Below are 144,179 nucleotides of genomic sequence, written 5' to 3'. Positions count from 1 at the left end.
ACAAGAGGCTGCTTAATTTTACTACTGTCATCAAATGTACAAAAACTACTACCCCAAAAATTCAGAGAGCTTGGAACAAGCTGACTAGTTTATTCTAAAGATTTACAGTTGCCTTAAACAGCAAGAAGATGACAAACTCACATAAGTACCCTGGGTTCAGTAGTCAAAGTTGCTATCTAAACACTGTAAAAATTTCGTATTTGCTAGAGGTGTAATGGTCCACTTTCCTTCCTCATTTGATCTTCTTGTAAATTGTAAGTCTATGGACAAAATTCCCTCATGTACCAACTTTAGTTCTAGGCTCTGCATTTTAAGAGGATGTGGAGGACCAGGAGAGAATCTAGAAGTGAGCAATGAAGATGATAAAGTGCTTGGAATGCATGACATAAGAAAAGGTTGAGAGAGGTAGGAATGTTTATTTTGGAGAAAAGGAGATGGAGGAGGGGATGTGATTCCATCTTTCAAGTATCTGAAATGCTGTAATAAAGAAAAGGAAGAGTGACTGTTCTCCAGTGCCACAGAAGCCAGGGTATAAAGCAATCAGTTTAAAATACACCAAAACAGATTTAAATTAAATCCATTTATCTACTGTGGAGCAGACTAATTAGGCCACAGTAAACTAATAAATGCTGCTGTAAGATAATTTGTGTCAACACAAGTACTACCCTATGGTGGTATTATTTAGTGTACCATAACACACATGTAGATGCTGAGGGGTGGGGCACAAGGGTTGTGGCAGGTTCGAGCCACACAGGTGGCTCAGATGCCACCTGGTGGCTGTGTGGCTCCTGCCCAGCTTTGCCTCTAATGTTGCCCTCCCTTAATTACTCTCCTGCCATACCTTGTTGTTATTAAGATTAAGTAAGGGAAGCTGCCTGTGGGCATTGGAGTGAGCCTGAGACCAATCATCTCATCAACGGACCCCAATGGACTCAACCAGTCCTTACACTAAATAGGCCCTTTTGGCCTGGCTGTGCCCTAACAGCACCTATAGCCTTAAGAGCAAGTTGCATGGCTCCATTCCTTCCCTACACCATGCCCGAAGCCTCACAGGTGTTAGCACTTCGGGACTCTCAGACCCTCTGGGTCTCTCTACCCTCTTTCTATGGGTCCTTGGACCTTTAGCCCCTCATGCAGTCCCTCTTGGGGCTACAGACCCTCTAAGCCCCTGATCCAGACTGTTCTGGCTGGTGGATCCTCTGTTTCACCTCTCAGCCCCAGCCTAGTCTGGGGGCTCTGTCCCCTGTACCTTCTGTATCCTGCTCAGCTACTTCTCTGGGCTGGTGGGCCCTATTTCCTTGCTCAGCACCTTCTCTGGGATGGGGACCCTCATTATCCTGCTGAGCCCCTTCCCTGGGTTATGGAATTCTCTGTCGGCCTTGAGCCTGTCTCCAGCAGGGCCCAAGGCATGTAACTCAAACAATAGTATCAACATAAAATGAAGGCCCCTTGCCTACATAAAGCCTTTCTTGTTTGCCCTGGGTAATATTCTCTTGTTCCCAGGCCTACACAATCATTTTGCTTCCCCTACCTTCTTGGGCTTCTCAGGAATCCTTCTGCCCTATTGCAGAGAACTCCTCTCTTCGAGCTCTCAAGGCTAGACTACCCAACTGGCTCAGGCACTGGGATTATCTAGCTCCAGCCTAGCCATCCTCCAGTCAGGTGAACCTCCAATCAGCCCCCACACCACCTGGAAGCTGCCTCTCAGGCAGCTTCTCCCCTTTAAGTGGCAGATGGATCGCAGTGCCCTGCTACAAGGGTGCTTCAGTGCAAGGACTGCCTGCCAGCTAGCGTTGCACTGGAGCATGCCCCAGCCAGCCCCTCCTCAGCACACCGAACTGGGTCAGAGCAGCCCTGGGCTAGCAGGCTTACCAGGGCTGCTCCGACCCAGTTTAACTTTCTACAGTCCTGGATACATGCGTAAACACGGTGCCCATGGACAATAAACTCTGATGCAAACTGCACCAGAGTTTATTGTGTTGCACTAACAGCACATGTAAATACACCCAGAGAGAACATCCTTACTCTTGGAACTCTTGGACGTGCTACTGAGAAATCTCTTTTGCTGGAGGTTTTCACAAATACTGGATAGGCATTTGCCTGGGATGTTTTAAACCTCCTCTACACATTACAGAAATTGTAGAATTAATTGATTAATTGTGCCATTACCTAAGACTAGCTATATGTGCAAAACAGTTATCACACCCTAAAAAACTCCAACCAGCTATAAAGTTAGACCACAAACATGTGCACTAACTTTATAGCTGGTTGCTGTCAAGCTTTAATTTGCACATGTAGCAGGGTATCCCCTGTGGCTGGGAGCCCATCAGCTGACAGGGCTTCCGGCTGCAGGGATATACCATTCCCAGCATGAAATCCCTGGGCCCAGAGGATCAAAGTAGCTGAAATCAATTGAGAGGGCTCTCGGTCATGGGAGCTTGCTTCTTGCTGGTGCAGGGGGAGCCTGGGATTCAGTTTCCCTTGCACTGGCAGTTAGGTGCAATGAGATCTAAGGCATGATCCCACAATCATGCCTCCTGCCATGCATATGTAGTAGGAGGCATGATTATGTGGATCGTGCATTAGATCCCATCGTGCTTTTACCTGCACATATAGAGGGGGGGCATAGATATAATAAATCCTGCTTTTGTGCAGGGGGTCAGCTTAATGACCTTGCAGTCCCTTCCAACCCTATGAACCTATTAAATGAATGTTAGTCCATGAGCAGTGCTGTAGGTCCATGAGCATGACTTTTTGCTTGTATTTTCACTACTATCACAAAGTTATAATATGATTTAACATTCCCACAGTTGACCTCACTGCTCACATTGGAGCTATAATACTGAGTATGATCATCACTGTCATTTAGACTCCAGAGAAGGCCTACATCAGGTTACAACTTTAATTTTGCTTATATCTTTTCCAATAGCAACCTGTCCTGTAGAATAGGACCCCCTTTATCTGATCATCAATAGATCCTATGCTGACAATGAGTTTAGCTATGGTCACATTCAACAGGGCCCTGCAAAGGATGAAATATGCTCACTGCAGAGAACGCTAACTCAGAAAGAGTTGTCAAGACAGCTGCCAGTAGTTAATAACTCTGATCCACATTATCACCTATATCATAAATGGGTTTCATGGAACATGCAGAGCACAGCTAAAGAATAGGGCTTTGTAGTATAGTCCATGATCAAGATTACATTTATAAGCAGATAGAATTTGGTGTAAGGGACTAACCATCACAAATAATAAAAAGGACTTGTAGCAGGGGAGCCTCCACCTTACCTGAACACTGATAGACCTTGGATGCTCACAGAGGTGTGCAATGCACATAAGGGAGGATTTACTTGGGAGGATTGTATTTCAGGTGCTTTTCCCAGGATCAGAAACTTCTTTGTTGTAAAGCTCGTCATCCATGTAGTATGCCCTTTCCTGTCTCTGCGTGTTTAGGCTTATATTCCTTCATGAAACCTACTACAGGAAATCCAAGCATAGCCACCTAGTAGACGTGTTACCTCCAAGTCTACCTAAGCAGCTGAGGAAGCGTTTGTCAGGAAGATCTAAAGCAGTAGTCCCATGGTCAAGAAGGCTGGACTCTACTGCTGAGGTACGTGTTAGATACAGGTTCTGCACTTGGGGAAAACCCAAAGTAGCACTAGTGACCAATCACAGCACAGACCCCGGGAGTTCATCAGGGGGATCCCCTCACTGATTATTGTACATTCAGGAAATGAGACCTCATCCTGAAAGGAAAACCACACACAACCACGTATCAGTGGGTTTCTTTGTGGCTGCAGGAATCTGCCTGCTTGGTTCTCTTTAGAGGAGTCAAGTTAAGAAAGTAAAAGTTGTCATTGATCTCAAAGCATGATGTTTATCCATTTCTGTAATGGATCCATGTATTACTTGTGGAAAGAGTTTATCTAGGATAGCAGCCAGGTGTCTCAGACGGCCGATTTGAGGTGATCTACAAATCGATCGGCCGTTGGGCGGGCTGATGAATGGAGAGGCAGACAAAACGTATTGGTTGCAAAAAAGGCTTTACTTATGTCACTAGTAGCCGCAACGCAGGTGGTCCGATCGCTTAAATAATTACACGAGTTGCTCCAGCTGGCAAAAACCCAGGCCAGCGAATCCGTAAACAAACCAGGCATGCAGGAAAAGGGGTACATCGAGGGATAGCGTTCGGCGACGGGGAGAAAAATCGATAGTTGATCAGGCTATCGATTCACTCTGCCACGAGTCAGGAATTCTCTTAAGTCACTCTGCAGCGAGCTCAAAGTTCTCCGACTTGGGCGGAAGTCGCACAGAATTTTATACGGCTAACAAGCCAGTCACTAGCCGCCACATAGGAATAATTTAGAATGGCCAATGATAGGACACAAATTTGCATATGAATGGTGGGAACTCTCTTGCACCGGAGTTTTCTATTGCAACAAAAAACTTTTGCTGTGCACAGAGACTCTCATGTGGCGGGAAAATTTCATCGTGCCGAGGCACTTAAAATCATTGGGTTATGACACCAGGGAATAACATAAATATACTATAGCAGCTTAAAAGCAAAGCAATTATCTATGTTTAAGTAACTCTTTCTTTTTTGCCCTTGTAGCAGCCATCCATGAAATGGAGTAAACTATGGGCTTGTAAAGAACAAGATACAATAATGACTTAACACAGAAAAAAACAGGTGCAAATCAAATTCAGTGTAATGAGAAATAATTTATTGAGTTTGGATCCCTGTAATCCAAATGAACATCAAAAGTCAGATGCTGGCTGGCTCTCTGGGGCTCAAGTGATAGAAGACAGAGTGGGGAACTTTTGTCCAATCTCACTGTACCAGGCATCTGGGGACAGGAGACCCTCCCTGCAGTAGGACTGGGGATGGGGGTGACCTGCCCCTACAAGAAAAGCCCTGAAACCAGGACAAACTTTCCAATTTCAGGCCATGGGGAGATGGATGAGCCATGCCAACAGGAAACGCCCATGAGGTTTGTGAGCTGCCCTTATTTCCAGCTGGAGCTAGCACAGGTGGAGGACATCATTCCAGGACACCGCATGGTTGGAATAAAAGCCGGCACCGGGAAAGACACGGGAAGCAATGCAGGCAGCAGATGGTGAGGGTGCGTCCCACGCCGGACACAAAAAGCTCTGGTGTAAAATGAGGGACAAGGTGTCAGGAGTGCAGGAGAGGTCCTCCGCAGGTCCACAAGCAACATTGGGGGACTACTGGAGCCACTGACATTGGGTTTGTGAGTGGGAATGGGCTGCGACTCTCCCCCTTTAGCCTATTGTCAAAGTTCCTTTTTTTTTTTGGTTTGTATGTTTGTTCCTTTTGCCTCTTTGCCAGGGATGGCACGGAGAGGCCCTGAGATGAGTGCCAGAGCACAGGCAATGCTTCAAGAACAGGAGCAGCCTAGGAACCATGCCAAACAGTTGGATAGACATTAAAGACATGTCAAAAGACCAGGGCAGCTTAAGTGTCCCAAGCGTACAGTGATGGAGAGAAGTCATCTATAGCCCAGTTAACGAGAAGAGTGGGGATTGATGGCACCAGAGGGCAAGCTGCACCAAGACCAAGTGGCCCATCCTGGAGGTTGGCGTATGGAAGGGGATACCCACCAAGGGTTGTGGCCAATCTGAGGGAGTCCTCAACAGGGGAACCCACCACTGAGGGTACAATCAAAGTCATGGCAGGAGATTTTCTGGGCTTTCCCCGGGGTGACCGAGGACCCCTCCAGGGGCCACCAGAACTCACACAGTGTCCAACAGCAGGCACATGTGCCAAAGTGGCACATGAGCATATTCTTGAGACCAGGCGGGCACACTTACATACTTCACTTTGGCCTTGTCTACCTGCAGTACAGATAGGGCAGGATGGTACTTTTAGAAACTAACTACTTCAGAAAGGCATAAGTTAGGTATGCAATACCTACTCAGTATCTGATAAATTTGGCTGTTGCCTGTGAAAGCTTATGCATCCCTAAAGCAGTTCATCTCCAAGGCATTGCACATCCTGCCTTCTGCCTGATTTCAGACTATCATGGCTGATTAGCTCTCAGATAAAGACAAGGTATAGAAGAATCATAGTACTGACTTTGACACTAAAGACCACTGGCTGAAACCCACCCAAGTACTGAAGCTAGAAAACAGCACCTCCACAAGCAATGTACCCGCTACCTTCTGTAGGATAATGCTGGTTCATAATGCTCATCACATCTTGGTAAAATGAAACCCAAAAGATAATGAAGGTTTATCTGGAGTTTTCACCGCAGTGTTTAAGAAGAGATGTCCTATTTCTTAGGTATCTACTTCTCTTGAGAATAGGTATACTGTTCTCTTGAGAACAGGTATGCTGTTTTTTTCTGTGTGATTCTACAATGCCTAGCACAGGGGGAGTTCTACAGGAGAAAGAAAAATAAACCACACGTGACAGATATTAGTTATGGAACTTGCTGTGATGAGAAGATGCCGCTGTTGTACACATCAGCTGAGTTTTATGCAGGCATGACCTGCTGGCTGTCAGCCCACATAAATAGTTTTATTTTATAAAAGGTTTTCAATTTTTAATTCTTGAATAGTAAGTATCATTTAAGGGTTTTTAAAAACTACTCAGCAGAGCTAAGGCAGAGATATTTATATATTGATATTTTTAGATATTGCACCTTCATTGACTCAAAGTTAAAGCATTTAGGTTTTTAAAATTCTCATGTATGCATGAAATTTAATTTTCACTGTAATTTCATAAAAAACTATTCAAGGTTTCCCTTGTTGCATATTCATTAAAAGGAAGTAAAAAAAAAAGCTAACTTCTTTAAGTATGCGAGATATGATGGTTGGAATCTTTTCCATCTTATAAAGTTGAACACAACAATTGCAACCTTGCTTCTGCTGGCTGGCTGTGATACTCTGAGATTGATCCAGAGGCTGAACTTCATAACTGCTGTTAATATTTGTACTGTTAAACAAATATTCTAATGCACTTGAAGTTGCAAAGTCTCATCTATTCATTCAAATGTATTGTGTACAGAGTAATTTTGTAAACATTGCTGTATCCCAGATGGGAAGCAAAGGAGAAGGGTTTAATTTATTTTCTGGAAAATATTTATTTGGAAATTGAATGTGCTCTGGAACACCCAGTGTTAAGTTGCGTGCTAGAGTAAAATGCCAAAACTAAAGCTTCTATGCATGTACTGTGGTGCTTGTAATCTCTGTAGTACCACAGTGAAGTGTGGGGGGGAAATCTATTAGGTCATATTACCCATCTTTTACACAATGCATTACACCAGATCTGGGGCAACAATGAAATAATGGGAAGAGACATAATCAAAGGATAAAACTGGGCTCCAAATACATGCAAAACCAAAGCAAAATTAATTTAAACACTGATATTTTAAATCTAGGGTGCATGGTGGCTGCTTAAACAGTAAGGGAAAAAAACCCTTTTCTGAGATCTGTTTGACAAATCTAGCTTCTCAGCAGCACTCAGCAAACAACATTATGCCCGTGAATGACAGAAGCAAAGCTCTCAGAAGCCCTCTACTGGCAGCATAGCTGCAGTGGGTGGAAGAGATTTGCCAGCAATCGACCAGCTAGGGGTGTGTGATCTTTCCACACACCAAGGCATCTGCGGCGTAGGCCACACCAAATACATCTGCTGACACTCTTCAGGATTGTTTAGGTATCTAGGGTTTCCAAGAAACAGAAACTTTCTCAGCATAATCTCATGCCCCTGTCCTGATCCCACCAAAGTAAAGATATATGGACCCAAGAAACCCCTGGGCATTGTTTCTGCTACATGCAATGATATATGGATGGCAATGGCTCACGTGCAGGTAGTGTTGCAGACATGAACTACCAAAAGTACCTGAGAAGAATTTTGCTCCAAAACTGCAGCTAAATACATCATAGTTTCATAGTTGGTAGGGTCGGAAGGGACCTGAGCAGATCATCAAGTCCGACCCCCTGCCATGGCAAGAAAGAGTACTGGAGTCAAATGACCCTGGCAAGGTGTTCATCCAGCCTCCTCTTAAAAACCTCCAAGGTAGGAGCCAGCACCACTTCTCTTGGAAGTTGGTTCCAGATCCTAGTCGCCCTAACTGTGAAGTAGCACCTCCTGATATCTAGCCTGAATCTACCCTCTGCCAGCTCATGACCATTATTTCTTGTCACTCCTAGGAGTGCTCAGGGGGAACAGGGACTCTCCCAATGCCTACTGGTCCCCCCTGACTAGTTTGTAAACTTAATCATGTTCTTTGCAAAACTAAATCTGGTAAGTGGAAGATGTTTTACTCAGACTGAATTTTGAACTTGTTCAAGTTGTCCCCATCTCACAGTAAAGCTTATAGAACACAAAGCATATTAAAAGTTTGTTGGACATACCCTGTACTAACCTAGTTCTTTCTAGAGAAACTCTGTCTATACCAATGTCTATGCCTATGTCATATCTGTAAGGAATGAAAAAGCCTTATACTTATCCTATCTCTCCATACACTTTTTAAGCACTATCCATGCCGCTTTAAAACTTCTATTTTTGCCAAAACAAAAATTCCACTGCAGAATCATGGAAAAATCAGGGTTAGAAGGGACCTCAGGAAGTCAACTAGTCTGACTCTCTGCTCAAAGTAGGGCCATCTTCAACTAGACCATTCCAGCCAGGCATGGGCAACTGGTGCCTCCAGAGTCTGGGGGTGGGGGCACCAGTGGCTGATCACTGACCAGGGGTAGGGTCCCCACAGCGGCCAATCACAGTGCTGGTGAAAAAACTCCTCTCAGTGCCACCAGTGCTTCTCAGTGCTGGCTGGCACTAATCTCAGGGGGGACATCAGCCAGCACTTCACTCGGCATCCCCACTCCCCAGCCAGCAAAGGCCAATCTCAGGGTGGAGCACATGCCCCTCCATGCTCCCCCTTTGCATCACCTATGCATCCAGGACTTTGTTGAGGCAGGGCTTAAAACCTCCAAGGATGGAGATTCTACCACCTTTCTAGGTAGCTTGTTCTAATGCTTCACAACCCTCCTAGTGAGGAAGTTTCTCCTCATGTAACCCTTCTGCTGCGCACCAGTTGGCAGCAAGAAGGGCCGACTTCACATTTTGGGGTACCCCATAAATTATGCCATTGACTTGAGCCCACACCCAGAAGTCTGGGAACACTAAATTTGCTGGGGTATCCCATATAAACAAGACCCTCTCCTTGCAAGCAGTGTAAACACAAAAACAAATTTATTATAAAGAATAAAAATTAAAAAAACCAAAAGAAAACACTAAATATAATTTAAAAACATATTAACTACAAAGCAAAGTCTATAGCTTGGGGAGGCTTCACCCATGCCCAGACAATCTGGAGCTAGTGACTCCCCAAAGGGTAACTCAAGGGGCCTGCACCCCTATACCTGCCCATCAACAATGGGCTAGAGAGGGGCTCACAGCAGAGTCCTATGAGCTGCTCTTTAGGTTCACTGCACTGTGAGGAGCTGCTCAAGAGTGTGGGTCCTTCTGTGTTGCAAGGAGATACATTGTTCCTGGAGAAGAGGTAGAGCGCTGACCTCCACTTCCATGTGGTGGCTTTGAGGGGTTAACTGTGGCTTTCATCAGCATACTGCACCCCAAAATTTCTAGTCCCAATCCCAGCTCTGCTAGGCAGAAAACTACAAAATAACTCAAAGGAAAGGTCAGGCCTATCTTGGCTTGGACCTGAACTACAACTAGCACCCAACCATACCACTTGGTTGGGACATAAACTACGAAAGGCATAAGAAGCCCAGGCCTGTCTCACTGGGCCTGAACTGAGCAGCAAAAGCCAGCCAGGCCTATAGTGCACTGAGGTCTGGATCAACAACAAGAAGTGCCATGTCTCACCCTGGCTCAAGCCATGCCAGGCTTCGCTCTGGTGCAAATCTGCCAGCCAAACATATGGCTGGGGTTCAGCCACACAGCTAGGTGGAAGTGCAGTAGCTGTGAAATAGCTAAGAGGGCCCAGGCCTATGGCTGCAGCCTGGGCATCCAGTCTCAGATATACAACTATGCTGAGACACTACAGTTACAAAGCAGAGGGGTCCAGGCCCATGTGGCCAGTAGCTGCCAGGACTTCATTCCTGGTTACTCTGCTGCAGGGAGTAATACCCGCATGGTATTGCCCCAATCAAGGCCTGTGTGGCCAAAACTGCCAGAAAGACTACCAGGACAGGTACAGGACTCCATTTCCATGATTAGTTTGCTCCAGGGATTAATAATCCCATGGTATTATCCTACTAAAAAAAAAAAAAAAAAGAGGGGTGGGGGGGGGGGGGGAGAAAGAGGGAGGAAATAGGGGTCTCAAACTCCAAGACAGACTTTCTCTTTCTATACCTGAGGCATTCCCTTCACATAGCTTTTGCTCACATCTCCAATGAAAGCAGGGGGAGAGGGGGAAAAGAAGACACTACCCCCCACCAATAGGAAGCAGTTTTTCTGGCTCCCAATTCAGCTGTGCAGCTCTTAGCAGTCCCAGGAGAAAAAGAAAACCTTAGTTGAGTTGTTCTTATATACCTGGTGGGACATCACCAAAGCCTTGTCCAATAAGGGAGTGCCATGCTCCAGCCTCTGTTTTACTCAATATACCTGGAGAATCTTCTGCTTTCTCTGACCCACGGGCCTAGAGCATTTTGCATCTTTTGCTCAGATACAGGCCCCAGCTTTTCATATACAGAGCACATGGCCAGAACAGGGGCTATCTTGCCCACATAAAAAAACAAAAACAAACCAAAGCACATGAACACACACACATACAAACCACAATACACAACAACCAAAAGCATACATTTTACCATACACAAGCCAAGTATGTGTGGGTTTTACACTAATATCCAGCCTAAACTTCTCTTGCTGCAACTTGTGACCATTGCTCATTGTTCTGCCTGAGAACAGTCCAGCTCCCTCCTCTTTGGAACCCCCCTTCAGGTATTTAAAGGCTGCTATCAAATCACCGCTCAGTCTTCTCTTCTCCAAACTAATTAAACCCAGTTCACTCAGCCTTTCCTCATAATTCGTGTGTCCCAGCCCCCTAAATATTTTTGATGCTCTCTGCTTGACTCTCTCCAATTGTCCACATCCTTTCTATAGTGGGGAGCCCAAAAGTGGACACCATACTCCAGATTATTGTATTTATCATAATTTCCACATTATTATTATTCACATTCTCCACATTATTATAATTATGCACTTTGTGCATAATTGTTATGCACTGGTGAGGCCACATCTGGAGTACTGTGTCCAGATGTAGATAATTATATGTGAAGAATAATTATTTCCTTCATGCTGCTGGCAACACTCCTACTAGTGCAGCCCAATATGCTATTAGCCTTCTTGGCAAGAAGTGCACACTACTGACTCATATCCAGCGTATTGTCCACTGTAACCCCCAGGTCCTTTTCTGTAGAACTGATGCTTACTTAGTCAGTCCCCAGCCTGTCCTGGTACATTGGATTCTTCTGTCCTAAGTGTAGGACCTAGCACTTCTCCTTGTTAAACCTCATAAGATTTCTTTTAGCACAATCCTCCAATTTGTATAGGTGAACTCTGAACCCGAGTCATACCATCCAGTGCATCTACTATACCTCGCAGCTTGCTGTCATCCACAGACTTGCTAAGGGCACAATCAATCCCATCTTCCAAATTGTTAATGAAGATATTGAACAAAACTGGCCCCAGGACCAACTCCTGGGGTACTCTACTTGATACTGGCTGCCAACTAGACATTGAACCATTGATTACTACCCATTGAGCCCAACAATCCAAGGAGCTTTCTATCCACTTTACAGTCCATTCATCCAACCCATACTTCCTCAGCTTGCTTGTAAGAATGCTGTGAGAGACGATATCAAAAGACTTGTTAATGTCAGGATATATTATGTCCACTGCTTTCCCCATATCCACAGAGCTAGTTATCTCATCACTGAAGGCGACCAGGTTGGTCAGGCATGACTTGCCCTCGGTGAATCCATGCTGACTGTTCCTAATTACCTTCTCTTCCAGGTGCTTCAAGATGGATTCCTTGAGGACCTGCTCCATGATTTTTTCCAGGGACTGAGGTAAGGCTGACTGGTCTGTAGTTTCCTGGATCCTCCTTCTTCCCCTTTTTAAAGATGGACACTATGTCTGCCTTTTTCCAATCATCCAGGACCTCCCCTAAGCACCATGAGTTATCAAAGATAAAAGCCAGTGACTCTTCAATCACAGCAGCCAACTTCCTCAGCACCCTCGGATGCATTGTATGTCCAGCTTTTCTAAATAGTCCACACAACCTGTTCTTTTACCTTCTCCCCAAACTGTGCTGGCCAGTGCAGTAGTCTGGGAGCTGACCTTACCTCTGAAGACTGAGGTAAAAAATGCATTGAGTACTTCAGCCTTTTCCACATCCTCTGTCACTACATTGCCACTCCCATTCAGTAAGAGACTGTAGCAGGGCCGGCATGGCTGCAATGCTTCCAGACTTACTGGAAGTGAAACTGTGAGCCCTGCTGCAGTCAGCACTGGTGTGAGCACTGGAAATCAAGGAAAGACCGCCCCCAGCATGGGCACGCTTTGTGTGCATGTGCCAATGCCAGTTAGCTGGCTCAGCTCCAGCAGGAAATTTTAAGCCACAATGCATCGTTCCTACCCCAGAACTGGAAGCAGTTTCCTGGCAGGAGCCAGAACAATGTGGGGAGAATTCGTGTCCTGGAAGGGGCAATTGGTGGCGACCTGAGACAGAAAGGCTGGCACTGAGACATCACTCAGAAGAGTCATACAACTCACCCGAGCGAGGCTGGTGGGATCTGAGTGGCAGCAAATCAGGCTGGAGTTCCACTGGACATGAAAGACAAAAAGAGACAAAAGACTGGTGAAGAAAAACTGAGTAAAGAGCAGGAGTTGAGGCAGCTGCATCTCCAATCCTCCTTATTGTGGGATTACTGTGAATGAGACTGTGTCAGGAAGTAAGACAGGATATAAAAAGTAAAATACCTCTGACCATACCACAGAAGAATAGTAAAGGCCAGAGGAGGCACATTTCATGTTAAACCATCGGGTTGGTGCTAGGTGGGGTATAGAGGAGGCAGAGCCCCATATGTACACACCAAGTGCTGGGACAACCACACACCACTGAGCTGGACATTAACATCCCCTGATAATACTTAGTGTTCTCAGAGTTGTAGCAGGTGAGAAGTTTTGGTGGTTCTGGTAGTTCAGCTTGAGGAAAAACTGTCGATCTGTAAGACAGAAGACAGCATAGCCCATGTCATAAAATCTAGGTATGCTAAAGATACACACAGAAAATTACAAGGACCACACTTTCCCTGACCTTCCTCTTGTTGCTAAGAAACTTGTAGAAACCCTTCTTGTTACCCACCAGTCAAATAACTTTTTGTGATTATCTATGCATTCTTTAAAATCAGCCTTTCAAATTTTATTTGCTTATTCTATTTAGAAAGTGGTGGTGATGATGATTATTCATACTAAAAAGATAGGATTATCTTTCTTAAAGATGGGCACAGTATTTTCCCTTTTCTAGTCATCAGGGACCTCACCCAATCTCTACAAGTTCTCTGGTAGTAATTCTAGAGTAGGGCTGTGTCACACATTGGGGTACCAGGGATGGCTGTGACACCCCCTGGTGGCCACACAACCATGCCCCAGTCCCCCCACTAAGGTATCTTCCCTTCTTACTCACTACGCATTGATGGAAATATAATAATAATAAGAATAATAGTAATAATAATAATAATAATAATAATAATGAAGCTGCCCACAGGACTTAATGTGGCTTCAATCCAACTGGACCCCCCAATGGGGTTCCTCAGCATCCCACTTGTCTCTACTGCTCCCAGGCCCCTTGCTGGGCATCTCTGGTCAACTGTGCCCTGCAGGGTACCTACAGCCTTGATGACGAATTGCATGACTCCACTCCTCTCCTACACTAGGCCCTATGCCTCATGGGTGTTATTGTATTGTTGTTTTCCTCTTGAGGCTTTGGCCTTCTCCTCTTTAGTCTAGCTAGGCCTTCTAGCCCAGGCCCAGTGTATTACACTTGGCTTTGAAGCACTAGCTCTGGTTAGCCCTTTCAGACACTGGGCCCCTGGCCCCTATCTGCCAGGCCCTGTGTGGCTGCACCGCTCTTGGGCACCAGGCCCCTGTCTGGCCCTGTAGCCTGAAACTCTGCCCCTCTCCAGGCTCAACAGTCATGGTAACCACATGCCCCTCAGACACTAATGGGACTTCTGTATACAACCCCTAGTCCCAACCCAAACCACCACTACAAATACAACATTGACATAAGCCTCTGGGCTATAACAGAAACACAAAGGGGAAACAGCCCTCTTCCCCTTTAAAAGGGAAAACTTTCCTCATCTCCCAGCTAGTATATCTTCCAGCCCTGGGTTCCTTGTGAATTCCCTGATCTTCACTGTTCCTGCAGGCAGCATAGCAGGAAGCCTGGCATCCCCAGGTAGCTCTCCTGGACAGGAGCTCCTTCCCTTACAGCTGCCAGGGAGAAACTATCCTGCTATACCAAGCCTCAGGTTTATATTCTCCCAGGGCCCTTCCCCCTTGCTGTCAGCAGACTGCCTGGGCTGCCTGCAGGTACTTATTAATTGGCTTAATTGCCCTGTAGCCATGGAGACTTGCAGCTCCTGCACCCCACCTGGCCTGCAGTGCTCCCTTGCTGGGCTCATTCTGCTTTAAAGGGACAGCCTGTGTTACAGGCTGTTAAACTTGCCAGCCCCCTGGGCTGGATCTGGACAGTAGGGATCCTCATGGGTCACATCCAGATCCACTCCCAGTGGCAGAGTGAGCAGTAGCAGTGGTGATACGTGGAATAATGCAGCCTTTTTTCTTTCCTGCCCCCTCTCTTCCAACCAAAATGCATCTTCTATCTTTCACATCCTAGATTTAGCCTTGTCCTGCCCCCAGATTTTCAGGTTTTCCAGGAGTCCTGCAGGCTGGCTGAAATTACACTGCTGTCCATATCTTTGGCATCCCTGCTCTCAAGGTAAAGTTGAAGTAAGCTTCCAGTTGTGAGCTTAACTCTGAAAACACTCTTTCCCAACTTCCACAGAAAGAAGCTGATCCTGGTAAGACTTCACATATTCTGTAACTCGTTCTTGTGTAGAGTTTTTTGGGGGGAAATTTGTAGAGAAAAAAAATCAGAAAATGCATTTTAACACTATGATGTTTACAAAATTTCCCTGTTGTCCAACTGACAATTTTCTTAACTTTTCTCAACCTGCCATATAGCCAACTGTTGAACCATGGTTCTCTTAATTAACCAAAACTGTGGGTTGTTAATCATCACTGCAAAATCACAGTCATAAAGGTAGACTTTGGAAGCACTTTCTTTAAGTATTGACCTGAGGCCTGGTCCCACTTAACACAATTATATTAATTAGGAAACACACAAGAGACTTAGATGAATTCAGACAACAAGACTATATTGTAAAAGGCAGGGTTAAAACAACAAGACGTAGCAAGTTATAGGGATATAAAGGTCTTCATAAAGTCCTTGTGTACAACCTAAGTTATTAAAGTTTAAAGTGCACAAGGACTTTATGAAGACCCTGTATATACATCGCTCCCTTTTCCCTTTTGGAGCTTCCAGCTTTTCTACCTCCTCAGGAACTCAGAGCCCCAAATTCAAGGTGGGTAATACTTTACCCTTCCAGGTGATCTTGCTAATGGTGGTCTCCTATGCTGGACTCAGGACTTAGCTCAAGAAGTCTCTCCTCAATCACGCGCTGATCCATACAGCTAGATGGACCTACTCACTGGCTTACAATCACCTTAAATACTACTTACATAACCACTATGGTGCCTCCTCACACACTCGCAACTCTCTCCCATGCAACAGCTGTCACACATTAAGCTTTGTGTGCAACCCTCTGTTAAACATTTCACTCATGCCACCTCTGTCAATCTTTCTCTCAGTCTGTCAGTCCCACAGAGGTGCCATCAATCACTTGTCACTCAGCCCTCTATCCACTCAGATGATTAATTGCCTCAGGTAAGTTTTTAATTACCTTCTCAGATTTGGCACAAACACTTGTTATACAGCTAAACCTATCTGTGCATGCCAGCATTGCCAGGTCTTAAATATGAACTTATCATTTTGGAAGCTCAAAATTATTGTATTTGCTGAAAAACTATTGTACACTGAAAATATGCAAATGTGTGTGCAAATAAGTCTTTTTCTGATTTACTTTATATTGCTCTCTATAAGTCTCCAGTGAGTGAATGAGAACTGGGTCATCAAAGCTGAAGCATTTCTTTATTTTGAGGCAAGTAGTCATAAGAAAGTGCTGACAGCAATCCCAAAAGTAGGGTTAAGACTCGCTGAGACTGACTTGGGTTTTGCATATGTTGCATCAATTAGCTGCCTCAAAATAATCATATATTTTGAACACTTTTACTATTACTAATTGTAAATTGTGTAAGGGTTGAATTTATCCTACAGATATGATAATTATTGTACACCTGGCAACACTGGCATATGCTCCCAACAGAGAAACTATGTCACTATGTCCACTGGTTCAAGAGGTTAACTGGATTTGAACCTGCTAGCTCTCCACTTGACTGAGCATGTACACCACTATTAACTTACACAGACTTCCTTATAGTTACACAATAACACTACCACAGATAGAGGCAAGGCCAGGGCATGCTTAAATTTGAGGTCTATGCAACATCTGGTCTCAAAATCCCAAATGTGATGTGAGTTTGCAGGGGTTATTTTGTGTATTATTTTATTTTTTTGAGGTGCCCTCGGCTGAATTAGTAGAGGGAGTGACGTAGAAAGGTTTTATTTACAGAACTATGTTTAAGATGTTATAATGGGCTGCTCTTTAAAGGTCAAGTTAGGACAAATATTCTATTAAAAGGGGGAAATAAACACAAGTATCATCCAGAGAGTTGTTAAAGGGGTATTGAGGCTGTTCCCAGTTTATGTAGCCAGCCATGTGTTTATAAACTAAGCAATGCAAGGCTATGGGATTTCTTAGAGATTCCACATGGAGCTAAGTTTAATGTTATATGTATAAGTGGAAAGAAGCAATATGGGAGGGCCTTGAAAACAAGGTCCCACGTTTGGTTATAGAGCTAAATAGACAAAGGGAACTGTCTGCTTTCTGCTTCAGAGAAGCTGTACTTTGCAAATGGTAACATAGGCAGGGTCAACAATTCCTCATCCAAACAGAAGTCCCAAATTAAAGCTTTCTGCTGCTTGGCCCAAGGCACAACACTGTAACAAACTGCTGTTGACTTCAGTCAGGGGTGTGAGGGCATGGAGGGCAAAGCATGGTTCTGCAAGTGAATGGATACTCCAATGCTGTTCTTCATCTCCAAACATCCCTTGTCCACACCATGCCCAAAGACCTCTGGAAACTAGATATCATGTTATGCAATGGGTAAAATGTTAGCCTCAATGTGCATCTCAGAGAAGGTTTATTCTCCTGGCATTGTACTTCAGCAGTCCTGATGTCTTGATCTATCAAATTTTTAATCACGCAAAAGCAAATATAAATGCTGAATTGTTCAAATATGTACGATGCTAAAACATCACTTTACTTCCTGTTTAGATGCCAAGTTGATAGGTGCTATCAGAATGTATTATATGATACAATTAATAATAATAATAATAATAATAATATGATTCATATCTATATTTCAGTCTGAACAATGATACCAGGGAGATACAGTGTCTAATATTGCCATGGCTTGAAATTTTGACTGACCAATCAAATTTTTGGTCTTATGAATGCTTTTTTATATGCAGCATAGCTAGTGTGCCATAGTATTCTTTGATGCTCATCATTTTTAAGCTGACATTTCATAAAGCCAGTATATTAAGAATTCTCAGACAGTTCTACATGTGTAACATTATGCTTCTTAAAGTGTGGAGGGTAGAGAGAGATTTTTCCCTAGACAGCTGACAGGATTAGAAAGATACCTGTAAAGTATAGTAACTTTGTTAGTATTGTAGATTCCCTAGTCTTATTGAAATTATTTTTTTTTCATGTAAGAGATCCATTATCTATCTGTCCACAAGCAACGGAACTTATTGGAAGATAGTACAGAAGAAAGGGATTAGGAACAAGTCACCACAAAAAAAATCTATCATTTGCCTTTTTGAAAACTGCCATTATTGGCTTTCTGCTACACTCCTCCAAAAAAAGTTGACTTTGCTGAGGAATTTTACAAAAGGCAAGCAGACTCATTTGAAATAGGACTTATGAAATGTCTCTCCCTTACATATATCATACAGGAATATAGACCCCACTGGGAGCTGTAGGGCATGATGGGAATCTGGGACCTGTGGAGTGGAAAGGTAAGGTTGATAGACTGCACTTTAGAGGCCAACTGGAATTGTAAGTAGCTATGAGCAAATGGGGTATATGCTTACGAGACACAGGGGTGCATAACAATAGAAACCTACTGGAAAAATGTGAACAGGGATGAAGATAGCAGAACAGAAGGTAGGAGAGCTGGGCAGTAGGCAAGGTGTGTAACAGACTATGGTTGGGGAAATGAGAAGACACAAGGGGTATATTGGACAGGCAGGGAATGAGGATACCTTATGGTAGGAAGGGGAGGAGAGGTTATTCTATTGGAGGTGAAAGGATATGTTCTGGCTGCTTTGTTGTCTCTGCCCCAGTTACTGGTGTCCTGTATGAACAGCCTGTATGATATCCACCACCCCTGCTTTCTGCCTACCAGTTTGTGTATGTGTCACTATGGTGTGCTGCCCTGAGACTGCAGCTGTCACCAAGGAAATAGCCTCGGTGATCTGACGTAAGTGGTCAGTTGTGATTTCAAGACCATAGCAGAGCTAGTGTCATTTCTGACTTCTGGTCCTCACTTCATAAGTTGCCTTGCTCCCTAAGATGCCAGCCACTGCTACAGCAGCAACGTTTGAAACCCCCAAATTGTTTGCACAATATCAATATTCTGGTCCATGAGAACTGAAAAACCTTTCTGGCATCTGGATTTTCTTAGTTCTCAGGGGCAGGTGTGAGACTCCAGGGCAATCCTCAGGTATAGGTACAGTGGTGAGATGTGGAGCGTTAAGGAGCTATAACAGGTATGCTTCCAGGGGTCTGAGAAGCATGCTTTCTACCTCCAGAGGCTCAGAGGAATGTATTACACAGAAACTCTGCTGGCTCCTGGGCGATGATGAATGTCTGCTACTAGCAAATGCATCTCAGCGTCACAGCATTCACAAGCCACCTGCTACCTAGAGGTATGTAGAAAAAACATTTAAAGTTGTGTCTATGTCCACATCACCGAATCTTTCTGAATCTCTCTGAATCAATTCGAAGAGTTCTGATTCAATTTGGAGAGAATAAAGGGTCCTCTGATTTGATTCAGATTCGGAGATTTGGCCACTGAATTGGGCTGAATTGCCACCGGATTGAATCAGGGACCAATTTGATCAGACTGCATTCCTGCATCTGCCCACCTCCCACTGCCGGGCTGTGCTCCATGGGGCTGCAAGCCACTCAGAGTTCAGCTTGGCGGTGGGAGGTGGGCAGAGCCAGGGCTGTGCTCTGATCGGCTCTGCCAGCCCCATGGAGCACAGCCTGGCAGCAGGAGGCGGGCAGAGCCAGGGCTGTGCACTGATTGGCTCCGCCAGCCCCATGGAGTGCAGCCTGGTGATGGGATGTGGGAAGAGCCAGGGCTGTCCTCTGCCTCCTCCCACCGGGCTGAACTCCATGGGGCTGTGGAATCACTAAGAGCACAGCCCTGGCTCTCCCTTGCCTCCTGCCACTGGGCTGCTTCGAAACTTGAAACATTTTGAAATTTTCAAAATGTTTTGAGTGCCCTCATATCGTTTCAAAGCTGTTTTGAAGCTTTTTGTTTCATTTCGATGTCACTGTTTCAAGCTTGGAACATGTCGAAACAGCTTCAAAACAAAACAGTCGGTGAAATTTCGCACAGCCCTAGTGTAGAAGCCTATTTCTCCAGCATCTTTCCCACCATAAAAAAAAAGTATGGTGGCACAAATGAGACATCAGGCAACGTCTGTTTCCACTAAAAGTTGAAAATTAACCACAGAACTTCAAGTGAAAAAATAGAGTTAGCCACTAGGTGGCAAAATGGTGTTTCCCTAGTTGCAGGCTAGAGTTCATTATCTTTGTTTTTACAATGTTGTTTGCTGAATGAATAATGCTTAGATAAAATATACATCATAATGATTTCTCCAATCTCCATGTTCAGGAAAACCTTCATTAATTTGTTGCTGAATCTACATCCTTTCCAATAAGATAATTTTTATAGCATAGTCTTCCTTCCTTTTTAAAAATAAAAAAGAGTAGTAAATATATGCTAGTTTGTAAACACACCTTTTTCCCCCTATCCCTTTTCTAAGTCTGATGATGGCTGCTACAAAGCAGTCCTCACCCAAAATGCTTTCAACGTCACACCCAGGGAGAAAATCCTTCACATATTTTGCATAACTCAGTGGCTACATCTACACAAGGTGCTTTACTGCGAACTAGCATAGTTTGCTGGACAGTAAGCATGTGAGTCTACACGTGCACATGCTTACTGTGCAGTACCTCACTAATTCCAAGTCAATTTGCTACCTACAAATGCAAGTAGCAAATTTACTCATGATTAGTAATAGTTCAGTAGTGCTCATGTAGATGCTGGACTAGGAGCAAATCTGCTCCCAGTCAGCCAGCCACCAGGGGGCAGGAGATTGCTCCCTGCCCCCAGGAGCTGCCTGCTGCTGGGGGAGGCTCCACGACTGGAGCATGGGCAGGGACTATATTCCCCTGCCCCAGCAGCAGGATGCTCCAAGCCCCCCACTCTGAGATCACAATTGGGGATTGTGGAGCTGGAGCTGGGAGCTCTCTGTTGGCAGGGGCTGGGGAGCCTGTTCACTGCCCAGCTCCTCACCCACAAACCAGACCAGGGAACAAACTCCCCAGCCTGTTTCTCACCCAGCTCCACACTAACGGAGCTGAGTTGGGAACAGGGTCCCTAACTGCTGCACCATGATTGCATGATCATGGCACAGGGCTTGGAAAGAGCTGCAGGAGTGGCATAGGTCCCAGCTCCCTACCCCAATCTGCTGGTGGGGCAGCTAGCAGTAAGATAGCTGCTGGCTGCCCCACCAGTGGATGGGGCAGGGGGCTCAGACTTGCCCCTCCCCTGAAGCTCCTTCCAAGTCCCCTGCCCCAATCAGGGAGCCAGGGCCAGAAGCTCCCTCCCCCAGCAGCAGGCAGCTTCCCAAGGGCAGGGTGCAGTGTCCCAGCCCAGGCCAGGAGACATCTGTCTCCTGGTCTGGTGCTCTGGTGCCTAAAGCTCCCCCTGGTGATGGCAGGGGCCCATTGCAGGACCCCATGAAGTGGAAGCAATATGTTGCCATTAGCAGCAAATCTGCTTCTGCTTCCTTGCATGTGTAGATGCCTGCCCAGGAACATTTACTTGTGAGTAGTGTACTCACAAGCAAACTGATCCTGGATCAAATACATGTGTAGCCGTACCCACGGTGGAATAAATTGTGAAGGAGTAACTCTGAAGCCAGTGGCAAGATAACAGTACAAAGCAGGTGTAAATGAGAGAAGATTCAAATCAAATTAGTGGCTACATCCCTGGAAAAATGAACTATCTGTTTCTTGTTCCATCTAGTACATTGCTAAGCTTTCCTCTGGAAACCCAGATAGGATCTCATCCTGTGAGGGGCTGAATTTCTTTAACTCACACTTACATCAGTCAAAGTTGAAGAGGGTTGGCACCTTACAGGATTAAGCCTGTAATGTGTATGAAGTACTGAACCCCAATATATATCAGCAAGTGAAAAAATAACTGCAGTTGTTTTGTGTGTAGCAATCTGAATGTGAGCTCTTGAATTCAAAGGGAATATTTTGGAGCTACCCTGAATATTATTAGGGCACTTGGATTTCTCACAGTAAATTAGGCAGACAAGGTTCTTTGCGTGAATCTGATATCTTTTATTAGACCAAATTCAATAGTTAGACATATTTTTCTTAGCAAGCTTTCAGGTTTAGAAACCCTTCATCAGGCTGAGGAAGCATCTGTAGTTGGTATGTGCTCTTCTTGGATGGAATGAAAAGTAAAGAAGCCAGGGGCTGGGCTGTTATGCATACAAGATAGGCAGACAGTGAAGGCGTAAACTGAGGAGTCAGTGCATGAGAGACAGGCTGGGGGGCGTTGGGGGCAGGGGGGGAGAAGGTGGATGAATGTAGCAGGTAAATGGTGGAGAGGTACCTGGGGAGTCATATGTCAGGCAGGTTATAACATGTCATAAATCCAATGTCTATATTTAGTCCATGATTTTTTGTATCCAGGAGGTTAATGAAGTGAAGTTCATTGGGCTCATCTGTGAAAAGTGTTTTGTAAGTTCCCTTTGAGGGTTAGAACTGAGTGATTGGAGAGAGAGTGGTTTTCTCATGAGAAATATGCCCCCACTGGTAATTGGGTATTCTTGCCTTTAATAGATTTCCAGTGTGCATTCATCCTGGTGTGCAGTTGTTGTTTGGTCTCTCCTACGTATTTTCCATCAGGACACCTGGTAAATCGGATGAGATATATTACATTGCTGGAGGTGCAGCTGTAAGATCCAGGAATGCTGATGGTTCTGTTGTGGGGTGTAGTAATTGTGGCGATGGTGGAGATGTGTTGGCAGGTTTTGCATTTCTTGTCATGCCATCGCCTGGATCCATTCAGTGTGTTTTGGGCTGCAGGAAGTTTGCTTCTGGTGATGAGATTAGCAAGGTTTAGTGCTTGTTTGAAGGATCGGATGGGTGGTTCTGGAAAGATCTCTTTAAGAATAGGGTCTCCTTCTAGTATGGGTTGCAATTGTTAAAATAAAACATATCAGATTCAACCAAAGAACCTTGTTTGCCTATGTTCTTAGACCAACATGGCTACAACCTACACCCCTGTCTCAGTAAATTAGACTTTTTTTCTCCTAGCTTTATAATTGCTGTGCCATTGGAAAATCTCTTTCTCTGCACACTGTTGGCCAGCAAAGACAAACTCCTATAGGTACTTCTATCCATTTTGCACTTATGTATTATGTCCTTCTGTTTATATATCACTCCTGAATCACTCTCCTATCTATTCCAAACACCAAACTTGTGTGAAGAGGAAATAAAAGAACAGTGCTACAGAGCAGTTATATTTCTGTGCCGATGGATAACGTAAACAACACCCCCTGATGGGGATCTTGCACCAGAAGAATCATAAACCACACTCAAGTCAAACATCACCTTTCTCCTGCCGAAATCCTCTGCTGGACTATACATATAATCTATGTAATGTCTGAGAAAAAATGAAGTTCAAGTCTGTAACATTTTGTGGTATGACTATGCATGTCAGAGAAATAAAAGGCATATGACAGGTGGTACTAACCAGCCAGAGCCCAAAAAGCTTTTGACTTTACTCCCAGGCAACAGATCCCTCATATTTTGTATAATTTATTTCCATTCTGTCAAATAAGTTTGATGTTCTCAGTTCAATAAAACAACGAATCTGTTTAATTGTTAAAACGGTAGCAGTTAACACAGCATATTACATACTCTCTGCTTGTGTAACATTGCACTGCAGTTCTTTGTAAGGGCTCAGTGCTGGCCCCAGTTCTGGCAACTGATTCACCACACACATTTCTGGGGTTTTGTAAAACCAAATGAGGTCATTTATGAAAGGGAGACTGTAAAAGCTGGAAATCAGGGCAATAAATCAAAGGGAAAAGATGCTCCAGCAGTAACTTGTAAATAGAAAATAAGACAAAGCACACTGTGAAAACTGACTTCTGTGCCCTGGTACATTCAAATTAGCTAGTGAGTGACTCTAATTTAACCAGCTCATGTCAAGATGTCAAGCATACACCTTTAGCTGACATCTGTGCCCTGAGGATATAGCATGATGACTCAAGTAATAACCTTTGTTTTATCAATATTCAGTCATATAATTATAGTGATTGTTGGGCAAATGAACTTCTTATTTTGCAATTCAGAATAGTTTTGTTTGGGATTTGACTCTGGCTGCATACACTGTTATACACTCTGCGTCCAGAGGATAGGATCTGATGTTCTGTCTCTTTTTTAATGTGTGGCAAGTCCTTGGTTATATCGATCACTTTCGAAAGGGTTAATGAGCCCATAGAACACATTCCAAATTCAACTTCTGCTTGTCGATTTAACTCCAGTGCTTAAATATACAGTTATATAAAAGTGTGAAGTGAAACAGATGTTTGTTCCTAGTAGGAATACAAGAAAGAGGACAGTATAGAGACTTGTGACATTCAGCTTCTCCTTCTATAGCTGCATGCAGTTTTCTGAGGTAACACATGCTGCAGCTGGGTTAAAAGGTTCAGATCCTGATTTGGGTTATTTTAATGTAAAGCTGGAGTCATCACATTAAAGTCAAATGGAATTGTATACCAATATGACTGAATTCTTGTTGCCCAGGTAAACACTTTTCATTATGTTTATCACAGTTTAAAGTACACTTTCTGCTGTGTAAAACAAAATACAAAGCAGTGTGATCACTGATGACACCTGAGTAACTCAAGGCAACTCATGTGACAAGATGAGATATATGAAAAATGAATTCAATTTATGGAATATTTAAATTACAGGAAATGCAACAAAGAAAGCCAGTGACAGATGCGGAGCTAAATTAGTCAATGTTATTGTTCATAATTAGGCCAAAACCACACATTTGTAATCCAGTAGAATCCTTTTAATGAGGAAAAGCAAATGGATACTTTATTGTCCCTTGAGTGGCTGCATCAATTAAGGGGCCATTAAAAATCTGGAAAAAGAAACATTAATTGACATCAAATATGAACCTGCATAAAAACGATATTCACCTTACTCTTTTTTCATCTCTGTTTGCAAATGCTTTGTTAAAGTCTAAGACCAAAACTCTGATTTCACTCTTAGTGTTTATCTGAACACCAAGTTGCTCCTCTGCCCAAATGTATATGAATTAAGACTAAGAGGCTTTTACTTTCTCTAGTCTTTATTGCCAAAAAATTCACACCAGCACTATTTGAGCAGGAGGGTAAGTTCTGGCCCAGCTAACCCTGGAGCAGTGGAGTTAGAAATAGGGCTGAGAGAATAGTTTTGAAAGTATAAGGCCAATGTGGAACAGTTGTTTGTGTAACAGTGGTGGGATGTGTCCCCTCTGGCATTACACCCCCCTCTGTGGATTAATTTCAGTGGAAACTGAAGTGACTTTCAGAACTATTCATAGAACCATGGATGAGGGAAGATATGATGCTCATATGGGCAGTTACCATTACTGGGCACTGTTTCCATTAATTTAAGGGTAGCTGCATTGTTACAAATTTTGGTATAGATAAGGCTTTGAGGCAAGCATCTCTTTGTACAAATTCTAACATATTAAGCCCCAATCTTCAGAGATTTTTTTCTAAAATGCATCCTAGCAAACAATAAACACACACACACACACACACGTACATTTATACACATATACAAAAATATTATGCCTGTGCAAAGCGGGTAGTATTCACTTCCGATTTGGAGTCGGCCGATTCAGGGGACAGTGATTCAATCTGGTGATTCAAATCACTGCTCCAAATCGATTCAGCTGAATCTGATTTAAAGATTCAGCTGCTACTGAATCAGCCAATCTCAGAATCACACAGGCTCCATCCCCTGCCCACTTTTCCAGCCCCGCCTGCCCCAGCTCCTGGCTCTTTGAAAAAAAGAGCCCCCACTCACCGGGTGCTGCCAGGCAGGGGGGCAATCCCCCCTGCTGCCTGCTGCCTGCTGCATGGGGGGTTCTGCCACAAGCCCCCTGACCCCTGCCTGCTGTCCCAGTCCCCACCCCATGGCTGCCCCAGCTCCCAGCCCTTAAAAAAAAACAAAAACAAAACCCACTCACCAGCTCCTGTCCAGCGGGGAAGGATGCCCACTGCCCCACACTGTCCCACACTATGTGGGGGGTTCTGCATAAGCCCCCAGAAGCCCTGAGGCCACTGCAGGAGCCGATGAGTCGGGGGGGGTTGTTTTGTTTTCTTAAAAGGCCAGAGCTGGGATGGGTGGGGCAGCCATGGTGGGGCTGAGGAGTGGGTGGGGATCAGGGGACTCATGACACAGTTCCCCATGAGGCGTGGAGCAGTGGGGGGAAGCAGGGATCGGCCCCCAACCAGCAGCACCCCGTGAGTCCAGGCTTCTTTTTAAAGGGCCAGGAGCTGGGGCAGGTGGGGCAGTCATGTAGGGGACTGGGGGAGTGAGTGGGGGTCAGGGGGCACTCAGGGGGCTGGGGGAGCAGGAAGGGGATGGGGCCTGGCAGGGGTCCCCCATGGTCCCTTCCCCCCCTCCTCCAGCCCCCTACTTACCAGCTTGGAGTCTGGGTCCAGCTCCCTGCTGCAGTGAGCAGGGACTGCCCGAATCGCCAAAGCTCTCTGAATCTTTTCTGAATCAATTCAGAGAGCTTCATATCAACGTGGAGCTTTGAATTGGTCCCTTGATTAGCTTCAGATTCAGAGATTCAGCCACTGAATCGTGCCAAATCACCTCCGAATTGAATCAGCACCCAAAGCTTTGCACAGTCCTAATATATACCATCTATGTAACATTTGTATGTGATATCAAATAAAGTGTTGGCCCATGTGTTTTAAGCAATAGGAAACATAGTTGCATGCTGTTAAAAATGTATATATAAGAATGTATGATATTATACCATTTAATAGGTGATGAAACCACCAGCTGGGCATTATAACTCCAGAGATTATGTTTATTTATTATTTAATACCTTAAATATGCATTTTAGACAGACAAAATATATATCTGGAGGAGCCAATCCACCAATATTGCAAACAAATGCCATTTGCAAATGACTGTTAATCTTCTAATTGTAACACCTGTCAGTTCATCTATTGTGAGCAAAATGTGGACAGCAATTGTTCTGATCATAGTATATTATAGACTGAAAACATATAATTTACTGTCAAAACTATATACCTTCTGGTTTATGGGTCCTGTCCAGCTCTAATAGGGAACACACTAGACTGCAACATATTTCAATGCAATCATTCCCTCATCTCTGCAGTGGTGCTCAGTTTCTTAGCAAAGGACTTTATGTAGTTCTGCTATGTCAAAGGTAGGCTGATATTTGGAGCAGAGGACTAAGAAGGGGCACACTATACTTGGTAGGGCAAAGCAACAGAGGTGGTATGGGGTATGTCATGTTGCAGCACAGCTGTGTCCAGGATTTGCATGGAAGAGAATGTTATTTTATACTCTTGTTTAAAGTAACTTTTGCAGAATAGGTCTGGTGCTTTCATCTGCCACTCTGTCTAGATGTACCTGTCCAGGCCTAGAGTCATGAGCTGAAAGTTGCCAGGCTACCTGCTGTGTCACTCTTTTCCTTTACACCAAGATCGTACAACTGGTGACCCAAAGGCCATATCCAGGTCTTTGGCCAGGAGGGAGAGCATGATGAGGGGACCATTAAAAATCTGGAAAATAAAGCTTTAATTGACATCAAATACTGACCTGCATAAACAATGATATTCACCTTAGTTTTGCTCGTTTCATTCCCATTTGGCAAATGCTTTGTTAAGCATTTGCAAGCAGGGAGTGATGACACAGTTGGTTGTAAGAAAGATAATTTATATTGAACAAGCAGCAAAAGGGAGTTCATAAATTTAAAAGTGCCAACAAAAGGAAAAAAAGTGGGGGGCATTAGAGCAGCAGTGTGTATGTGGTGCGGAAGGAAGTTGAAGAGCAATGCAATGTGGGATGCCTGCAGGACTGACTATACCTATGTCACAGAACACTTGGTGTCCACACATAACACTGAACTGGTTCAAAGTTAACTGCTTCAAAATAGCACTTAATTTTCCAGATACATATAAATCATTCCAGGTGAATTTAAGCTGGTTTAATAGGCCTGCATACCTGTCTACTTTGGGTTTAAACCATGTTTAAAACATACTAACTGTTGGATACCCATGCCCTAGGAGAGTCAGACAGACTGCAACTATGGACATCTTGAATTTATTTGATTCATAATTTCTTTTGTGGAGTTGGTATGCTCTGTTTTTCATGTATACATGGACATGTATATAAAGCATGGAAGTCTGATCTGTAGTCACCCTGCAGCTGTAACATTACCTAATTTCCAGTCCAATCCTTAAAAGGACTAAAGGATCTTAAAAGGGTCATAGTCCTGAGTAGTATAATACTGTCCATGAGAGAACCTATGGCTCTGATGAGGCAGAATGAGTTTTTACACCCACTGTAATGGAATGTCCTAAATCCTTTTGGCAGACAAGGTTCCTTGGGTGAATTTGATATCTTTTATTAGACCAACCCACATAGTTGGAGAATAGTTATTAAGCAAGCTTTCGGGTTCAAAAACCCTTCATCAGGCTAAGGAAGTTTCAGCAGCCGGTGTGTGCTCTTCCTGGATGGAATGAAAAGTAAAGCCAGAGGCTGGGCTGGGGAGTCAGATGTCAGGCAGATTATAACGTGTCAAAAATCCAATGTCTATGTTTAGTCCCTGATCTCTAGTATCCAGGAGGTTGATGAAAGGAGCTCATAGGCTCGTCTCTGGGAAGTGTTGTGTAAGTTACCCCTGAGGATCAGGACTGAGAGATTGGAGAGAGAGTGGCCCTCCCATGAGAAATGTGCCCCCACCGGTAATTGGGTATTTCTGTCGTTGATGGATTTCCGGTGTGCATTCGTTCTGGTGCGCAGTTGTTGTTTGGTCTCGCCTACGTATTTTTCATCAGGGCATTTGGTGCACTGGATGAGATATATTACATTTCTGGAGGTGCAGCTGTAAGATCCTGGGATGCTGATGGCTCTGTTGTGGGGTGTAGTAATTGTGGGGGTGGTGGAGATGTGTTGGCAGGTTTTGCATTTCTTGTCATGGCACGGTCTGGATCCTTTTGGTGTGTTCTGGGCTTAAGGACGTTTGCTTCCGGTGATGAGGTTAGTGAGGTTCAGTGCTTGTTTGAAGGCTAGGATGGGCTAGGATGAAAGCCTTTTGGATGAAAAGATTTTGGGTGAAAGCCCTCAGATACCACCGCATTTGTACTGAAAAGAACACCTGGGATCGCCACCTCACCAATCTTAAAAAGGCTTTCACCCAACAAGGACACTCCTCCAGAGAGTTAGATTGCACGTTTGAAAGAGCCACCCGGATACCACGTGAAGAACTGCTGCAGTACAGAAACCCCGCCCCCCACAAATCACATACCACTGGTTATGATGTATCACCCCTCCCTTGAACCTGTACGGAAAATCCTCAACAAATTGCAACCCATACTAGAAAGAGACCCTATTCTTAAAAAGATCTTCCCAGAGCCACCCATCCTAGCCTTCAAACAAGCACCGAACCTCGCCAACCTCATCACCAGAACACACCAAAAGGATCCAGACCGTGCCATGACAAGAAATGCAAAATGTGCCAGCACATCTCCACCACCCCCACTAGTACTACACCCCACAATAGAGCCATCAGCATCCCAGGATCTTACAGCTGCACCTCCAGAAATGTAATATACCTCATCCAATGCACCAAATGCCCTGATGAAAGATATGTAGGAGAAACCAAACAACAACTGTGCACCAGAATGAACGCACACCGGAAATCTATCAAAGACAGAAATACCCAATTACCAGTGGGGGCACATATCTCACGGGAGGGCCACTCTCTCTCCAATCTCTCAGTCCTGATCCTCAAGGGAAACTTATACAACACTTCCCAGAGATGAGCCTGTGAGCTTCATTTCATCAGCCTCCTGGATACTAGAGATCATGGACTAATATAGACATTGGATTTTTGACACATTATAATCTGCCTGGCAACTGACTCCCCAGCCCAGCCCAGCCCAGCCCCTGGCTTCTTTACTTTTCGTTCCATCCAGGAAGAGCACACACCAACTGCTGAAACTTCCTTAGCCTGACAAAGGGTTTTTGAACCCAAAAGCTTGCTTAATAACTATTCTCCAACTATTTGGGTTGGTCTAATAAAAGATGTCAAATTCACCCAAGGAACCTTGTCTGCCTATGTCCTTAGACCAACATGGCTACAACCTACACCCCTAAATCCTTTTGTGCACCCCACCAGCTACTCTGGCTGGTGAAAAGTGGAGTGGGGTCACACTCTTTACCACCAGTCTTCACCTTCTACACAGGGGGTGTGTCTACACGAGAAGCTTTACTGTGAAGTAGCGTAGTTCACTGCATAGTAAGCATGTGCATTTACATGTGCAAAAGATTACTGCTCAGTGAACCTCAATAATCACAAGTAAATTTACTACCTGCAAATGCATGTACTGAATTTACTTGCAAGTAGTTACTGTGCAGTAATGCTTGTTTAGATGTCTGACCAGGAGCAAATCTGTTCCCAATCAGCTGGCCACCAGGGGGCAGAAGATTGCTCCCTGCCCCCAGGTGCTGCCTGCTGCCGGGGCAGGCTCCACAACTGGAGCCCTGGTGAGGACTCCCAGCAGCAAAGAGCTCCAAGCCCCCCTCTCACCAGCCTGTTCCCCACCCAGCTTTGTGCTTGTGGAGGGAGGAATGTCCCAGCCCTGGCCAGGAGACAGCTGTCTCCTGGCCCAGTGCTGCCTGCCAGCCCCTTGGCTAGCACCTGGGGGAGCCGACAGTTCCCCCTGGCAGTGGCAGGGGCTCATTTCAGGGTCACAGGAAGCGGAAGCAATTTGCTACTAGGAGCAGCAAATCTGCTTCCATGTCCCTACATGTGTAGACACCTGCCTGGGAGCACTTACTCACGACTAGTTTACTTGCAAGTAAACTGATCCCAGATGAAATATATGTGTAGATGCACCAAGGAAGACATATAAGACAAGCAGCCCTGCTTTCCTCACTGGGCACATCTACACTCCCCCCCCGCCCCCCCATGGTACAGTTGTTTCTGCTTGCTTTAGTAAGTACTAAATGATGGCACAGTAACAGCTGTTACTGCACCATCCCAGCAGTGCACAGTTATTTTTAGCAGCGATGTCACTGTAGCGATGCGCTATAGCTATGGTGCATTACTATGGTGATGTAGCATCTCGTGTAGATGCACCCACTGTAAATGAAACTATACCCTGAACATGGCCAAACAGGGAGAATAAGGGGTGTCATCTCTCTCTCTTGCTCTACTACATGGCTAAGTAAAGGTGATGACAATCTAGCCAATTGCATCTTGGAATCTGCAGGTGCCTGAGCAGCAGCAGTAAGGCAGTGTGCAGCTGCTCGCAGTCCCAATAAGGCAGGACTGCCTGATTGGGGAAAAAGGCCCAGCTGTTGCATATAAGAGCTGGGCCCTGAATAACAGGGTAGCAGTCTGGTTCCAGGAGCCAGAAAGGCACCACCAGGTGAGCTGCTGTTCAGTACAACTCGGAGGTAAGGGAGGAGTTATTGGGGTGGCAGGAGGCTCCTGGTACTGGGCATGACCAGAAATTGTACCCTGCCGGGGATGGGTGGCCTGGTGGGACTGTTTGTGGTGGGACGGTGCCCCAGAAGTGCCAGGCCAGTTACCATCCAGGTCAAAGGTGAGTATAGGGTGTCTTCTAACCCCAGCCTTCACTTCCCTGGTGGGTAGTGAGATCTGGACAGGGGGATCCCAGGCTCACTGCGAGCCCTGAGGGATGGCCCAGGTCAGGTGGAGGAACCTGTGGCAGTGCCCAGGCTTGCAGTGCAGCCTGAGGTCACATTATGGAACTGGAAATAAGGATCCAGGGGGCTGGGGCCCTGAGCCTTGGGGAGCTAACAGGGCAGATCCCAGGTGAAGGGATTAGGGTAATGAATTAGTGTGTGCAATGAGACTGGGCTTGGGGCCCTAGTCCTCATGTGAGGGCTTGGAGCCTGATGTGAAGGACATGGGACCTGGAAAAAGGCTTGGAGCTTGAGGATGGGGCTCAGAGTCCAGAGAGAGGCTAGGAGCCTGAGGATGGGGCTTGGAGCCCAAGGATGGGGGTTGGAGCCTGAGGACAGAGCTTAGAGCCTGAGGATGGGGCTTTGAGCCCAGTGAAGGGCTTGGAACCCAATGTGTATATTGAATTGTGATAAGGCCAGGTGTTAGGCCACAGAACATCTTTGAGGCATGGCACACGATAAGGGAAGTTTGGAGTTGTGTCGTGTATCTAGGCCTTTGGCATAAGGGCAGGTAATGGGCAGCCTCCCACCTCAGTAACATCCAGTAAACATTAACATCAAAGCGTGGCAGGAGAGGTAGGCAGGTAGTTAGCTTGGAGACAAGTGGGCGGGCCTATGTGTGAGACTAGCACTGGGATGCTCACTTATTATGCATCTACATATTTCTTTAAAAAGAATCTCCACATTTATAAATGTTTAGTCCACAAAATAAACATGACATTTTTAGACTGTAAAGCTAAAATATGCATGGAGAATGTTCTCTAAAAGTCTTATGTTTGATCTAGTGTCAGCCACTGTTAGACACAACACAATACATTTGTTGTTTCCATTGCCCAGTTTATTATATTCTGCAGGAGAATGCACAAAAGAAAAAAAAAAAGAAAAGAAAAGCTGCATCTGTGTTTCATCTTAGACTGTGATTCTTATATAACTGAGAGCTGGTTTATTATCTGACTTGGTCAAAAAGAAATTTGTGTCAGTATCAAATGCAGTAAAATATACTTCAGCTTTCATATTATCCATACATTTCTCTTAAACTTGTTTACAGGGGCACAATTTATCTCAGAGTTCCAACAAAATTCTTACAGTCAGAACCTCAGCTAATGTAAATCAGAATTACTCCACTTACTTCAATGGAACTGTGCTGATTTTGCACCATATAATGAGTCACTGCCACTGAGCATTATCATTCATTATTCAATAGTATTTCAATTTACTAGAAAATTACCATTCCCTGTTAATAGAACCAGAAAAAAACTGAAGTAAAGTTTAACATTACTGCAATAAACATGGAGTAGTCAGTGGTAACATAAGGATAATTTCAACTAATAAGTGATGCATATCTACATTTGGGGTTGCAAGACACCAGCTTTTAACAATTCATTATAACATTATACAGTCATTTACTAGACTTTATTGCAATGGTGCATAAATCTACTTTATCAGTTCTGTTTTGCGTCCATCTAACACGTAATAGTTTTAGCATCTCTGACATCTCTTAATCTTCCAGTTGCTTGGGGTACATTTACACACCAGTGACAAGGTAGTTCAACAAACATGAGGCTAGATTTAAACTAGCAACCTCAGGAATCAGTAGGAGCTTAGCTGTGTGACACAATTTACTGTGGTCTGCAAAACTTGTCTGAGAAGTACCAAGATCCACGGACTAGGTACAGATATCCAAAAAGCCCAAAATAGAATTGACCTAAGTTATGTGGTTTTCCTTAAGCAAAGTAGTTTAGATCCGTAGCAAACAGAACACACATTTGCCCTTTGGTGGGGTGGCAGAGTAAAAATCTTAGACTGGATTCTGCCATTTTAAAACCAGTCTGTGTGTACCAGAACTTCTGTTCTGTTGTGAGCATTGACCAGTTTGGTGTGTCAAAATTCTGTTGTGTTATGGGTATAGATTGTTTTCTGATCACTTATACCAGTAAAAGTGTAATGTCTGTACCTGGCCATGATGTCATGGCTAGACAACTCCTAGTTCTCAGACTAGTTAGTTTAAAGCTAGCTCAAGCATTGTTTATATCACATTGCCATGAATGATATGACACCCCAGAATAACAGAGATTGATGATGGATGGTGTCATTAGTAACAGACAAAGCAGAATTGATCTTCCAGATCAGACATGGGAGCCAACAGAAAACATCCATGCCCCTGACCTGAAAAACTTTCCATAAGTGTCTCCTGGGGAAATCAGGTCCAGTGCCCACAGAGACCTGCTATTAATGTGGCAGCCTTGAACCTGGGGCCTCAGCTTGCCATGCTGTGGCTAGTCACCCAGACTGGTCAAGGCTTGCCTGAAGTCTCCAGTAGGGCTTAACTATCCATGCACTCCTGTCACTGGAGTGACTGGTTAGCATTAGCTAACTCTGCTTCCCCTTCAAAAAACCCTGAACTGTACCAGAAAGTGTCTGGGCAACAGGGCTCATCCTGACCCAAGACTCCTTCACTGTTTCTGCTTGTGCATTGGCTCTGCTCAAATTCCTAGCTTGCTCCTGGGCTTTTTTCTCTGTTTGATCTCCCAACTTTTTGATTTCACTCACTCCTAGACCTCATTGTTGTATTGATCTACTGGCTTCCTGATCTGGGTTGACCTCAGATTCTGCTCACCCCCTTGACTCTCATTGTCATTTTGATCCGTGAGGCTAGGGACAGAAATTACACATAAACTGATATGAGTGATTGGAAACAAGTTCAAATCTGTAATACAACAGCAGTTCAGTACACATAAATGGCTTTCAAAATGGCTGAAACCAGTTTAAGATAAACCCAGATAGATGTAGTATCAGATTTAACTAATTCAGGTTAAATTGGTTTATTGAACTTCTCCAAAATCCCCTCCAGATTCAAGCCGTCTGCTCCAGCAGACCAGGGAGGTGTGCTCTAGTATCCCCCGGCTTCTGGTCTGGGCCACTGAAGGCATGTGGCTGCATTTCTGGAATCAAAAGTGAATGTCTGTTCACTTGCTTATCAGTTCAATCTATGCAGTTTAGGCTAGCTTGTGAAGATTAAATTGATTCAGGCTTAGGCTTTTTGACTGTCTGTACTTAGCCCAAGTGACCCCAGACCTGGCTGTCAACATCCCAGTGTGACAGAGGTATTGATTCACTGATGCTTCTCACACCCAGATCACATGCATCCAGACCATGCTCAGATCATGCTGTTTTCCTCCTCATAACATTTTTTAAGAACAGAACCGTTTTTGTCTGTACAGTTACATATCTTGTACTACTGTATATTTTCGGAGGGGGAGGTTGGTTTCATCTAATACCCACATTGACCCTACTATCTATACAAAATGCACCACTAAAACAAGCTCAAACCAAGTTACCTTTTCTTTGAGCCTCTCCATTGAATCCTCCTCCTCTCCCACATTAAAGTGCAAATTTCAAAGTCCCATAGACCTCTGTCCTTCTCTTTTCATGTTTTCTTGACTCTTTTGACCCACAAAGTTCTTAATGCTTTCACCCATGCTTCTCCTTTTACAGGGATCACCCTTCCTGAATGAATCCAAGTCTTTACCTCTTCTAATGCATCCTCACAACTCACTACTATGAGACTTATAAGATCAGCTATAGGATGGCTAGCTGGTGGGATTATTTCAAATTATTTAGAACCAAGACATGAAATAGCTACCTTCTGTAACTATCTAATTTTACTGCCATTGCCTTTATCTTCCACTTGTGACTTCCCTCCTGTTGCTTGTTTATTTACTTGATTTCATTTGAAATTAGATTGTAAACTTTTGGGAACCACATCTATATTTCTATTTTTAGCACAATGGGGTGTTAGATGATCCAGCAGTAAAAATAAATTAGCAGCAGTAATTATATATCCTTTGTAATGAAAGGAACTCAGTGTTTTGCAAACATTAAGTGGATGCTCTATAGTCTCAGGAATGGAGGGGATTCAGTCCAGTTGCTGTTGTTGTTTTCCTAAAACAGAAGAAAATTAAAAATGGAAGCATGCTGTTGAAAATGTTTAAAAAAATGTTGGAAAGAAATATTTCAAATGACAGCATGAAAAGGAATCATGGGGACATTTCTGGATGTCCTGACATTTAACCATTCTTCATAACTATCCTATCTGCCACCAACATTTCTGGAAATTTCTGGTGGCAGACAGCAGCCACCTGTTGAGCTTCCAGCTGCTTTTGGTGGCTCAGTGCACCTCTACTCAACAGCTGTGCTACCAAAGCAGTAAGTGCACCCTGGAAAAATGCCAACAATGGAAAGGATGGTCGACCACAGCAGCTGGCAGAAGGACTGTGAAATGGCAAAAGGCTTGCTTTACTCTATAGTAGCAGCATCAGGTGACATCCAGCCTTGACCATTTTTGTATGTTTTTCTGTACCCATGATAGTCATTACACTGTGACTGCTAGACTAAATGTAAATCTGGTTAATTCCCCCTAATATGCATTATCAAAGGCCTTTCTCCTGTATATGTAATTGCTTTTAAAGACAGATCAATATTTGGTTAAAATGCTTCAATCACATCTGTTGGTGTTGGCTAATTTCATGCTGCGTATCACCTAGTGTAAAAATATTACAAGTCAAATTCTTCTTCTCTCAAGAGCATAGGAAGAAATGAATTGGTTATACAGGGAAGCCAATGTAAAAAGGGAAGGGAGCTGCAGACCTGAGGAAGGAGGCTTGGTGCCCAAAAGCCTGTTTAACATCTCTTCTAACTATACAGTTGGCTCAATAAAAGTTATAACCAAAAACAAAGCAATTGCCACAGAAAATTCCAGGTAGGTAAATCATAGGGGATTCCAGAGTCAGCTGGAACGCAGAGAGGTATAATTTGTCTGAAGCCATGGAATCAGGAACAGAGTTAGAACTAGTACCCAGAAGAGGCTCTACTTTCCCTTTTAAACAACAGACCTCTGAAAAGAAATGTCTTCCCTCATTGACTTAATGGCTTTAGCAGGTGTTATTGACTTCATCTAGGTTGCCCCTCTACAAGTGACATAAAATCAGAAATTTTTGTCAAACCATGTTATCTATCATCTTGGCCCACCCCTTTTAAAATTATATTTGTTTACTTTTTATTTTACCTACCTGTGGAAGCACCTAAGTGGGACGTGATGACTGCCATACCGTCCGTCTCAACCGGGACCTCCTTCCCTCAACTCGTCTGCCATGACTTGGTGTTACCAGATGAAAAGGAGGGGTTCAGTGCTGATCCTCTTCCTAGGGACCCCAGAGACGGAGGTACTCATGGTCTTGACGTGATGTTCCATGGGGCTCTGCTTCCCCTACACCCCATCCACTCGCCATACAATGGGGTGCAGCCTGCGTTGTTCAGCCATGCCCAGTAGACCCCTATTCCCCGGGGGACCAGCATCACCATAGATTCCCGTGGGCTCGCCTGGCTGTTATGGCAGCTGGAATCCCAGCCTCGGATGCTGCCGGGCTGGGCTTCTGTTTTTTTGGTGTCTTCCCCCTCCTCACCTCTGGGAGGAACGCCTCTAATAATTTTTAGAAAATAGATAGCTCGGGGGGGGGGGAGGGGTGTTGAAACTGATTCCTTCCTCCCAGCCTAATGCAGGGAAACAACTTTCCCTGCTCTGGATGCCAGCACCGCGCTGGCTGCAATGATCCTGCTGGTCACTGGAGCCTCACCACGTCAGGCATGCTCCCTGCCAGCATGCTCCTTCTCCACCCCACTGCTGGGTTCCAGTGGGACTTTTCAATCTTCCCATGGTGGTGTCTCCAGCTGCCACAATTGGCCCGATGTTTCCCCACCCCTGGAACAGCTGTTTGAAGAGCCAGAAAAATGCTGGCTTGTACGGCCACGGCTCCTGCTCCTGCTCTGGTTGCGCTCCCGGAGGTAAGTTTCCCTGGGTTGGGGGGGGTCTGTTCGTGAGGCGTGGGGTTTCCCTCACCCCCTTCTGGAGCCTGTGGGGGCATTTCACCGCCACACTACCATACTGCTTATTAGCTACCTATTGTTTCCAGGGGTGGATCTAGGTGGGATGCACACTTGCGCTTGTGTCCCCTGATTTGACTTCTGTTCCACCCAAAGTTTAAAATGCTACAGTGGCAACAACATTTCTAGTCAAGTAGTGCTGAAGGAGTCAGTTGACTTCATGACTTATTATAATTTACCTGATGCTTTCTAAACTGTATATTTCACAGGTGTTAATGACCCTTTCTTCTTTTTAATGGTCTTGATGTTTCATCAGTCAAGCTATATTTTGTTCTGCACCTGTGCTGTCTGGTAGCTGCTCCTGGTAATGAAGCTCCTATTTCATAGCTCTGCAGCTTGTTTTTAACTCAGTCCAATGAAGTTATATTTATTTTTGGTTCAATCTTAAACTGAATACTATAGCTCTAGGCCCCTAGCATATTAGTAAAGCTACTTTCTTTTTAACTGAAGGAAACTGACATGTCCTTTACACTGCGTGTGTTGCAAGAAAAAAGCCGTTAACAACAGGCACCTCTCTATGTAGCATTCATCGACCTACAAAAGGCCTTTACTATGGTCAGCAAGAATGGCATCTACAAAACTGGCTATCCACAAAAGGTGCTCTCCCTATTCAAGGACTTCCATGAGGGAATGAAGGAAACCATCCAGTATGAAAATGAAACATCATCTGAGTTTAGCATTGATCCTGGCATGAAGCAAGGCTGTGTTTTAGCACTTATTAGCTTTGGCATCTTCTTCTCTATCCTTCTTAAATACACTTCTGGAAATGATCAATCTGGTGTACTTGTCACGGGGCACTGGGATGCGCCTACTCCTTTAGGAGGACAAGCAGCCTGAGATGGAAGAGTGATGAGGCTTGAGCTTTATAAGCCCAGAATTGGCATGGGTGAGGTAGTTTCTCCCCCAGCAGCTACCAAATGAAGAGTTCCTGGCTGCAGGGCTCCTGCCGGAACCTGAATTGAGCTAAACAACTCTGCAGGTCTTGGAACAGGGGCAAGTTTCCTAAGCAGAGAAAGACTGATTTGCAGGCAAGTGGCTGTTGTTTTATTTTAGCTCCTAGAGGGTTTGAGGGGCCTACCATATGCCTAGAAGGGCTGAGCTGGGAGCAGAGGGTCTGAAAGTCAAGGGGACATTGTGTATAGGCTTGAGTATAGCCCAGGCTGGAAGGTATACCTGCTGAAAGAAAGGAAGGCTTGCTTTCTTAAAGGGGCAGAGGGCTGTTTCTACTATATGTGTGTGTTTTTGTTATAGCTCAGGGATTTATGGCTTATGTCAATGTTTAATCCGCTGGTTTAAGTTGGGACTGTAAAGGGCAGTTACAGAGGTCCCATGAGTGCCCAAAAGGGCACACTATCACCTTGAGCCCTGTCAGGGGTATGTTTAAGGTCTGAGCTTTGGCTGAGCCCAGAGAGGCATAGTGCAAGGCTGCAGAGTCACACAGGGGCCAGGGGCCTGATGCCTGAGTGAGGTGCAGCCACACAGAGGCCAAGAGCACAGTTCCCAAGAGGGGTGCAGTTATGAGAGATTGTTGAGACCAGAGTGGGTAAGGGCTACATTAAGGCTACAGGGGCACACAGGGGCCAGTTGCCTGGTGCTAGAGGGGTGCAGCCGCACAGGGGCCAGGGGTCCAGCACCAGAGGAGGGCAGTCACACAGGGGCCAGAGGCCCAACAGATGGAGTCTAGGGGGCCATTGACTGAAGAAACAAATAAGAGCTAGTGCCTCAGAGCCATGTCTGATGTAATGGGCCTAGGCTAAAAGGCATAAGCATAGCAAAATGAAAGAGGCAGAGGCTGGGGAGGCTGAGGCCCCAACAGAGGTAACAACATCAGGGTAACATTCATGAGGCATGGGTTGTGGTGTAGGGAAGGATTTGGAGCTATGAATTAGCCCATAAGGCTTGAAGTGCCCTGTGTGGCACAGTTTTGGAGTGAGACTCAGCAAGGGGCCTGAGGATCAGTAAGGACTAAGGGGGGGGGGGGGGGGTTCAGCAGGACCAGGGCCATACAAAGCCCATAGGCAGCCTCCCTATTTATTATTTTACCATAAAGGTGTGGCAGACAAGACAAGAAGGTGCCCTTGAGGCAGAGCTGGCATAGCCATGTAGCCACCAGGGGCATCACGGTCACTCCTGGGACCCCGACTCATGACAGTACTAGTTGAATCAAGGATGGACAGCAGGTTATTCAATGTCAGATGATTTCAGAACTAAAGACACGTAACCCAGCTCACTATTCAGGATCTGCTTTTTGTAGATGATGCTACATTTGTCTCTAACTCACCTGATAAATTGCAGATCATGATGAACAAGTTCTCTGATGCATGCATGAAGTTTGGCAATCAGTATCAAGAAAAAAGTTGTCATGTTGCAGGGCACCAACATCCCACCCAAAATCTATGTTAATAATGAAGCTCTGGACAGCTTAGACCACTTCTGCTATCTTGGCTCAACTCTTACCAGCTCACTTAGCTTTGATAGATAACTTGATGTGAGAATCGGGAAAGCCTCTGTTACCTTTGGCAAACTTACATTTCTGAAACAACAAGCTGCTAACCCTGAACCCAAAAGTGTCTGTCTATCAGGCTTATATCCTCAGTATCCTGCTTTATGGCTGCGTCATGTATTCCAAGGAGGAGTGGAGATTGAACAGCTTCCACCTTCACTTTCTCAGAAAAATCTTTGGAGTCACTTAGGACCAATAGATCACCAACAACATGATCCTTTAGGACAGAGGACTGGCCTACAGTCTATGCAGACTATGCTGGATGCTCGCAGACTCCATTGGCTGGGGCACGTGAAGCACATGCCTCAAGATCATCTGTCAAAGGCTGTGCTCTATGGCCAATTCACAAACCACCCAGAATGCAGAGGAAGGCCATAGCTCCAGTACAGCAACAATGTCAAGCAAGGTCTCAAGAAATTCAGCGTTCCCACTGACAACTGGGAGAACCCTGCCCACAACCACTCAGTCTGGACAAGCCAGGCCAAAGCTGGTGGAATCACCATGGAGGGCCTCAGAGAGCCCAGGCTGAGGCTAGCAGGTGAGCCAGGAAACTGTGTGCTTCTACCTCCATCTGATGAGCAGGGATCCTGCTTTTCTCTAATAAAAATATCACAAATTCTCTGACAAAACCCCCCAAATCCATTATTAAAATTAAAAGCCCCCTGCAGCATCCCCCAACCCTGCTGGTGCCCCTCACTGCCCCAAATGCCCCCCCAACCCTGCTGTGCCTCTCACTGCCCCCAAAGACCCCCCTCAACCCTGTGTGACCCTCACTGTCCCCTGAGTCCCCCCAATACTGCTCGTGCCTCTTACTACCCCCAAAGTCCCCCCAATACTGCTGGTTCCCCTCACTACCCCCATAACAGCTCCCCTGCCTTACTCATGCCTCTTGCCTCTCACCCAGAGTCCCTGCCCCCCATCCCTCCCAGAGGGGGCCCCTAGCTGCCAGGCCTCTGGGACCAGAGACTCAAGTCTGCAGCTCCCTGCTCCCAACAGAAGGCAGCTGCAGCAGAAGCAGCATGGAGCAGCTCCTCCACCACTGCTGCCTGCTTGGGTGGGGGTGGGGCCAGCTCCTGGCTCCTCTCAGCCCTGCTGGTGCCCCCCTAGCCATGACCTGCAACCCCCCAGCCCTGCCACAGGGGCCCCATCCCCCTGCAAGCCTCACTTACCTCAGACTCCAGGAGAAGAGTGAGGCTGAGCTGAGCAGAGTGGAGCAGTGGCTGAATGAGAGCCTCAGGCCCTGCCCTTCTCCTCCCCCTCCTTTTCCCCCCTCCCCCTCCAGGCAAGGATGGAGTTTCCTGTCCTGTTTGCAAATAGCTCTTGCAGGCTGGAGCTCAACCAGCCTGCAGAGCTGTTTGCAAAAGCAAGGAATCCATGGGTTTCTCTGCTAAAAGTCGAAATCCGTGTTTTCTCTGATGAAAACAGGAAATCCATGGTTTTCTCCATTTTTCCATGGGAAATGGAAAACCCAGTTCCCTGCTGATAAGTAGACATGTAGCCACTGAGGAAAGGCCTGCCACTCAAGAATTCAGTTCTTCTCCCACACCACTGCCAAGCACCATTGACTGACTGATTTTGTCATGTCTCCTTTCATCTGTCAAGCTGTCGGATGGCCATAGATGATGCACCTCACTATATGCACCCTCTTCAAAATTCTAGATCTGCCCATGATTATCTTCATACTGACCCATTTCTTTTCTCCACAGCTGAAGCAGTAGGAGTTGTGTGCAATCATGATTTTGGAATGCAAAGGGTCATTTTGGACTTTTTTTTTTTAAGAGTATGAACAGCAGATGTCATGACCTTTCTAGCACTTTGGGATTACATCACTACATAATGTTTTCCATTATGCTTGCATTTCATTGGGGATTCACAAGTTGTCATTTTTAAATTATTTTCATGTCTTTTTTGCACACTAAATCAACAGCATAGCCTGCTTCTATTAAAGCTGCTTTCCTCTTGTAATATAACATCTAGTGTACAAGCATTAAGATCCTTTAATAAATTACCCTGCCTACAATGCAGAGGGAATTTTCAAAAGTAAACTCTCCCGCATAACAAAAGGTGAACGGGATTCTTCCTCCCACAAGTCTTTACAATATCCTTTCTGACAACTTGGCTCTTTTACAGAAAATATGTTATTGTTAATATGAAAAATATCACTTGGAAATGTTCTTTCCATAATTCAGAACAGTTAGAACCCATCTTCTTTGAACTATATACAACTTATCGTAGAATTAGGGGGAGAAAAGAATATTTTGATACATATGCAATACAGATTTAATTTACAGGTTATTTTGTTTCCTGAGTGTATGCTAAGAAAGGCTTTGTCCAATTATTGCAACATCTTATATTTAAATGTCTACTGCCTCTCACCCTGAGGGCTTTCAAAGCACTTTATAGGCTGAATAAGGTATATATTTATCTGTGATTGTAATGCAGCTAGGTCTGAGGTGTAATAGGGCACTTTTTCTGTGCCAGCATTCTCCATACAATCTTTTTTATTTATCAATCTCTATAGAGTGCATTAAGGTTGCATGGTCCTTTACAGATACCATGAGATATAAAGTGCATGTCCTGAGTAGTTTACAATCTAATGTGTATTGCTATAATCTATATTATTAGATGAAGAGTCATAAGAGTGAGAGCAGACATTAGTTGAATAGTAGAAATAACAGGATAAACCAAAAAGGCTTGATTTACACAGATGGAAGGTAAGGTGATTGTTTTGAGCATATAAAAGAAAGCATTTCTAAGCAAGAAAGAAGCGATGTAGAACTTGTTTTAATGACTAGAACAATACAAAGGATTTTAAACAAAAACTAATCACCCAAACTGGAAATTAACTAGGACACTGAGACCTATTTTTGCAAAAAAAAATGATGCAATGTTTAATTAAACAGGGATTCCTCTTTAAAAACTAGCTAAGCCACTTATGAAAGAAGAGCTGTTTTTGGTTTAGTTGTTTTTTGTTTAGTTTAGTTTTGTTTTTTGCAGAGGGGTGGGGGAAGGTGGTTTGTAAAGTTCAGCTTTTTTCTACGCTTTGAGTTAAAAACCCAACATCTACTCACTTTGGTCACTAAGGCCATGATGCAAAGCCCTCTGGGGTAACAGGAAGACTCATGTTAACTTCAGTGGCCTTTTCATTATTTCCCTCTTTTAAAATATAAAGTCCTTTGAAAGACATCTAGCTTTCCTCTGTGTTTTACAAGGTTGGCCTGCTCAGCTGGCTGTATTTTATGTAAGTTTTGGAATATGAAACTTGTGGCTTGAAGCTTTGTCTGTTAATAATAATAAATAGATTAAATACAAAAATAAATAAATGCTGATTAGTCTGCCAAAGACTTTATATTATAAGTTCCCAGGGGCTTTTCCTAATGCATTTTTAGAATGACCCGAGTCAACATTATTTTCACAGGAGCACCCTGTACCTTTCTTTGTATCAAGATACTATCATTAGGGACCTACTCAAATCACAGTTTTGCAGATTTTACAGAAATCACAAAATTGGGAGATTTTTGCAAAATCCATGGTGGGGCGGGGTGGGGTGGGGCAGGGTGGGGGAACCTTATTAAAAATAAAATGCTGCAGCACTCCTCATGGCTGCTGCAGCCCAGCCAGGGAAGGAGGGGTGGGGGACTGGGAGAAGGGGGCTGCCAGCATGAAGGGGAGTTGGCAAGATGGCTAGAGCATCCTCGCAACTGACTGGCTGAGAGGGCTGCCCGTCATGTAGCCCTGCCCTTCTCCACCAATCAGCAAGGGGTGGCACCACATAAAAGACATCCATCTCAGCCAATCAGTGGCAAGGGGCCTCTTAACCAATCAGTAGCGGGGTGTGGGGTCATCAGGGCCCCTTGACCAATTAGTGGCATGGGGGACCCTACTGCAATAAGCCTGAAAAAATGGTGGCCAACCCCGTGATCTGCCCATGAAATCAGCCACTTGCCTCCTCAATTTAGGTAGACCCCCTAGCTATCATTTCATAACCTTCTATTGAAATGCAAATCTAGTCTGCTGGTACACCCTAGAGACAAGTTCTAGGACTCTGCATAAAAATGTAATGCCATTTTGTTTGCTCTTCTTAGCACCCAGACCAGTTTTGGGATGAGAATGAACTAAGAGAAGCACAGGGAGAAATCTTAGGAATACAGCCATCCTCTGCAGGAAGGCAGACTAAAGTTTATCTTTGTTCTTATTTATATTATCTATAAAGGCAACTCCAGTAAGTTTAGACCATATCTAGGAGACATAGAATTGCTTATGCACAAATCCAGGATTTACTAAAGGGGGAGGAGAATGTAGCACATCCAAATCTGATATTTTTTGAGGCAGATTAGAATTTTAAAAGTTTTTGCTGGGCATAGTCACAGGATCAATACGATCATTAACTCCGCATCTGGTTTTAGTGAATGAAGAAAACCTGTGTAAATCTATGAGACAGAACTTAAGAATCTACTATACAGGGACTGCCATGGACAGATTTGTTTAAACCTCTTTGTCTAAGAACTTTGCAGCTTTCAAAACCATCAAATGAGTTCAGACACAAAAAATTCACAAACCTATTATGATGAATCAGGATTCTAGTCAGCAGTCTATTACTATTTGCTTGTTATATCACCCACTACAATATATTTTAGAAATGTGCTGTACAATTTTGGTAGACACTAATGTGTACATGTGTATGAGTGCATTCCCTGAAACCCTGGTTAAATCACACAAGATAAAGTGAGACCCAACATGAGCAATTATAGGGACAGATCCAGGTGGGATGCAGCAGTGTTTCCCTCTACTGCTGTCCCCAACTAACCCAAGCACGGGGGAAACCCCAGAGCTGTTCCTGCTTGGGGTTCCAGTCTTGGCAGGGGAGAATGGCAGCAGTGGGTAGGTTTCTTCTTCCTGTACCTGCCCCCTGCTGCCCTCCCATGTGCTGCTGCAGCTGGCCTGAGGCTAATCACTGGAAGGGGAAACCACAGGCTGCTGATGTTCCTGGCTGATGTAGGTGCAGGGGGCTCCCAGAGCTGCCACTCTCCAACCACAGATTGGAGGGAGCAGCAATGTAGGGAGCCAGTCCAGGCTGTTCTCAGAGAAGGAACACTACAAAATGGGTTATTAGTTTGACACTGTATTTCACTTCCTGTGCGCCATGAACTGGCACTCCTGTTGTCATCTTGGAAGTGAACAAGATGATGTACAGGAATAATTAATTATCCTAGAAGATTTCCCTCCAGGTCAAAATATAATGACAGAGCAATTCAAGAAAGTTTGTGCTATTGCTCTCCATATTGTATCCCTTCTGTGGATAGGAAACATTAGTTGCCATAGTAGTGAACCTTTCACTGTACAAAAACTAAATTAATGTTGAATCTATTTCTTTAAAGTATTGTAAATTGTTCCAGATATGAGCCTGTGTATTTTACATATATTGACAGCACATTTTGTCTCTAGCTATTAATTACAGAAACCATGTACACTGAGCAGCAGCTCAGACATCTTTGTAAAACCAGTTTTGTCCAAGGAATACATAATCTCAAGTTTTCCCGATACCATAGTATTTTTCAGCGTTCAATTTAATATCTATTTTTATAAGCCTATACTGGATTCTAAATATCAGTGTAATTAACACAAGTAAATTGATCAACATAGTCTGAATATGAACAGAGTTCTTATCTGCCATTATTCTTTTTATTTCAGCTTCTGATAAATGTGACTTGAGTTATTGCACAAATGCTGAATATTTCTTTGTTGACTGATCACGATCCATCTTTATTATATAACTGTCAAAAGCCTGGCTTGGCCTTGGATCACATTGAAAGCAACTATTGTACAGCAGGTCATTTGCCATTTGTATGTAATTGTACAGAGAATGTCCTTGCTGCTCATTTAAATGACTGTATAATACAAATTTCTCCCAGTTGTTCAATCAGGCTTTTGTTTTGCTCTGAACAGACACTGTTAAGAAGCAGAAATGTATGAATAGTAAAATGCCCACTATTTGCTTCAGCCTACTAGAAGCCCCCAAATTCTTGTGAATAAGCAAAATATATACATATAGAAAGAGTCATGCAAGTGAAAGTTAAAATAAAAAAAGTCAGCATTATTTTTTTGTTTTCACATAGTCCATGCTGACCTGGTTCAGTGAAAGCCATGCCACATTAATCCCTGGATGAGAGAACCCTACCACACCATGGAAGGTTTGTAATGCCAGCTTAATTTTTAAGGCCAGATTCTACTTATTCTTCATGCATCTAAATGGCCACAACTGCAGTTTTAGGCATTTCTACAGAGTTTGGGATTCTGTCTCTCCAAAATGGGAAACAGAATCAATTTGTGCACATACTTCTTACTAGAGGAGGAGGAAAAGGACAAGGGCCTTACCACCATTTGGCCCAATAGCCTAGTGATTAGTTGGCCATTGCCCAGACTTCTCTCCAGCCCTCTTTTTAAAATTGGCCTGCTGGGCAGCAAAGAGAGGGAGCTATATGTGACCAAGGAGCAGAACATATGTCAGTGACATAAATTTTTGGAGCTTGAACACCTGCTCCCAGCAAGACAGAAATTGTCATGGTACTTTTGTTCAATGAAAATTAAATGTATGGCAGGTTTACATAGGTGTTTGAACACTAACTAGGATCTTGCTCTTATTCCTATGGCTCCAAATCACTTTAGGACCAAGATATTCGGCCTCACATTATGACCTGTGTTTAGGTTTGTGGTATTAGTTGGGAATGCTTGGAAGAATTATTCAGAAGGGCCATGAAGGGACATGAAGAAGACAAAATTGTGTTAATTCCTTTTATTCAGCTGGAACACTGAAGGTCTGGTCACCTGCTCATTTTGCAATTCTTGTTTATTTGGACATTTCCAAAGAATTCTGTTCTAGACATTGCCCTTGCTGGGCATTGGATGGGATACCCTAAGTGTTAGACTTCTTTTGGAATGCAGATTAAACAGTTGTTGAAGTTTTTATCTTAACTGGCAGTCCTGATTTGCACCAGTCATTGCTATTCAAATTCTCAGTAGATAAGATGATCAAAATGCAATTGCCAATGTCAGTTTTGTACTCCTTGGTATTTTATCAACACACTTTTACTGTGTACTCATATATCCACATTTGTTTTTGGCTGAGTTTATTATATTTTCTTTAGCAGTGTAAATTAGACTTTAAATTTTATTTATAAAGCAGAGAGAGGTAGCTAGCAGTGTCAGTCTAAAGTTAGGCAGAAGGCAGGGCAAGGTGGCACTTAGGCTAGGGACAGACATTACACATAAACCAGTTTAAGTGATCAGAGGCTAGTTTAAACTTGTAACAGAACAGACATTCAGTGCACATAAACCAGTTTGAAAATGGCTGAAACCAGTTTTAGATAAACCTAGTTGAATGTAGTATCAGACTTAAATGATTTGGGTCAAATCGGTTTATGCAATGTCTGGCTCAGACCCCTTCCTGGTTTAACTTAAACCAAAGTCCCCCAGTTTCTCAGATGCTTTAAAGCCCTGGGTGTGGCTCTCTGCTGGAGCTCCAGCAGAGACTGCAGACACAGCAGTGTCTGCCTGGATTCCCCTTGCTCCATGCCCCCCTTACCACTCACTGCTCATGCAGGGATTCCTCCCCTCCTCCCCACAGTATGGACTGTAGCCAGCATGTGGTATGCTAGCTAATGCTGAGAGGTGTCTGTGTAAGGCAGAGAAAACAAAGGCAGAAAGGACAGTGTCCACTTAGGGGGTTTTTGAGCTAATCAACAGGTAGCTGGTAATGTCCCTCTGTTCCTTCCTTGGAAAAAGTTGTTTAAGAAGAGCTTGAACTAACGAGAGAGTCTGTTATTTTGTTTGATAGGGTGCTGTGGCAGGGCACTGTTGGTGCCTGCCACTTTGAGAGTGGAGCCAGGCAGCCAGCAGGTGCTTGATTGCAGTGGCCATTTTAGATCTCTGTCCGTCTATATAAACAGAGTAGTTCGCTGTTGGCAGGCAGGCGGAAACATTGCCTGGCTGCAGGCAGTAACATTGCCTGGCGGCAGGGCTGCATGCAACATCCTGGAGGTAAGGGCAGGAGTTGTAGGGGATAGTTTGGAGGCTCCTGATCCTGGGCATGACCTAAAACTGTACCCTGCCAGTAGTGGGTGGCCTGGTGGGGCTCTCAGTGGTGTGGGAATCCCCAAGAAATACCAAGCCAGTTACCACCCTGGTGAAAGGCAGGTAGGAGTGCCTTAACCCCAGCCCTCACCTTTAGGTGGGTCATTTATCATTGGAGGTAGTTGGTGCCAGGCATGGCTGTTGACACCTGAGCCCTGAGGGGGACAAGACCCCAAGGAGTGAGAGTGGGGGCCAGGCACGGCTGTGGCCATATGAGCCCTGTGGGGTGCAAAACCCTGAGGAGAGGTAGTTGGGGCCAGGCACGGCTATGGCCACCTGAGCCCACTGAGAAGGGAAGCCCCATGGCCCCAGTGAGGGGGCGGTGTGGAGCCCCAGTGATGGGGCAGAGATGAGGAGCCGCAGCGAGGGGGAAAACCAGAGGGCTGGGAGCCCAGTTTGTGTGAGTCTATAGAGTTGCCCTGGGAGGGGCCAGGGCAAGCTTAGACCCGGTTGGGTAATTGGCTGGCCACTACCCCGGTGAGGGTCATGAGAGAGGCCCAAAAGACGGTACGTCTGCCATCCAAGGTATGAGCTAGCTAAAGCCTATGGCCTAAGGGGCCTGCTCCAAGAGGGAGCAAGGTAGTACAAGTTGCTGAGGCATGAAAGAGACCCTGTGAGAGAGGGTGGAGTGTGAGAGGCCCTAGTGAGAGGAGGGCAGTATGAATGTGTGTGCGTTTCAGGCCTGACAACGAAGGCTAAACTTGGTCCATCTGTAAGCTGAGAGCATTGTCATCTAGATGCCATCTGCGAGGCCTGGGCTGCAGTGTAGGGGAGGAATGGAGCTGCAGATAGCGCCCTCTGGCATCGGGGCAAGAATAGGCAGCCTCCCGCCTTAATTAACAACAGAATTAATTAACAACAAGGTACGGCAGGTGAGACAGGTGGGTGGCATGCCCAAAGGCAGATGGGGAAACTAGCACTGTGGCTGGTCAGAGACCCCCACTTTGCCACAGGTGCTAAATGCTATCAGCTCCTTGTGTAACTCTATGCTGTGCAACTCAATGCTCTTATCAACAGTAGTGGGGGGACCCCACACTAATCAGAGCATCCTGATGGTGCCTGGCCACCCCACCCCTTCAGCTCAGCACTATGGAAGGGAAAGGAGGCTTCTCTAGCACTCCCCGGCTTCCAGCCTGAGCCACTACAGGCATGTGCCCACATTTTTTCAGTCCAAAGGGGATGTCTTTACAGTTACAAACTGGTTCAGCCTAGCCAAATTAGACTAACCTGCAAAGACTGAATCAATTTAGGCTCAGGGTTTTGAATGTCTGTCCCTAGCCTTAGAAACTAACTCATTCAGAGTGTCATAAGCTTTCAGAGTGCTTTAAGTCAACAGCCTACTTCATCAGATATTTCAATGTCTGACAAAGTAGATTGTTGCCTATGAAAGCTTATGCCTTTCTGAACAAGTTACTCTAGGGTTCCACCCCATCTACCTTCTACCAAATTTGGCCCATGGGCCATGTTGTCAGTCCTGATCCTCAAAGGAAACTTACAAAACACTTCCCAGAGACGATCCTATGAACTCCACTTCATCAACCTCCTGGATACTAAAAATCATGGACAAAATATAGATATTGGATTTATGATGCATTATAACCAGCCTGACAGTTGACTTGCCAGGTACTTCTCCATTATTCATCCCCCTTCTCTCCCCGCCACCCTGCCTGTCTCTCACCCATTGACTCCTCAATCTACATTTTCACTGACTGTCTGTCTTATATGCATACCAGCCCAGCTTCTGGCTTCTTTACTTTTCATTCCATCCAGGAAGAGCACACATTGACTGCTGAAACTTCCTTAGCCTGACGAAGGGTTTTTGAACCCGAAAGCTTGCTTAAAAACTATTCTCTAACTATTTAGTTGGTCTAGTAAAAGATATCAGATTCACCCAAAGAACCTTGTCTGCCATTGTGTGATAAAAGCATTCTTCTGTGTAACTCAGCTGAATAGTCAATTTATTTAGGATTATTTGAACATTCACAGATTCATCCCTCCAGGCCAGAGAAGACATGAAGGGGCTTTCAAAGGTGGTTTTAAGTTTATAACAGCCTACTTCCATAGCACAATAACCAAAAAGACCTAGTAACTTTGAGGCTGTACGCTGCTTTATGGGTTCTGCAGGTGCTAGGGCCTGAGCTAACCTCACAAGTCTGTGCTGGTAGTTTTTATGGTTTATTGGACTAAGTGTTCCAGGCTATCACCACTTTGGACAAGAGTTCAAGCATACCATTTAATCTCTCACATAGAAACAATCACATATTTTATAAAAAAAAAACCCTCAGTCTGTGACAAGAGCTTTAAAGCTTCTCTGTTCAGGGTCTAACAGCAGTCAGCACTTCCTGTGTAAGTTCCTAATAGCTCACTCTAAATACAACATAGTTCCTGTTTTTGTTCTCTCACATGGGTTTGTCAATACAGAGCTCTCTTTATCTCTGTTTCTAAGATTCTCTGAGCAAAGTCCCCTTTCAGTTAAGAGAAACACCTGGACCGCCCAAGGACATGTCACGAGAGACAAAAAAACAGCCACTGCATCGGTCCTTGCTGTCATACTATAAAGCACCATAAGCCAAAGGACGTAAAATCTTATATAGACTGTTGAGTCAAAGTGATCTTGTAAAACACGTGCAAATGGAAGAGTTTCTTGAAAACTAAAATGTCTTCTATCCAGCCTTTTCTGTGCAGGGAACAATGGGGCTTGGAGAAAAGGAAAAAAACTTGTCACAGATACCTGAATTTTAGCATGCAAATGTATGATTGCTTCAACCACTGTAACTTGAAAATGTTTAACCTATTTGAAGAAGCCTATTTTAAAATAGATACGATTTCATCTCATCTGCTGACCTTTTAATTCTTCTCTGTGTTTTATTAATTTTGCTAATTACGAGTTGATTGTTTTTGTGATTATTTTCACAGCCAAGACAAAAAGCTGTTCTGTTCTCTGGAGAAATACTGAAGAAAGAAAATCTAGCTTGAAAAATAGTATATGCATATCTAGCTATCTTAATAGCTGATCCAAGAACCTTACTAACCTCTCATAATGTTGTTGCTTCCACAGTTGGATTTTGGAAAGTAATGGTAAAAAATTCCCATAGAGTACAATGGTATTGGGATTTGACCTGTAATTGTTAATGCTAGGACTACTTTAATTAATATGTATTAATCCTATTGTTATTGCTAACCACACTTTACCAGAGCAAGGCCAGATCTGAAAAAAATATTTCGATGCCTCACTGCTATTATGTCTTAAGCTTCCATTGATTTTAATAGGAGTCATTACTGAAATTAGTACTTGAAGGATAAATTACGTTACTTTTAATCTCTTTAAACAGTGGGACCTGATCTTGCAACCTTCACTTAAACAAAGAGCCTTATTTGGGCAACACATACTTGGTGGATTTAACGTGGCTTATGGGATTTAAGGTTGATAGAGCAGGCCAAAATGAATACTAGTAATAATAGGAATGGTCAGTTATACCTAGTACTGACAGGCTTATACAATGATTTTACAAATTAAGTGAGTTAGGAAAAAAGCCAAAAACATTCTTTGTTAGATGTTAATTTTTCTGTGAGGTCTAAACAAATCTATATGGTGCATCAAGGAAGATCTTTCTAGCTTTGAGAGGAAAGACTATGTTCAAAAAGATAATTTGTAATTCCATGACCCCATTAAACATAATGTATTATTGAGCTAAACATCCTAATGGTATTCAACTTACAGGGGAAATTAAAAATGAATAATTTTGCAACTATTGACTTTCTTGTAATAGATGTTGAGAGAAGTGCACACTGCATATTAGAAAGAAAAAAAAAAACGTACCAAAAGACAACCTAGGTACATGCATTATGGATGTTGAACATATAAACAATATAACATGGACAACATTACTGAGGCAACATGAACCAGATTGATTTTAATATAGAAAGGAAGGGACTGGTTACATGAACACACAAATTAAACTATCTGAGAGACTGACTTACTCATTCCTGCTTGTAAGTTGAAATGAAATACATTCAAAGTAATCCATACTTCTTTTAACGAGTCTAATAAAATTTGATTTCTCTAAGAAATTATTCATCAAATGTAAAACACCAAAATGTATCTGCTTATATGGCCCTCAGCACCATGGCATCTGAGCATCTTTCACATATTTACCCTTTGCCCTATGAGGTAGGGAAGTATTACTCTCCCTGGTATTTTAGAAGGGAAAGAAGGAGAAAGTTTTTGGTAAAGCTTGCAGGGCTGTTGGTTGTAGTAGTGGTGGTCTAAGGACATAGACAGGCAAGGTTCTTTGGGTAGATGTGGCATCTTTTATTAGACTGAGTGCTTGTGCCCAAAAGCTTGCAAAGAACTTTTTCCAACTACTCAGTTGGTCTAAACAAAGATATCACATCTACCCAAAGAACCTTGCCTACCTTTGGTAAAGCTTGTAATTAAACACAAAGCTTAGATTCCAGTGCATAACCTGAAACAATGTCTTCCTTCCCAAATCATCTGAAGTCAGACTGTGGATAAAGAAACCTAATTAAATCTCAGCTAACCTGTACAAATAATGTCTGTGCAGGCATGATCATTAAATTGTAGTGACACAGAACTCAGTTTTACAAGATGTTGAGCACTCTGGTCCCAGTCCAGCAGAGCAATTAAAAAATGTGAATAACTTGAAGCATGAGAGTTCTCCCATAACATTAAATCTTGGCCACAGTGAAGTCAATAGCAAAGCTCCTACTGACTTCCATGTAGTCAAGATTTTACTTAATAATTTCACTGATTATTAAAGTGCTTAAACTTACGGCTCCTGTACATGTGCAGGGAGCCTGCTCCGACGCATTGGAAATCCAGAGTGTCAGAACAGACTCGATTGCTGGAATATGGAAATTAATGTACTCCAGCAGACATTAGCGTCACATGTATCAGTGTCCCCATGCTGAAAAATGGCAGTGGAGCGCTTTGAACTAAAGCTCATCAAATAAGCTTTAGTTCAAAGTGTCCTGCTGCTATTTTTTCAGTACAGGGATGCTGATACACATGATGACTGGGCACTTTTAATTAGTGTGGTTCACTAATTCAAGTGACCACACACACATCTCCCGGAAAATGTGTAAAAATTGCCCCTTAGCACAGATTTAACTGTTTTAGTGGATTGAGACCAAAATGTTCAGCACCTGGCATGACTAAACCTGTAAAGCTGCAACATATTTGAAAAGGAAGACTGTATGTGAGCATTATAACCACAGCAAAAGACTTCCTTTGGTCTGTTGAATGCTTACTAGTTGATATTCATCTAGGACAGGGGTAGGCAACCCTAGACATGTGTGCCAGAGGATGGCACATGAAGGCTTCTTGTTTGGCACATAAGCCTTGGGGTGGACAGCAGGGAAGGGGCCAGGGCTGTGCTGCCACAAGGAGGATCGGGCCCCTCGCAGTTCCCCCACCGTCTGGCATATCAACAAGTTACAAGTTGAGGTTGCAGGTGTTTTTGGCGCACTACCAAAAAACATTGCTGATACCTGATTTAGGAGAAACATTTAGTGCTATGACCTTGACTGTTCTGACTGAAGCCAATAACAGAATACAGGATCAGGATTCAGATCAGCATACCCATACAGCAAAATTGGCTACTTTGGCTATGAACACGTAATAGTTGCAACTGCTACTTGTTCATTGGTATTTATTGCTGTTAAGCAAGGAATTCTCTTACCTAGAAAGGTGAAGGCTATTGCTAGAATTTTAGTTATATTCAATCACATCTCCAATTTTTGTAAAAACAAGTGCAATATCATTGTTTTGGAAAATGTTCATACTTTGCTTTCTAGGATACATGAAAACCAAAGACTCTTATAGGAGAGAAAATTCACAATCTAATTCATTAAATCAAGAATATTTTATTGGATTTGTGTATTAAAAAAAATAGATTAATATATTAGTCTCTTACTGGCTTCCTTAATTTGGTTTCTTACCTTTCTACTACTTAAATGACTCAAATTCCTTTTTTCCCAATAAAAAGAGAAGTGTTTTAGGGATATTTGTAAATATATTTGGCAGCAAGTTCATTATGGGGATCTGTTGCAGATCTGTAAAATTGTTAAATGTAATGGTTCTTTAATGACTCAAAATGTTAGGTGCTTTGTTTTTCCAGCGAGTTTGCCTATCTAAGCATGCTCAGAAGCAATCCACTGTGGCCACTTGAGCACTAGTTTGATCCTATACTGCCTGTGTAATTCTGTGTAGGTCCCTGAAACGTTTGGCAGGAGGAAAAGCATTACTAGCAGCTGTTTGCTCCTGAGAGAGGACAGCAACCCTTCTAGTGCTTAGCCCAATAGCCTAGATAGGGCAGCTGCCCAGAAGTAGATGACCCAGATTATAGCCCCTCCTCAGCCTGAGGGGCTTTAAAGTAGGGCACTGTGAAATAGCACTGTTTCACTTCAACTTCCATTTCAATAGGACAGTGTTTCATTTAATTTCAAAAGCACTATTCCATTTCATTTTGTTGAAACTGTTTTGCTATTTCAATGCTGTTTCAACGTTTCACCCATAGGCTATAATGGGGAAGGACGAAACTGCCTATAACTGTCATTTCCTGCCTGATTTGGATGAAGCTTGCAGGGATGGTAGCTCCTTCTGAGGCCATGAAGCCTGCCAAGTTTTAAGGAGATAGGTGCAGGGGTTTCTGGGAACCTGCACCTCAAATTCTTGAAAGCAAAACTTGTGTCATATGTGTGTGTGTTAAGGCACAGCGGGGTGAAACTGCAGGCGTGTTAGCCCTTCTGAGGTCATGAAGTCTGACAACTTTCAAGGAGATAGGTGCAGGGGTTTCTGGGAAGCAGCACCTCAAACTGTTCAGAGCAAAACTTTTGTCACTTGTAAGTGTGAAGGCACAGAGAAAGCTCAGTTCAAGCAATGCTTTTTATGCTGTTTTTCTGTCCCTCCCCCGGAGTGCTGGCATTGGAAGGAGCCTCAGGGAAGGATCACAGTCACTGCCCAGCTACACACGTCACTATCAGAGCAGTCCTTCCCCCCCCTCTTCCCCCTCCCTCTCCTTAGTTTCTTTTTAGCTACAAGCAAGCCCAGCTTTGAAACTTGAAACATTTCAAAACTTTTGAAATGTTTCAACTACCCTCATTTCATTTCAAGGCTCTTTTGAAGCCTTTTGTTTCCTTTTTGATTTTGCTGTTTCAAGCTCAAAACAAATCGAAACAGCGTTGAAACAAAACAGCCAGCAAAATTTTCTCCGCCCCCCCCCAACCCCCACCCCTTTCTTCCTTTGCATGTGGCCAGGAAGAACAACTGATACCATCTTTTAATACATCTGAGAATGAGAGTTGTTTTCATTTTTTTTGCAACAGCATCACATTGTTGTCTCATATGCAGTGTATGACCCTTGATTAACCCTAGATGCTCTTCTGCCATACTGCTGCCTAACCAGTTATTTCCTATTTTCTGTTTGTGTCTTTGATTTCTCTTTATGATTATTGAATCTATGCTATACTTCTTCAACACCTTGAATGACATTGTAATTATGTGATGTTATAGTATCAAAGATTTACTCAAGTCAAGGAATACTGTTTGTCAACTAAGCCAGTTAATAGATAAAAGAATGAAATTAGACTGGTTTGATTCAAGCTGTTCTTGATGAATTCCTGTTGGCTGTTTTTATGGAAATTAGGAAATTAGACTAGTTTGATTCAAGCTGTTCTTGATGAATCCCTGTTGGCTGGCCCTGTATGTCTTCCTTCTTAGCTGCTCAGTGGATCGCTTCAACAGGAAGGGTGCCATTCAGAATTCTGAATGGCTGCCATACTTTTTTGGGTTTAGCGTTTTGTTTGTTTATTCATTCATTCTTCTGAGTTCTGAATTCTCACAAGCAGAACTTAGCATAGAGAGAGAGAGAGAGAGAGAGCAAGCAAAAAGCTTGACATTTACCTTAATATCTTCAAAATACTTGCAAATGTATTGTTTAACAATTTGTTGCATGTGACCGGCTAGCTGGTAGTGACTTAGCCCAAGGGTTTTGAAAGGGCAAAAGATGATTGGAGGACTTGGGATTCCCTTTCCTCACCAATCTGGTAATGATTTGGCCCAGGGGTTTTGAAGGGGTAAGAGATGATTGGAGGACTTGGGATTCCCTTTCCCCACCAATCAGGCCTCAGAGACTCAACCCTCATGTTCCCTGATTGGCCCCTTGGGTCGCCTGGAGGGGGATAAAAGGGGCAGCACAGCTGACTCAGGGAAGAGACCAGTGAGGGACCACAAGGAAAGAGCTTCAAAGAGCTGAGCCAGCGGGGCAGAAGCAGTTGCCCCAGAAGAGCCTGAAAGAACAGAACCTGCAGGCAGCAGTTGGACCCTCAGCAGCACAGCATGTGGCCAGCAGCAGAGGCTTCCTGCTGGGCTCCAGGATCCCCTATGAGAGGCTGTGGCCAGCAGGAGAGACTTCCTGCTTCAGCAAGGTTTGAGCAGTGACCTGAGGGGTTCCCAGCTCAGCTTCCAGCTCCTCTAATCAGAGACCAGGCAGCTTGACATAAGGCCGGGGCTCCAGAAAGATCAAGACCCCTAGCAGCTTGGAGCAGTACCAGCACTGGTGGTTGTATAGCAGTGGTTCTGCATACCATATAGGAAATCTGAGTTCAAATCCCACCTTTGGTGACGTGGGGTGAGTGAGCCAACAAGGAAAAATACCTTTTACAGTGGAAAGGGGCCATTGTGTTTTCCCCACTTTCTCCCCTTCCAGATACCTAGGCTCGATATTTCTTTGTCCTTTGACATTTTGTATTTTGTGCCTTTTTATATTTCCCCAACCAGTATTGTTTGCTCTGCTCTTTGTGTTTTATATTTTGTTAACTTTGTCTTTTGTCAATCATTGTAAGTGTCTATCCTTTGTTGAGTCCTGCCCCTTTGGGGCATTGTGGTGTCCACTATACCCCCTGATTATGCCTGTTATGTTCCCAGTATTGTTCCCTCATTAAAAGGTATATGGTTAAGTCCCCATTGCTGGTTTGGCTCTGCTCTATCCGGGGAGGAGAGTCCCTACACCTCCCACACCGCTTGTGCACCTGCTTTGATCCTTTCAATTGGAGAGGGGGTACATTTTGGAGTACCGCCCAGGTTACAGTTCAGAAATGTCCCAGGAATAAAAGTTAGAATGACTGGCCAATAATCCCCTGGGTCTTTTTTTTTTTCCCCTTTCATAAAAAAAAGTTCCTACCCTTTCATAGATAGGAACAACGTTTGCCCTTCTGCTGTCCTCTGGGACTTTTGCCTCCAGAAATCTTCACCTTTTTAGAAGTGACTGACACTGATATTGAAACATGGCACAGTAGTTTGCCATGGTTCTATAGTACCCTATTAATGGGCTTCCCCCCCCCCCCTATTAATGAGATACTGTGGCAGGGCACTGTTTGTGCCTCCCAGTTTAAGGGCCTGGAGCTGGCAGATGCCAGGTGCCTGATGAGGGCAGCCATTTTGAACCTAGGGCTGCCCATATAAACAGGCAGTTCTGCTGCTGGAGATGAGGCAACAGAATCACCTGGCTGGAGGGCTGCTGGTAAGGGAGGAGCTGTAGGGATGGTCAGGAGGCTCCTGGTCCTGGGTCTGACCTAAAACTGCACCCTGCTGAGAGTGGGTGGTTTGGTGGGGCTCTCAGTGGTGCGGGAGCCCCCAGGAAATACCAAGCCAGTTACCAGCCTGGTGAAAGGCGGGTTTCATAGATTCATAGATGTTAGGGTAGGAAGGGACCTCAATAGATCATCGAGTCTGACCCCCTGCATAGGCAGCAAAGAGTGCTGGGCTTAGATGACCCCAGCTAGATGCCTATCTAACCTCCTCTTGAAGACCCCCAGGGTAGGGGAGAGCACCACCTCCCTTGGGAGCCCATTCCAGACCTTGGCCACTCAAACTGTGAAGAAGTTCTTCCTAATGTCCAGTCTAAATCTGCTTTCTGCTAGCTTATGGCCATTATTTCTTGTAACCCCCAGGGGCGTCTTGGTGAATAAATACTCACCAATTCCCTTCTGTGCCCCCATGATGAACTTATAGGCAGCCACAAGGTCGCCTCTCAACCTTCTCTTGCGGAGGCTGAAGAGGTCCAGGTGCCCCAGTCTCTCCTCATAGGGCTTGGCCTGCAAGCCCTTAACTATACGAGTGGCCCTTCTCTGGACCCTCTCCAGGTTATCCACATCCCTCTTGAAGTGCGGCGCGCAAAATTGCACACAGTACTCCAACTGCGGTCTAACCAGCGCCTAATAGAGGGGAAGTATCACCTCCTTGGTTCTGTTCGTCATGCATCTGCTGATGCACGATAAAGTGCCATTAGGTTTTCTGATGACTTCATCACACTGACGACTCATGTTCATCTTGGAGTCCACTAGGACTCCAAGGTCCCTTTCCGCTTCCGTGCCTCCAAGCAGGTCATTTCCTAGGCAGTAGGTATGCTGGACATTTTTCCTCCCTGGGTGCAGCACTTTGCATTTCTCCTTGTTGAATTGCATTCTATTTTCCGCACATATGTCCAACCTGTCCAGGTCTGCTTGTAGTTGTTCCCTGCCCTCCGGTGTGTCTACTTCTCCCCACAGTTTTGTGTCATCTGCAAACTTGGAGAGAGTACACTTCACTCCCTCGTCCAAGTCGCTGTGCTCCCATCTCTTCAAAACTCTTACCCTGCAGTGCGTCCTTGACTAAACGCCTGAGTTCATTGAAACCAGCTTTCCTAAAGTCTAGCACTTTCACCCTACTAGTTACCTTACCCACTCGACGTCTTATGATGAATTTTATTATTTGGTGATCACTGTCCCCCAGGTGACCACCGATCTGTAGGTCTCCTACCATGTGTCATCCCCTGTTGCCAATACCAGGTCCAGCAAGGCATTCCCCCTAGTGGGACCATGTACCTCCTGCGTCAGATGGAGGTCCTGTACACAGGATAGGAACCTGCGTGAATGGTGGGACTTTGCTGTCTGTGTCTCCCAGCAGATGTCTGGGTAGTTTAGGTTCCCCCATAACTTCTGCCTCCCTAGTTTTTATGGTCTCCGAGAGCTGCCTCAGGAGCCCCAAATCTAGTTCTTCCCCTTAGTGTGGGGGTCTGTAGCAGACCCCTACCACCAAATCCCTTTCTCCTTGACCTCCATGTAACCCACAATTCTTCTACTTTCTCCTCCTCCAATTCTGTTTTGATAAGGGTTGATGTATATCACTCATTGACATAGAGCGCAACCCCTTCCCCTCTCTTTCCCACTCTATACTTTCTGTACAGCTTATAACCCTCAATGTGTACTGCCCAGTCATGGGAAGAATCCCACCAGGTTTCTGTTAGCCCTACTAAGTCCTAGGTGTTTTCTGCAAGCAGGAGCACTAGTTCATCCTGCTTGTTCCCCATGCTCCTAGCATTAGTGTATAGGCACTTGAGCCCTGTGACTGGTGCCTTTGTTGCCCCCTGGTAACCAAAGGGCCCCTTTTTGCTTACCTGCTTATTGCTTACCTGTGCTGTACTGCTGGCCGCCCCATGGATTGCAGGTTCCCAATGTTCTCCTTCTTCAGGGTGGGCTGTCCTTGTGGGTGCCACATGGTTTGGTGGTCCACAGCTTCCCCCACCCTCATCATCCCCTCCCCCCGATGAACCTAGTTTAAAGCCCGCCAGAGGAGATCCGCCAACCTAGAAGAGAACACACCCTTACCTTTGGGGGACAGGTGAAGCCCATCCCAACTGAGCATGTCTCTCGTCGTGATGTGCGGGTCATCGAAGCCAAAGCCGAAGCCTTCCTCGAGACACCGTTGCCGAAGCTGCCAGTTGGTCTCTCTAATGCAGTTCTCGTGTCGTCTTCCATGTCCACTCACTGGTAGGACAGAAGAGAATACCCCCTGTTGGGGTGCCTTAACCCTTATCCCCCACAACTGGGTGGGTTACCCCTTGTTTGGAGGGCCAGGAGGGTGGGCCCCTGGAGAGAGAGAAAAGGCCTTAGACTTACACCTGTCTGAACTTCCCCTGACAGGTCAATGCTGGGGCCAGGACCTTCTGGAAGCGTCAAAGGGCCGGGGGCCCACCACGAACGCCCAAGAGCTGTGTGCCCAGGGTCCTGACTGGCCTGGAGGTGGGCCAGGGCTAGTGTGTCAAAGGTCCAGGGGGGACCACACCCGAAGGGGAAGCAGTTCAGGGAGCTCTGCTGCCTACTATGAAGGCGGATGAGACCGCCTGAGGAGAGGAATCCAGGTGGGGTTCAATTAGAAGGATTCTGGGGCCCAGTGTGGGGGCCAGTGATATGATAACATCTGGATGCCATCTGTGAGGCTTGGGCTGCGGTGTAGGGGAGGACCAGAGCCGCAGATAGCACCCCCTGGCATCTGGGCAGGAAATGGGCAGCCTCCCGCTTAATTGCATCAATGAACTAATTAACAACAAGGCGTGGCGGATGAGAAGGCAGGTGGTTAGCCCAGAAACAGATGGGCAGGCCATAGTGAGATCGGCCCGGAGCAGCCCCCCCTGTTACAGATACCTTAGAAATGCCTTTGGAGGTTAATACAGGAAAAATACTGCAAGCCACTGGAGTTCTCCACATTTCCAGCCTTGGAAAATGTATGTGCCACGCATTGCAAAAAATCTTGGAATATATATTTTAAATTGTTTCTCTGACTAGTAGTCAAGGGCACTGCATCCTTGTCTGGTGAGAGACAGATTATTGCTGGTAGGATCAAATGCTCTTTTTTCTGAGGTGTTCTCCAGGCACGTAGCATAATTTTATGCTGGCTGCCTAGCAGTCCTGTGAAATTTCTGTGGATCACATTCTATGAGATGTGAGCTGCAGTGCATACAGAATTATCCATTTGTTTCATTCCCCAAAATGTTGAATATGGTCAGGACTCTTTTGTGGTGGGTAAAGGAAGATAAGGGGCTGGTATCTATAAGGGGTAGATACAAATATGAGTGTTCATACTGAGTTTGTATGCATCCGTGTTTGTTATCCCCGGGGTCTGTGACTCTCCAACCCCAGCACGATGTCTGTGGATGCAGGGGGATGCGGGGAGGCAGGAGCAGTGCCTGCTTCCCACCCCGACAGCCACAGCCATAGCAGCAGCATCTCCCCCGGGCCCGGCTGCAGCATCCTTCTGAGCCAGCATCCACGCCCTCCGCACCCGCCCGTACACTGCACTGTGACCTGCTCCAGCCTGCGCAGCCGGTGGGGACCAGCGCAGGGCAGGGCTTGCATGTAAATGAGGAGGGGAGGGGCGGGGCTAGGAAGGGACACAGTGAAATGAGGGGGGAGGGGAGGAGCCACACCACATCAACAACGTCAAGCTGACGCGGTGCGTGTGGGAACCTTGTCCCTTCCCCAGGCCTTCAGCAGCCATTAGAAAGCTGCTGAGGGGCTGGGGCAGGGACAAGGGGTGGGAATGAAAGTAAACAGTGTTTACTTTTGTTTCCCATCACAGCACCTCAGGCCTCAGAAAACAGCTTGGCGGGCAGCATGGCAGCCCACAGGCCATATGTTGAACAAGCCTCGTATAAATCATCAGCACCTATTGCAATATGCATGTAAGAAACAAGAGATATGGCTATCAACCACACACGGGTATAACAAGTTGCCAACCACAGGCTGAACAAAAAGTGAAGCCTGTAGCAACAGCATAAACAAGGCAGGTTTGACTGCAGACACAGCAAGAACAGACCAAAGCAAAAGGACAGCAGTGTAAATGAAGGGGAGCAGCCAAAGCAGGGGCCCCAGGCACCACTTTTGTGGGGCAGTGCCAAACTAGCTGCTGCCCCAGAAGCAGCTGAACATCTTGCTGCAATTAGCACAGCAACAGTGGGCACTCCCCAGAGCATCACGGCTTCCCTAGGTATGGAGCTGCCTGTTACACCTCTGCAAAAGGAATTCTCAGTGCTAAGAAAGGGATGCATGAAGTGTCACAGAGCAAATATTTGAGCACAAGCACTTCACATAGGCAAATGGAAAATTACAGGGCACACATGAGACTAAACACCTCTCCATGGAGACATTGTTTAGTAAAAACGACACAGCATTCTTTTGGGTTATAATGGAGAAAAATAACAAAAAAAAAAATAGTAATTACAAAACACAGAATAGTGATATTAATGGCAATGGATATTTCTTATAGATGTGCAACATAAAAAACTGACGCTAGGCCAGAAGTCAACTGCATTTATAAGGCAAAATGTAGGAAAACTGTAGCCCACACCACAACATTAGCATTATCTACATTTTTGTGCTAGAGATTAGTAGGATATTAAAAGCATGACCTTCACATGGATTTATTGGATAAAAGGAGAAATATAAAAATCTAGGTTTCTATGAAATAAATATGAACAAAATGGAACTGGAACAGGTTCGAAGACAAGCTACTAAGACAGGGGTAGGCAAAATATTGCCATGGGCCAGATCCAGGCCACCAACAGATTCAATCCAGCACTGGGATGGATGGTTGCCAACTCACTGGATCTGGCCTAAAATGGCTGGTGGTTCCACATGGTGCTGGGAGGGGTGGGTAGGCGAGACTGCTTCCTCCCAGCAGCATCAGCCCTTGACGTGGTGGCATCCACTGTGGACCTGGACAGCAGCCAGGTGGCAAAGTCTGCTGTGGAAGCCACTGCTGACACTGCCGCCCTCCCAGCACAGTGGAAACTCCCACCTGGAGCCCTGGCCTGAGAGCAGTGTCAGCTATGGACCCAGGCAGGAGCTTCTGCCACACTGGGCAGGCATTAGCTGTGACACTGCTGACAGGAGACCCTTTAATCTGCATACCTTAAGGTACCAGGTGGCTCGTGAATGCTGAGATGGTGGGGTGGAGCATCCCATAGAAGTGCGGGGTGGGGGGTTCCAGCATGCTTGGCAGAGGACCTGGAAGTGGACGAGAAGCACTTCTGGAAGCACCCTGCACTTGCCAGTATTGAAACGCATCCTATTTTCATTAGGCCATCCCTGTAACCTGCCCAGGTCCAGCTGTAATCTGTCCTTCCCTACTAGCGTGCCCACCTTACCCCAAATCTTGGTATCATCAGCAAATCTAAACAGGCTGCTTTTTACCCCATCGTCCAAGACACTAATAAAGAAATTGAACAGTGCGGGCCCAAAGACCGAGCCCTGGGGGACTCCACTGCCCACTTCCCTCCTGGTCGAAAAACGAAAAATACTCGTCCACCACTACCCTTTGCAATCCATCTGACTGTGTAGGCATCAGTACTGCAGTCACCTAGTTTTTTGATGAGAATAGGGTTGGTTGACAGTGTCAAAGGCCTTACTGAAGTTCAGAAAGACTACATCCACCGTGACACCTGCATCCAGTGCTTTTGTGACCTGATCGTAGAAGGCAATCGGGTTGGTCTGGCACGACCTGCCCCTAATGAAACCGTGCTGGTTGCCCTCGAGCATCATCTCTGCTGCTGGCCCATCACAGATGTGTTCCTTGATGATCTTCTCAAAGAGTTTCCCCAGGATTGAAGTAAGACTAATGCATTTTACTCAGGAAGAGTCAGCATCAGCTCTTCAGATTTGGCCAAATCAAATTGGGACAGAGATCTGAATCAACTAATCGAATCGCTGTCCCCCAAATTCAGGCCAAATCTGAATCAACTGTCCCCTGGATTTGGGCCAAATACAAATCAAATATGGCCTGCTTTGCATACGCTTACTGAATATAATGCACGTTAATTAAAGCAAGTTAATGCATGTATAGATGTTTGGAATAGATTGCCGCTGGAGGTGGTTCAAGCACCCACTCTGAATTCCTTCAAAAGACATCTGGATGTTTATCTTGCTGGGATCCTATGATCCCTGCTGACTTCATGCCCCTGGGGCAGGGGGCTGAACTCCATGATCTTCTGAGGTCCCTTCCAGCCCTAATGTCTGTGAAATCTATGCCCATCAAATCCATCCCTCAACACCCAGTAATAGAATCTCTTGCTGAGCATCCATGCTTCAAGAAAGTCTGGTGTGCCATCACTCAGACCAAGAACAATAAGGTGCCAGGCCCAGATGGCATCACTGCAGAGGTCTTCCAAGCTGGTGGACCAGCACTAGCACAAAAATTTCACCAACTTCTCATCAAAATATGGGTTAACGAGGAAGTTTCACTTGACTTAAACAATGCCAACATTGTGACTGTCTTCAAGAAAGGGGACAAGTCAGTGTATGGGAACTACCAAGGCATTGCCCTTTTCTCCATTGCTGGGAAGATTCTTACTCGCATCCTTCTGAATTGCCTCTTCCCCCTTGCCGAAGATGTCCTTCCAGAATCCTAGTGTGGCTTTAGACTATCTCGGGATACCATTGACATGATTTTTTGTTGCACAACAGATCCAGGAGAAGTGTAGAGAGCAACACCAGGAGCTGTTTAATTTATTCATTTGCCTAACCGAGGTCTTTGACTTCATCAATAGTAAAGGCTTATGGAAGGTGCTGTCTATGTTTGATTATGCACTGAAGTTCATCAGTATCCTTAGGCCGCCTCATGACGGGATGACCACCATAGTCCTTTGCAATGGATCAGAGACAGACCCATTTATCATTTGTACTGGTGTCAAGCAAGGCTGTGTCATCGTCGCAACCTGCTTTTTTCATCTATCTTGCTGTGATTTTGATTCTCACCTGTTACCGTCTTCCTCTCAAAACTGGGGTTGAGTATTGAGTGGATGGTCAGCTTTTCAACCTGTGGAACTTCCACAGCAAACAAAAATTACCAATACCAGCATCACCGGTCTTCGTTATGCTGACGACTGTGTTATCCTTACGTACACTGAGGCTCATCTGCAGTCTATCCTTGACCTTTTCTCAGGTGCCTATCACAGCCTGGGATAGGGGCGACGTGTAGGGGTGCACACCGGTGCACGTGCACCACCTGAGCGTAGTGGTGCACCCACCGCCAAAATTCTTCAGCTTACTGCTGCCACACTCCTGCTGCTGCACTCCTGCTGCCGCAGTGCCCCCCTAGCCGCCAGGGGCATGTGTCATTGGGAAGACCAAGGTGCTCCATCTGCTTGCCACAGCACAAGCTGCCCCCCTCCCCCCACAAATTACCATTGGTGGAGAACCCCTGGAAAACATCAAGCATTTCCCATACCTTGGCCAGTCACCTCTCCCAGTCAGTCAGTGTTGATGTAGAAATTGAACATAGGGTTTGCTGTGCAAATGTATCCTTTGGAAAGCTGCTTCACCATGTCTTTGACTGAGATCTGCAGATAGAAGCTAAGATCTTGGTCTACAATGCAGTGGTTATCTCTACACTTTTCTATGGGTCTGAGATATGGGTAATATATCAAAGCCATCTTAAGTGTCTGGAATGGTTGCATCAGCATTGCCTGAGGAAGATCCTTTGCATTAGATGGGAAGACCACTACACTAATGCCAGCTTCCTCTCTGCAGGTAACATAACCAGCATCGAGGCAAAGATCACGAAACACCAACTCTGCTGGGTTGGCTGTTGTGCACAGATGGCTGACACTCGTCTCCCAAAGCAAGTTCTCTTCTCTCAAATTACTTATGGTAAGAGGACCCAGGAAGGACAGAGGAAGCACTACAAGGACACCCTAAAAGCATCCCGTAAGAGGGGTGGCATGTACCTACAAACTGAAAAGTGCTGACTGGTAATAGATCTCAATAGCATTGCACCAGACATCAAGCTACAGACCACTTTGAAAAGAATCATCTTGCTCAGGAATCTGAGAAATGGCAGAATAGGAAGGAAAACACACAACATCTTGGCCACCGGTTATGTTCCCCCCGCACTGCACAAGGTACCACTTGTTGTATCTGTGAAAAAACTTGCAGAGCACAGATTGGACTCCTCAGCCACCTTAAAACTCACCAGTAATCCCCCTCTGGCAGACCTCATCTATAGCTGATGATGGATTCAGGAATTTTGGATTATATCATGAGGAGCTGCACAATTTGAGTGTGCAAGTAACAAATTGGTTTTGTAGAATTAGGTTTCTTTCCCTTGATCATCTGTCTTCCTCCTAATCTTTTAATATGCTTGGCTTCTTGTTGCACTGTACGTTGCACCGCAACAAAGCTTCAGGGCTTTAGAGTATATAACTTGCATTCTGGATATTTTTTTCTTTTGTACCCTCAAAGACTTGTCCTAACTAGACATGGCTGTTCTACATGGATACCTGGAGTGATATTGAAACACTTCTCAGATATAAGGGCTGTATTTTGCTTATATGTTCATAGTCAAATCAGATTTGGCATCAGGATTTTTTTTCCCCCCTGGTCATATTGGTAATGACTGTTTGTTTGTTTGTTTGTTTGTTTGTTTGTTTGTTTGTTTGCCTACCTCTGTGGTGGGGCACTGACTACTTCTGAGGATCATCTAGATACATTACCTGATAAATTCTCTGCCATTCCGGGTATCTACAGTATTAGCAATGCTGTTGGTCTCTCCTGTTCTCTTTCTGTCACATGTTGTCATTTTTGAGGCCTTTGGATTTTTTGTACTAAAGACATAGTTTGTTGTATGGTGTTAGGGAGTGCATTGTGGCTTACGATGTGTGGGTAGGGCAGAAGTGGATGTTTTAATGGAAGTTGGTCACCATGTGCTTGTGCAAAGATTCAAGGAGATGCATATTAACTTTTGAAGAGCCACATGTAGCTCCAGAGCCATAGGTTGGTCACCCCTGTTCTTGTGTATCCTTTTTTGGCATAATGTCTATTGTTGGACACCTCTGAACATTATTGCATATTGAAAAAAAACACTGTTGCAGTGTCCTACAATCAAAGCTCAGGGCATTCTTGATGTAAAACAGCATCCTGTGTCATCTAAATTCCATTTTTCAAGACTATTCTTTGTGCCAGATGAGCCAAAGCATCTGCAGAAAAAAAAAAGTGTAGGTATCAAGCAATTATAGTCTATAACCTAATGCTTATACACCGGGGGGGAGGGATTAAGGTTGAACAGGCAAGCATGTGCTAGCATTTCCTTAGATTTGAGTGCTTTATTTCAACATGAAAAAGGTGTATTACTGGTACTTAGATATAATTTCCTTGGATATTTTTCTTTAAGTGGGAAAAACATGATGTGTTGCCTGGAGTCTGACAGAGGCTATGCAGTTACTCCGAACAGAGTTATTCTGAATACGCACTCATGGGAATTTGATGTACAAGTTGCTTATTTACATAAGGTAAACAACTCACTGTCAGTACTGGGGTATTAGCAGCCCCCAAAGGAACTAACACTGCTTTGTCTGCTGACTTTTTTTTTTTTAACAGTCAGTTCAAGGCTTTGGGGAGCCTGAAGTTGGGGTGAAATAGTAGGAGTGAAACTATCTCCTTTTCAAGGCTTCTAATCCCAGTCCTTTGTTGGTTTCTTGCCTGTCGCTGCCCTCGGCACAGGTAAAGGGGCAATGGGCAGCTGCACAGGGGACAGGGGCAGGAGCTGCGCGGGGCCGGGGAGCAGGATTAGGTGGAGGACGGGGCAGTGGTGCTGAAGGGGCAGTGGCGCTGCTGTGCACCTAAGCGGTTCGTGCACTGAAGGCAGTGCCAGATAATAACATGCTGTTTATAACAGGCCCTAAACTATATCCAGTTTAAGAGGCGCCATACAATAAAAATAATCCAATGTATGTATATTTTTATCATATTAGAACAAAAATGTCCATATTTAGAGAGTCATTTTCCCATATCTCCTTTATCTAGCAACTGATTATTATAAAACTTGATATCGAGTCAGGTTTTTTTCCGTATTTAGAGGCCCCTCATATTGTGAGGACCTAAAATGTAGTTTAAGTAGCTTAAGCCTAAATCCGGCAGTGGCTGAAGGGGCAGCCCAGGGCTTCTCAGCCATCAGGGCTTGGTCATAGCTAGGGTGGCCATTGAAGTACCGCAGACTGTCCCCACCACCATGAACGTCACACACCTCCCAAGGATGGGGGGGCACGGCGAGCTCCTGCAGGAGGCGCTGTAGGTGGCGGGGGTCTGGCGGTGCGGAGTGGGGAGCTCCCTCAGGCAGCCACGGCAGTGTCAGCAGCGGGGGGTACCTAGCGGTGAAAAATAGAGGACATAAAAGTGTCCGGTTTCATATCAATTGAGGACAGGGGATGAGAAAACCAGACTGTCCTCTAGAAAACTGGACGAATGGCCACCCTAGTCATAGCACCCCCTTACACCCTACACCGCCAGCTGCCCCAGTGCAGACGGGGCTCAGCGCTGCCAGGTCATGAATACGAAATGATCGTATTGGAAGCTCCAAATGATTGTATTTGCTGAAAAACCATCCTGCATTGAAAACATACATAAATACGCATGCAAATAAATCTTCTTATTTACTTTATGTTGCTCCCTGCCAGTTGCTAGTGAGTGAGTGATAACTGGAAGCATTTTTTTTTCTTTATTTTGAGACAAAAGTCATCAAGTAGCGCTGACAGCAAGTCCCAAATAATGATAATAATAATAATAATAAAAAAAAAAAAGCCCAAAAGTCAGTTAAGATTCTCTGAGAGCGACTTCAGGTTGGCATATACTGCTTCAAAGGACTGCCTCAAAAAGCATCATATGTGGTAAATGTTTTTATTATTATTGATTGTACACAGTGCAATTGGGTTGAATTTCCGGCCCAAATATCGTACTTGTGACACAAGTCTGGCACAAATATTGTACTTGTGAGGCGAGTTGTGTGTGATTTATGAGTGTGGCACAGATATCACATGTGATATGGGTGTGGCACAAATACATTCATGCTATGAGTGTGGCACAGATCATACTTGCAACATGAGTTATTATCGTTCCCTTGGCAACGCTGGGGCGGGGCTTCCCCGCGCTCCTGACTGGCCCTCCCCTCTCCCAGGGAGGCTCCCTCCCCGCCCCCCACACACTGGTACAGTCCAGGCGTGCCCCTTCCCAGCGAGCACGAGTGGTACCGCCCCGCGCCAGAGCCGTTTCAGTTCAAACCTTCAGAACTTCTGTCCCTGTAACGGTCCGCGCGGTGATGTCAGGCCAATCGCAGGCGTGGGGGGGCGGGACGCGCTGCCTTGGAGCTCCGCCTCTCTGGAGCGGCGCCGCGCCGCGCGCATGCGCGGGGGCCCGGCCGGGGCGGGGCGGGGAGGTGCTTGCAGCGGCGGCGGCGGCGGCAGGGGAGAGGGAGAGGGAGAGGGAGAGGTAGAGTCGCGCGGGGAGCGCGGACGGCGCGGCCATGGGCTGCACGCTGAGCGCCGAGGACAAGGCGGCGGTGGAGCGGAGCAAGATGATCGACCGCAACCTGCGCGAGGACGGCGAGAAGGCGGCGCGGGAGGTCAAGCTGCTGCTGCTGGGTGAGGCCCGCGCGGATCTGTGGGGCCGCTCCGCCCCGCCCTGGTCGTCTGCCAGCGGGACCGTCCGGGCTGGCTCCTCTCTCTCTCTCTCTCTTCACAGGCTGGCGTCCTCCGAGGGGCGGGGGCTGCACCTGCCCGGGGGTCCCGTGTGGGAGGGGGGTCTAGAGGAGGAGGCTTAAAAACAGCCTGGAAGACACCCCCCCCACCCCCCCCCCACTGCTTTGCAGACTCCTGCTAGGGCAGTGGTGCGGGGCGGCGCAAATTGAGCAGGCGCCTGGTACCCCTCGGAAAATGCCAGCTCCTTGCTGTCACACTTTTATTTTTCTTTTTTGGACTCTGGACAGATTAAGGGAGCGAGTCTTCTGCTGCAGGCAGGGTCGGGATCCCTGCGTTTGCAATCTCCGGGTTTATCTCGCGAATTGCGTGTGTGGCGTTTGCCCCCCTAACCGTGACAATGTTGCCCGGTGCCGCTTCCTGCTTCAGACTCCGCAGCGTCCGTGTGCTGCCTGCCCGTCTCTTCCGCTTTTCGTTGCTGCCGTCGTGTTTCTTTATCCTTCCCCCGGGGAAGTACGGATAAAGTACTTGGTCAAAACGCTGCTCTGAAATATATCTCGGAGAAGAGCGAGTCATCCTTATACTGCGTCTCTCATTTTTTTTTTCTCCCAGGTCACTTATAAAATGTCACGCTTTGACAGTTGTTGGACAGGAAACTTAAGTTCTTTCCTGTTGAGGTGGAGAGGTGCAACCAGCATCATACAGACAAAAACAAATGCAATCCGAAAATGGTCCGCTATCCAGGTTGTAGTCTAGAGGAAAAAGCAGTCGTGGGGATCATGGGCAGAGGTGTGACATCATTTATTAGACTAACAAGATTTGTGCAAAATGGTCACGCATCTGACCATTTTTCATATGAGGGAAGCCACAGAAACATTTCAGGAAGTCGGGCGTTGGTTGCTGCAGTAGTTTCTCAGGCTTGGGATGCTCCATGAAAGGTTTCTGCGCCTGTGATGACAACTGCTATTATTGCAGGAGCCCCAGGCTCCTAGTTCTTTAAGAGAAAATTAAATCATGTTTGAAACATGAATCAGTTCTTGGACTCTTTAACATCGGTGAAGTCTTTCATGTGTGCTTATGCCCAAGTATTTACAGGGCATCCATAAAAGCACAGTGGAAACATACCCTTCTGTGTACACTGTGAAAACTAGCAAGTTATTTTTCACTAGAGTCAAATTCTTAAGCTATAAGAAAGCACCCAGTGCAGTTAACTGGACTCAGACTTTATGTTATTAAGTTTGTCATGATAAGGCCAATAACAGAAAGAATGCTTATAGATTTCAGGTAGATACTTTTGACGTTTGTGTAGCTTATGTCGTTTATCAAAATTATGTTTGTTCTTGTATTTAGTTACTACTATGTAGGCTTGTCTGTCTATCCCAAGTGAAAGAAGTACAAGAAAAACCTGTAGAATCTACAAACTACTTTTTAATATTGAGACTACAGTTTCTTGTTCAGGTCCAAGGAGAGAGATTTACAATGTTAATTTATTTCGAGATTATTTTACATGTTCGTTTCATCAAGGGCATGTCTAAAAGCAATTTAGTTAAAGATATAACACACTGATATAACAACCAGTGCAAATTTGTGTCTGAACATTTCCATTGTTTTAAATCTGGCTTGAGCTTTAAATTAACCTCCTCATGTTAAATAACAAGCAGGTTTAAATGGTGCCTAAGCAAAGTTATGCCAGCTTACCTAAACCTTTAACATCATGTCATTATTTTTATAGTATCATGTAGTTTTGTGTTGGTACCTAGTTTTGGACTGTGTTATAGTAATTTATTCTTTTTTTCCTAATGGCATTTTGAGAGAGAGTAATGGTGTCTTTTGCATATCTCAGTGCATATTATGTAGAGTTTACTTGATTTTTAGGGAATCTGAAATGCAAATAGGAGATATGCATATATTGATCTGAAAGTGCCTAATATTGTTTTACACAGAAATGTCAACATTATAAAAGGGGTTCGTAGGAAATACGCAGTTTTTCATAAAAGACCCCCCCCCCCCAGTTTATAAAAACATTATTGAAAATATGTTGTACCTTTTTGCATCGAAAATTATCAAACTATATTTTATTTCTGTTTGCTTGGGGAAAAATGTTTCGGTGAATTGTGTTTACATTTGAATAGATTTCAGTTTTGAATATGTGATAACTTTAACCTATTAAATTTTAATTTGTAGGAGTTTGTATAAGTACTTGATATGAATAAGAAGTTCATAAATTTCCTTTTTCTGATTTTTATTTGAAAATAACTTCCTTGATTTGTTGTTTTAAAGAGTTGTTGTGTTTTGTTTATATGTTAACAGTAGGCCTATGTATGGTGTTCTGAAAAGCAGAGTTAGGTATCTTGATGGGAAATTGAGACTAGATTTCCAGATGAGGGAAGCAGTAAATGCAAGCTTCATTTGAGTTAATTACAATTAAAGTTAATTAAATATGTATTGTAAGCTTAACAGTTTTTTTCCTAGTATTTCACTGAAAATACATTCTCTTAAAAATTAGAGGAGCACCAATACATCGGTCCATATCGTATCAGCACTGATAAAAATAAAGTTGGCATTATTGGTATTTGGCTTTTTTTGGCTGATGTGGTCAATAATGTCACCAATAAATGCCGTATACATGTGTGCAGCTGCAGCACGCATGCAGCCAGGAGCTTGGAGAGCAGCGTCTGAGTAGTAAGCCTGTCATGGGGAAAGAGTGGGGGTGCAGATTGAGGTCTCTACAGCGAGGGAAGGAGTGGAGCTAGGGCAGGGGCAGGCGCTGCATATCTGGGGAGAGGTGGGGCACAGCGCAGGCACTGGTGGCTCATCCAGGGGACATGGCTCATGCTGCTGCACACACCCCCAGGGAAAGCATGGGGAGCATGTGCCCCCTGCATGCGTGTGGGGCGAGAGCTGGCTGCCGCCCCCTGCTCGGGGCCAGGAGCTGTGCTGGGCTCTTCCTGGTGGGGGCTGGGCCCAGGTTGCATTTGGGGTAGGTGGGGGCAGGGTGGGCAGTGGCGGTGCTGGGAGGGGGGCCTGTGGGGTGGCTATGGTGAATTTTAGGGTGGCTATAGCTGTCCCCCGTAGCCTCCTTCTCAGTGCCACCCCACCTGTTGCACCCTTGTACGGCTTGGGGCCAGCCCCCACTAGGAAGAGGCTGGCGAGCGCCCTGAGTGCTCAGCAGTAGCCCACCCTTGCCCTGCTTACAGATCCAGGTGCACATGCCCCCCATCCTCCCCTGGGGGTGCATGCAGTGGCAGGAGCTACCCACTTGCAGCCCTCAGATGAACTGCAGCTCTGTACCATGCCCTGCCCCGGCTGTGCAGTGCCTGCCCCAGCCCCACTCCCTCCCTCACTGTGGAGGCCTCTGTCAGTGCCTCTCCTCCAGCCCCTTCCCTGCAACAGACTTACCAGCCGGACACTACTCTCTAAGATGCCAGGCTGCATATTGGCCATCAGTTGGGTATCCGCCTACATGACTGGTTAATAATCAGCCATCAGTGTCGTATCACCCGGCCCAAAAAATCTTTATCGATGCACCCCTATTTAAAATAAAAAAGTTCAGTTTCTGTTTACTAATATCTTCAATGGAACTTGAAACTCATTTCAAAAGTGATTTCAATTACCTAAAGAAGAGAATGACTAATATTTAAGAATTGAAAGCAGAGCCTAGGCCATTGACATAAAAAAAAGCTAATTTAGGGTTCTTCTCCTATACTTGGTTCAGTCTGTAATCACTTTTTTCCCCCTTTCTGTTTCTCTTTGAGTGATCACGATACAATCTCAATAATTATCTTTAAGGTGATGACTGATGAATACATCTCTTTACCCCTGAACTGACTTATGTCCAGACCTGATATTTGGCCTGCTTTGTCCTTATATAACCCATCTGTTAGTTTAAGCTTGATGTGGTGAAACAGAAATCTTATGCCTCCCCACCCGCCTTCCTTTCTTGGTTGCTGTTATCCCATGTCTCAGGCTAGTAACCTGGGCATTATCTCTGAGCTGGTCCTTTAAGTTTCTCATAACCCTGTCAGTCTGTGCGTGTCCTTTTGTTTATCTTGAAGAGCATCTCTTAAGACCTATTTTTCCTCCCTGTCCAGTTGCTCATCTGTTTTTCATCTTCTGCACTATTGTCGTCTTTCGCCCTGACAGGATCCCATGTTTTCCCAATTCAGGATCAATTCAAAATGCTGCTGCAAATATTGTTTTTCAGTCATGTCATCTCTTTTGTCATTGCTGCAGGGGATTTTAGTCCTCTTTGTATCAGACACAAATTGCTGGTCATCACTGTAATGCTTTTCATGGGTGACATACTAACCCTATACAGGCATCCCGCATCTTACGCGGGGGTTACGTTCTAAAGGCAGCGTGTAAAGGCAAAAATCGTGTATAGTGAAATCACAAATTACCGTGCCAGTGGTGACTGCCTTTGCCTCCAAAACCTGCCGCTGCGGAGCCGCACTTAGAGCTGTTCAACCAGCGGTGGTGGTGGTGGGGATGGCTGCGTCCTGCCTGGCCACCACCATGCCCTGGGCGTCCCGCCTGGCCACACAGCTCTGGGCATGGCTCCATGGCGGCGGCAGGAGGTTTTGGAGGCAGAGGCAGTCACCGCTGGCAGCGTGGTGGTGGCCGGGCCTCCAGGTAAGTGGCAGTGCCGTGTGCAGACTCAAGCTCCCCCCATGTATAGTTGAATTTGCGCAAGTTAAATGCGCGTAAGATGCAGGATGCCTGTATATCTTATGTTCTGCAGCTATTGGTCCCGCTCGTGTAAGTACTGCTACTTTTTTTTAAAATTCTTCTTAAAAGCTCTCTGCTTGATACCTGGTTTGCTGCAACTGGTATGTTTCATGCAGACTATAAATTGGTATTTTCATTTGTTTCCTTTTATATTCACCTGCTGTTTATCAACTTGTGCTGAGTGCCTTTCAAGAGAGAGAGTTTACGTTATGCTTGTAGAGTACCTAGTACATTAGGGCTCTGGCTTCAATGCTATAAATAATGTGTTGCTATTTGGACCATAATGTCTTCAGGTTGTACCATTTAAGTCCATGGAGCCTCCAGTCTCAAGTTCAATATTTAAATAAAACAATCCGTTAAATTAAAAAGAAAAAACTAGTGCACTTGCACAACTTTAACTGTCCTCCCTGTTTCATGGCAGACCGCTCTGTGAATCTGATTTTTGGATTATGGTTTTTGTTCCTTTTATAACGGTAACCCAGATACCCTTTTTGAGGCTGTTGGTTTATTGTTTACACCTGGGCACTAGTGTAGCAGCAAGAAAGGCATTGTATATTGCCCTGGATGTATAATTGACCTTTTTCATAATAGTGCAGTATTACCTTGAGTCATTTAGTTTGTTGCAGGTTATCTGCTGGTTATTTCTTACCAGTATTAAGTATGCTGACCTAATAGGTGTTTCCATAAAATTATCATCAGGGATCTGGGTTTTCCGTTTACCATGGAAAAATGGAAAAAAAAAAAACCCTCAGGTTTTCCCTTTTAACTGAGAAAAAGGCAGATTTTTCATTTCAAACAGAGAAACGCATGGATTTTCCACTCTTGCAAAGTATTCTCTGTAGGTTGGCATAGTTCCAGCCTGCAAGGAGCTGGTAGAGCAGGAGGAGGGTGGTCATCAGGGGGTGCCATGGGCATGTGCTTTCTCATGTATGTACATGGCCACCAGGCAGCTTGGAGAGCAAATCCCACAGGTAATTCTGGTGTGTGTGTGTGTGTGTGTGTGTGTGTGTGTGTGTGTGTTGGGGGGGGCAGAATTGAGGTCCCCATAGGGAGGGAGGAAGGGAGTGCGTTGGGCAAGGCTGGGGCTGGGCTGTGCAGTTTGTGGGGCTTGGGGCCTGGGGTCGGAATGTGACCGCAAGACCCTGGTGGAGAGCAGGACAGCTGTGTGTGGCTGGTCCGGGGGGTGGGGCTGGCTCTCTGCCTCTGGGTGCACTCCTGGGAGAGATGGGGAGGCACATGCCCCCTGATATGTGCATGGGGCAGGGGTGGGCTGCCCTCCATGGGCTCAGGGCTCCCTGCCTTGCTGCCCTCCCCTGGGGCTTCTGTGGCCCAGTGGGTGGCACCCAGTGTAGCAGGGCAGAGTGGAGCTGGGTGGGGAAGCTTGTTGCCACCACTGGGAGCTCTGCGCTGCCCTCATAAAGTGTCACCTGCCTGCCCAGCTCTTGTTTCTCCCCCCGGGCTCTGCTCCAGCCATGCTGCCCATGGGGGATGGGGAGTCGCCATCCATGCTTTGCTCTGCTGCAGCAGCTGCCACCTCCTGCAGGTGGCAGCTGAGGCTTGGGTACTGCTGCAGGGGGCTGTGAGTCTGGGTCCCTGGCCCCATAACCCTGTAGTTGGGGCCCCCCCTCTGGCAGGGTGTAGGTGGGAAATGAGGGGTCTGGACCTGCATCCTGGTAAGCGAAGGGGGCAGCTCTGATTTTCCATGATAAGATATATATTAAAATAAAATATCAAAATATGTATAGGTATTTAGGATTTATTTATTGTAGTGACTGAGGCACTGGTAGGCTTCAAAATTGCTTTAAGATTGTAAATATATCAAGAAAACATTGTGTTCAGTTGATAGCTAGCTAGCTCTCAATAGTGATGTTCATTTTAATCGCAGATTTGGGGTTTTTTTTAATTAGAGAAGTTGCAATTTTTATCAGAGAATTTGCACTTTCTTTAACAGAGAAAACCAGACTCCCTGATTATCATGGGGTGTAATAACATCATGGTTTTGGTTGCTGTATAATTGTTTTTAGTATAGCAACATTTCTGTCAAATGCAATTCCTTTTTAAAATTGCATAGTGCGCTTGTGGTTCGTATTATCTACCTCAGGGTTGTCCATTTTCTGAGCAGCTGGGAGCCCCATGCCCTCTGGACTGCCTCCTGGGCAACACAGCATAGGGATACCACCTCTCCTGTTGCAATGACCTCTTATGGTCCTCCCCCCTAACTGCACTATGCTGCCACACCACAATGTGGCACACCGTGCTGACCCCTGGGGTGTGCTCGAACATAGATGCCAAAGGAGGGGAGGGGAACCCAGAGACTTTGTTTGCTGTTGTAGCTCAAGCTACTGCGGGGAATGACAGCTGGGCAAGAGTCCAGGGGCTGCAGCTTTCTCACAGGCTCTGAGCCACCTTATGAAATGTGCTTGTCTCTGATCATGTAAGATACAGTTAGAGCAGGAGTTTCAAAGGTAAAGCCTGGCCCACAGAGCCCTATCATCCATCCTGCAGTGTTGGGTATGCAGGGCTGGAATGAGTGTGCATGCTGAATGCAGTATATTTGGGAGTGGGCTGAACAGTGCAGGAAGCCGGTGTGGGACACGTGCTTTATATGGTGTCTGTGTTAGACCAGCCCTGTGTTCAGGATCCTGGGCTGGTTTGCTCAAACCAGTTATGTCTGCCCAATCCAGCTTGTAGATGCTAGTCTCGTGCAGGCACCACATGTCGCCTGTGCCCTGGACTGGGTCCTCGTACTGGACAGGGCTGGGGTTGGCATGTACTACGTGCAGCATGTTGGGTCAGTCTGCTGCAGGCTGCATGTGGTGTGCAAGGCTGGATCAAGTTATGTTACATGCACACTGGACCTGTCCCCCTATGCATCATGTACCATGTGCAAGGCTGAGGCCAGCGTGTGCTGCATGTAATTTGGGGCTGAGGTTGGAGCTGGGGCTGGTGTGCACTGGAAGCAGGATGTGGGGCTAGTTCATGGAATGTGCTGCATGGAGCATCTGCACCAGGCTTGCCATGCATGTTGGTATTGGCATGTGGGACTGGTCTTGGGGACCTTGCACCCTGGCCTTGAACTCCTTAGTTGTTGCTTGGTGGGGGGGGGGAAACGCCCCCCCCCATCACTGCTGCTAGGCCCTTCCAGAGCCCATGGCTCTGGTGCCCTGCAGCTCCTCTTCGCTGCTATCACCTGCCTCTGGGCCGCCCAGTGGGGAAGCTGTGGCAGTGCAGAGAAGCCACACAGGGCAGCTTGGGTGCGGGCTCTTGGTGGCTGCAGCATGAGGGGCCCAGCAGCGGCGAAGGGATGGGGGCCGCTTTTCCCGCGCACTGAGTAGCAGCTTCTGCCTGGCTGCTGCCACAGGCGAGTCTGGTGCAGGGGTGGGGCAGGGCGGGCTGGGGTTGGGGTTGTGCATGCAGGTTCTGAGTGGTCTGGAGCTAGTCTGCTTTGTTGGGCTGAGTCCAGAGCAGGTGCGGGGAAGGCTGGGGTAAGGGCTTTGTGTGTGGATCCCTGCCGCTACCATGGGGCTGGGGCCAGTGGTGGTAGCAACTGGAAGGATCCACCACCACCTGGGCTGCCTAAAAAGGCAGTCCAGCTGTGGAGCTGCCCCAACCCCGTTTTGTGCCCGGGGTGGTGGGACACACCATGGGCCAGATATGCCTGGCCCAAGTGGGACTAAGGGATGGGACAAAGTTCCTCCATGGGCCAAATCTGCCCCATGGGCCATATTTTGCCCACCCCTGCTCTAGAGACTGTTTCAGAGAGGCTTGAGCTTTCATAGGCAAAAACCTACATTGTCACCTGTTACAGTTAGTAAATTTAAAGGGATTGTGTGTCCCTGTATTTGTCTTCAATTAACATGATTTTCCTTTTTTATGAACAATTGAGATCCAGTAAGATGCTGCAAATTGACAGATACACTCTTTCACTGGGTCTTTGCCTGAATAATGCATCCTGCAAATCTTGGCATAAAATGATGTTTTTTTTCTGTATTATGTGATTATACAAGAAAATCAAATATACGTGATTTAACAGACCTTGAAGTTGGAAGCATGAATGTGAACACAAGAATGAAAAGCAGGAGAGGCTAAGGTGTTCTGGCAAGGCATTTAAGAAAGCAACATGCTTTGTTCCATAGAAATATCAAGATAAGATTCAGGTTGAATTGTTAACCATTATATTGCCTATTATAACATTTCTTTACAATTGGATTTGGGCATGAGGCTGATGGAAGCTTTCCAACATAAACCGGATTTCTTATCATTTTTATCTAAGTTAAGGTCATCCATTCTAATCCATCACAAATATAAATGGTACACTTTTTCACATGGGTAAACTACCAGTAATACAAGTTGTTTTTGTTTTTTACAAATGTTATGGTTCAGTTAATGAGGATCTCAATTTAGATGATCAATTATTTATTGCTTTTTTTAAACAGGCTTTGCTTTCAAGTTGTAAATTAGATATATTACATTGATACAATCAGCAAGCTGTGCCTTTGAACGCTGTCATAAGATTGTGGCAGCAGTCTTTAGAATAAATATAAAGAAGTGCATGGGCTACTACAGTACATTTCCTTGGTTGCTGTTTTTAACAAAATGCACAGTTAATTAACATGTATATCCATCAATACGGAATAGAGAATTTAATTGATAGTTAAGAAATCAGCTGTTGTCACCAAGGCAATTGTCCTTTAAGGTTCTATCATTAATCATTAGGCTTTGTCTGGCCTAGTCATTAGTCATATTGTAAATAGAGTGCAGTTAACTGGAGTTTAGACTGAATTGTGACCAGGTAAAAGCATTTACTAAGTGGAGAACCCAAAAAAAGAAAATCAGATGAGGATATAAGACCTTGAAAGAGAGAATAAGAAGTTTGAATTGTCTGAATTTGTTACTTGCAGTAATACAGAATTAGCAAAATGAACTGTAAATGGGGTTGAAATGCCCCATTGGGGCATCGATCCAGTGAGGTATTGGTAGGATATGGATAATCATTTTGAATGTTACAATAATAGCAAGACAAGGTTCCTTGGGTGAATCTAATATCTTTTATAAGACCAACCCAAATAGTTGGAGAATAGTTATTAAGCAAGCTTTCGGGTTCAAAAACCCTTTGTCAGGCTAAGGAAGTTTCAGCAGTTGGTGTGTGCTCTTCCTGGATGGAATGAAATCAGATTCACCCAAGGAACCTTGTCTGCCTGTGTCCTTAGACCAACACGGCTACAACCTACACCCCTACAATAATAGCAAAGCAGCTTTTCTACAAATAGTCGTGTGCCTCAAGATTAACTAAAGTTAGCATAAAACAAGGGTGACCAATCTGCTGCATGGGTGCCACAAATTGCATGGGCAGGTTCAGAGTGGTATGCAGCAGATGGGGAAGGAGACAATGCAGTGGCAGGTAGGGCTGGATGGAGAGCAGCAGACCAGGCAGGGGAAGGAGATTGTAGTAGTACTTGGGGAGGCTAACTTGTGGCATGCCTGACAAAGGATTTCTCCACTGGCATAAGAGGTAGAGAATTCAGCTTTTTGAGTTGCAACAAGATTTGGCTTGCCTACAGATTATATGAAAATGGAAAGACAAATCCTGGTTCCTTGAGTTTGTAAAAACCTAGGGAAGGGAAGGAGTGTGCACATGCCTTTCCTTCTGTCTTTGTGGCTTTTGTGCTAATTCTATCTTCTTGGAAACACCATTTTCCTAAAGCAGAGTATTTTAGCATTGATGAGAAGCATTTTTAACATCAACTCTTCTAAAAATTACTCTTTGTCCTACTTCTCGTATCTTTTGTGAACAGAGAGGATTATAGGTAGGGACCTGCCAAATTCATGATTTTATGGAAATCCAGGTAATGCCCACAAAATCTGTGGGGTGGGGAAGGGGGACTTAATGAGCGCCATGGCAGCTCACCACCAAGGGGGGAGAAGGAGACTACCCACTCAAAGGGCAGCCAGCAAGATGGCTGCTGCTCCCATCCCTCACTGCTGATTAGCTATGACGGGTGCCCGTCATGTGGCCCCACCCCTCTCTACCAATCAGCAGCGAGCGACAGGGCTGCAAAACGGACAGCCTTCACAGCCAGTCAACAGCAAGGGGTGCAGCCACTGAGGCCCCGCTGCCAAGCAGAGGAGTTTGTGGGGGGTGCTGTGCTCTGTCCGTGAAATGGGTGCCCAGGCCTGCGTTCTGCCTGTGAAATCTGGGGGCAGCTCACACGAATTAGGTAGGTCCCTAATTATTGGTGTAGTCAGTTGTCAGATCAATTTTGGTTTCTTTGGGAATTATAAACCCAGAATGTTTCAGAACTGGCCTGATGTGGTATATCTAACATACATGTATACTGTCACATTTAATGTATTGCCAAAATCTGCATGGATTTTGATTTGAACACACACTTATGTCTCTCTTGCTCTTTTAGCTTTTTTTGTTTAGTTTTTTTCTTAATTTTTCGTGTTCTTTCTGGCTTTCCTAAGTAATTGGTTGGCTGGTTTACCAGATTTAAAAATAATCCAGAGAGATTTCTCAGAAAAAAAAATGTTAAAAAAACTTGTTGGAAAATGGATTGTTTCTTTTCTTTGACTTACTGCATGTTGAAGTCAGTCATAGCCTATGAAAAATTGGAATTTTTAGGCTGCTTTTTAAGGTTTTGATTTTAGTATGTAAAGGAGATTCTTCTTTAAAGAAAAAAGGTAACTTGGAAAATGTTCTTCATAAGGCATTAGTGGAAAATGAAATTTACCTTCTATCCTAAAATTCATATTTCTGAGTGGCTTTTTTTTACTAGTAAATGCTGTAGTTCTCAGTGAGTAATATGTGAATTTATGAAGCAGCTAGTAGTGTATGACTATTTATGCTTGTTATTTTTAAAGTGGTTCATGAATTTTCTTTGACACAAGCATACAATTTACCTATCAAAAACATGTAATTAAATATTTAGTAGACTCTAATGGTAACTAAGCAACAGAAATGGCAAAGAAACATCTATATTCATAGCTCTAAATGTAGTGCACAATAGTGAAAATTGTGTGTTGGAAATGGTGAAACAGATTTATCATTGCTAAAATGACTCCAGACTTTTTCAGATCTCACTAGTGGTATATAATATAGGTATTGGAAATCTAGTGACTAAATATTGACTTAAAATTTTTAGGCACTGATTCTGCATACACGCATAACTTTGTTCACATGGGTAAAGTCAGTTGGAACTACTCATAAGAGGCCCAGTGACTGAACAGATCTCGTAAGAGGATTAGAACCATTGACTATTTTTCTTTCTTACATTTGATTATACTGGTTTTAAATGTTGGTGAGTTATTGTAGGTGATGCAGAGTACATCCACTCCTATATGTTTCACTTGAGTTTAAAGTTGAGGGATTTTAGCTGCACTTATACTGGTGGTGTAGCAGTGGACAGATGACATGATTCCAACAGTTTAGCTGATACATGATCCCAGGTAGTGAGTATGTCCTGTTCCCAAGAATGATTATGCCATTATGTCCATGAACAGCATTAGGTACATAAGCCAAAAACTGCATTCCTGAAGACTGCTCATTTGCCACCAGTTTATGTAAATGCATGAATTCCAGGGGCACCTTATTTTTTTTTTAATGTTAGCATTGCTCTGCACATTCCCAGAAGTTCCTCACTTTATCAGAGCTGGGTAGCTTGGCACCCAGCTTAAACTTAAGTCTGATCAATATCCAGAAATTAAGTGCTCCTTGAGTTCTGTTGGTAGACTTTCTGAAACTACTCCTGACATGCTGGTGGGAATGGGCTCTTTGTAAAATGCAGTTGAGGCTACTGTTTTATTTCAGAACATAGCTAGAAGAGGAACAGATGGAAGTGGCAGTAATGATATTGCCTTTATACCACACTAAAGAACAAGGGCCCCGTGGTGAGGGAGGAAGTGGGGCTGGGATAAGGGCAGACGATGCCCAGCCAGGGCGGGGTGGGGTGCAGGACGAAGCTGGCAGCTGGTCCAGGGGTGGACAGAATGGGGGACAGATCCTGCCACTGCACGCAACCCTGGGAGAGGCATGAGGGATCTTTCTTGGATGTGGCAAGACCTGAATTTATTTCCCTCCTCTGCTTTGAGTGGATTGAAACCATATCTCCCACCTCATTGGAGAGTGCCCGAAGTACCAAGTTATAGGCTATTTGGGGACAGAGCAGTCTCTATCCTTCCAAGTTGTAACTACAAGAAGGAATTTAGGATTTGTTAGGTTGGGAGGAGGGAGAAAAGCATGCCTGTCTGTAATGTTAGGGTTAAGGCGCTCACTTTGTGGGGAGACCTTGATTACTCTGGCAGATCTAAGGAATATTTGAGCCCCTGCAGATTGAGATGTTGGTCTTTTGCTTGTTGCAGATCGTGCTAAATACTACATTAAATTTCAATGCCAATAGAAATGTCAATTGTTAGAAAATATTTAGCAGCAGGTCTTTTCTGAATTGCTGGGAAGTAGTGTTTTGTAGGGGTGCACTGATAAAGATTTTTTGGATCGATACTGATGTCCAATTATTGGCCAGCCATATTGGCCAATACTGATCCAACTGCTGATACGCAGCCCGGCAGCTTGGAAAGCAGCATCCATCTGGTAAGTCTGGGGAGGAAGGGGCATGGGAGAGGGGAAGGTCCTTGGGCAGGGGGGTTGAGATTGAGGCCACCACAGTAAGGGAGGGATAGAGGGGCAGGGGCAGGCAATGCTCAGCCAGAGCAGGGTGGGGCGTGGGACACAGCCGGCAGCTTGTCTGGTGGGATGGAGGTAGCTCCTGCTACTGTGTGCACCCCCAGGGGAGGCATGGGGGGCATGGTCCCCCCGGATATGCACAAAGCGAGGATGGGCTGCGTGCTCGGGGCTGTGCCACCCTCTTCCCATCAGCTGCTCTCGGGCCAGGCAAGGCAGGAAGTGGTGGCAGCGCGCGGGGGGGGGCTACAGCCACCCCAGAATTTGCCATACCCACCCTCCCAGTACTGTCTCCTCCCCCCCTCCCCCCCCCACTCAGCCTGAGCGCAGCCACTGGGAAGAGTCTGGCGCATCCCCTATGCTGAGTGCGCAGCCTGCCCCGTGTACAGATCCAGCAGGGGTGGGGGGCATATGCCCTCCATGCCTCTCCCAGGGTTGCGTGCAGTGGCAGGATCTGTCCCCCATTCTGTCCACCCCTGGACCAGCTGCCAGCTTCGTCCTGCACCCCACCCCGCCCTGGCTGGGCATCGTCTGCCCTTATCCCAGCCCCACTTCCTCCCTCACCACGGGGCCCTTGATCTGCCCCCCCCTCCCCCCAGACTTACCAGTCAGATGCTGCTTGTAACATTATCAATCAAAAAAAGCCAATTGCCAATTAATGTCAAATTTCCTTTTATCGGTGCTGATTCAGTATGGACCGACGTATCAATGTACCTCTAGTCTTTTTTTTTTACCTTTCCAGTTGTGTAACTTCAGATCAGTAAGTTTTCTAAATCAGTTTCTGGTTACATTATTGTTCATTTAGGTGTGATAAAACCATGGTTGTTGGGGTGCTCCTATAGCTGCACCCCTGGTTTGTATAAGCTTACTGGTCCCCCCACTTCACTGAATGTGTGTTAGGCCTAGGTTATTAATTTGCCCATAAATCACAATTTACCCTGGCATTTCAGTCGCATAAGAGAAAAATAAAAAGTTTATTACATGGAAGGAAAGTACTCAAATGGTTTGACAACAGAATATAGCAAAACAAAAGTGACAAAAGTCTGACCTTACTTTTTTGGGCAACCATCTAGGCCTCAACATTTCTGTGAAAATCCCCCAGGGTCAGTCTCCATAGCCACAGCTACTTCCCTCCACTGGGTACCTCCAGTCCCCCTCCCATCCCAGAAAGCCCTCTTGTAACCTGGCACTCCCTCCAGAACAGGAGCGGGCAATTATTTCAGATGGAGGGCCGCTTACCCAGTTTTGGCAAGCTGTTGAGGGCCACATGGGTAGCCCCGCCCCTTGACAGGTGTCCCGCCCCCTGGTCACCATCTTGGGACCAATGTCTTGGGACCAATGTCCAAGGGCCAGCACCGGTGGGGTCCAGAGCAGGGCTCAGGCTGGCAGGGGTCTGTGGAGCTGGGCTGGGCTGCACCAGCAGGGAGAGGGGAGAGCTGACCTGGCTCCATGGAGCCCCTGCTGGTTGGGACCTTGTACCCCTGTTGCCCTGCTGTGGGCCATGTGCACCCGTGCCTGCTTACTCCCAGTGCCTTCCCCCCCCTCCCAGCCCCGCAGTACAGGCAGGGGGGCAGTGCACAGCCCTGACCCCCTGCTGTATGACAGGGAAGGAGCTGGTGCGGAGCTCAGGGAAAAGCTGCCCCTCACCCACCCCATGGCTCGCGCTCCCTGCTGCAGCCACTCGCAGCCCACGTGGGGCTGTCCTGAGCAGGGACAGGCAGCCCCACACCAGCTGCAAGCAGCTGCGGTGCATGGTGCTGGCCACGGGGCAGGTGCGGGGACACTCTTCCCCCACCAGCTTGTAACCCGGCCCCACGCTGGCTCCGGGCTCACCTGTCGGGGCTGCGCAAGGCTGCAGCAGCTGCCTGCCCAGAGCTCCCACGCTGGGCGGCCCAGAGGCAGCAGTGGCAGCCTCAACGCAGCCTTCTGTGGTGTGACCTCCGGGCGGGCAGCAGCAGCAAACGCTGCCTAGCGTGGCAAGTAGGGGGGGCTGCAGCTGCTGCTGCCGCGGCACAGCACCCAGTGGGTGAGCCCAGAGCCGGTGCAGGGCTGGGTTACAAGCTGGTGCTGAGTGTGGGGGAAAAGCAGCCCCTTTCCCGCCCTGTGACTTCTGCCCTGCGCTGCAGCCGCTGTCAGCCTGCCTGAGGCTGCCTGTGCCTGCTCAGGACAGCCCTACGTGGGCTGCAAGCAGCTGCAGCAGGGAGCGTGGACTATGGGGCAGGTGAGGGGCCACTTTACCCTGCGCTCTGCACAAGCTCCTCCTCTGCCCTCCCTCCCCCCCCCCTTCCCCACCTGAGCTTCCTGCACCGGGACAGACGCACAGTCCCAGGCCAGAAGCCCCTGCTGGGGCGACTGGGACTGCGACTGGGGTGGGGGGGAAGCAGGGCCGGGCAGGCCCTGCTGTTGCAGGAGCCTGTTGAGGATTCCCTGGATCGTACTGCCCCTGGTTCCTGTCATTTTTTTTTATAGGAACCAAGGACAGATGTATTTTAATTTTCAAAATTTTTTTAGGGGCCCCGCGGGCCGGACAAATGTCCTCGCGGGCCAAATGCGGCCTATAGGCTATATTTTGCCACCCCTGCTCCAGAACATATCACCCAGTCCATCCACTTCTGCCCCCCCTGCTCCACCATCTACATTTTGGGAAGCTAGAGAGTCCTTTCTGGTCTGTGCCTGTGTAGCTCTTTGACAGTGAGCTTTATAAAGCGCTGTAGTTTCTTCACATGAATGTAATAAACAGGTAATTTCTAAGAGATGCTAAAGTCTAGATGGCTTTTGGGCAAGGGTATAAAACTCATTTCGTCTCACAGGCTAGATCAGTGTTTCTGAGCCAGTCTGTGGACTGGATCAGGACCAGCACCCTGTAGAGCACCTTCAGAGCCAGATTCAGCTTGTGTGCCAGCACAGGGCATGAACTCTCTGTGGAAGGCAATCTAGGGTATGCAGCCCATGCCCTGGACCCCTTTTGCCACATGCAGCCCTGGGTCTAGCCAGCGTGCCATGTGTACAGCAAGTCCTGGGCCTGGCACATGCTGCATAGGGCTGGACCCAAAGCCAGCATTTAGAGCACTCTACAAGCTGGCTGCCTGTGCTACATGCATGACTGGTCCAGCCCCATGCACTGCATGCAGCACACACCAGCCCTGGGGCTTGTTGTGCTTGGGCTGGATCTGGTGCTGTACATGGCATAGGGGGTCCAGGGCTTGGGCTGCGTGCAGCATCCCAGGCCCAGGTCTGCAGCATGTGCGGTGCCAAGTGCAGCTCGTGTGCTGCATGTAGTGTGCAGGTTCAGGGCCAGTGCAGCGACCCATGGGCCAGATCGTGTGTCTTCACAAGCTAAGCTGTATGTTAGTGCTTCTTTACTAGGACTAATGATCTGTACTGATTGTATCTTAAGTCTTAAACCTTGGACCAGTGTTACCTTTATTACTACATTTTATATAAAATGTTTAGGAAGCAGACTTCTGAGATGTGTGTTTGTCACTTTTTGTTACTGATCCCTGATTTTAATCTGATCAATGTATAGTAAAACCATTATATGTTGCTAAAGCTCTTAATGACATTACTTGGGATTCTCAGTAATATGCTTAGCACCTTGAACCTTGCCAATAGAGCTTGGCTTTTCCCTCTTTGCTGGATCTTTGTCATCTGTGCTGTGTGGTGTATATGGCTTTTTGGAGGTTGAACAAATTCAGTCTTAACAGCATCTTTAGGAAAACTGCCCCCCCCCCTTTTTTTTTTAACTTAGTATCAAACCTCTTATTTCCCTTTTTATTTAGTGTCCACCTTTATTCACCAAGATAAAAAAAAACAAACTTCCTGCCTTATTTGCCTCTCCGCTGGCTCATTAGGTCTTAACGCTCTAATGCAAAGGAAGTCATCTCAGCACCTACATTGGAAAGGGAAGATGAACTTGATTCCAGGGAGGAACTGCTCAATGAAAGCAGAAACTTCTGTGGGCTTTGAGGCTTTGAGCATGCTTACTCATCTGAAGTTTTTGTACCGTTTTAAAGCTCTGCTATTTGCAAATAATATAAGCCAAATTAATTTCACCATATTGTATTTAAAATAAAGAAAAATAAGTACAATGTTATTGTACAAGATGAGGAGAATTTTGTCCTGTGGGTGCAGGAGCTGCTCCTGCTGAGGGGGAAAACCAAAGCCAGCAGTATAGCAAAGCTTTTCCTACTACTATCTGCTATGACTTCAGGCATCTTCAAATGCAGGCAGCAAAGTGCGTGAAGAATTGGCCTGCTGCCTACTTAGTATAACTAAAAAACTTTAAAAAACTTGCTTATCTCATAGTTGCTATGTGTGTTTTATTTCTGTTTTATTTGTTTTCTGTTGTTGTTCTTGTTATTTTGCTTTGTAACTGCTTGGATTGGCCCTGGGGTTTTGGGATAAAAGCCAAAGGAAAGAAGAACTGTTCAGTTTTGAATGCATTTACATTTATTTAACATTAATACATAGTATACATAGTTAAACATTCATTACAGTTATTTTAGAATGTACTTTCTCTGTTTCATAATAATAGTTAACTAACTTGTTTTTAAGGAATTAGCATGTTTAGCACTGAAAATTAAAGTCTGTCTTCACTATTCCTAATAGATTAATAGTTAAAATATTAGACAATATTTAACTGTTCAGTTGACCAAGAATTTTTTTGACTAGTTAGATACTCAGCCCTAGTTGCTGTACATATTTTAGGGAGGCTAAGGTTAAATAAGCCATGAGATATGGAGTGCCGAAGGTACTTGAGGACTGTGGAGGCCACAGTTTGAGATCAAGCAAGGGTATTACAAGTGGCTCAGTTACCTTTTTATATTTTAGCTGTGAGTCCTTCCTGGTTCATAAGAGGATGGCTTTTCAGTTAGAAACAGCTAATGTTAGTTAGCAGATCACTGTGTGGAGGTTGATAATGTGGCCCTGCACGTATTAATCCCCCCTTTTCTTTTAAGGAAGGTGGTGGTAGTGTTTAAGTAGTGGATAGTTGCCAGTTACAGAAGATGTGGATTCTAGTGGTAATGGGGCCAGATTGTCATTGTTAACGTTTCTTCTGTCCAACCTGATCATTCTTGTGCCACTGCATTTTGGTAAAATGGAAGGGAAGTCATATAAAATAGTGGCACCCCAACCTTCTGTCACCTGTGGGCTGGATGAATGGCGATAGGTTGGTCTATTGGCTCGATTCCATGTGGTCTTGGTCTGTGGACCTGATCCTATGTGCCAACCTGATCTGGCATGCAGGGCTGCATTGTCCCGTCCATGGTACTCCCCATAGGTCCAGAAATTTGGCAGCAAGGGAGTGGCAGTTAATGCTTACACCTCTCCCTTGCCACCAAATTTCCAGATCTGTGGGGAGCCATGTGATCTGGATGACACAGCTCTGCAGGCCAGATCCCTGATACAGGAGATGATAGCTGCCAGTATAGTACCACAGTGCTGCTGGAAAAGTTGAAAGGCCTTGAAGTCCCACTCCACTCTCCTTATCTCTAATGTGTTTGTATTGGTCTAGACTTTCAAGAGTTCCATCGGCAGTATATTTTGACATCTAGTTTGTAGGCTTCAGTGATGCCTGGGATGCTGGAAGTGAATCTTTAATACTCCTCCCATAACCCCTATGCCCAGAAGAGGAAGGTGTTCCAGTTCTTCCACCAGAATAGTTCTTGGAGCACTCAGAAGGATGGTAGATCTCATCTTCTTGGTGTATACATGTTGATGGCTAGAAAATGGTATTTAGAAGTTTGCTTTTGGGAACTGGCTTGTAGGTAAAGTAGATATCGCATTAGAGCAGTGGTCCAGGGCAATGGCAAGGGTTAATTGGTTTCTAAAAGTCTGTTTTTTACAAGTTTCCTTCAAGGCCCACTCTGTCTGACATAGGCAAGCAGCAAGGAGTCTCACAGGCTGGGAAATTGAAGACATGTTCCATAGTGTACTCAAACAGAGATAAAGAGCTCTGCAGCATTGGCGCCTGATCAGTGGCCACTGGAGAGCCCTTGGGATTTCTGGTTTCGGTAAACAGACCAAATTAGGAGGACACTGTAAGTAACCAAATTAAGATGTGTCCATGCAATGGGTTTGTGAAACAAAGGAATATGCTCACTGGGCAGAACGTGGGCAGTATGACAACCACAGGGAGGCCAGTCAGCAATGCTGAAAAATGAGGAGTCATCAGAGGGGGAGAGAATACAAAAGGAGGGATATCAGAGCAGCAAAGGGTCCCTGAGAGCAGAACCCGAGGCCACCGTGGACAGAGGGCACATCATACCAGCCCACCTCACCCACCCCACTGTGGGGGTGGACCTTGGCCTTTGACCTCCAGGCTGCTGACATTTGACATTTAAGAGAGAACCTCAGAGTGAAGCTCATGTACTGGCCAGATGTACCTTGATGCTGTGAACCCTGGGACTGGTAGATATAGAATTGTTTGTGTTGTTCTTATCTGCTATCCCTGCATGTCAATAAAATGTGCCTGTTATTGAATGGAGAGGTCGTGGTCGGTCTGAGGGTTTGATTCCGCCTGGAACAAAGTGTCTGGGTCAGAAATCCAGAGCCAACAATGTAGTGTATATATTGCAACTTCTGTAATACTCTCCTAATATGTGTGCAAATTCAGCATTTCAGCATAATACCTAATCCATATTTTGAGCCTGGTTTTGTTGGTGAAACTGTTGACATATGTAGCAGTAGGTTGTCTTCCAGTAACAAACTAAAGCTTTGTCTATATTAGGCAAATCAGTTGTTCATTATAGGTTGAGCTCCGCATTAGTTGACATATGTGGGTTTCAAATTGCCAAATGCAGATGCAGATTCCGAAGCAGCAATCTTTAAACACTGTCAAACTTTTGAAATTGGCTTCTGATTGAAGAGGTAATGGTGTCTTGTGAGAATCTTTAAGGTTCTTATGGGGCAGAGTGTATGGAGGAAGAGATGGATGGCCCTTTCTTTTGCTTATCTCCCTCTTGGGAGAGATGTACTTTCCTATACTTCCTGTCCAGAGCCTGTGCTGATGTGCCAAAAAGGAATGGGCACCAAGTTCAATTCTTCAGTCTCATTTCCTATTAATGCCTCAGTTTGGTTTTTTTGTTTGTTTTTCTTGTTGCTTTTGACTTCGCTGATACGGGAATTATTCCAAGTAGAGGGCAGAACAAGTTTCTTTCTCAGCCTAGTGATTATAAGTGATGAGGAGTTAAAAATAGCAAAATGAATAGTAGGTCCTGTATTAGCAGACCTCTCCTTCAAGGCTTGTTCCAGTGCATTCAAAGGGCCTATCTGGATGTCCAGCTGGACGTAAGTGTTAGGAAGCCAGAAGAGCCTTCAGTGTTGTGCCTGTCCCTTTTCGTATGAGGACTGGAGCATTAAACCATGCAGCGAGTTACTGTACATATTGCCTCTAGATATGGAAGACATGAGGGTTGTGGGAAGATCAGTTTTGGGTCTTACCAGGCAGGAGGCATCTTTCTCCTGTCACAACCCAAAGTTGTGATTTTTTGTTTGTGTGCGTGCTTCGGCACCGCTAAATTATTTCCCGCCAATTTGTCGCTTTCTTTGCACGGTGGAGTTCTCTGCTGCTAGAGAGAACTCTGGTGCAATGGGGGATTTCCCGCCAGATTACAGCTTCTTTGCAGGGTGCATTTCTTTCTTGCATCGTAGTGATACACGCTGTAAAGAAGTTCCCGCCATTTGTATTGGGATTCGTGCCACGTTATTGGCCGATTCCTAATGTAGGCACACGTGGCGGCTAGCGATTGGCTTGTTAGCCGTACAAAAGACTTGGGTCATTTCCGCCCAAGCCGGAGGAGGGAGGACGAGAGAGATTCTGTGTGAAGATCTCCAAGCGCTGAGGACCCTTGCGGACCCGACGTGTCTCCCCTAAGCAGGCAATAGAGGCAGTAGAACCGAGTCTACGGAGCTTTCGCTTCTCGCCTCTCCCCGTCGCCGAGCGCAATCCTAGACGTATCCCTTTCCTGTAACTTCGGACCTGCGGAGCCTAAGTAACTCCGGGGAAACTTTTTGAACCCAACTTAACCGGACCCGCGGAGCCTAGCAAACTCCGTGGGAGCAATCGATTTGTCGGAGTCCTCCAACGAGGGTTCAAGCGGGAGCTATGCCTGGAAACCTGTCCAGCCTACACCAATACCATCTTTGGGTGTAAGTAAACAATCTTTTCAATCAACCATTATGCCTCCGTAACTAATTCTAACTCGCGCTAAACCGCCCTGCGGTTCTCTCCAGCCCCACGTGCCCAGGCTGCTGGCCACAGCCCGTGTGCACCAAAGACGGGTCCAGTACGACCCCGGATTGCTCCCGGCTTGCCCATAGCGGCCAGAATGGGATCGGAATCACCGCTGCACATGGCGACAAGGGCGGGATCGGGGCCCGGCCCGCACATCTCCAAGGACTGGAGCTTGAAGGCTGGACATGGTCTTGGCGAATAGCTCTTGGGACATGCTAAACCATCCTATAATACCTTATCTTAACTACAAGAAAATAATGAATGAGACTAAGTGTCCTGCCACCCCATAAAGTAAGGAACTGAGATCAGCTTTACACACGAATTCATATGCTCCTTCCAATTTATTTATTTTTTTACGTTATGTGGTTTCAGGATATTTTTTCAGCCATCTTAAGGTAATGTCATCACCAATGCGAAGCACTTGAAGGCCACCAAGTATCATTGTAAATAGGCACAAGTCAGCAATGCGGGACATGGTTTGAACATGTCCACAAGGGCCTTTGTTGTCATTGTGAAGGCCCCGTTGATATAGATTTGAGGCACAATGACTCCGTCCAATTTGAAAATGGCAGAGAAGTGCCCAATAACGATGTGGTCAGTTAAAATCCTGGTTGATTTACTGTAGGGTCAGAGATGATGTGATGACTAATGGGTGCTTGTGCTGACCATTCTTCACGCCATTGAGTAAGTAAGGAAAAGTTGAAGGGTTTTGAAAGGGTGGAACATATTGGGCATCTTGAAGGGAGCTGAGATATTGGTGGGTCGAATATGTCCCAATGCGTTGGCAGCATAGGATATCACAGAGTCTGGGTAGTAAATTTACTTCAGCATTTGTGAAGTGGAGATGAGGTGGAGCAATGGTACTGAGTACTGGTAACCATGGGAGTGGAAATGTAATTTATAAGTTAAATTCTTGTCAAGGGTGACTCCAAGATAATGATAAGGCTTTTCAGTGTAGTTCTATTGCTCATTAACTAAGTTGAGATGCTTCTTAAGTAGAAATACACAGATGTGCTAAATGTAGTAAGTTGAGCTTGCGCTGACCCTGCTTTACCCTGAGCCAACACATCTACACCAAGAGAGTGTTAGGCAGCATAATAGGTGGTATTTTTTTCAGAATTCCTGTTGTAAGCTAAATGTGTACAGACATGTAAGGATATTTTGCATATAAAATTACCTATTACTGGATGTATAGTGAGCCCTCATGTAGAGAGGACTAGGAATGATCCTGAAAGCTGTTGTTGAATTTAAGCCTGGGGAACCAAACGAATAGAAGCCTTTAAATGTTTGCGGGTTTTTTGTGAAGTTGGCAAGTGGGAATCATGGTGGGTGCTGCCTTGTTTTACTACTGCCCTTAAAATTTAATTAAGTTTTCTCGTGAAATATTGGACTACTTTGAATACAACTGGTTGTCAGAACACTTTTTTTTCTTTGTGAAAGGGCCACTACATCGAAAGATTAACAAATGTTTTTAATTATTACCTAGAGCATTAGCTAATTTCTGAGACCTTTTAAAATCCCAAATCTTTTTTTCAACTTGGTGTCATAATTTCAGAATTTGTCATTCTTCCAGTTTCAAACATTGATGTTGAGATCTTGATTTCATGCATTGTAACCATAGGGTTGGTCATTATAGTATTTTCTGTAGTCACTATCTAGAAAACTTTCTTTTCTACTTTTCAAAATGCTTTCAGGTTCAGCATGTTTGGAATTACAAAACGGACCAGTAACTTAAGTGAATATCAGTTTAAGATGTACTACTAACCATGCCAGTGAGTTGAAAAAATCCCCTGGTTAGTCACCGCTGTCTCGAGGTATAACTGCCCCTTTCATAAAACCTAGTAAAACAGGAAAAAAAACAACCCACTCATTAGGGCAGAACTATGGATGCTGATAATTGATATAGGTTTTTTTTAAGCTTCAGTTAGGTTAGTTACCCAATTCTTAGTAGGTGATTTAGATTTAATAGTCTGTCCAGACAATGGGTGTTTAACTTATCATTTCTGTAGTTAACACAGATGTTTTTAATTATATTCTTTTTCTTCAGTGGCATTTTGCATTTTAATTGTGGCAGTTTTTGTTTTGGAATTTCTTGTTTCATTTTGTCTCTGATTTAATTCAGTGCCAGGCTCCTATTGTTTAGTATGTTTAAAAAAAATCTGTTCTCTTTGAAGTCCCATTTTTCTTTCGCAGATAAGATAATTGCCTGGCTTTTTGGCACTAGTCCCTCAAACCAGCCCTTCCAGCTAGTCCTTTGCCTTGGATCTTCTTTCACCACCTCAGGCTCCAATCAGTTCTTGTTAAATCAGTGTCTTGAGGAAAAGATCTTTGTGCTGTTAGCTCTCAGTATGTTTGCTAGCCATTTAGGCTAACCTTAGTACAAGCTTGGAGGCTCTCTTGTGTTGCATCCACCTTTTGCCACCCTCCAGTTCATGGCAGTATGGAATTAAGTTAAATCCTTATCATTTAACTTTAATCAGTGGGCAGTTTGAAACATTAATTGCTGAATAGTTGGTGAACATATACTTCATAATGACTTAAATGGTTGTATTTATCAATCATGCATTCCCAGTAACGTGGTATATGCCTGAATTCATGAAAATGTTTGTGTAGTTCAGAGTTCTGGGATGCTAGCTGAATATGGAACGTGGACTATTCAGTCACAAGACACTGGGAAGAGTTTTAAAACAGACCTTTGATGACCTGCTATTTGTAATTGAATCATAAACTACTTAAAAGATCTTGCATCAATTCTAATTTAAGCATATAAACTGTTCCATTCAAAAGTTTGAGGTATTGAAAACAGGTCTTAAAATGGAAATTGAGACATCTTTTAACTAAGAAATTTCAATTGCCTTCTCTATAATACTTCATTTAAATATATGAGAACTGATGTCCTAAAGCTTTCATAGACAAACATCTTACATGTAAGATGTAAAATGTGCATGCTTCAAAGGGTTTCATATGGTCATTCTGAATAACTTGGGTATTGCTATCCCCATTTAGCTTTCTTTTGAGAGTTATTTTTATGTATTCTGCTTGAAACTTAAAACTGAATATAGAAAGGTCGAAATAAAGTCTGATGTTCAATAGCTTGATATCAAAAGTACATAGTAACATAGCATGTTAAATTTTTACTTGCTTGTTAAATAAGAGGAGAGGAAGTAATCTTTCTAGTCTTTAGATCTTTCTGTTGACTAATTTCATTTTTATACAGGTCTGTGAGGAATGTACATGTGATCTTGATTATTGGGGTTTTTTTTTCCAAGTAACATTTTTATTGCTGATTGCCTGCACGTATTTGTTGCAGTTAAACCATAACATCGTTTTTATAACTGATGAAAATTATGTATATGGGGGGAGAAAAGGCCAAACAAATGAACCAAAAGTATTGGCATATTGATATTTGAAAAGTCACCTCATTTAAAAAAAATTTTTTTCGTTTTAAAAAATGTATAAACTTACAAATACACTGCTGTAATAAAAAAGATTGTAGTCTTAGGAAATATCTGTATGTGATCATATCAGATACAGGATTTTGATACACGAGACAGTGATGAGTGATGTTCTGAAATTGTCTCAGGGTTGAGGAAACCCATGACTCCAGAACTGTGCAAGTTATTGCTCTGACTTATTAGTATCTTTTATAGATAAAATCTAGTTCATATTTTGTGGTATTTTGACATTTTTTATCTGGTGTGACAGTGTTCTTTTGGCCGTTTTTTAAAAATATAATTATTTCTGTCATCTGGATGACTTGTGCGCACACAAGAAACAAATTATGGGTAAGACAATGTTATGAAATAGGCTTTTTATAAAAGTGGCCTGGTTTGGAAGTTGAGTGCTCCTGCTGAAGAAGGATAGAGGTTGAAGAAAAGGCCCTAGAAAGGTGTTTGTCAACTGTTACAAAAAGTTTCAGTAGTTTCATATCTTTTTTTAAAATGTATTTAAATGTAAATTGATGCTGTTTGTGCATTAGGCTCATTCTTACGTTACACATATTTTAACAAAATCTCATTGAATTGTCTAGATCAAGTTGTGCTCCAATTGAATCTCAGTATCCCAGGATTTAGCCCAGGGGTAGGCAACCCCCAGATGCATGGCATGCAAAGGCATTTTGCTTGGCACTCGTGCCTCGGGGAAGGGTGTAGAGCTGCGCTGCCACAACAAGGACTGGGCCTGCCACGGCTCCCCAGTTGTCTGCTCCTAGCACACCAACATCTTAAAAATTGAGGTTTGGGTGTTTTTGGCACTCTGCCCAAAAATGTTGCTGACCCCTGATTTAACCCATTTGAAAATCTCACCCTAATGGGTTATATATGCAGCTTTGTAACTAAGGAGCTGTTATAGCATTATGTGTAGGACACTGCAAGCAAGCTGAGCTCTTGTGTGAGAGCTCTTGTTCTCGCTCTCTCTCGCTTGCCTCTATTAGTGGGATGTTGTAAAGTGTTTTACATTAAACTTGCTTCTAAACCTAGGCACACACAAATATCACCATAAAATGAATCTCCCAATTCTTGAACTAAGGGAGTGCTGTTTTCTTAAACACAATACTCTTGATTTTTAGCTCATCTGCTGCTCTCTGTAGCCATCTCAAGCTGTACAGTGAGATTGAGTCTTGTCAGTTTTATTTTCAAGACTTTTACACACAGTAGTCAAACAGAAAATGAGTTGCTATTGCTTAGACTAATACTAGGAAAGACCAATACTTTTTTCTTTGCTCAAAAGATGAAAATGACAAGAATGCTCAAAAGACTAAATACAGTGTCTTGTTTTGTTTGAGCAATATAACTGCCCCTTTGCAAACTCTAATGTTGGCCTGCTGCACCACTAAAAAAAGTTGCTTAACTTGTTACAGTTTTAAAAATGGGGAAAGGCAGGCTAATGTCACATTTTATTTGAATCCATTGTATCCTTGTAGGAGATTGTATTTGTTGTAGCTGTAATATGTAGACAACCCTGACCCTTTCTCCTTTATAGGATGGTGTGAAAAATATATCTCTTCTCTAGCATGTGACAAGTGAAGTGCAGCAGCTTTATTAGACATGCTTCCTAAATATGGCTACAAAAGCTGTCTTAGGGTGTTGGTGCCAATGCTTTCTTAGTACCTGGATTGGTGAAACTTTCCCCCTATGAAATCCTTGGTGATGTCAAAGAAAGGTGGAAGGAAAGCTCTATCTTACATTTTTTCTGTATAGATATTGATTCTGTTGTAGATCGAGGATGGCCAACCTGTGGCGTGGGTACCATAAGTGGTGCAGGGTGATTCAGTGTGTGGTGCACAGCAGATTAGGGAGTGGACAGGCAGCACAGCAGCAGATAGGGCTGGATGGAAAAAAGCTAAGCAGCAAATTGGGTTCCAATTTGGGCTTCCTTGGTCTCCACTGGAGCCCAAGGAAGGAAGAAGAAAGTAGTGCTACAGATCAAGTATGGAGAAGAGGACTGGCAGCAGAAAGCAGAGCAGAAGATTGGGTAGGGCATTGGAGTGGCGCTTGGAGAGAGTTCTGGACTAGTTTGGTTAACCTGCCAAAAAAGTTGTTGTAAATGATAAAGTTGTCATCAATATGAGTTTCAGATGACTCTATTATTCATAAATAGTAAAACAAAAACAGTGAGTATAGAAGTCATCTCAGATGAATATCAAAGAATGTATGTAATATGTGAAAATATACCTCTTTAACATTTGTGATTAAAATTGTCCAGTCACTTGTTAATCAAACAAACCCATCCCCAATCTCCCATAGAAAGGGAAATATACCTTGAGGTGTGTAACACTGCAAAATAATTCTGTACATTTTATGTTAGTAACATGTTTGATTTATATAAATCAGTGAGTTTTCACAACTTTTAAAAGGACAAAATAGTACATGGATTGTGAATTTCATGAGATCTAAGCCAAAAGGTTAATTTAAGTTAGGGTTACCATTATAGGTGCACTGATACTTTGGTCTGATATCGGATCGGTACTGATATGAAGAAAATTGTCTGTCTTGGATATCGGCCCGATGGGGCTGATAATTTGGCCAATAAATGCCCATGCTGTGCACAGGCACGGTGCAGCACAGAGCAGAGCTGGCAGCATGGAGAGCTGCCTCCGGCTGCTAAGTCAGAAGGGGAGGGGAGAAGGAAGGGGCATGGGGGGTGCAGATCAATACCCCCCCATGTTCAGGGAGGAGGCAGGCGCTGCCCAGGCAGGGGTGAGGTACGGGATGGAGGCGCAGATTGTGGGGTGGGAGCAGCTCCCACCACTGCTTACACCCTGGGCAGGTGCATCGCGGGGGGTGGTTTAGGTGTGAGGGGCAGCAGGTGTCTTCTTTTTTTGGAACTGGAAATATGGTAACTCTATTTAAGTTCTAGATAAAATGAGTAATTACATAATTGGCTGGGTGTGATTAGTGCCATAATACTTTGTTCTTTCCCCTCCCCCTTCTTCCCTTTACCCCCTCTTATTTACCATATTTATGTATCTCAGTTTTAAAGAAGTTTAAAATCCAAGTTAGTACTGGTGATGGTTAGATTACTTAGATATCATAGAAATGATGTTTCAATTCCACAATGTTTAAAAGGTATATTTTGAATATTTGTTAGGAAGAGCACTGTCAACTTCATTACATTGCTGGTAAATGTTGCAGAGTGACTTTTTTTGTTTGTTTGTTGGTGACATGCAGTTTTAAATGCAAAGCTGTGCTGGTAAACTTCATGCTTATGCAGTTGAAAAGTAGAGTTTCTAAGGAAACTAGGAACATAGTTACAAATATAGAAGTATTTCAGAATGAAATAGAATTTCATGATTTTGACACTTCTGATTAAAGACTTCCTCTTTGGTCTTCATTAGAAATTTCCAATAGATATCTTAAATTTATTGAGGGAATGTGTATGTTTTGTAAAGGACTAGTGAAATAGGAAACACATTTTTAAACTGATGGTCTTGAACATAGAAGAAAATCAAGTCTTAATTTTTACACTTCTTATTTTACAGGAGCTGGAGAATCAGGGAAAAGCACAATTGTAAAACAAATGAAGTAAGTATAGTTCAAAGGCACACAGCATAAACAAGTTGTTTTCTTTGAAGAGGAGACTCAGTATTTTTTTCCTTCATAGGATTATCCATGAAGCTGGTTATTCAGAAGAAGAATGTAAACAGTACAAAGCTGTTGTCTACAGCAATACCATTCAATCTATTATTGCTATCATTAGAGCCATGGGGAGGTTGAAGATAGACTTTGGTGACCCAACCAGGGCTGTGAGTATTGAAGTACTTTTAAAAAAAAGTAGATGTCCAGCTAAGGTATCATGCATCATTCTAGCATGAGTTCTTATCCATTTTTTCTAGGGTTCATGATTTTATTTCCTTTTCTTTATCCTCACTCAAACCCCGCCAAAAAACTGAATTTAGATTGTCCTGTCCTGTCCTTATGTATCCGTGTAGAAGAACAAATTTGCATGGTCTGGTTGTAGCATCCTATAGAAATTAGTAGATCTTTTCTCTTGCAGACACTCTATAGAGTGTCATAAATAGTTTTACACTATTTTACACTACACTGTTATATGAAGTAAATTGCAAAAAAAATCAAAAAAAATCCTGAATGCCTACTTTGAAATGCCTACATTATTTCACTTCACTAGGAGTCAGTGAGTGTGTAACATTCATTATCTTACAGTATTTCTTGGCTCAATAGTTACAGTATGAACTTTCTTGTAGAAGAGATACAGAGTAAAGAGAGAAATGTGTGTAGACAGTGTATTGAAAGATATGAGCAAAGTATTTGGGCGGGTTCTTCATGTAGCTTACTCTTTCACCCTAACATCAAGGTTATAGTTGTGAATAATAAAAGGGTGGTGTTAGTGACAAAGAACAAGAGGAAGAAAAGTAGGTTTGGTAAGAAAAAGACATTAATTCTTGCACTTGATACTGCCTCTTATTTGATTAATTTCAAAAGCACTTTCAGGGAGTGAAACAGGTAATTTTTCAGTTTTCTAAGACTGCAATAAAATTGTTTGCATAAATGGTTCTTAGTCCTGTCCTGTACTTAAATAAACCAGAGAATTGTCTATCGTTAATTGCCTTGCATATGTATAATAAATGAGTTTGAGATCTGGTAATTGTACATATGGTTGGTCAAAACTGATTTCTGGCACTGGTACCCTCAAGTTCCTCACCTGTTTTTTGTGTTGTTTTTATATAATCACAGAAAATGAGGGTTGGAAGGAACCTCGGGTTCATCCAACCCATAATTCCTTTCTAGGTAAGGCATTCATCACTCTCCTAGTGAGCGGGTTTTTCCTACCATTCACCTAAACCTCCCTTGCTGCAACTTGAGACCATTGCTCCTTGTTCTGTCATCTGCCGCTACTGAGAACTGTCTAGCTCCATCCTCAATCCTGCTCCTTGGCCCTGAAAATTAAAGATAGAGCTTACCTTGAAGGCTCCCCTTCAAAGAACAGGGTTGCACACTGACCTGTGAACTGATTTGCAAACTGCCCTGTTTGCTCCTGGAGTCTCCTTTTACATGCTGCTGGGCCTAGACTGGCTCCACCCCCTTTTTAGGGTTTTTGTCAGACACAGGCAGCAGTCACCTGGCAACCTCCCAGCTGCTCAGAGCACTCACCCAACTGCACAGCCCCTAAACAAACATTCAGCAAGTCAAACACACAGGCAGCCCTGCCTCTGGTACCTTCCCAGAGCAGGTTCTGGTGCCTGGCTCTTGTTCTTCTCCTTCCTCCTCTTATTCCCACTGAAATGCTTGCAAACAGCCCTGTTTGCTGCCCATACTCCAAAAAAGAAGAAATAGAACCATCAGGGTTCTGCAATTATCTACACAACTTATACAAGATCTTTTGATGTTATTGCTCTGAATTCCTACTATGACCACGCTTAAAATAATCTTCTGATGTTTGACTTGTATCCCTGTGAAATAGTAGGTCATGTAATGTTCAACATCTATGAATCTATTACTAGCATTTGTGTCTTTTGCTCCAAGCAGTCTTTTTGTCTCCAAAATGTCTTTCCTCCTGTCTTTCACCAAAGGTACAAACAAGTCTGTTATCCTGCAGGAGATGAGTTGCCCTTTGCTTATATTACCTCCTTTATTATTTGTTAATATCCACCACTGCTTCATTCAAATCATTCCAGAAAATTCATTTTTCACAACTACCTCCTAAAGTATCTATGCTTTTTAAATACAGTTTATTTATTTAACAGATGTGCTTTCTTGCTCACCCATTTTCTTGGTCTACCTGACCTATGTCCAATTGGCTATCTTTTAGGAGGGATTTTTCACTTTTCTGTTTACTGATAAGTGTTTAGATTAGTGATTGATGCTAACCCCCCCCCCCCCCACACACACACATTTTCTTGTTGATCACACTTAAGTATGAGTTAAGCCTATCCATATAGAATTCTCCAGTGAGGATTGTGTTGTTTTAAATAAAGGCAAAATCTGTATGTCACTTTCATTTAGAGTTAAAAGACCCATATTTGAGTTTTTGACAAACAAGCAGTTTATCTTGGCAAACACAAGAAAGAAAATAGAAGTGCAATCAGTGCTGGTCATGTTGGAAGACACAACTTTTAGACTGTCATTCAAACAGTTCTAGAAATCATTGTTCTATATAAGAAAGGTCAAAGCAGTGCAAGTGTAAAGTGAGAAGTCTTTTGGGGATTTGGCATAAAATTCCTCGGCTTCTATCACACAATTAAATAAATGTCTGCCTATGGCCACAGAGATGGAAGTAAATTTACTTACGTTAATAGCCACACACAAATCAAGGGGTCGTCTTGCATCTCTGTTTCTTTAGGATTAGTCAAACTGACTCATTTTCTTAAGCTCAATTATTTTTTATGTGTGGTGGTGTAAGGATTGTTTCTTAACTAGTTTTTTCCTGATTTTTTTTCCCACCCAGGATGATGCTCGTCAGCTGTTTGTTTTAGCAGGAGCAGCAGAAGAAGGCTTTATGACAGCAGAGCTTGCAGGAGTTATCAAGAGACTGTGGAAAGATAGTGGTGTTCAAGCTTGTTTCAGTAGATCTAGAGAATACCAACTTAATGACTCTGCTGCATAGTAAGTAACCAAGGCTTTGTCTGTCCTGTAAAGTGGCATTTTATGAATTTACTCAAATTTTAAGACAAGGCTTTTTTCCCCCCTAGTCAACATAGGAAAAAGACCCTCATCTTAAATTTGTATACAGAGCAAGCTGAGGGAGGGGGCAGCAAGCTGCTGCAGTTCTATCTTTCTCCCTGAGCACACAGAGTACAGTACTCTGACTTTGGTCCTGAGCACAGAGTACAGGGAAACTGTCCCCTGCCTGGCCAGTCAGCAGAGCTGTTGCCGCTGCATGGCTTGGCAGAGGCTGTGCTTCAATGTACTGTTTTGTGACTCAGTAGGGAACGGAGCCCAAGTGGCATCTGACAGTAAGGTGGGCAGAGACTGGGGAGATGTTGGGGGGAGAGCAGGAAGGCTGCAGAGAGAAGTGGGGGGGGGCGCGTGCAGGGTAAGGGGGCCACTTGCTGCCCCCCTCCCCCATTACTGCTTTCCTTGCTGTAGCACTGTAGCAGTGGGGGTGGGTTAATTTAAGACAGCTGTCCAATAATTAGATTCTATACCTAGAAAATTATAATAACTTTCTAAATTTTCCATATAGCGAATCTAATTATTGGGAGCTCTTAAATTCAGGGTCATCTTGGAATTAAGTAAATACGGTATATTATTAGTGGGCAGAAATTGTCTGTGTGCAAGGTGCTGGAAAACATATAGGTCAAAGTAGCCTTTGCCTAAATGAGTTTATCTAAGACAGATGCAGCAAGTCATTGTAAACAAAGGTATAATGGGATGGAAAGAAAATAACAGGAATAAGACTGCATATCACACACAGAGACTTTCAAAGGATTATCATATCATTCTCAATCGTCTGCAAGTATTTGTCAATAAATTATTTCAGTCAAACTTAGCCATATACATGTATATTCCATTAAAGTATATGATATAGCCACGTTGAAAATTTTCAGATGTCCAGTTTTTATTTGTCTGTTCTGAAACTGGTGGACTATTTGAATTTTTCTAGATTCTTCAAGCCATGAAACAAGCTGAGCTCAAGGTAGCAAATATCTTGAGTTTTTATACAAAGCATGTTCATGGTAAGAGGTCCTGAAAATCATGTTTTTTGTGCATCATTTTTCTTATATCTCATCAAATCCATTTATCTCTCTGGCTATAGTATTTTAGGTAACTCATTCAGTTTCATGAAATTTCATGCACTGTTTAACTCCCCTGTATATATCTCTGAGGTTGATAGCTTCTGTTGATAGAGGAAAATGTTCTTTTTTTAAATTTGATTCTTTTTTAAAGTAAGCAAATAAAAATTCACATTTGCCTTATATATAAGTGCTGGATTTACTGGCATGTATGTTTAAAAAAAAATTAAAACTTAATGTTTTGTATTTAGGATTTCTGAACAGAAGGAAAGCTGGGTTGACAAGAGTACCCCAAGATAATTCATCTAGTAAATGAGCAGTTACAAAGCGCTTGCATTTTTTCAATATGTATAGCTTTGACAAATAAAGACTTAGCAAACTTGTTAAAAAATAATGGGTTAAATAATCTCTAAAATACTTGTATTGTTTTTTGATTTGCAGTCTTATCTCAAAGTTTACCATGTCCGTGTGTCTATAAAAATTTGTATGAGGATTTTAAATGTGTCAGTTTAATCACAGACAAAATACCTTTATCTGTCTGAGCCTTATTTTCAATAACTGAAAGCAATATTTCATTTATTTTCAGTTACTTAAATGATTTGGACAGGATAGCACAAACTAATTATATACCAACTCAGCAGGATGTTCTCAGGACTAGAGTGAAAACTACAGGAATAGTGGAAACTCACTTTACTTTCAAAGATCTTCATTTTAAGTGAGTATTCTTACTAAATATATACCCCCATGACTTTGGTGTGTATAACAAATTTTAAATCTAGGTTGACTGTGCAGTTTATTAGTAAGCTAATATTGTGACTTAACTACTTGTACTTTTGCAAAGTTAATTCCAAACATTTGATTCTGTTTTCAGGCAGAAGGGCAGGGCCAGGTGTCAGCTTAAAGATTAACTTGTTCAGAAAGGCATATGCTTTTGTAAGCAACAGCCTATGCTATCAGATGCTGTGACACTGTGCTACGACTATAGGACATCTCATAGCATCTGACAAAGTAGGCTGTTGCCTGCCAAAGCTTATAATTTTCTGAACAAGTTAATTTTTAAGGTAACACCCTACCCTGCTTTCTGCCAGACTTCAGACCTAACTAACAGCCAGCTATCCTTTCTATTCAGAGAAAAGTTGAGATTCCTTTTTTAATGAGTAAGGTATGCATGCCTTCCCTTTTCTTTAATACTAGCTTTGGTGCAAGTGACTGTAATATTCTAATCTTTCCATGCCCGATAAAATTGTGTAACAAAAATAAGCTGTTTTGAATTTCATACTGTTTTATCTAATTCTTCAGCAAAATCCAAAACGCAATCAAAATTTTAAATCTTGGTTCAAGTTGTAGATGTGATGATTAACTGTTCTATACTATAAAATTGTATTCTAAGCTGTAAGTATTCTAAATCTGTTCACAAACAAGTCTGTTTCTGTAGCAGTTGATGTGCTCTGAATATATTATCATTGTACTAGTTCATGAATAATTTTCTGACTTAAAGTATAATGATCCTAAAATGTTGAGAACTCTTGGAATAAGTTTTTGAGGGTTCAGGAAAACTTAAAAGAGCAGGTGTCTCTAAGTGCAAGTTTAAGATTCTCACACTCTTTCATGTTTGGAAACTAAACACATTGGAATTTTCTCTATACCACTTAGCAAACCGATGTGGGGACAGAGGGGTGAGAGAGACTTTTTTGTTTTTAACATTTGTATAATAAGGCTTTTTTTTTTTTTTTTTTAATGATCAGTGAAAAGGTATACGGCCCTTCCAGGTGCTGAACATGAAATGCTTGTTAGCAACAAGAAAGACCATGTCACTAGAGTATGAAGCCCCCTTCCCCATGCCCTTCACATAAGACCAGATGTCCATCTTCCTCATTGCAGAGGACACCCTCTGGCCCAGCGTGACAAACTGATCCATGCCTTTGTCACAAGGTGAAGTGTCCAGGTGCAAATGTGGCATGTGACCAAATCAGGAAGCAGGAGTTGGGGTGGGAGGGAAATACAGTAACATACAAGTGAAACTTTCTTTTGTGATAGAAGAGTGTTTGTGTTTAACACATTTCTGCTTTCAAAATAAATTAGGTAATTTTATAACTTGGTAGATTTATCCCTTTATATATTTGAAGCCCATTTTGATGAGAGTAGGGAGAGGGACCCAGTTTGTGCTTGTGAAGTCCCCAAGACGCACATTATTCACTAGTCTGCAGCGTTCTTACACATCTCCAAAAGTATGTAAAAACTTCCCAGAAAGCACTTGTTAAAGGGGTTTCCTCAACTATCTTAATTATTCTCCCTCTTCCTCTGCATCTAGTAAAGAAGGTCAAATGGGCAGGAGGGAGAAGTGACCAGATGGCATTAAAGTCTAGATGTTTTGACTGGTGAAATGACTTGTAGAAGGCAATTATGAGCCGGGGGATCATGAGAGTGTTTGAAGTATAATTAGAGATTTTTTTTTCTGTACTCTGTAAGAAGTGAGTAACAGTGTGTTCCATTGTAAATTGACTAATAGTAGATTCACACGATATGTTCAAGTTGGTGGGAAGTTGCATGTGGCCCTGCAAAAGGGCATTGGTTGATGCATTAGCCAGAAAAGATTCGAGTTTCCGTTTTTTGGGGGGGGGTTTGTTTTGTTTTTGTTTGTTTGTTTGTTTGTTTGTTTTTATACCTAACTTACTTCAAAATAGTATTATAGAGGAACAGGTGTCTGGGTGTTTGTAATATTCCATATGCAGAGATCATTTTCCTTGATGTTTTCAAGAGTTATTTCTAGCTCTTCATCAAGAGAGAATGTTCTGAACTTTTTGGATGCTTATACCCAAGAGCTAATCAAATTGAAGTATGACAGACGCGCATGGCAGGAGGCATGTGGGATCCAGCATCAGATCCAATCATACTGGTGAAGGGGGAGCCCCAACCTGGGTTCTCCCTGCACTGGCAAGTAGCAGGCTCCTCAGCTGCACAAGCTCATGGTGCAACCTGCAGCTGGCAGCCCCGTCAGCTGACAGGGCTCCCAGCCCCAGGAGCATAGCTTACTAAATGTACATATGAAAGCTGGATAGAAACCAGCTATAAAGTTGTTATACATTTTTCAGCTCTAACTTTAAAATTGGATGGAACTTTTTTATAACACGATAGTTAATTCACATGTGTAGCCAGTCCAGATCCACTGCACAGTTAACAAGTTAGTTGTGTAATACATATAATATGTAGAGGGGGCCTGAAAATAATAGTTAACAAGTAAGCTGCAAAGAGTCAAGGATTCTTTCTTTCACTCCTCACCCAGTTTTTTTGCCTCTCTAATTTTTTTTGAAGGATGTAGCATGGTCTTATAAGACCATCTGGGGATATGGGATTGGCCAGTTCAGGACCTGCTTTTCAAATTTGAGATAAAAATCTCTTTTCAGGAAGTTAAACCCACACTGACGGTAGTACTGAAACTTCAGTGCTTTCATCCAGCTCTGTCAGTGGGCATTAATCAGCTACAAAGAAATCCTGGGGTAAACGTTTCAGGTATTCCTTGGACTGTTCTCCATAGAAGAGAAGCTTATAGATTCGTAGATGTTAGGGTCGGAAGGGAACTCAATAGATCATTGAGTCCAACCCCCTGCATAAGCAGGAAAGAGTGCTGGGTCTAGATGACCCCAGCTAGATACTCATCTAACCTCCTCTTGAAGACCCCCAGGGTAGGGGAGAGCACCACCTCCCTTGGGAGCCCGTTCCAGACCTTGGCCACTTGAACTGTGAAGAAGTTCTTCCTAATGTCCAATCTAAATCTGCTCTCTGCTAGCTTGTGGCCATTATTTCTTGTAACCCCTGGGGGCACCTTGGTGAATAAAACCTCACCCATTCCCTTCTGTGCCCCCGTGATGAACTTATAGGCAGCCACAAGGTCGCCTCTCAACCTTCTCTTGCGGAGGCTGAAAAGGTCCAGTTTCTCTAGTCTCTCCTCGTAGGGCTTGGTCTGCAGGCCCTTGACCATACGAGTGGCCCTTCTCTGGACCCTCTCCAGGTTATCCACATCCTTCTTGAAGTGTGGTGCCCAGAATTGCAAGCGGTACTCCAACTGCGGTCTGACCAGAGCCCTATAGAGGGGAAGTATCACCTCCTTGGACCTATTCGTCATGCATCTGCTGATGCACGATAAAGTGCCGTTGGCTTTTCTGATGGCTTCGTCACACTGCCGGCTCGTGTTCATCTTGGAGTCCACTAGGACTCCAAGATCCCTTTCCACCTCTGTGCCACCCAGCAGGTCATTCCCTAGGCTGTAGGTGTGCTGGACATTTTTCCTCCCTAGCTGCAGCACTTTGCATTTCTCCTTGTTGAACTGCATCCTGTTGTTTTCTGCCCACTTGTCCAACCTATCCAGGTCTGCCTGCAGCTGTTCCCTGCCCTCTGCTGTGTCCACTTCTCCCCATAGCTTTGTGTCATCTGCAAACTTGGACAGAGTACATTTGACTCCCTCGTCCAAGTCACTGATGAAGACATTAAAGAGTATCGGTCCGAGGACCGAGCCCTGCGGGACCCCACTGCCCACACCCTTCCAGGTCGAGACCGACCCATCCACCACGACTCTTTGGGTGCGACCCTCTAGCCAATTCGCCACCCACCGGACTGTGTAGTCATCCACATCACAGCCTCTTAACTTGTTCACCAGTATGGGGTGGGATACCGTATCGAAGGCCTTCCTGAAGTCTAAGTATATGACATCCACCCCTCCTCCTGTGTCCAGGCGTTTCGTAACCTGGTCATAGAAAGAGACTAGATTGGTCAGGCACGATCTGCCCGCCGCAAACCCGTGCTGGTTTCCCCTCAGCATAATTTGCCCTGCCGGGCTCTCACAAATGTGAGCCTTGATAATTTTTTCAAAGACTTTACCAAGGATGGAGGTGAGACTGACCGGCCTATAGTTGCCCGGGTCCTCCTTCCTCCCCTTTTTGAAAATGGGGACCACGTTAGCCCTTTTCCAGTCCTCCGGGACTTGGCCCGTGCGCCACGAGCGTTCGAATATTCCCGCCAGTGGCTCTGCAATGATGTCGGCCAGTGCCTTCAGCACCCTCGGATGGAGCTCATCCGGGCCTGCCGACTTAAAGGCATCCAGTTCTTCCAAGTGACTCTGCACCACCTCAGGATCTACGCATGGAAGTCTGCCTTGCTGCTTTGCCTTGCTGCTGCCTCTCTACAACCCCAGTGAGAGACTTGTCGTGCCCCTCACTTAGGAACACTGAGGCAAAGAACTCGTTGAGGAGTTCAGCCTTGTCCCCCCTGTCTGTCACCAATTGTTTCTGCCCATTTAGCAGGGGTCCTATTCCTCCCTGGGCCTTCCTTTTACTCCCAATATATCTAAAAAACAATTTCTTGTTGTCTTTTACTTGGGTTGCCATCCTCAGCTCCCTGGTAGCTTTGGCCCGCCTAACTGCCTCTCTACAAGCACGAGCAGAGGAGGTATATTCATCTTTAGTGATCTCACCCTGTTTCCACTTTTTATGTGCTCCCCTTTTGGCCCTTAGGCTGCCCTGGATTTCTCTGGTCAGCCATGGAAGCCTCCTGTCCCCTTTCCCTTTTTTGCCTCGCTCGGGGATCGTCTTGCTTTGTGCCCGAAGGATCGTTTCCTTAAGGCACAGCCACCCTTCTTGGGCTCCCATCCCTTCAGAACTCCTACTCTGCAGTGTGTCCTTGACTAATCGCCTGAGTGCATTGAGATCAGCTTTCCTAAAGTCTAGCACTTTCACCCTACTAGTTACCTTACCCACTCAACGTCTTATATTGAATTCTATTATTAGGTGATCACTGTCTCCCAAATGGCTACCGATCTGGAGGTCCCCTATCATGTCATCCCCTGTTGCCAATACCAGATCCAGTATGGCATTCCCCCTAGTGGAATTAGGCTTAGACCCTTGTTAACTTCCACTTATGTTCAGATCCCTTGTCCTGGCTTCTCCTAGACCGGAAGAGTTGCGGTCTCTGTGGTTGTTTATACCCCACAGCTGGATGCAGATATTTTCCCCAGTTAGTCCCCCCCCTCCGGGGGGAGACTACAACAAATGCCCCCAGATGCCTCCCTCCCTGACCATGAGGGGCATTTGTTGTAGGGACAGCTTCGGGGTGCCTTTTGAACTGCTAAATTTATCAAGCAAGTGTTTGTTAACATTCCAAAATCAGATTCAGCTTCAGATCTGACTTTCGGGTGTCCACCTGTACAGTTTGCAGATGTGAAGGACTTGGTCCAAAGATCATTTTGAACTGCCTATTGCTTCTGGCTATTTTAACTTTTGAATGTATTCATATGTCTTTGCATCATTCTGTATTTTGCCTTGGTTTGATATTGCAGGATATAGGGGTAAAATACTGCCTCTATATCTGCAATTGCTGCACCTCATGGGTGGGATGCTACCTGGCTAAGTAGTCCTTCCACAAAACAAGAAGCCATCTATTAAGACCTGTTCCTCAATTCTCGTTTCTCAGCATAATCTGGACCCAGTTGAAGTTCCCATGTGAAAGATCTTTGATTAGTTGAATCATGAAGGAAAAATCTCATCATAAAGTGCATATATACCTACAGGAGGGTTCACACTGTCACCATCTTAGCAATTTACTGGAGGGGGAAAGTACCTCTCTTTTCTATTTTGTGCCGCATCAAAGTGTTAACCCTTGTAAGTAACGCTCTTGAAAGTAGATACAGCCTAGAAAGAACTTGATTCTTTTCTCTTAAAATGAGCAACTGAATTGTTGGCTAAGGTCTAGTGATGCATCTTGTGTAGATGCACATGAAAAATCCCAACTTTTGATTTATAGATTCCAGGTTGACCTTGCAAGGGATGAGTCAGAAAAAAAAAATATTTTCAGACTGAGTAAATCTGATATAGGTAAATTGAAATTTGGTAACCACAGAAACCTGAAATATCACTTTTACTCCATTTTCAGATCAAAATTAGAGTTTATGTAAGCTTTCCTTAAGCAGTGAAACTGCTTCAGAATTTACAAGATTTCATAGGTTTTAGGGTCGGAAGGGACCTATTAGATCATAAAGTTGACTCAATGCTCTAGGCAGCAAAGAGTGCTGGGGTCAGATGACCCCAGCCAGGTCTTTGTCCAGTCTCCTCTTAAACACCGCTAAGAAATGACCCCAGCTGACTTCCTGTCCTTTGGGCAGGGGGCTGGACTCCATGATCTTCCGAGGTCCCTTCCAGCCCTAATGTCTATGAAATCTATGACAGGGGACAGCACCACTTCCCTTGGAAGCATATTCCATATTTTGGCAACCCTCACGGTAAAGAATTTTTTCCCGATGCCCAATATCAATTTTTTCTCCTTCAGTTTGTGGCCACTTCTAGTTGCCCCAGTGGGTGCCCTGGTAAACATTGTATTCTGTATTTCCTGCTATCTCCCTTCTCTCCCCCCCCCCCCCCCCCGATGAGTTTGTAGATGGCCACAAGATCACCTTCTCTTGTGGAGGCTGAAGAGATTCAGGTCTCTCAATCTGTCCTTGTAGAGTTTTTCCTGTAGGCCTTTAACCAGACGAGTGGCCCTCCTCTGAACCCTTTCTAGGTTACCTACATCCTTCTTGAAGTGCAGCGCCCAAAACTGGATGCAGTACTCCAGCTGCAGCCTAACCAATGCCTCGTAGAGGGGAAGTATCACTTCCTTCGACCTGTTTGTGATGCACCTACTTATGCAAGAAAGAGCACAGTTAGCTCTACTTATTGCTTCATCACATCGGTGACTCGTGTTCCTTTTGGAGTCAACTACAACCCCAAGATCCCTCTCTGCTGTTGTGCTAGATGCACATCCCTAAATCATAGTGTAACAAAACAGGTGGTTTTCTTGTCTCGTTAGATAAATATTATATTCACCTAACTAAAAAAAAAAAACTAAAGAACTTTTCATTCATGTAACACACTTAGTAAAGCTAAGTTCTGCTGCATATTTTGCCACTTTGTGACAGGTGAAAAGAAATCTGGTGCAAGTTGTTTACTTGTAAATAAGTTGGAAACTGATTTGCTCTAGTTTTGCAATGTGTAATGTAAAATACTATCTTAAAGAATTTTGAGGGTTTATTTGAAGTAGTTTACTAGGATGTCACTCAAAGTTTGAGTAACTTTACCCTTGCCTGTACCTGGTTGTTTTTACTAATGCAATCTGATCTCTAGAATTTCATTAGAAGGATTCAGTAGACTGGAATTCAGTAAATTTTATTTCTGTTTTTCAGAATGTTTGATGTGGGAGGCCAGAGATCAGAGCGAAAGAAATGGATTCATTGCTTCGAGGGTGTTACAGCAATAATCTTTTGTGTGGCGCTTAGTGATTATGACTTGGTCCTAGCTGAAGATGAGGAAATGGTAAATTGACTGTAGTTTTGAAGGAAAAAACTGTCAGAGAGGTGGAAACTAAATAAGTTTGAAAGAAAAGTTAAGCATCTTAATGCGTAAATCTAATGTTATTTTCCATAAATATATACCTCATTTTCTCTCATTCAACCCACCCCCAAATAACATTTGTGCCCTGCTTTTGGGAAGGCAGAATGGAGAAAGAAGATTTTTTTTGCAGAATGCTGGCTTCACGGAGCAAGGGCAGAGCCTAATCTTTAGTTTACTTGCACCCCTTTTTCTGTGTAACTAAAAGCTGAGATCCTAGCTACTGCTGAAGACTGGTTTCCATGGGTGCTCTATGATTTTGAAAAGAGCTGAAGAGTCTCTTTTGAAATGGGAAAGAAGAGACCAGTAACAACTTGCAGACAGTAAAGAGAAAGGTTAGCCCTAAGAGTTTGTAGTTTGATTAGTGGAACATCAAGGCTATGAAAAAGGAGAGCAAATTTGATTATAGGTATGTTGAAATTGGTACCAACAACCACCTGAAAAATAACTTACTCTATTTTTCGTCAAAATTAGTGTTTTATATAAAGCTTTGTGGAATAGAAGTGGGTTGCTTCTATTCTGGACAGAAAATCAATTTTTCTGCTTATATTGTGCACCCCAGTTTTGGAGGACAAATTTTTTGGGGAAAAGGTGCCTACAGTATGCGAGTAAATGTGGTAATCATGCACTTTGAGTGGGTGGTAGAAATAGTAGAAAATAGATGTGCCATATTTGATTTCCAGCTTCTCTAAGAACAGTTGTACAGTAACCAGTTTTCAGTTAAATGTCATTGAATTCTATTTAATAAATATTTTTCTTAATATTTGCAACTGTGTACAGAAAAGAAACTAAGTTTTAAAATTATTAACTGTTATGCAAAACTACATTTATAACACGATGAAGGTGAAATGGAAGGGGAGATAATTTGTGAGAACCCCACCAAAAGCATGGTTCCTGTAGTTCCTTGTCCATTGATGTTTGTATCCACAATTTCACACATCACTTGTGTGACAGGTTCCACGAGTCAATATGCAAAACCATTGGTCTGATGTAATATATTAGTGGTTTGACTCTTGTTAAATCAAATATTTCCTTATTTCACTAATAGAAGAGTATCCTTTAAATTACAGAATCGGATGCATGAGAGCATGAAATTGTTTGACAGCATCTGCAATAATAAATGGTTCACAGATACATCCATTATTCTTTTCCTAAACAAGAAGGATCTCTTTGAAGAAAAAATCAAAAGGAGTCCTCTCACTATTTGCTACCCTGAATATGCAGGTATTCTATTACTGGAGGGGGCTTTTGTTTGGTTGGTGGTTTTTTACACAAGTTGTTTTTTATTGCTTGTGATGCTGGAGCCAGTAAAAACAATGCATCTCTATTTGGAGGTCCAAAGTTGTTCAGTTAGGAGGGCCCATTTTACATATATATGGGACCATTTACATTTTTTTACATATATACAGTAAAAGCTGTGTTAACCAGCATTTAATTAACCAGAACACACTATTAACCGGAATTTCTGGCCAGCCACATGTGGGAGGGGGGAGGCAAAGCTCTCATGCAACAGGGAAAGCTTGCTGCCACCCACCACCCTGTGTTGCCACAGCTCCACGTTCCCCCGCCTCTCCCCGCTCTGCATCAGTATATTAAAGTATGAGCTGAATTATGCTTTCACTCCCATAAGCTTTCTAGAGCTGTCAATATGAGTAAAACAAAGAGGCTTTAATGCTACAACTGCTCATTGTGGACTAGGAGTGCTTTTGATAGGCAGTACTTGTTATCTCTTGACTACTGCCAGTAACACTGTGAAAAGTCACAATTTAGTCTAAAAATATTCCAAAGTATAGTTAACTTTAGCTGAAAGATAGATAGATAGAAAAGTTTCCCCTTTATTTATTCCTAAATTTGGCAATTTCAGTGTCTTTACAGCGATAAGTAGATATATTGTAAAGTGTTGTTTAGCTGGGACAGTTTAATTGATAACGTTAACCAAACATTACAATATTTAATTGGAATCAAAAAACCCTTGTAATAATACTGGAAAAATTGAAAACGGATGCCTAAACCATTTTTCTAAATGGGTACAAGGTTTGGATACAATTTCAAAAAGTCACACAAATGTTTAGCTCATAGGAGGTTGAACCTAATAGGAGGTTTTTGAGGTGTATGATAAATGTCTGTGTGAGGGCTTCTATATGCAACTAGAAAAAATGTGTGTAAATACAAAAAATAAAGGTTTGTTTATTTGGAAGGAAGGAGTGATTTTATTCAGGAGACTGCTGCTAGCAAAATTCAATAGTAATTTTAACATTCATTCAGCATTAATTGCCTAGCCATTTTTCCTTCAGATAAAGTTAGTTGAGTTTTTAGACTTCTGGATGTACCCTTCAGCAAAGGCTACATGCTATAGCTTATGCTATACAATGAATTCCTGTACTATTGTACAGGAAATACTGAAGGGAGTGAAAAAGAAAAAGAGGAAATAGACCATAAACAAGTTTAGGTATTTGAAAGAGTTGAAAGTAAGCAGATAGAATGAGAGGAGCGTCCTGCCTTGCCCCAGCCCACCTACAACAGTGTCATGGAAGGAAATGTTGCTTGTTTGTGGACTAATTATAACCCCTTAATTGACCAACCATTTTTTCCTTCAGATAAAGTTGGTTTGAGTTTTTAGACTTCTGGATGTACCCTTCAGCAAAGGCTATATGCTATAGCTTAAAACAATAGTTGTGATGGAACCATAAACCAGCATAAGTTTCTTCATATTTAAATAATTCTCCAGTGCTTCTTTAAGAATAGCTGATGACTTCATTTCAAGTACACAATAAATATAGCATTTGTTGTACTAAATTTATGGAAGGGGTGTGATGAATGGAAATGAATTGATCAGTGAGATTTGTTCTGGTCTCAAATCCTAATTTATTGATGAACACACAAACAATATCAATATTTTAAGGAAGGCTTTTAATGCAACACTTAACCTTTTAAGCAAGCCCTAACAGTCAATATAATATTCTCAGACAAGTTTTCTGATGGATACAGTTCAATTGGCCAAGCATCTGTCACTGCCCCAGGGTTTGGTCATTGTTGTTTCTTTTCCTGTGTGCTGCTCTTCTCCAACTTTAAGTTTTTTCCTAGGTTTTTATACATCTTTTTTTACAGTTCTGTATGTTTCACAGGTCATAAATATTCACCAGTCATCTTTCACAGTAATCATTTTCTTGCCACGCTGGCTGTATCCTACAGTCTTGGACTGTTAAACCACATCCTCTTTTAACTTTTTGCTGACATGAATTGTATAAAAAGGTCACTGTAACTCACTGGCCCTTACGTTTAGTTTGTTACACTAATTATGTCAAGGCAAAAAATGACATTGCTTATGCTAAGCATTTTGCTAAAGTGGCTTTCAGGTCTACACAATATTGCTACTTCATTTTAAACTTGCTACCTATGGATACCCTTTTTTCTTCCATGCAGGATCAAATACTTACGAAGAAGCTGCTGCATATATTCAGGGTCAATTTGAAGATCTGAACAAGAGAAAAGATACAAAGGAAATTTACACTCATTTCACATGTGCCACGGATACCAAGAATGTGCAGTTTGTTTTTGATGCTGTAACTGATGTCATCATAAAAAATAACCTTAAAGACTGTGGCCTGTTCTAGGAATTTCCACTCAATGGTAATTGGTGTTCCTTTAGCAGAATCCTAAACAGGGCTCTACAGTATTTTGAATCAGTGCTATAAAGCATTTGTAAATAGACATCAGAACCTAATTCTCCTAATCTTATTTTTAGGTCTGAAGAATGGCTGACTCCACACAATTCTAATGTGATGCGTTTCAAGGTGAAAGAATCCAACCAGCTTGTGCTGAATGATAGACCAGTACTGTATTTGCCTGTTTTCACAGCTTTATTTATGTCTGTCTTGTAAATTTAAATAATTTAGGTAACACTGAAAGGTCTCTTGACTGTATGGATACTTGTAGGAATGTTGTTTGTATAAACATTGAACATAGCTCAGTGTCCTGTAAGTCCATGTTTTATGAGAATGCTCTGACAGGGGACATATATTTTTGCTTTTTGTTTATTTAAATGTCTTCTAAAAAACAATTTTCTTTTTTTATTTTAAATATGCATGCTGCCTTACTCTTTGGTAGATTTTGCAAAACTAAAAGATTAGGCTTTTTGATGACCTAAAAGATTCTTACACTTGTTTAGATTTGAAGGGACATTGTCAATTCATATTTGTTCTTTAATCTTTTTTGAAAAAGAACTTGTTTTAAAACAAAAAAAGGACAGAGGTTTTCTGTGATTTTTTTTTTTTTTAACCTGTCAGTGGAAGCAACTGATAGTAAAACAGTTTATAATCTGATAATTCAAATATTGCATTGAGATGTTAATGCAAAGGGGTTGTTTTCTGCTTGCCTCAGCAGAGCTAGAATCTGGATTTTCTTGTTTTGCATTTTTGTCTTAACAGAATGTAGTTTTACATATTAGATAACCATTAAAATTTGTTCTTTAAAAAACAATAAAACAATCAGACTAATTGAATCATATACTGAATTTTTCTATTACAAATTATATAGCTGTTAATGAAATCAACGTCTTGGATATCATAGTATGATAGTTTGCAAATGTTGACTTTTTAATAGTTACTACTGCATAACTTTTTTTAATTTGACAATGTTCCTTTAAATGTTATTTCATAGAATTTCCTTTTAGTTTAATTAAACTTTTGCTGTAATGATTTTCTGTATTAGACCTGCATTGTGCATTACCTTTATGGGTGGGGGTGTTTTTTATACATTTAAAAATGGGGAAAAATAATTTGTAAATAAGTTCTTGGATGGTTGTCCTTATCTTTCTTTTTTATCATCTAAGAAATGTGAACATAGGTTTAAAAATATTGCTTTCTATAACAGTGGGAACATTCCTTGTAGCTATTGTGCACCCGAATTCTTTATCCCTATGAGAAGGAAAAATGATTTTGAATCTGTTACTAGTTTTCCATGTTTTCTTAGGCAAATGAGTTTAGAAGTGTTTTGTTTAAATGTAACATTTTAATCCATTATGCTATTTTTGATAGTGTCTCTTTTTCATTTAGGGCTGTCAGATTGCCCCAGTAATTCTTGTCTGAGATCTTTTTCATTTTTGGCAGGTTCTGTTACTTTTTATGGAATTTATAAATGCTTTCAAGTGAAAGAGTAGAAGACTGGTAACATTAATATATTCATTATATAGTTGATTGAATGTGTTCATATCGAACATGCTAATTAGCAGTTATGGTAAACAGTTTGTACATCCTGGCCTATTTTAAATTCTGTTTTGTCATGCTGTATTCATAGCTGATTTTATGTATCATAGAAATACTTTAACAATTGTATTTATATCCATCTCATTACAGCTGTTTTTGTACTTTTAATGTAAAAAAAAAAAATTGGGATCAATCAAATTACTAAAGATTTATTAGTCTGAATTCTTTGTGCCTTGCCTGAAGGAGGAAACAAACAAACAAACAAACAAAAAAAGATGTTCATAAAATTTGTGGATGGAAGACTTGCCTCCACTTTGTGAAAATAAATGGGTCATAAGAATAAAAAAAACCTGAGTAATTTCACATCACCATTATGTAAGAATTGTAAAAAACGAGCACAAATTGTTCACCATGTTGATGAATTCCTGAAACTTTATCCAGTGTAATTGTTGTAAACATCTTAATAAATTTTTTAAAAATTTTATTTGGAGATTTTTTTTCTGAAGCAGGTACAATATTTTCCCCATTTTTGTGTTAAATAATTATATTGGATATGCATCTCACAAGCACCTCCAGTCTAGACTTATGAACATTCCTCTCCTGATCTGATAGGTTGGCAGCCAGTCTTCACATAGGCTTCATACAAAAGCTGATCATTTTGGTTCAGCTCAGGGATAAGCAACCCCCAAAATGCATGCCAATTAGAGGCTCGTGGAGACATTTTTCCTGGCACACCCGAAGGCGTGCAAAGAAATTGTTAATTTTTTTTTTTTTTTAAGTTGCTGCTCCGGGATCTCTGGAGCAGCCACAAGTCCCTGCACTGTGGCAGGCACCAGGGCTGGAGTCAGGAGAACACAAGCAGGGTTGCTGTCTGTCTTGCTGCCCCCACCCCCTATCCCTGAGCTGGCCCCTGGAAGGGAGCTGTGGGGTGGGTGGGCCCAGGGCCCAGGTAGGCATTGCGCAGGGCTGCTGCGCTGGAGGCTCCTAATGGGTATGAGAGCCCTTGGCCTTGCTTGGGCTTGTACAGGTGGAAGCTCTGTCCCATCCAGGTGGGGGCAGTACGGGGGGAGGTGCCCGTGGGCAGGTCAGCCCCCAGGTGAGGGCAGCACTGGGGTGCTACGAAAGGGCACCAGGCTCTGGAGGGAGGCTCCCAGCTCCAGCTTTGGTGTCTCTGCATGCTGGGCACAGTGTGAGCAGGGTGGAGTCACCCCTGGTGCAAAGGCCTGGGTGCAGGAGTCCCCCACCAGGCCCCAGGAACAGCCACCCTGCTGCCCCAGCCTTTCTAGACACTGGCCTTACCCACTTGCAGCTCCCCTCCAGGAGCTGGGGCCAGGGCCAAGGCTGGCATTGGACATGGCTGCTTTGCAAGGTGGCTGCACTGCAGGCTCCTGCCCAGCTTTGCCCTAAGCACTATTTATGGCAGCTATCCTAGGGGCCTCCTGTGGCCAGGGGCGGCTCCGCCTCTAGTGCTGTGTCTGGTGTGCAGGGAGTCTCTGTCTCATCACATGTTTAACAAAAAAATACACAAGTACAAAGTAGTATATGAAGCTTCATTTATTGTCACCAGGTTTAGAAATTTTAGAAAACCTGGTATTTACCATTGGAAAAAAACCAACATTTATGATTATTATCTATGTTAATATGCAGTGTGTCCTGCCATGTACCCCCAGCCCCAGTTTTATTTTTTCTGGCATGCTGGCATTCTGGCACCTTTCAAGGTAGACACCGCAGTCTTTTCAGCACTCTGGCCAAAAATGTTGCCTACCCAATAGCAGATATTGATTCTTTAGTAAAAACCAGACAAGTCTATGTAAGGTTTATGAAACAGTCTGTATAAAAGCTGTTCACGTTTCTTGTTCTTTATTTTCCCTCCCTGCCCTCTGTCCTCCTTTGCTCTCCCTATCACAAAATTAGAAAAGCATGTACCAGAGAACCTAGGCTTATTCCTCCTCGAACAAAACGCTAAACACTTTGGGTGCCTGTAGACATGCAGAGATGTTGCTCTGATGTGCTATAATTGCAGCGTGTTAGATCAAACTGTATTAGCATGCCCTAGCAGCCTCTACATCTCGTGTATCAGTGTCCCTGTGCTCAAAATGGTGGTGGGGGGGTACTTTAACTAAAGCTCATAGAATGATATCTTCTAATTTAAAGTGTCCCCTTTCTCTCCCCTGCCCCCCACGCCTCTGGAGCATGTGCAAATGCACCCTTTGGTTCCAACGTCCAGTTGATATTCATCACTCCATCCTGTGATCTGCTCTGGTACTCTAACCTAAGGTAGGCTACCTCTTCCCCTTCAAAATCTACCAAGCATTTTGGAGAATCAGTTCCAGGTGATCTTCCCAGACCTATTGTCTCTACATCTGGGAGGTTGAAGACTAGCTGATTAAGTTCTGCAGATAATAGCTGTTTAATGACCTGTAACTACAGCCTTAGAGCCAAAGCAGAATGCCACTTTTGGAAGAATGTGTTTTCATGAATCCATTCAGATGCATTCATCCCCCAGATTCTTCTCTTCCTTATACTTTTGAAATATTTATTGCCTTTTTAGATGCTCAAGATTCACACTTGATCTCTATCTCTATTAGAGATCATCTTGATATTGAATGTCTGCTCATCTTCCACCTGTTGAAAGACTTGGAAAAGCCTTCAGAGGTTTTTAAAGACTTATTTTATAATCTAATTAAAGAGCCATTACTTACCAGAGGCCCATTTTGTTTAATGGAATTTCCCTGTCACCTTCCCACGCTCATTATATCACTAATTTGTGAAACTGATATTTTTCTTGTGATCACCTCAGCTTGCAGGTTGAATAAAATAAAATAGTTTTGCCAAAAGTTTTCACACTTTCATATAAATTTATTTATATCTTCCCCCAATTTTTTCCTAAACCACATGATTCTCCTATAAAGGGTAAATTCCATTCATTAGGTGTTCTAAGGACTGTATCCTTTCATTTTCCAAACAAAGTCATTTAAATCATCTAGACTTTTTGTAGCTCTTGATGACAAGTGTACAGAGAAGGGTGTTTCCTCTCAATGGGTTATAGAAAGCACATTGAGATTTGTGGCGGTATTGGAGTACGTAATACTTGGACTCAGTCAGTGTCATTAGTCTTGATTACTGAGCTATGTAGACTACCTACTTGGACGCTAGTTTATACATGTTCTCATTGTTACTCTGTTGCAACTTCTGAATCACATGACAACTTGGAAGGGTTGTTCTACAGTTATATGAGACTCCTGTTATTTGCTACGTCGGGAGGTAAGTGTAAGTTATTTGCTTCCTGCAGGCTCTATATGGACAAAATGTCAAAGAAAGAGTTTACTTAAATGTTTTCCTTTTATGTTGGTATGGAGTCCTTACCTGGCTTTCTGTTTTACTGAAAGAAATGAATGACAATTTGATTTTCTTAGTCCTTTATACCAGTGGCACTAAACCTATTGGCCCTACAGGTGAGATGAGTGATGTGGGGCCAGTTAGTAGGTCAAACTGGACCCTGTGCACCAGCGTGGCAGGGCCTGCATCGCCTCCATCCAGTCTCGTATGTAGGGATCAGACTCCGGGGACCTTGCACCATCCCCAATTGAGCACACGGGGCTCCTAACAGTCCAGAAGATGTGGTGCGAAGGGCGAGATCTGACCTGCAGGATGGGAGTGAAGCACCTTTCTTTATGCCTTTCGCTGTAAAGGTGTGCAAAGATGTCAAGGCCTGACTAATAGGTTCCCAGATTGTGTGTTTGGGATATACACATTTAATGTGGGATACATATGGGCAAAAACATCTGAAAAGTAACTCCTCTTTTTCAGGTTGGACACAACAAAGAATGTTTCACATGATTTAAATTAGACCAGTATTAAAATGCTACTTTATCTTTAAAGTGGTGGTATCTGTAGATACTGGAAATACCTCCAAACTAAGTAGCAAAACTTCCCTGACACACTCGTGTATTCTAATTTTTTGTTATGTCTAAAAACATGACTGCACCCTTTCACCGTTCTCCATACACTTTTTTTCCCTGGTCTAAGCAATTGGTGTGTGGTTTTTTTTATTATTATTAACTGATGGCATTTAATATCAATTTCATGGAGGTCTGTTTCTTTTTAAAATGTATTAAAGAGCATCCTAACCGTTTTAAATTTGTTTTTAATTTGTTTCAAGCACTTTCTGTATGTTAATCTAGTATAGAATATATGAGCAATATACTAGAGTAGTTCTCCTGGGAGAACAATTGAAGCAAAAGTTTATTTAAAGGAATAAGGCTCATTAGAATCATAGAAATTTTTACCTAGTCTCTTTTTCTGTCTCCATCTCTTTTTCTTTTTTCTTTTCTTTTTGGTGTGTAGTCTTAATTTTAAAGGAATTTTTGGTGATATCTTTTAATGGACCGGCTGTATATTTGGGAGAGATTCATAGATTCATAGATTGTAGAGTCAGAAGGGATCACAATGGATCATCGTGTCCGACCCCCTGCCCCCGGCAGGAAAGAGGACCAAGGTCAGATGACGCCAGCCAGGTGACTATCAAGCCTCTTCTTGAAGACCTCCAAGTTAGCTGATAGCTCCACCTCTCTTGGAAGCCCATTCCAGATGTTAGACAACTTTCAGACACTAATTGTCTTTTTTCTAGTTTGGGAAACAGGAGCTTTGTTCTTCAACCAAATATTTATCTACCTAATGTAAGACACAGCTGTGACTTATGAGACACCAAAGCAGGAAAATAAAGTTGTATAATGCGCACCCTCATACCTCTCTGCAGACTACCCATGTCATAATTCAGGACGGTGTTAAGTTCCTTACTTAACAAAGTGAAATGAAATATTTATTTTCATAATTTAGGAAGGATTCTTTTGGGTTTAATTGTTGTACATGGGGATCTTCTAAGAATGATACTCTATATATTTTAATGCATGTTACTTTACATTAACGTATTTCCTAACTTCAGTTCTTCTGGGTTTATGTTGTGGTGGGTGAAATGTAACTCTGAATCTAAATATCCATTTTTTCAGATAGGCTGAACACACTTTCTCATATAGACATGACACTACAACTTTAGAGTTGTTTCCAGTGCAGCTAGTTACTATTTTGATAGACTGAATAATTTTGGTCATGTTCAACTTAGAAATATAATTATGGAAATTCAGTAGAACAGTATTTCTGCTGAAGTTTTGAAGTAGTAATGTTGTTTCAGAGCTGCTGCTTTGGTTCACTTGCATGAAAACAGCACGTTAAGAAGGGAGGGTCTTGTTGACAGGGTGTTCATTTAAAAGGGATTCCCAAATGCAAGTTGACTTGCAAAAGGAGTATACTTTGCATCTTAAGGTTTTCATCCCATTCTAGTCTCTGCGTGTGTCTTAAAAGTTTTGACAGATTTTTACCTTGCAAGCAATACACCTAAAGAAGAACAAGTTTAAGTCCTGTATCTTTAGGAATTCTTGCATCACATTCTCCAGTATATCAAATCATAGGTAAAAATTGATTTTGAACCTGTGTAACTGGTAGATTAAGCATTTGAGAAAAAGGATGAAAAAGCAGTTATTTTAAGGATGTAATTTAGGATATGGCCCATTTATGCTTGTTTGTTGTTCTCCCTAGTTTACTGTTATATCATCTTGTATTAGGGCAGAAGTCCAGGATGGTTTGTGCTGTTAAGGGACATGAGGACAGGGTCACATGAAAGAAAAAAGAAGCTTTAGAGGGTGAAACTCATGGTGATTCATAGAAATCTCCTTAAGTTATACCGATCCAGCCAACCCAACAGTTGTTAGCTGTTGGATTGGGAGAGTAGAGGATTGGCTCCTATTTGGGGCAGATTTAGGGAGAGAGGCTGTGTCTTCCCTTGGTTCTTCCCCAGTGTCTTTTTCCCCTGGGTCTCTTCCCCTGGGTCTGCCCACATTCCCACAGCTCTGTTGCTGTCTCTGGATGAGAGGTGGAAGAAGTCAGGGAAGGGACTTGTTGTTCTGTGGTTTTCTTAGCCCGTCTGGAGTGGTGACTAAAGGCAGGAAGATTGGAGCACCCCATTCCCCAAGGTGAGAGGCTTCAATCCATACCCCCACCCCCCTCATTCTAGCAGGGCTGCGAAAACCCCAGAAGGGACCACCTCCTCCCGTCCAGAGACAGCAGCTCAGCTAGGCTGCTGTTGCAGCCAAACCAGACAGAAATTAATGAAGTCACTCCACTTAGGAGCATCTTCATTTGAACCCTCATACAATGAGGGTTAAGTTGTCACATGATCAGAGGGTTCTGCAGCCATGCTCTTCTGTTTGGGCATGGCTTTAAATCACTTTCAAGGAGCCAATCTCACAACAAATGTCATTTCTGTCTGTGCCCAGAGAGAATATAATTTTTGATAATCTAACTAGTTATTGTCCAATATTGAAAGAATGTATCTTGCTGCATCTTGCTTTTTCACCAAGCCTTCAGGCAGCCCTGAGTGTTATGTGCCTGCATGCATATTCTGGCATCTGCTATCACTGTCTGTAACTCCACGGACTATTGAAGGGTTCATAAACTCCTGAACAGAAGCACTGATTTAACTGTTTCTTCAATGAAATCTGTGGCCAAATCTATACAGATATAAAGGTAATACACTTTTTTTAAGGCTAACTTTGGTTGGATATTTTTATTGTGTGGTAGCTACTAGTTAATTGCACAATACCGTTAATGTGTAGAGGGAGCCTCATAAAAAGGGAAATATGAATAAGATGATAGGAGACAGAGAAAATCTTGACAGATATATATTTAGGTATGTGAGGGAGATGAAGTAGTTATTCCAGAGAAGAGGAGGCAAGGTGAAGGGCTTGGCCTATATTTTAGTGTACAGGAATGGGGAAATAAGGGCAATTATTAGGAAGTTGTAGAAGAAAGAAAGGTGAAAGGAAACATGACTGATGACTAGAGGTGATTTGAAAAATGTCTCTCAACTCTATTTTGACAGACTAGGATTTTTGAGTAAATGAAATTTTTATGGAAATTGTTTGTTTTCCTAACTTGTTCTCCTTTAAGAAAACAGAATTGTGGTGGGTTGTCAAACTACTTTCTTCACCAATGAAAAGTTCATTTTTTGTTGAAACTTCAATTATCATTTCTTTTGTTTGTATTAACTTTCTTTTGGCTTGGAGGAACCCATTTTTAATCACTCTTTTGATCATTCAGTGAAATGTATGAAAGGGTGAGTGTCACAACAGAAGCCTCTAACTTTTGTCAATATTTGTCTGTAGACATCAATTCTTATTTTGAAGAAAGCAATTATTCTTTCTAGCTTTCAGAGGGGGATAATTGACCCATGGAAGTGAGGAAACTTATCCAAGGTGACAAAATGAGTGACTGGAAGAACCAGAAGTAGAATATTGGACCTTCAACCCTCAGGCCAGACATTTTATCCTTTCTCTTCACCAGTTCTTTCTCTTCACCAATTAATTATTTCAATAAAACTCTATTAGTTTTAAGTGCAATATTAATATAAGTTTTTAAGTATTGCTATACTGAACACACAAACATTGTTACTTACAGAGTTCAGATGCACGTTCTTAATGTACCTCTACTAAGAGAGCAGAAAAAGGCTTTACCTCAGATACAAATTCTTTTGGTGGTGTCATCTGAATTTTAACTTGGCCAACTTCTCTCTTTTCATTTCTTCTCCTGCAGGAACTTGAAATCTCTACTTAGAAGATATGCTCAAGCTTTACTTAAAAAGATCTTGTCAGATTTAGATTTTCAATTTGAGCTGAAGTCTTAAAAGACAACTAACGCAAGCAAGATTGAGATGAATATTTTATAGAAAAAAATGCAATTGAAACTTAAGACTCGTTTTATATATATATATATATATATATATATATATATATATATATATATAAAAATGGCAAAAATGCCACAATTCCTTAATCTTTGACTAACTGAAGCCCTTCCTGAGTCAGTACTGGAGTGCAGGTAACAATTAAGAAACTTAAAAGGCAAAAGTAGAAATTATATAGCAGTCCATATAAATTTGATGTTATAAATTGAAGAAGGTTGATAAGGGAAGCTAAACGGAGCAAGTAAAAATTCCCTGGCCTTCAGAACTAACAACAATAAAATGTGTTTAATTTACTGGGAAGAAAAAACCAGCAAAAACCCATTGCTACACGGAGGTGATAAAAATGTTAAGGTTGTACATATGTTTGATTCATAATTTTGTTCTGTATTTCCAAAAAAGCAGGGCGATGTGCTTGTATCACAGAAGCATAATGAAGTATATTTCTAGTCCATTAGCATTAGATCACATACACTTAAGGTGTGATTAACCGGTTAATCGTTCCTTAAGTTGTGGCCTGGCGACACATTCACACAATTAATGGTGTGATTAAAATAAGCAATGAACAAAAAATGTGTAATAACTTTGAAGCTTGTTCTAATCACACAATTAATCAAACATGTGGCCAAGTGCTCATCAACTGAGGGACTGGTACTACAGGGGTGCACCACCTGCTCCCAGCCTCGTGGCTGACAAGGCTTGCGGTGGCGGCAGCGTTCCCTGCCCTGCCCCTGCTGTGACCTTCCTCAGCTGCAGAGCTTGCGGTGGGGAGAATGCTGTCAGCTGCCTGAGCCAGTGCAGGGAAACCTGGGATCATGATCCCAGGCTCTTTGTGCACCAGGGTTAAGGTGTGATGGGAGGAAGTGATGCTTGTAGTAGTAATGTTGGTGTTTTCCATAATAAATTAGTGGTTAAAGGAGCCACCCAGGAAGTGGGAGCCTCTTCAGCCTGAGGGGATTCAAACCCATATCTTTACTTTCCATGAGACTGCCCTGATTGATCATCACCTGCTCGTATGTTAGGTCTGCTCTGGGACTCCATTTACCCCTCCTTTTGAAGGGGAATTAATGGGGAGAGAAGAATGCAAGAGTTTGGAGCCAAAAGAGATAATAAGCAAGAGGAACCATGACTAGCTCAGTGATGTGACCCGTCCCTTAAGAGTGGGGAACGTTAGGTTATGATCTTTCCACTCGGGGTTATTTCTGCTTTTATCCTGAGACTGTCTAGTGTGAAATGTACAAACTGTCCTGAGAAAAGAAACTACAACCCAGGACTCTGCCCTCACTAGGAAGCACTATTATAAGGTTTTTGTCCTGTGAATAGTTTCATTGAGGAATTTCTAAACATAAATACAGAAGGCAGAATTTGGCTCAGGAGGTTGTTAACAAAGCTCAGCAACAGGAAAGAGAAATCGGGTTCCAATGGTTGGAGGAAAGCGTTATACATGTAACAAATATGTGAAGACAAAAAAACTCCAAATCCAGCAAGAGATGTTTTATCAAAAAAATCTTGTTCATTCAGTCAAACATTTCCAGACAGCCCAATTATATTCTGTAAATCCTTTTTCTCTGTTACAAGTTCAGCTTTATATTTCCGAGTTAGGCTCAAAATAGCAATTTTTGTTGAGTCTCAGTTTTGCAGTTCTGATTTGTTTGCAGTTATTACTTAAACTTACTTCTTAGAATTAATTAGTTTTGCTTTTTGTTAAGTATTTATAGCAATTCAAGTTCCCAGAACAGACCATATAAAGTATCATTTTTATTCCCTAAACCCAGCTACCAGACCGTCAGCAGAGTTTGCATGGCAGAACACACCACTAGCGATGCAAAGTAGCTTAGGGGATAGTCAGAGTTCCAGAGAGCTTTGAACATGATACTGTATGCTTTATTCATACTTAATTTTTTCTATCACAACTTCTGAATGGGAATCTTGGGAAATTAAAGTTACTTAAAAAAAAAAAATCAAAGCCATTGAAATGTGCTTGCAGGAAAAATAGCAAATGTTAATGCTATAAATGTTGGAGAACAGTGGATTCTATTACTAGGACTAGGGACAGAAATTATACGTAAGCTGGTATAAGTGATCGGAAACCAGTTCAAATCTGTAACGTAATAGAAGTTCAGTGCACATAAACTGCTTTCAAAATGGCTGAAATTGTTTTAAGATAAACCTGGATGGATGTACTATCAGACTTAACTGATTTAGTTTAAATCGGTTTATTTAATTTCTGTCCCAGATCCCCTCCAGACTCAAGTTAACTCAGACCCTCAGCATCCCAGGATGCTTTGCACTTTGCAGGGTGGGCAGGCTAGCCTTGGCCCTAGCTGTCTGCTCCAGCCAAGCAGGGAGGCATGCTCTAGTGCCCCCTTCCCTCCCTCCAGCCCACTGCAGGCATTGCATTTCTGGAGTCAAAAGTGAATGTCTGTTCACTTATTGGTTCTATCTGTGCAGCATAGACTAACCTGTGAAGATCGAAACAATTCATCCTCAGGCTTTTGGCTGCCTGTCCTTAGCCTAGAAGTTAATAGGTGCATATTTATGTTCTTTGGCTACATTTGTCAATAACATTAAAGTAAGTATGGACAGAAAGGTATGGACAGAAAGGTAATGATCACTGTAATAGAGAACAACCAGCTACAAGTTGGATAAATCATGTGCAGCAGACTATTACACAATTCAGCTGCTTCATGCTTTGGATGCTAGGGATGGAATGAGGAGACTTCTAAAATTTCAGCTACTGTGTCACTAGTATTCAGGCATGAATAAAGGCTAAATGTATAGAGTAAGATTTTACTTGCGTCATAAAATCAGCATTGGTAAGGAAATGTATTCTATACATAACAAAGCTGAATTTATTTTCCTGCCACCCTCTGCCAATTTTCTTAAAGTGAATTATTCTACTTTAATTGCTTATATGAAGTACTAGGTTGTAACTCTATAATATGTGTAGTACAATGGGGGACATGTCACTGTATACCAGCAAAAGTAAATCAGAGAATTAATTGTGAATCAGCCACACTTTTCTTTCCCTGCTGGCTTTTACGCTGTGGAGGGAGGGGGGATATACTTATTCCTCTTCTGTCCACTAGCAGCCATGATTAGCCAGGGGTTGTTTTATTTTCTAGTTCTCACTACCTAATTCCAAACCACTTGCATGCACAGTGGAGCAATGGACTGCTTATGCTGCCAGCCATCATCTCAGTATTGAATGCAGGAGAGCTACTAATAAGCAGCGTGGCAAATGGTTTAACATGTAACACATATAGTTTGTGGTGCAGAGAAGAGTTTGTGGCACTGCAGACCACACATACCTGCCACAAAGTGTGTGTGTGTGTGTGTTTGACCTTGCCAAAACAGGGCATCCTTTTGCTGAAAATTTTATTTTATTTTCAGACATCTCCAGATCAGAATAAAATACACTGCAAAATTAATACAGCTCTGCACTGTTTTAAGTACAGATAGTTCTTAGTGCCTTGAAACCTCTGTTCTGTGGCCTGATTTCATTCATTTACCTCATGAATTTCAATTTCTGTGGAGTACATTAATTAAGCTATGACCCCAATATTCCTTTTCTATTCATTTTTTCCCCTCTTACTTCTGGATCCGCTGCTATGAAGAAATATGCCACAGAATGCACTTGAGACATATAATTCCCATAGTCTTGAGCAGAAACAAATGAGAGAGATTGAGCTAATTGGATGTTGGGAGGAAGTACAAGCCAGAAGCAGATTTGCAAGAAGCATATGGAGATGGCAAATATTATCTATGGATGTGGTATTGGATACAGCAGGTAGATAAATCTGTAAATCTTTCCAATTGATGTGGATACTATTTTGAGCATGTTGGAGATGAGGGTGGCAGTGATCACTGGGTTCAGTAATAATAACAATAGCAATAAACATAGGCATATGTAAATTAGAAGAACTAAATAATGAATGTTATTGTGGAGCAGTAGACAAACCCTGCACACTTTGTCTCTCTCTCACTCCCCTAACTGAGGGACCATCTCCCGATTTCTGTAGTCTTCAAAATAAATTAAAACTGCTATCACTACATCCTCTGTCTTATCAATGACTACAAAAATAAATTAACTCCAAACTCTATATAAACACCCATTTACAGAAGTTACTACCATGTCATGCTGGAGTGAATCTTTACCACTCACTTTCCTACACTCCCTTTCCTGCAGCTCTTCTGAGACGTCTCTAAGAGTCATTCAGGTGGTTTCACTTTCTTCTCAGACCAATGAAGTATCAGATCCAGTTTCTGAGCCCCAGCCCCTGGTTCGATTCCCCAGCTCCCTGCTTGATCCGTCTGGGAGCTGGGGCAGTTCCGCATGTCTCCTGTGGCACTGCTCAGCCACAGTCGCCCTAGCTCCCAGGCACCGTGCAGCACCCTGCCAAGCCATGCTGCACCCACCCTGCCTGTACACAAGAATGGCTGCATCAGAGCAGACTTGATCAATTTTGTCTGTTGGAGCATGGTAGTTGCCATGGTCCAGCAACCTCCTGCATCTCGTGTATCAGCATGCCCACATTTCAAAATGACAGTGAGGGCACTTGAGCTAAAGCTCGTTGAACAGCGGGGGCACTAATACATGAGACTCTGCAGCGCTTTATTTAGAGTGGCTTTTGGAGCTATTCTAATTAAAACACCACTCCCTCAACCCCCAGAGCACATGTAAAAATGTCCAATGTCCCTACTTTTGTATCACCACTTCTAACATTAAATTGGAAGAAGCAATGAGCAGGAGGAGGGCCCACCTGTCTCTTCTGCTAAATGTTTTTCAGGGACTCAAGGCAACTTTGGCCCTGAGCAGTTATCTCAGATAGTTAGATGCCCTTAGATGCATTAAGAGATGTTAAAACATAACTTGTCTACAATGTCCACAAAATTATGGGCAGCCTAGTATTAGCTAAGTATGGGCAACTCTCCAGTGGTGCTGTAATCAAACAACATGTCTAATAAAATGGGAACCTTAGTGTTATGTTTTTAATGGCAGTAAAAATGTTAGAAGTTGCTAAGTAGTCATGCTGTCAGTAATAACTTGATTCCTTCAGGAGAGTACCTACTATATACTGACAGACTAGAGACAGTTAGTGATGGATAACATAGGACCTTTTTCTCTATCATTCCTTGTCATATTACTGTGGAACCTAGTAAAACTATATAAATAAGGTTATGTCAGACTTCATATTTTAATATGATTTTACAATTGAGCTACGTGACAACCATAAAATTGAATATCCAAAGTTAAATCTAAGTTCAATTTTATTTATTTAAGCTTTTATGAGTGTACAAAGAGCAGGGCATACACAGTGCAGTACATGAGAACAGAGAGGCTTAGCTTGGTTTCTGTGCACAAGTCTTTAATTTTATTTCAACTCAGTATTCTGTGTGAATTGTATGAACACATTTTTCCAAACATACATAGGAAGAGGTCCTTTCATGCTGGTGGAAGCCATGTAAGTTTGTTACTTAATTAGTGTAATCAAATGGCAAAAGTGATTTCAGTAGGATCTCTGCCACTTAAGAGCATAAAATACTGACAGTAAACATACAGGTGTTATATTTAGATCAACCTAACCAGTTAAGGCAATCTAAATGCCCAGTCATATCGGGGCAGAGGGGTTCAGAGGGGTTAAATTTGCCAAAAAATGGTGCATCCAGTCTAAATTAGTTCACCTCTGGAGGTGCACTAACTTAAACAGAGATACGGTTAACCTGATCTCCTTAATGCCTGTATGGAGGGACAGGACAGGGAGGAAAGGTGGGGGTGTGGCGCTCTACATCAAGGAGGCATACACATCCTCATCAAGTAGCACAAGGTCAGATGGGTTAGAATACAAGGAAGTCAAGGGGAAAGGGACTTAATGGTGGGGGTCTACTACAGACCACCCAACCAAGGGGAAGAGCTAGACCGGGAATTCTTAAGTCAGCTCACAGAGGTAGTTAGGTCAAAAGACATGGTGATCGTGGGTGACCTAAACTTTCCAGACATCTGCTGAGAAGAGCAGTCAGCCAAGTCTGACTGCTCACAGGTTCCTAGCTGAAATACAGGACCTCCATCTAACCCAGGAGGTGCATAGCCCCACCAGGCGAGATGCCTTGTTGGACCTGGTGCTGGCCACAGGTGACAACCTCGTGAAGGGGCTGCAGGTGCTCAATGACCTGGGCGACAGCTATCATCACCTGCTGGAATTCACCATCCAGGGCAAGTTGGCAAAAGCCTGCAGCAAAGCAGCAGCCCTGGACTTCAAGAGGGCAGACTTCAATGAGGTAAGGAGAATAGTTGGGGAGGTACTGAGGTCCCGGGGGGGGGGGGGGGAGTCGGGTGTCCAAGAAGAGTGGTCGTTCCTTAAGGAGACGATCCTTCAAGCCCAAAGGGAGGTAATCCTAACAAGGATCAAAGGGGGCAAGAGGGCACAAAAGCCCCCATGGCTCACCAAAACCATACAGGAACGTCTCCTAGCTGAAAGGGAGGTGTACACCCAATGGAAGGGAGGGACCATCACCAGGGAGGACTATACCTTGGTTGCTCAGGGCTGCAGGGGGGTGGTCAGGAAGGCCAAGGCAGAGATGGAACTGGGACTAGCTACCTGGATCAAGGACAACAAGAAGTCATTTTTTAAATACATAGGGGATAAAAAGAGGGTAACGTGGGGTCCCTGCAAGACATGCTAGGAAATCTGGTCATCACACCAGATGACAAAGCTAACTTATTTAACAACTTCTTTGTCTCCATTTTCCTGAGCAGGGACTGGATCAACTTGCCTGCCGGGACCCCCTCAGGCCCCAGAGGAGGCACACCCAGGCCTAGGGTCAGTGAGGATCTAGTCAGGGAACTTCTGGAGGGACTGGACGTATTTAAATCAGCTGGTCCTGACAACCTCCACCCCAGAGTGCTGAGGGAATTAGCAGAGGTCATTGCAGGACCCCTGGAATGGCTCTATGAGCATTCGTGGTGATCTGGTGTGGTGCCAGATGACTGGAAAAGGTCCAATGTGGTTCCCATTTTACAAAAAAGGGAGGAAGGAGGACCCAGGAAACTATAGGCCAGTTAGTCTTACCTCGATCCTGGATAAGCTTTTTGAGACAATTATCCTGGCGCATGTCCACGAGGGGCCAGCAGGGGAGGTTATGCTTAGGGGCAACCAACATGGATTCATTAGAGGCAGGTCCTGTCAGACCAACCTGGTCGCCTTCTATGACCAGGTCACAAAATCCTTAGACACAGGTGTAGCAGTGGACGTAGTCTCTCTGGACTTTAGGAAGGCCTTCGACATCGTCTCTCACCCCATTCTCAGTAAAAAACTAGGGGACTGTGGCGTTGACACCTACACAGTCAAATGGGTCGCTAATTGGCTGGAGGGCCGCACCCAGAGAGTGGTGGTGGATGGGTCATTTTTGACCTGGAGGGATGTGGGCAGTGGGGTCCCCCAGGGCACAGTCCTCGGACCCGCACTGTTTAACATCTTCATCAGTGACTTGGACGAAGGGGTAAAAAACACCCTGTTCAAATTTGCTAACGACACTAAGATGTGGGGGGATGTGGGCATGCTAGAAGGGGGGAATAGGCTGCAATCGGACCTAGACAAGTTACAGGGGTGGGCAGATGAGAACAGGATGGATTTCAAAACTGACAAGTGCAAGGTACTGCACCTGGGGAGGAAGAACCAGCAGCACACCTACAGGCTGGGGAACTCCCTTCTCGTCAGTGCAGAGGCAGAAAAAGATCTTGGAATCATTATTGATGCCAAAATGAACATGGGCCGGCAGTGTGGGGACATGGTCAGGAAGGCCAACCACACCTTGTCATACATCCACAGATGCATCTCGAGCAGGTCCAAGGAGATGATCCTCCCCCTGTATGCAGCACTGGTCAGGCCGCAGTTGGAGTACTGCGTCCAGCTCTGGGCGCCACACTTCAGGAGGGATGTGGACAGCATGGAGGGAGTCCAGAGGAGGGCTACATGCATGATCAGGGGGCAGCAGGACAGGCCCTACGAGGAGAGGCTAAGGGACCTGAACCTGTTCAGCCTCCACAAGAGAAGGCTGAGGGGGAATCTAATAGTCATTTACAAACTAGTCAAGGGGGACCAGCAGGCATTGGGGGAGTCCTTGTTCCCCCAAGCACTACCAGGAGTGACAAGAAATAATGGTCACAAGCTGGCAGAGGGTAGATTCAGACTAGACATCAGGAGGCGCTACTTCACAGTTAGGGCGGCTAGGATCTGGAATCAACTTCCAAGTGAAGTGGTGCTGGCTCCTACCCTGGGGGTCTTTAAGAGAAGGTTAAACGAACACCTTGCTGGGGTTGTTTTACCCCAGTACTTTTTCCTGCCATGGCAGGGGGGCGGACTTGATGATCTGCTCAGGTCTCTTCTGACCCTACCAACTATGAAACTATGTGTTGGCAGCACAGCCCTGGGTCTATGCTATTCCCATCCCCCTACTGGGTTATTTTTAGCCCCACAACTTCCCCCCCCCCTCCCCTGCAGACCTGCTAGCTCCCCTGATCCAGCCAATCCCACCGTCCTCTTCCCTCCCCCTAAGTTTCTTCCACTGAATTCCCCATGCAGCTCCCAGGGGCAGCAAATGGCTGTATAATACCTTATGTGCCTACCTTTAGGTAGGGGATTCTGCCATCTGACACCACCAGGGAAGGTATCCTGCCTTATCCGCATATCGAAGTGCAACTCATAAAGACAATCTCATGGACCCAAAGGAACAGATTTCCACCTTCAGTTCTCTCTGTGGAAAAACTAAGTTTATTTTTTACCTATGGGGACTTTTTAACATCTTTAATTGTCCCTGAACCTAAGGAAGGGTGTGTGTGCCTGAAAGCTTGCAGAAAAAGATAATGTTTTTGTGATTTCTTAGTTGGTGTAATAAAATGTATCCAAGGGTTATAGATTTTTGCATACCTTTAGGTAGTCAGTTTTGAAAACAGATCACATTCAGTGCAATTAGTGCAATCCACTTCAACATACACTCATTTAACTGTGTTGGAGCAGCATCATTATTATACCTTAAATAAACATAGGCTGATTAATAATCAAGAAAAATATTTTTTTAAATGTGGTTGCTGTAAACATTAAATGCTAGCTGCTAAAGGATAACAATGACAGTTTTGAAATGTTTCAAACTTTATAAACAATCCCTATGAACGTGCTGCTTTCAAAGACAGCTTTGGGATTTTTGAAACCACTGACATTATACCATTTCATACAAACTAAGGATTTGGTCCATGAATTTTTAGAAAATGGGAGTACTAACCTGTGCTTTCCTATCTGTAATCTCTCTAAAGTAACCACTTTTCAATGGTGAAAAAAATATCTGAAGTACTTATTATGGCTGGTCATGAATCTAATGTATTTTCAGTGTGAAAGTCCAACATTTAAAGAAAAAATTCCAAAAAACAGAATAAAAAGTGAAACCTTTAACATTTCTGAGGGGGTGAATATTTCAAATACCTTTTATTCAGAAATATTGAAACATTTTGATTTAGTCACGTTGAATGTTTTTGTCTTGATAATGCTGAAACATTTAATTTTGATTTTTCAAATCATTTTTTTCAATCAAAGCATGTTATGTTAAATATGAACATAATACAATTAATGTTATAATGCAAACATCAAAACATAATGACTTGACATTATCAACTCAAACTCAGTGGTCTCAGCATTATTGAAATGAAATGTTCTGACCTTTCAAAATCAAAATAAGAAAGCTGAAACAAACAATTTCAAAATGTGTTGTTTAATGTTTAATTGAAATCGACAAATTTTATTTCAACATTTATAGGAGGAGATTATTATGTTGAAAAAATGTCAGCCAGCTCCAGTATTGAAACATTAAAACATCTGTGTTGTCCATCATGTAATATTAGTGACCTGTACCTCCATGGTGATGTAGGGGTGCCAAGCACATTGGAGACATAGATACAGTGTAAAATAGAGCATGAGGTGGACAGATTATGTGTGTGTACACCTAAAACACACCAGCATCTTGAGGCATTCACAGTCTTCCTGGGGGGTGGAACACATGACATGATGCAGTTAGGCATCTATCCACTCCCGATAAGTGGTAGCATATATGTACTCATAGGTTGCCTACTGACCTCTGTCTATTCCTAAGCCTGGAGCTGTAACTGGGCTGATATTTAAGGTGTGGCAGCAGGCAAGCATACTCTTGCCATGACAGTCATTTTTCAGAAATTCATGTTTTCTGTGTCCACTTGTGACTTGCATTTCTAGATTTGTGGGCAATCAATGTAAAAGAAAAAAGAAAGCTTTTTCAAAGTATTTTAATAATGTTGATGATGCTGGATTCCTGAGGAAGCCTGTGAATGTGCTTCAACTTTTCTTCTATCAAAGGACTTTTGTGGCAACTACTCCCTGCTGCCACCCCATACTCTTTAGGGTGTGGAAGCTGCTCAGTTGTGGGTGGCTGGAGCTAGGAAATGCTTGATGTTGTGCCATAAACACACGCTCCTGTGAATTCTTGCTGTTTGAGAAAAGCTAAGGAGGGTGGTAAATCAATGTGATGAATGGGATATGCCATGAATGATGGTTTCACCCGACTATTTTGATTAAATGTGGATGGAAAAAGGTAATTTCCTTTTGCCAAAGACCTTGGGTATTTTGTAATACAATTCCATTCCAATTTAGAATGAAGCCTAAAAAATGTCAAAGTTCTCTATGAATGCTAATGGCAGAACCCTGGCTTGGGGCTGTCTACTTTCCAAGCTACCCCAGAGCTGTAGATCCCGGAAGCTTTGGATATCCAAGCCCCAGTCAGGATATCCTTGAGCTGTAGGTCTGGAAGTGCTGGACTAAATAAAGAAAAACAACACGGAATCCCAAGCCTAAAAACTAGGTTTACTTGGGCCTCTTGGGTGCTTTAAGGCTGTCTCAACAGGAGCATTAGATGCAAGACCTGGAGATGACAGTGATTGGGTATTATGTAGAGTATTGTGTGAAGATTTGACCACATTTAAAAAAAAGGCACAGAGAAATTAGAAAGGGTCAAAAGGTGGGCAACAAAAATGATAAAGGCTTTGAAAGGCAAGTCATACCAGATGAGGTTGAAGGAAACACTTTTGTTCAGCTTGTGGAATAGATGATGAAAAGCAGACGTGATAGCAATCTAAATATTTAAAGGGTTCTATAAAGAAGAGGAAGAGTTGCTCTCTTGATGTACAGAGCAGGTCGTGGGCCAGTGGCTTGAAGTTGCCGTAAAATGGGTTCAGCTTGGTTATCAAGAAAAACTTTACTCTTAGAACAGTAAGACAATGGAATAGACTGCCTAGGGAAGCTGTGACTCTCCATCACTGGAGGTGTTCAAGAATAGTTTGGATAGGAGTTGGACAGGAATGATCTAGGCATAGCTACGCCTATGTTCTACTATGGGTATTTCCCATGCTTCTGGGTTCTGCTGGTTGCCTCATCCTCCCACTTCTGCTACATGGGTGAGGGTGTTTTTAAGCCTTCCTCAGAGACATCACATGCTGTCACAGCCAAGGCTGGGGACTTGATTTGGATGTCCTAATGCTCCTACTAGATCAAAGCTAGAGGTCTAAACTTGGAGGTTTCTTGCTATAGAGTCTTGCCCATCTGCTTAGTGTCAGAACGATTACTATCTTCGGGTTCAGGGAGGAATTTTACCCCATAGTCAGATTGGTACACAGTGAGTGCATCTACACATGCACTTAACTGCACAGTACACTCATTTGCTTCAGTGTAAAGCATCACAGTCTATACATGCAAAGCTATTAGACTGCAGCAAAGTAATTTTTGTCACTGTAAGCACTGTCAGGAACAAATTAGGCATACAAGCATTAATTCAATTTCTCCCAGAAGAAAAATGTCCCCTCTGGTTCTATCTTATGGCAGTAAAAATAACTGCATAACTGCATGTGTAAATGCTGACCCAAGTACACATTGCATCCGTTCAGACCAGGCAGCAGGGGGCAGGACCCCTGCTGCTGCTTAGCCACAGGGCTCTGCATGCTGGGGTACTCTCATGCCCCAGACAGCCCCTCTGACAGCTGCCACCACATCCCAGAGCCCAGGGCTGAGCCCCTGGACCTTCTGCCAGCCCGGGGCTACTTTGTCCTAACTCAAACGGCTATAGTCCCAAGCACAGCATCTTCCTGTGTGCCCTGAGCTGCAGCAGTTTAAGCAAGTGTGTGCCATTAAGGTGCTGTGATAAACTCTGACACAAACTGAGCTGGAGTTTATCATGTTGCCTTATTAAGTCTGGAGAAGAGAAGGCTGAGGGGGGATTTAATAGCTACCTTCAACTACTTGAGAGGTGGTTCCAAAGAGGATGAAGCTATACTGCTCTCAGTGGTGGCAGATGACAGAATAAAGAGCAATGGTCACAAGTTGCAGCAAGGGAAGTTTAGGTTAGATATTGAGGAAAACTTTCTCATGAGGAGAGTAGTAAAGCACTGGAACAGGTTACCCAGAGGTGGTGGAATCTCTGCCGTTGGATGTTTTTAAGACCTGGCTAGAAAAAGCCTTGGCTGGGATGATCTAGTTGTGGATGGTCCTGCTTTGAGCTGGGGTTTAGACTAGATGACTTCCTGAAGTCCCTTCCAACCCTCACTTGCTATTATTGTATGATTTTATGATACTTCTCTATTATCATTTCCTTATTTAATTTGTAGTGGTGGACATTTCTGCGCAATTTCCTGTGCTATAAATTTTTTTCTAGGAGATGGAGCAATACAGGCATTCACTGCAGCCACTGCCTCTCCCTGTTTCCCTAAACTGGGATGATCCTCCCATACTGTGGAAGGCATGGGGAGCAGCAACTGCTATAATTCTCCTTTTCCTTTGTGGAGTGGAGCAGTGGGGAAAGACTCCCCCTACCTTCCTAAGACCAAGAATGGGTAGTCTGAGGTCCTCTCAGTCTGGGGAACTGGTGAGAGCTGAGCAGAGTGAGTAATGTCCCCCTGCCCATTTCCCAGACCTAGGTGCCCCCAGTTCTGGAGCAGAGCAATGCTCGAGTGTCCCCCATCTGGGAAGAGGGCAGGGAGCATAGGATGGCGTATTTCCATTTGTTTGGGGTCCTGGAGAGGAGCAAGCAGCAGGGCAATGTCCCCCATGCTCCAGACTGGAGCATCCTCAGTTTCCAGAAGGCCAACTCAATTCTTCCACCATCCGGGAAATACTATTCCACCACACCCCACCTTCTGCAGATGGAGTACCTCCTGGTCTGAGGAAAAGACAGGGGAAGTAGCTATTATTCTTCTCCTGGTCAGAAGCACACAGGTGTTTATTTTAGTCAACCTGGAAGACATGTTTCCTCTGGGAGAAATTAAATGAATGCTTGTACATGCCTAACTTGTACCAGGATAATGGCAATTCTTTCAGTAGAAATGTAATGCCTGTATGTGGCCTAAGGCATCTGTAGGAGGAAGGCACATTTAGAGTACATGTCTGTATGAGAATGAGGGTGAGGAGGTAGGGAAGAACCTGTTGGAGGGTCTAGGGGCATCTGTACATGAAATGGGGGCCCTACATTGAAGCAGTGGGTTTTTAAAAACACCGCTTTAGTTGAAGGCCCTTTAAACCCCCGTGTTGTGCACACACCTAATCTTACCTGCCTCTCCAGCAGCAGGGAGGGGAGGATGATTTGCCGGTGGGCAGAGAGGTCCCTGGGCTGCAGGACAGGGTCTCGTGCTTCCAGCCCCTGCCCTAGGCAAATAGTGGCGGCACCCATCTATGCCGGTCCCGGGGGGGGGGCACCGCAGCTGCAGAGGGAAGCACCAAGCCCCTGTGCAGCTCAGGCAGGCAGGCTCCAGGGAAAAAAAAGATCAGGCTTGCCTCTTTTCTTGGGTGGAATCTGCCTTCTCGGGCTGCTGTCAGGCTGCCTGCAGAGCCCCTGAGCTGCACAGAGCCTGGTGCTTCACTCTGCTGCTGTAGGGCAGCAAACTAAAACTCCTCAAAGAAGTTTTAGTTTGCTGTGCTCCAAGTCATTTAAGGTGCATTGAGCCCCCGAATTTGCTACAGCAGCTGGAATTACTGTGCAATACACCCTCGACATGTGCAAACACCAGCACCATTAAAGCAATGCAAAAGTATTTAACCCACTTTAAAGTGTCGTGCACACATGCCCCTTGTTTCATCTACACACGGCCTAAGTTACTGAACTCAAACCTTCAGAGCTTGGCTTGTGTCCATACTACAGTTCTGCAACCCCTTCACGGACTGAATCTTGTAGAGCAGTGTTCCCAAACGTTTGATACTGGGGATGCACAGTTTTTATGGATTAAAATTGCCAGTATGTTTCACTTTTACACCCAGAAGGGTTGTGTGTGTGTGTGTATTTCAAAACATATAACACATTCCATTCCCCTGCCAGAGGAAATCATACCAGTACTGAGATGTACTGTTAAAGAAGTGACACTAAATACATCTTTATTTAAGCAAAGGATTAATTTCTAGACCTGTGATTCTCAATCTGTTTAGCCTCAAGGCCCCCTCCACAACTTTTCTGAATTTTGTAGCACCCAGCTGAAAATCAGAGCTGGATCTAAATTCAGAAAACATCTGGAGGGTCCTTGAGGCTAAAAAAGTTGAGAAGCACTGATTCAGCTGGTGCCACTTAAGGCTAGAGGGGCAGGACCTCTCTCTGCTGTGCCCTTCTTTTTCCACTGTTTGTCCCCTACCATCCCCTGGTCTGCACATCAAAGGGCAAGGGCAGCTCCTGCTGCTGAAGCTTCTCCTGCAGGGTGTCACACACAGGTGACACCCCGCTGGCCCCTCTTGTTGATCCTGAGTGCATGGGAAGAGTGGAGGAGAGGAGCCAGGCTGCAAAGAGTGCCTCTGTCCACCCTCATACTGCTGGGGGCATGGTGGAGCTGGCACAGGAGCTACCTGGAGATGGGGGAGGGTGACTGAAAGCAGCAGCAGCAGTGGTGGCAGTCCTCAAAGGAGCAGCTGCAGGCAGGGCCGGATTAATCCTTTAGTGGGCCCTAGGCAAACAAACTCATGGGTCCCTACTTAATACCATATATTTATATTACTTTTTTTACTCAATATTTATAACACGTAAAATAAACACAACTGGGCCCCTTCTTCACTTAGGGCCCTAGGCAGGTGCCTAGTTTGCCTATGTATTAATCTGGCCCTGGCTGGAGGCACCACTGGAGTTACTGGGGCAGGCACTGGGGTGCTGGATGGGGGAGGAAGAATCAGATCTCATGGTAGAGGTGATATCTTTTATTAGACCAACAAGATTTTTGCAAAAAAGAGCATTTACTTCTTTGCATGCTGTGGCACACTCTTTGGGAATCGCTGCTGTAGAGATTCTCAGCTTCAGCTGCATCTCGGCCTGAATGGAAACCTAAGCCCTGACCCAAATTTCTTTGTATTTTCATCCCTGTCAGAGACATAAAAAAACAAAACCAGAAACTCACTAATATGGTTACATTTTGCTTCACAGTTTCTGCTGTCTGATTGCGTAAGGCCAGTAGAGTGGCCTACTTAGCTTTGCTCTTTGATAATGACTAGCAGTTGGATCAATGCGACAGCACTTGCACTGTTTGCCTATAGATACGCCTGCCAGTAAACACGCTCAAGGTTGTTTCTAAAAATAGGACATTCTTTTCCTGAACAGCCATGAACATGGACTATAAAATGAGTTAGGGGAGGTACGCTGAGCAATGGGAAATCAACACTGCCTGTCTTTGTACAAGTTATGAACTGTTGGTAATAAAATCGGCTCCTAAAAAACATAATTTAAGGCATGGAGAGAGAGTTATTTTTTTGTTCCATCACAGCATACTTGAATAGAACCCCATGAAATGATCCATGATGATCTAATTTAAGTTATTTGGCACAGCTGCTCAAGCATATACGAAAAGGGAGCATGCAGGAGAAAAGTAGGGCCCACTTCAAGCTTTCTACTGATCCAACTATTCAAGCTTTCTATTGATACAACTATTTCTACTGCTATTCCTTCAAGACAGTTGATTTTTATCTGCAAATACTATTTTTTCCTTCTTCTCTTTAAGTGAAGCAGCCAGAATGTCACTTAACTTTGTGAGATTAATAGTGTAAAATCCATGCCAGTATTAATGGCAACATAAATGCCCTATTTGCAGGCAGTATTTTGACCATGTATCTCAGTGGATTCTTACTAGCTCTAACGGAGTGATTTACTGAAGCAAGTCCCAACATTGGCCAAGGCTGTCAGGATCCTCATACAGCTGTTTACACCTAGGCCTTACAGGTAAATGTAAAGCTCTGCTCACCCATTGCTCAGATATTGATGCTGGCTATGGTAGGAAAAACAAGGGCTATTCAACAATTGAGTGAGAGTCTTCCAACAAGTCATTTTGACATTGTAGCAGGTGATGCTGCTGATTTTACTGGTGATGCTCTTCCCTTTGAGGACAGAGCCAATGCCACAACCGATAGTAGTAGTTTGCTATCAGTATTTTGCTACCATTTAAAAATGAAACTTGGAACTCTGGTCCTGAGTACCTGAATTCACTAAAGTTTAAAATATTTTTTTTTTCCTGTTGTGGAAGTATTTGGTGTCCTGGCCAGACTCCAAGCCAAGCAATTATATTCTGCTTTGCTAATTTCCTCTACAGTTGTAGCTGGCTTCCTCTGCACTTTTGTTTAGTTCTGCTGAAATGTGCTGTTTAGTTGCTACTGTGCGCTATTGAAAATGACTTCGTTTCAAGGCTGAACTGATTCTCAACATTCCTTGCTTGCTTCTTAGGTGCTCTGAGGCTTTGTTAGTCAATATATTTAAGTCTAAATATTTTATCCATTTTAAGCACTGGATTGGAGAATATTATTTACTTATTTTGTCATTTGAAATGTATATTTGATGATGTTCTTTAAAAACAAAACAAAACAGTGGTCATTCACTTTGTCAGTTAACACTGTAATAGTAGACAGGTTAACCTTGGTGCCATTTAAACCATTTCAGCAAGACTCATAAAAATGTTCTCCTCAACCATAATACCCACCTCTTGCATAGTACTTTTGATTTACTGAGTTCAGAGATCAGTGCTCATGTGGAGCTCCAGTAGGAGCTTGAGTTGACCAGGTAGTGAGCTCAAAGCTCACTGCTCATGTTTAGCTCAGCAAAAGGGAAGGGCTCACCACCTCCACCCCTGGCCCATTCCTGGATCTACTACTGTGCTCATCCAAAGACAAAGAGCAAAGAAAACAGGCTGACAAAGTGTGAGTTGTCACTGCCTGCTCCATTCAGACAGACAGACAGACTGTTTTTATTCTGAGCACTTCAGTTTGGCAACTGTTCAGAATAAAAGTTAAAAACTGGCATGTGTGCAATGTTCCCTCTAAGGAGTAGCGATCCACGAGTGCACCGCTTTGGTGCCGCCTCCCCCTTTTGGCACGGTCCGACAGTATGTGTCCCTAAGGAGAGTGTAATTGTATTCACAGACATCAAATTTCCAGACCTTTAGGGAGCCTGCAGGCCAGGTGACCTGGCTCTGTGGCCTGGAGGTGGAGCACCATTGAATTAGGGTAAGACAAGCATAGGCCAGGCACGTGAAATGTGGTCTGGAACTGGATCATCAATAGGTCTGCTCTCATTAAAAGTATCTCATCATTTAAGGTATTTGCTGATCCCATTTGTGTGTCATGGGTTTCCCTTCACTTTGAATGTCTAGATTAATGCCATTGTGTGGATATCAGACTGGGGAGAAAAAAATCAGCTGATCACTTATGATTACTGAGTTTTTCATCCTTTTCACCTCTGTATTCTCAAAGGGTATATATTTCTGGGAAGAAATATTGGTATCTTGTCAGTACTTCCCCTTTGCTGAGTTCTTGTACCTCAGTGTTGAAGTTTAGACAACCACAGTGTGCATCAGCATATATATATATACACACACAAACTGTGGTTCAGCATATATATATATATATATAAAATACACTTGGGGCTGGCGCAGGCTCTGCCGGCTCCAGGGAACTGCTCCACTTCCCAGTCCCGATGCCATGTGCCTCCTCACTCCCAGAGGCATGGTGAGGCAGGGACAGGGGCTGGGAATTACTCTGCTGGCTCTGGGGAACTGCTCTGCTCCCCAGCCCTGATGCCATGTGCCTCCTCAGTCCCCAAGGTGATGCAGGGGTGCAAAGCAGTTCCCCGGAGCTGGCAGAGCCTGCAGAAACATTCCATGGAGCCCACGCCAGCCCCTGCCCCAGTCCCTGTCCCGCCTCGGGGAGGAGCTGCTGCCTGCCCTGGAGTGAGGAGCTTACCTTTGGTAAGTGTCACACACCGGCCCCAGTGCCTCTGCTGCACTCTGCACCCAGCTCCTTTCTGGGTGGGTGCGTGGCCTTAAAAAGTTTGTGCACAGCAAGATGTTTACTTGTGCATGGCTGCGCACACACACACCTTAGAGGGAACCTTGTGTGTGTGTGTGTGTGAGAGAGAGAGAGAGGTGTAAATCTTTAAAAAGGAGGACTTGTGGCTCCACTTAATTTAGGCCTTGTACAATTTGTGATTTATATCTATCCAGTCATATGGAATGTGAGCAGCCTCACTGTCTATTTGTCACTATTTGTCCTCACTGTTTCCTTCCTGGCTTGAAGTTCTGGTTCTGTTCTATCTTGCACTAGGATTTTTGCAGTTGATGGATATCTGAAGCCAGTTGTGTTGCTCCTGTGTAATCAGGGATTGTGGCTTACAATGGCAGAATAAAGAATAACAGTGGCTAAGGGTTTCCTGGAGTTATGATGTCAAAATTGTAAACAGTGTGACAATGAATAGGTTCCTAGACTCATTCTAGTGCTAATGGTTGCACCATACCCTCAGTTGTATCAACTGAGTGTGACTTCTGTTGAATCAGTAGACCCTTAGCTTTTGCAGGTAGGAGTAAGGCTCCGTCACGGTGGAAGTGGAGGTGAAAAAGTATAAGCAGCCTGTCTAGAAGATTGCAGCACGCTCAGACAAGAACATATGATGGCTGGTGGTATTGCAACTTGGTCAGATAAGAACATAAGATAACTCCAAAAATGAACAGCATGAACCTGGAAAGGAGCAAAGGCCTGGCTGGCTGGAAGTAGAATAGTTCTGAGGCTAAAGCAGTGAGTGCGGCTTTGTTTTACATTGTTTTTCCACAGACTTTCCTGTATTTTCTTAGATAAACAATTCTTTCCTATCGGAATTCTGCCATCTCTAAAACGGGGATTGTAATAGGGCACCAGCCCCAGCCCTTGTTACAGACTGTGCCTGCCAGCTGGATCGGAGCTTGCCCAGAGACTTCCCCGGGGAATGGGGCAATGTGGCACGTGCCCTGAAGGCTTTCTGTCAGCTGCCCAGATCCTGGCTGGGTCCAGAGGGGCCAACCCCAGTGGCAGATGATCATGTGCAGTGGGAGCCAGCTTCCATTGGCCCCTGGGAATTCTGCCAGAAGTTTCAAGGGGCTGTCAGCACATTTGCTTATCCCAATAGAGGGGAAAGCATGGGAAGTCAAAGTACCATGTGCACTGCATGGAGACATGTGCTCCTGTAACTAGAGCAAGAGCCAGAGATGGAATTGGAACCCGGGCTGGAGCCAGAGCTGGAGCTGAGGCTACAGCCTGAGCCAGGGATGAGAAATCCAGCTGCAGAGTTGCAGCTGGAGGGAGCTGACAGAGGCCATGAATGAGATGAGACTGGTGAGGATGGGGTAAGCCTTCCCTGAAAGATAGGTGAGTGCATCAATGAGCCGGTGGGTGATAAAGCTATGAACTGATAAATTATTAAAAATTAGTGATTGTGTTAAGATGCCAGTGTGGAACTGACTATTAATTGTTGAATTATGAGGGCAATTGATGAAGTTGGTGAGCCAGCAAATAGATTATTCATTGAGGAGTGAGGACAATAATTGATTGAGTCAATAAACTGGTACATGACAGACAGTTAATTGATGAATCATGAGGTTATGGATTGAAAGCAATAAGCCGGTGAGCCACAAGTTATTAAATTGGGTGTAGTGACACGTATGTGACTCATGGGCCTTTAACAGAGGAGTCACAGAAATACCTGATTGCCTGGATGAGCTGGGAAGATAAAAGGTGCATGTAACTTAATGCAACTTTTACGTGACATGAGCAGAAGTTGCTGATGAGGGAACAGAGCGGACTATTACTTGAAGAAATGGGGGACCCCCAGCAGGGCCGGGGGGGGCAGAGATTGGGGGCCCCCACACCTGTTCGGCAGGTGCCCGTCTTAGGGCTCTGGAGGCACAGGTGAGGGAGCTCCGGGAGGAGGTTAGCAGGCTGAGGGGGATCAGGGAGGCGGAGGATGAAATTGACAGTTATTTCCTTTCCCTGCAGGCCCAGGCACTGAAGGAAGAAGCAGCCCGGGGAGTGCCCTCCACAGCAGAGTGGCAGACGGTCACAGCCAGGACCGGAGCAGCTCGCAGCGAACCGGTACCAGCTTCTCCACTCCGACTGG

General features: G+C 43.9%; 1 protein-coding gene and 2 long non-coding RNA genes across 6 annotated transcripts; 2 read left to right on the top strand and 1 right to left on the bottom strand.

Moving 5' to 3' along the window:
* Nucleotides 1-4,702: 4,702 nt before the first annotated feature.
* Nucleotides 4,703-15,802, bottom strand: LOC109283157 (uncharacterized). 4 transcript variants are annotated; one of them, XR_009461503.1, is made up of 5 exons: nucleotides 15,668-15,802; nucleotides 12,983-13,227; nucleotides 12,776-12,826; nucleotides 12,002-12,166; nucleotides 4,703-5,151 (listed from the first exon to the last, which is right to left on the bottom strand). It is a non-coding gene; the product is annotated as an uncharacterized LOC109283157 (long non-coding RNA). The 4 variants fall into 4 exon arrangements; XR_009461505.1 differs by having other exon boundaries at nucleotides 12,002-12,113; nucleotides 15,668-15,799; XR_009461502.1 differs by having other exon boundaries at nucleotides 13,096-13,227; nucleotides 15,668-15,796.
* Nucleotides 15,803-15,927: 125 nt separating this feature from the next.
* Nucleotides 15,928-24,209, top strand: LOC132249958 (uncharacterized). Its single transcript, XR_009461506.1, has 4 exons — nucleotides 15,928-16,013; nucleotides 18,270-18,332; nucleotides 19,128-19,244; nucleotides 23,121-24,209. It is a non-coding gene; the product is annotated as an uncharacterized LOC132249958 (long non-coding RNA).
* A 45,055-nt stretch (nucleotides 24,210-69,264) lies between these two features.
* GNAI1 (G protein subunit alpha i1) lies at nucleotides 69,265-116,429 on the top strand. Its single transcript, XM_006274677.4, has 9 exons — nucleotides 69,265-69,441; nucleotides 98,119-98,161; nucleotides 98,241-98,382; nucleotides 101,043-101,200; nucleotides 102,917-103,045; nucleotides 110,537-110,666; nucleotides 111,812-111,965; nucleotides 114,165-114,371; nucleotides 114,487-116,429. Exons 1-8 carry the CDS (start codon nucleotides 69,324-69,326, stop codon nucleotides 114,353-114,355), a joined length of 1,065 nt encoding a protein of 354 aa, XP_006274739.1. The 5' UTR covers nucleotides 69,265-69,323; the 3' UTR covers nucleotides 114,356-114,371; nucleotides 114,487-116,429.
* The last annotated feature ends 27,750 nt before the right edge of the window (nucleotides 116,430-144,179 follow it).

Source organism: Alligator mississippiensis, chromosome 4 (assembly GCF_030867095.1).
Source record: "Alligator mississippiensis isolate rAllMis1 chromosome 4, rAllMis1, whole genome shotgun sequence".
Lineage (NCBI taxonomy): Eukaryota > Metazoa > Chordata > Crocodylia > Alligatoridae > Alligator > Alligator mississippiensis.
This window is presented reverse-complemented; position numbering and strand designations above follow the sequence as displayed.

What these genes read in the sequence shown, in the direction of transcription:
- GNAI1 (XM_006274677.4), top strand. Translation starts at nt 69,324, where the DNA reads ATGGGCTGCACGCTGAGCGCCGAGGACAAGGCGGCGGTGGAGCGGAGC. An exon ending in TAGCTGAAGATGAGGAAATG is followed by an intron (nt 110,667 to 111,811) that starts GTAAATTGACTG and finishes TTTAAATTACAG; the next exon opens with AATCGGATGCATGAGAGCAT. An exon ending in TTGCTACCCTGAATATGCAG is followed by an intron (nt 111,966 to 114,164) that starts GTATTCTATTAC and finishes TCTTCCATGCAG; the next exon opens with GATCAAATACTTACGAAGAA.